General features: G+C 33.1%; 1 protein-coding gene across 1 annotated transcript; it reads right to left on the bottom strand.

The window, feature by feature from the left end:
- Window positions 1–39,866: 39,866 nt before the first annotated feature.
- Window positions 39,867–100,412, bottom strand: LOC145678641 (aminopeptidase N-like). Its single transcript, XM_081749007.1, has 15 exons — window positions 100,315–100,412; window positions 91,291–91,780; window positions 82,952–83,107; window positions 79,429–79,722; window positions 76,539–76,722; window positions 73,095–73,248; window positions 71,579–71,660; window positions 68,335–68,521; window positions 67,197–67,392; window positions 64,839–65,116; window positions 53,094–53,293; window positions 51,054–51,224; window positions 50,047–50,184; window positions 45,644–45,722; window positions 39,867–40,067 (listed from the first exon to the last, which is right to left on the bottom strand). Exons 1-15 carry the CDS (start codon window positions 100,328–100,330, stop codon window positions 39,912–39,914), a joined length of 2,781 nt encoding a protein of 926 aa, XP_081605133.1. The 5' UTR covers window positions 100,331–100,412; the 3' UTR covers window positions 39,867–39,911.
- Window positions 100,413–101,321: the final 909 nt, after the last annotated feature.

Genomic DNA, 101,321 nt, shown 5'->3' with positions numbered 1-101,321 from the left:
GTTCAAAAGTTATGGAAAAGACAGTAAACCAGAAAATTCCTTCGGAGATTGACGGATTAGTAGCGACTTTCGTTATTGGAAAGATTAATAATATATTAACTAGTGTCTGTGTAGACGGAGGTTCTAGTTTTAATCTTGTTACTAGATCGTTAGTTCGTCGCAGTGGTGCCGAACAACATATACGTACTGTGGAAGAAAAAACGGTGAATGCCCCTTCGGGTTTACATTTCTCCACGGGAGAAGAGATTACGTTGAATGTTAACTTATCCGGATATTTCCAAGTGGTGAATTTTCGAGTTGTGGAACAGCTACCATGTGAGTGTTTGTTAGGAATGCCTTTCCTTAGATCTACATCTGCTGTTTTGGATTATGAGAAGCATATTTTAGTTTTGAACGGAGGAAGAAAGAGAGTCCGTCTAACATTTCAGAAGAATGTGTTTAAAGGTGGATTCAGATCTGTAGATCCTCAAGAACAGCGACGATTTATAAGACCAGCGGGAAAGAAATCAATAAATCAGACTTCACCGAATGTTTCTTCGATTTTTATTAGATCGGACTACAATTCTTCGGGATATTGTGATAGGGGAATTCAATGCGAACTTGAACTGAATGCCTTAGAAGATAAATTACTTACGATTGAAGTTCCTAATTCATCACAATTAATAGAGATGAAGAATTGGATTGAGTGCGATTTGTTGAGGGCTTCCAACTCCATGGGAACTCCAGCAAATACAATTAGTGATGCATCAAGATCTCCTAGCGTGAATGGTGAAGAATTGGAACTAGGAAGATTTCCAACCACTCATACAGAGGAAACACCTGGTAAAACAACATGTGTCGACATGGCTATGATCTCGACTGATGTTAATGGTAGAGATTTAGTTCAAACACAGCAACATGAAAAGGAAGATCAAATAGCCATGGAGGAGAGCAATGAAGTTGATGGAAAAAGTGAAGAAATGGATAAATCTTCGGGTTGTTTGAAAAAGAAGATTCCTTCTAAGAGGTCAAGAAAGAGGAGGATTAAGAAGAAGAAGAGTGCAGATCTGGTGAATAGGGATGAGAGTCAGGAATCCAAGGTTAATGAATCCTGTATTGAAGTTCCTTCTGCTTCGAAGGTACAGACTGGACATCATCACAGTTCATCGGAAGCATCAGATGTGGATATTGAACAGGCAGAAAACTTCCATAAACTTGTCAATAGAAATAAAAAATATATCAATAAAGATTCTCACCAGGGAGAAACCAAATGTAAACGATCTCCACAGGTGAAAAACCCATTGAACACACAGGGGGAAAAATCAGATGATGAAAACTGGAAGTATCGCAATCAGGATGTTAATTCATTCATAGATTCGATTAATAAAGATTATGCAGATGTTATCACTGAACGAGTTGGATGCATCAAAGATTTCACCGGTCATATTTATTTATTAGAAGACAAACCATTTAAACAAAATCCATTTCCAATCCCAAAGGGAAAGGAAAAGATTTTTGACGAACAGATTCGAGAGTTGGTTGAACAGGGTATATTAGAGGAAGTAGACCATTCCAACTACGCGAGCAGTTGCTTCCTTGTTAAGAACAAAAATAATACATTTAGAATTGTCGGAAATTACGTTAAGGCTAATTCATTAATAGTTAATGATCCTTTTCCTGCTCCAAACTTGGAGGAATGTCTGACAGGGTTGTCAGGGAAGATGCTGTATTCACGCATTGACTTACGGCGTGCGTACAATCAGATTAAACTAGACGATAACTCAAGAGACATTACTACAATAGTTACTCCAAAGGGATTATATCGTTATACACGAGTACCAGTTGGAATTAAAACTGGGAGTAACCTATTAACTCGTGTAATGAAAAAATTGTTAGGAGACTTGGAAAAAGAGGGTGTAAAAACGTATTTCGACGATGTATTGATATTTTCAGATACTGTAAAGGAACATAAGGAAACAATTAGAAAGGTTTTCGATATATTTAGAAAATATAATGTAACGGTCTCACCTGATAAGTGTTTGTTTTTCTATAATAAGATTAATTACCTAGGGTAGGTAATATCAGGGGACCAAATGGAGATTGATCCGAAACGGGTATCAGCAATCCAAAATATTCCTCCACCAAGGAATCGTAGAGGTCTGATGAAAATTCTCGGGTTGTTTAGTTATTATTCTAAGTTCGCGCCCGGAATGCAAGAACTCATGTGACCTTTAAGTGAACTCAAGTCTGTCAATAGAAAATTTGAATGGAATCTGGAACATCAAAAGATTCTTGACAGCTTGAAGAAATTATTGGTGGAGAATGTTGTGTTAAAAACTCCTGACCTCAATAAACGTTTTATAGTAAACGTGGATGGCTCAGGGAAGAGTATCGCTGGGTGTTTGCAGCAGGAGAACAGCAAGGGGGAGTACCAACCCGTTGCGTTCTTCAGTTAGAAACTGTCGGAAGCTGACAAACACCGCAGCATTTATGAAATCGAGTTCATTAGTTTGGTAAAAACGATTGCTCGGTTCCGGCATTACTTGGTAAAGGAATTCGACGTACTAACGGACAATAAGGCTTTGACTTGGATTCTCAGCAATTCAAAGAGACTTATGAAATACGGACCATTAGTAGAAACCCTGTGTCAATTTGATTTTCAGATAAAGCACGTTAGGTCTTCCGAGAATTTAGTAGCAGACACATTGACAAGGGTTTACGATCCCTTTGAATTCCGCATTATTGATGGGCCTATGGGATTAGCTGCCTTTAATGAGAATCTAAGGTTAGCGCATATGTGGAGACTTCCTTTGATAAAAGAACCGATCGATGAGCTGCAGAGAGAAGACTCTGAATTAAGGGATATTATTCGGAAGATCGAAAAGGGTGAGTTAGTTTCAGGCTATATCCTGAATAAGAGCATATTAATGAAAAAGACGAACTCGGTAAACAACCCTTACAAGATTGTTATTCCCAAGAATCTAAGAAAAGTGCTAATCGAATATTATCATAATGATAAACTGGTTGGCGGCCATTCTGGCATTTATCGGACCTTGAAGAAGCTATATAAGAGATTCACTTGGGAAAATATGAAGCAAGAGGTAACGGAGTTTGTTCGATGTTGCCATCGATGTCAGTTGACAAAGGAGGAAAATAAAAAGAAAATGGGACACCTAATCTCTGAATACAATAAGAGAATAGGATCACATTGGATGATTGACATCATTGGAATTTTACGAACCTCTAAAGGCTTTAAGTATATACTTATTGGAGTTGATAACGCTAGTAGGTTTGTGGTGTTGGAGAAGCTAAGAACTTTAACTTCAGCATCAATTACCGAAAAGCTAATGTATATGTTTAGTAGGTTGGGATTTCCTGAAGCAATATCTACTGACAATGCTTCAGTTTTTGTATCTGAGCATTTCAGAAAGTTTATGTTTGGACTTGGCATAAATCATATTAAGCTTAGTCCATATCATCCTGAAGGAAACATTTCTGAGCGTTTTATTAAGACATTGAAGGGGTCAATTCGAGCTTATTTTGCAGATAAGCAAAACCAGTGGTCTAATCTTATTCCCGATTTGCAATACACATCGAATATTAGTGAGCATTCTGGCTTGAAGATGTCTCCGATCGAGATATTTTATGGACGTCCGACCAACACACCTTTGGAGAACCGATGGAACATCTCAGAGTCTGATATTGGGGGTAAATCAACCCAAGAGCTCTGGCTAAAAGCTATGCAGAATATGGAGAAATCGTGGAATAAAAGAAAGAAATTAATGGCTCAGAGGAGAAGGGAAGTATCTTTTGGATTAGGAGATAAGGTTCTTATTCGATCCCATGTAAAGTCGTCTCTTAAAGATAAAATAGCAAAGTCTCTTAGTGACAAATGGCTCGGTCCATTTGTAGTCCGTCGTTTCCTGACCCCAAGTACAGTATTAGTATCGGATGAAGACAATAGTTTAAATTCCTTCCGTAGAAGTCATGTCTCGGAAATAAAAGTTTATAGAGAACCTAGAGTTTTGAATTAATAACAGAAATGGAAGAGAAATGAAATTAATTCATTTGTGATAAGGATTATTGAATATTTACAACTATTAGTCATATATTTTTATTATTGTTAATTGATTTTGTATATTTGTATATAGTTTTGTTATTGCTAATCTATTAATTTATTTACATTTATTTACCATGGCCATGGAATTAGAAAAAAAATTTGATAGTACTAAATGCACCTAGAGATCTCTAAACTTTGTAAATAGATTGTAAATAGTAAATTGTTGATTTAATTATTAAATTAATGATTTGCATTCAAAGAATTATTTATAGGTATTTAATTTATTATTTTTGTAAATATGTTGTTGGACTAATAGTTTGTTTTTCTATTTTGTAGATTTCCTGCAAAAAAAATATAGCTTTGTATATTTTTTTTATTCTAAGGCGTGGCGGATGTAACGCACCATCCTTTTGGATCTGGGAAGAAGAGTGGACGGTTACATGAAGGAAGATTGTACATTGAGCGATATATTGTCTATTAAGGCTCATATTGTTAACCAATTTCAGTATTTAAAAACGATCTTTTTCTCTTTGTAAAAAGTCTTCATTTTAGAAAAATACGAGAAAAAAAAGTATATAAAAAAGTTTGATAGGAATAACGTAAGGAGGAATTGACTGAGAAACTATATGCTATGACAACTTGAGGGAAAAAAAGGTTTTGCGCGTGTTTGTTCGGTGGGCGTGGCTTGTCCCGTCAACTCTACCTGGCTCGGTGACTCAGGGACCCGTTATCTTGTTCCTTACGTTAGCTCAGAGAGGATGGAGTTGTTTTGTGGTTGCGTGTTCTTTGCTTGCTTGTATGTTAAGTAGGACATGTTTTTGAGTGAATATACGTGGGCAAATCTGAGTTCCGTGCCGGAAAAGTTTTTGCTACTATATTGTCTTTGCGAGTTAATCGAAGTAAAATATCACGTTTTGAGGAATAAGTTCACAGTGTTAGTGAAAGAAGTTGGCAAAGAAATAGCCTATTTTTGTGCTTGTTCAAGTTACAGAGTCAGAGAGGGAAAGTGTGCATGCAAAGTGAACCCTCGATTCGCTCTTTCAATTCTAGTTAGTGAGTGAATTTAATGTGCATTTTTGTCCTGGTTCTTTACTTCTTAATCTCTCTGAAATATTTCTTTTTTTCTTTTAAAAAAAAGAAATTTATTAAGGAGAGAGAATTCTTGTAGAGTAGGACATTTCTTAGTAGAGTCCGTAGTGATTGCTAGTTTGGATACCTTTTTATTCTGGCAATCCTAGAGATTTGTCCTGGAATTTCTTCTCTGTAACAACGTGATAGCGTAATTTATGGCACAGAGCAAAGAATTGCGTACGTGACTAGTCTACAGTTAGTCAAAGAGGCCAAATACCAAACGAGAGGAAAGAAGAAAATAGGTAAACCATTGAGTTTTCTGATACTTGGTGAGTTAATACTTTTATATTTACCTATAGTAATTGTGTTTGTCAAAAGTGTGGATTGTGAGGTCGTTAGTAGTTTGTTTCCAAAGGGTTTAAAACTCGCGAACCTTTGCCTTCCAACAGTAGTTATTTTCCTCCCAGAAATTGTGGCGATTATTCTTTTTACTTTAACCTTAATCGTGAAAATAAGATTTAAACCACCTGCGGATCCGATATTTCGTTCAAATTAAGTATTTCTTTTTCAGCTGTTTGACCATATGCCAAAAGGAGAGCGTATTTTAGATATTATTTTCTAGTAAGAAAAATATAAATTTATTTTTTTTCTCGAAAGTTGTCATAAGCTTGAAAGTATGATTTTGATTCAGAAATAAATTTGACTGCTATTATTTGGATAAATTAACTAATTTAGAACTGAAACTATTGTTAGATTTATATTCAGAAATATTTTTCATGTTTGAAGAAATTTATCAATGAGTAGTTAATAGTCGTAAAAGTCGTCAGGAGATTCTTAACTATTAAAGTCAAGTTTTGATTAGAATTAGTAATTACTGATTGTAGATACTATTTGAAGTATAATTGAAATCGAATTTAAAGAAGATAAGAATAAACTAGTAAAGTTATAATTGAAATTTCTGAGATTTAATCAAATTAATCAATAGATTATTATTATTAGGATAGTTGTATATTGCACATTTCAAACGAGTGTATATGAGCTATTCAAACGTTTTAGTTCATATACACCTCCTTACATTGGCAATAAAGTTGTTATATTTAAAATTGAAACACAGTTGTACATGTTCATTAAGTTTGCGTTTAGTGTGTTTCCTTTACCAAAATAGAAATATTGGATCTGCAATTCCAGCTAATACTAGCAAGTTGATTACGCGAAACTGCTCGATTCTCCTCTCCCAAGCCCTCTCTGCCAGGCTTTGTGATCTGAGTTCATATTGACAGTTTGTTTAATATTTGTTTGTTTTTTTAATTGTAAACTCTCAATGTGGATTCGATTAGGCGAGGCTAGGTGGAAGGGGGCGTTACAACCCCTTTAAATTTTTAGGAGGGGTACCCTGGCCCACCCCTTCAATTTTAGAAATTCTCCAATTTAAGCATTTGGTATTATAGTACAGGACCTCATTATGTATCATGATAAATTTGGATGGTCCATCTCGTTCCCTTTCATGGGTACGAAATTGCCAAATTTAGGTACAACCACGTGTTTGGTTTTTGATTTAATTTATTCCCTTGGATGAGGTCCTATTACCTTATATGGTTATATGGTCATGTATAGGGGTCCATTTCCTATCATAAGACACAGGTACATTTTTGCACACCTTTAAATTTTTGGGAGAGGTACCTTCGCCCACCCCTTTAATTTTGGAAATTGTTCAATTTAAACATTTGGTATTACAGTATAGGACCCTAATATGGATCACTATAAATTTGGGTGGTCCACCTCGTTCCCTTTTTAGGGGTACAAAATTGCCAATATATAAACGTAAGCAATACGTTGTACCACGTGTTTGGTTTTTGACCTAATTTATCTCCTTGGATGAGGTCCTATTACCTTATATGGTTATATTGTAATGTATAGGTGTTCATTTCCTATCATAAGACATAGGTACATTGGTGCATCCCTTTCAATTTAGGAGAGGTACGTACCTTGGCCCGCCCCTTAAATTTTGGAATTTTTTTGATTTAAGCATTCGGTATTATAGTACAGGACCTTAATATGTATCATGATAAATTTGGATGGTCCACATCGTCCACTTTCATGGGTACGAAATTGCCAAAATATAAACGTAAGCAATACGTTGTACCACGTGTTTGACATTTTGACCCAATTTATCTCTTGGATGAGGTCCTATTACCTTATATGTTTATATGGTTATGTATAGGGGTCTATTCCCTATCATAAGACATAGGTACATTTGTGCACCCCTTTAAAATTTGTTAGGGGTACCTTGGCCCATCCCTTAAATTTTAGAAATTGCTCATTTTATATATTTGGTATTATAGTACTGGACCCTAACATGTATTATGATAAATTTGGGTGGTTTACCTCGTTTCTCTTTCATGGGTACATGTTATATGGGTATGTACAGAGGTTTATTACCTTTATATGTTTATGTTCCCTTTTAAATTTGGGGAATTATCAAATAACAAAATTCGGTAAACCTTTTTCTAGGACCCATTGTAGATGTTGGTGTTCCTCTTATGGCCAAATATTCAAAATTTAAAGGTTATTGACCGGCTTTATTATTGAATAAGTACAGGATTTATTACTTTTTCATAACACACAGGTGTATTTGTGTACCAATCTTAAATTTTGGGAGGGGTACATTTCTTATTGTCATATCAATAATTGGTAATGGTTCTTAAAATTGGATAGTATCTCATTCATTGGGTAAATCATTGTGAAATATGAGTATGATCACGTAATCAGTTATTGACCTATGATGGAATTAGGAGTCCAGGACATTGGAACATTGAAACTTTGTAGGATAATTTGAGAATTGTCAAATGAAATTGCGTCATTGGTTTTGATTATTCCCGCCAAATATAAACGTAAGCAAGACGTTGTACCACGTGATTGACCTTGATGAGGTAGTGTACAGGGATTCATTTCCTTTGTTGTGGTACTTCTTAAGTTTGAGTACACACACACACTTCTAGAAAACAGTTGGTTCTACTCAGGTAAACAATTGACGGACATTATTGACATTATTGAACATATAATGATATGATTAACTCTAAAACTTAGGTATATCAAGAGAAGTATTCTTTAAATTTGGGAATGGTGATAAACAGAATTTTAACATAAGGTGCGAAATTTGAAACAATACATTGAACTTTAGTCACAGCTCATAGTCTAAGATCATTGGTGATGATTGATTTGAAATCTGATAGCTAACCTTATTGAATCTTATGACTCATAGACGAAAGGCAATACATGCTACAACACTGGCAAAGTTATTGTTGATGCAATTTGATTGGCTGATCACTATCTTTCGTGCAATCTGATTGGTTGATCACTATCTTTCGTGCAATCTGATTGGTTGATGAGTTTTAAATCTTTGCTGTATTCAGTTTTTAAGTTTTGTTTTACATTTAAAAATCTTGTTTTCGTTCAACATTTTGCACTCAATGATAAATATGATCAAAACCGTTTATTTGTTAATCGAATAGTTAAAAACCGGATAAAGTTTGACGGTTAACCGTGAAACGTAAAATTTTTTAGTTTGAAATTTTTTTTGCTTGAAACTTTGGTTTGACATTTTTTCTTTTCCAAATTTTTTTGTTTCAAAATTTTTGTTTGAAATTTTTTTCGTTTGAAATTTTTTGTTTGCAAATTTTTGTTCGAAAATTTTGTTTAAAATTTTTTGTTTAAAATTTTTCGTTTCCAAATTTTTTGTTTGAAATTTTTTGTTTCAAAATTTTGTTTGAAATTTTTTTCGCTTCAAAATTTTGTTTGAATTTTTTTTTTGGTTTGAATGTTTTTGTTTGAATTTTTTTTTCGTTTCAAAATTTTGTTTCAAAGATTTTTGTTTGAAATTTTTGTTTCAAAGTTTGAGTTGACATTTTTAAAAGTTTGTGCACTTATTAGTAAAGAACTGGAACTGTTTAGAACAAAAACCTTTGACAACATTGTGGTGCAATAGTACACGTCAGAACCTGGGGTTGTACTTGAAATGAAAAAACACAATTCATTGAAATGGATCATTTTATTACACTCCACATACATCCATACCAGATAGTGGTTCTGGATATTGTCGATACAATGTATTTTGAACTTCTTGCACTAGTTTGTCTTTAGCGTATAATTTTAATTCCAGTTGAAGTCTTTTAAGATCTATTGCAATATCAATTGATGGAAACTCAATGTCCATTTGATCACAAATAAACTGTTTATCAATACAGGTATGCACTAGCCGGAACTGTTTAGAACAAAAACATCTGGCAACGTTGTGGTGCAATAGTACACGTCAGAACATGATGCAACGTCATCAGTTTTGCGTCATCGTTCGAGTTAGTATTCATGATAACATCATCATGGCTACTTGTCTGCAGTTTCTAAACACACGTGATGTGATGAAATCATTTACCAAGATTACTGATTTACAACAGAATGTACCTTATAGAATCTTAGCTAGCCAAACGATCCCTACAAAGTTTGGATTAAGAATCGTAGTGAAGCTTGAAAATGATAAGAATATAATTTTACCTGCAAGATATTTTCCCATGGAACCATCAAAACAAGAAGAACTGCTGCGTTTCTTAAATACTGGATCTGTATCTTTATGTTACAAAGGATTCTTGGGTCTAAGTCATCAACTTGAATTTAGTACACAGCCAGATTCGTCAGCCATTGTGATGAAATCATGAATCAGCACATTTCTTTCCAATGACGTCAGCTGTAGTTGTATGAATTTGGTTGGTCGGCATGACGTCAGCAACTGTGATGAAATCATGAATTCAAACGTCAGCACATTCCTTACCAATGACGTCAGCAATAACTATAAACCAGCAAATACAGTGTCATCCCACGAAATCATTTGAGCAAGTGCTTTTCAGGAGGAAAGATGTGTACTTCTAACGATAAAGAGTTCATCTTCGCAAGCTATTATCCAATAAATATATTTCAAACAAAACATGTGATGATTGGTATCAGTGCTAGAACATTTGAACCTGTGATTCGATTGGGTAAAGCAGAACAATTTGGTGTACAACTGACCTGTGAAGAATGGCAAATATTATGTTCACGAATCGGCCAAATGAACGATTATTTTCATCATGAGCTAAATGTGACCATAGTCAAATCATTAGGCTCAAATCATGAAGTGGTGCTGCGTACAGTCCTCGAAGAGAAGATGGTGTTGTTACGTAAAAAGAGTACATTCCATGTCCCTCGCAACATGGTGTATCTAACACAAACGGAATGGAACAAATTCATCAGCGTATTTCCGTGTGTGAAACATGCAGTGGAAGTGTGCAACAAAACTAGTATATTCCTGAAAAAGTACTATTTTGAAAAATGTGTTATGCATATTGTACAACATGTATCTAGATATTGTGATGGTTGTCAACATCGTTCGTGGGTGCATAACGTATTGATAAACAGTTTATCTGTGATCAAATGGACATTGAGTTTCCATCAATTGATATTGCAATAGATCTTAAAAGACTTCAACTGGAATTAAAATTATACGCTAAAGACAAACTAGTGCAAGAAGTTCAAAATACATTGTATCGACAATATCCAGAACCACTATCTGGTATGGATGTATGTGGAGTGTAATAAAATGATCCATTTCAATGAATTGTGTTTTTTCATTTCAAGTACAACCCCAGGTTCTGACGTGTACTATTGCACCACAATGTTGTCAAAGGTTTTTGTTCTAAACAGTTCCAGTTCTTTACTAATAAGTGCACAAACTTTTAAAAATGTCAACTCAAACTTTGAAACAAAAATTTCAAACAAAAATCTTTGAAACAAAATTTTGAAACGAAAAAAAAATTCAAACAAAAAAATTCAAACCAAAAAAAAATTCAAACAAAATTTTGAAGCGAAAAAAATTTCAAACAAAATTTTGAAACAAAAAATTTCAAACAAAAAATTTGGAAACGAAAAATTTTAAACAAAAAATTTTAAACAAAATTTTCGAACAAAAATTTGCAAACAAAAAATTTCAAACGAAAAAATTTCAAACAAAAATTTTGAAAAAAAAATTTGGAAACGAAAAAATGTCAAACCAAAGTTTCAAGCAAAAAAAAATTTCAAACTAAAAAATTTTACGTTTCACGGTTAACCGTCAAACTTTATCCGGTTTTTAACTATTCGATTAACAAATAAACGGTTTTGATCATATTTATCATTGAGTGCAAAATGTTGAACGAAAACAAGATTTTTAAATGTAAAACAAAACTTAAAAACTGAATACAGCAAAGATTTAAAACTCATCAACCAATCAGATTGCACGAAAGATAGTGATCAACCAATCAGATTGCACGAAAGATAGTGATCAGCCAATCAAATTGCATCAACAATAACTTTGCCAGTGTTGTAGCATGTATTGCCTTTCGTCTATGAGTCATAAGATTCAATAAGGTTAGCTATCAGATTTCAAATCAATCATCACCAATGATCTTAGACTATGAGCTGTGACTAAAGTTCAATGTATTGTTTCAAATTTCGCACCTTATGTTAAAATTCTGTTTATCACCATTCCCAAATTTAAAGAATACTTCTCTTGATATACCTAAGTTTTAGAGTTAATCATATCATTATATGTTCAATAATGTCAATAATGTCCGTCAATTGTTTACCTGAGTAGAACCAACTGTTTTCTAGAAGTGTGTGTGTGTACTCAAACTTAAGAAGTACCACAACAAAGGAAATGAATCCCTGTACACTACCTCATCAAGGTCAATCACGTGGTACAACGTCTTGCTTACGTTTATATTTGGCGGGAATAATCAAAACCAATGACGCAATTTCATTTGACAATTCTCAAATTATCCTACAAAGTTTCAATGTTCCAATGTCCTGGACTCCTAATTCCATCATAGGTCAATAACTGATTACGTGATCATACTCATATTTCACAATGATTTACCCAATGAATGAGATACTATCCAATTTTAAGAACCATTACCAATTATTGATATGACAATAAGAAATGTACCCCTCCCAAAATTTAAGATTGGTACACAAATACACCTGTGTGTTATGAAAAAGTAATAAATCCTGTACTTATTCAATAATAAAGCCGGTCAATAACCTTTAAATTTTGAATATTTGGCCATAAGAGGAACACCAACATCTACAATGGGTCCTAGAAAAAGGTTTACCGAATTTTGTTATTTGATAATTCCCCAAATTTAAAAGGGAACATAAACATATAAAGGTAATAAACCTCTGTACATACCCATATAACATGTACCCATGAAAGAGAAACGAGGTAAACCACCCAAATTTATCATAATACATGTTAGGGTCCAGTACTATAATACCAAATATATAAAATGAGCAATTTCTAAAATTTAAGGGATGGGCCAAGGTACCCCTAACAAATTTTAAAGGGGTGCACAAATGTACCTATGTCTTATGATAGGGAATAGACCCCTATACATAACCATATAAACATATAAGGTAATAGGACCTCATCCAAGAGATAAATTGGGTCAAAATGTCAAACACGTGGTACAACGTATTGCTTACGTTTATATTTTGGCAATTTCGTACCCATGAAAGTGGACGATGTGGACCATCCAAATTTATCATGATACATATTAAGGTCCTGTACTATAATACCGAATGCTTAAATAAAAAAAATCCAAAATTTAAGGGGCGGGCCAAGGTACGTACCTCTCCTAAATTGAAAGGGATGCACCAATGTACCTATGTCTTATGATAGGAAATGAACACCTATACATTACAATATAACCATATAAGGTAATAGGACCTCATCCAAGGAGATAAATTAGTTCAAAAACCAAACACGTGGTACAACGTATTGCTTACGTTTATATTTTGGCAATTTTGTACCCCTAAAAAGGGAACGAGGTGGACCACCCAAATTTATAGTGATCCATATTAGGGTCCTATACTGTAATACCAAATGTTTAAATTGAACAATTTCCAAAATTAAAGGGGTGGGCGAAGGTACCTATCCCAAAAATTTAAAGGTGTGCAAAAATGTACCTATGTCTTATGATAGGAAATGGACCCCTATACATGACCATATAACCATATAAGGTAATAGGACCTCATCCAAGGGAATAAATTAAATCAAAAACCAAACACGTGGTTGTACCTAAATTTGGCAATTTCGTACCCATGAAAGGGAACGAGATGGACCATCCAAATTTATCATGATACATAATGAGGTCCTGTACTATAATACCAAATGCTTAAATTGGAGAATTTCTAAAATTGAAGGGGTGGGCCAGGGTACCCCTCCTAAAAATTTAAAGGGGTGCACCAATGTACCTATGTCTTATGATAGGGAATGAACACCTATACATGACCATATAACCATATAAGGTAATAGGACATCATCCAAGGAGATAAATTGGGTTAAAAACCAAACACGTGGTTGTACTAAAATTTGGCAATTTTGTACCCCTAAAAGGGAACGAGGTGAACCACCCAAATTTATAGTGATCCATATTAGCGTCCTATACTATAATACCAAATGTTTAAATTGGGTAATTTCTAAAAATGAAGGGGTGGGCCAAGGTACCCCTCCCAAATTTTTAAAGGGGTGCATTAATATACCCATGTCTTATGAAAGGTAATGGACCCCTGTATACGCCCATATAACCATATAGGGTAATAACACCTCATCAAAGGGATAACTTAGGTCGAAACAAAACACGTGGTATAACGTATTGCTTACGTTTATATTTTGGCAATTTTGTACCCCTAAAAGGGAACGAGGTGGATCACCCAAATTTATAGTGATCCATATTAGCGTCCTATACTATAATACCAAATGTTTAAATTGGGTAATTTCTAAAAATGAAGGGGTGGGCCAAGGTACCCCTCCCAAATTTTTAAAGGGGTGCATTAATATACCCATATGTTATAAAAGGTAATGGACCCCTGTATACGCCCATATAACTATATAGGGTAATAATACCTCATCAAAGGTGATAAATTAGGTCAAAACCCCCCGAAATTTAAATATTTGGCAATTTTTTACCCATAAAAGGGAACGACATAGACACCCAATACTGATAGAGGTACATACTATGGTCCTATACTATAATACCCAATGTTTAAATTGGGCAATTTCTAAAAATGAAGGGGTGGGCCAAGGTACCCCTCCCAAATTTATCAAGGGGTGCATTAATATACCCATGTCTTATGAAAGGTAATGGACCCTGTATACGCCCATATAACTATATAAGGTAATAACACCTCATCCAAGGGGATAAATTAGGTCAAAAACCCCCGAAATTTGAATTTTTGGCAATTTTTTACCCATGAAAGGGAACGACATAGACACCCAATACTAATAGAGGTACATACTGTGGTCCTAGGCTACCATACCAAATTTTTAGATTTGGCAATTTCCAAAATTTAAGGGGGGTGGTCCTATGTACCCCTGCCAAAATTTAGGGGGTGGGCCAAGGTACCCCTGCCAAAATTTAGGGGGGGTGGTCCTACGTACCCCTAGGTCATTGACCCCTGGCCAAGGTCATTGACCTTTGACCTATGACGTCACAAAAATTTTTGCTGACTCAGTTGCATATACGCGGACCCCTACTACTAACGTCTAGTACCTACTTGCGTTGGTTTTGTCAATTTACTTAATAAAATATGAAATACGATATACAGTATTTTAACTTAAAAATATAATATCCTATTAGTTATACAAAGTGTTAGAAACAACCAGGAAAACTAAGATTGATATAGAAACATTCAGATCATATCTTGCCCCCCCACACTTTTAACGTCCAATCGCCGCCACTGAATGTAACCATTGTTGACGCTATGATTGCACTTCGTGACATTAATAGTACAGTCCGGAAAAATGTATTTGGTTTATATCTAAATATTTGTATGCTAACTAGCGTTACGAATCGAGACGAAACGAGAAATTAGGTTTTCTCGTCTTGTAGAATCGATTTTCGAAATAAGCTCTTTTCGTCTCGCCTCGAAATTTCTTTAACCTCTTGTATAAATTTGTGTACAAAATTTGTCCTGACTTCCTAAAGTCACGAGAGATCCACGAAGGATGAAATATAACACTTAAACCATATTTATTATTGGAGTATATTGTGTAATGACTTATGTATCTCTGAATGCTCTGCATTGTGTTCTTACAATCAATCACTTTATTAATTTTATAGTTTTTTTTTTTAACGATGAACAATGCAACACTAAACTAGTGTTTAATGTTTAATACTTGGGTGAACGGGTGTTGCCAATGAGTCTCGTGAAGTTTTTCATCTTGCCTCGAAAACGAGACAAGAACTTCCATATTTTAAAATTTAAACGAATTTAAAAGATTCTTCTCGTTTCGAATTGCAGACAAGACGAGACATTTCTCGCCTCGATCTCGTCTCGTGGACTACACTAATCTCAACAATGAATTACAAATAGTTAACCTGCTAGTTTTCCTCAACGGTCAAACTCTTCCATTCTGTGGTGCAAAGCGTGGGGCAATCGCCCCACCTGTTCTACCCACACAACGTCCCGGAGTTTTACTCTGATTTCTAACTCAAATAAACATCTAGAGGACCAATAAGCAGAAGAAATATCGAAAAATAACTTTAAATTGTGAACTATGCATACATAGAAATTTATGAAAATGAATAAGGCAAATAAACTTACTTTATTTTACTTTGAAATCGGGAAATCGGCTCCCCCTAGACAATTTTCTTCGGGTGCCTATGATCCTGACTGAGGACCTTTGTCTTTTCTTCACTATTTTGGCATGGAGGGACTAAAACTATCAGTTAAGTATGAATAGTGCAAATCAAAGGCGTATACATGCACAAAGAAATCGATTGATTGTACAATTGATAATAATTTAGAACAACTTTTCACTCTAAAAGAAACCGATGAAACATAAGTGTCACTGTTAATATTAAACAAATTGAAAATAGTTTGAAAAATGTATAGGCAAATATCGGTGTTTATTTGCCAATGCCGATACCGATACTCCCAAAAGTGGCTGATATTACAGATACCGATATATCGGTACATCCCTAATTCTATAATGTGGAACACTTGGAGATGCAAGACAAACACACGTAAAAATACATATGCACACACGTACAAAAGTTCACAGTATTTTGCAATATTACATGTCTGTACAACCAAGCCCACGTAAAGAAATCTTCCGAAATATAGACCTTTTCTCTATTAAATAATATTCGTCCACGTACACTAGAAAAGAAAGCAACACAATTCAACATAGTAAAAACCCAAAATAAATAAAAAATTGTTTGTGGTGTTACTAGCAAATCTTTGCGCGCCAAGCAGACGACAAGCTCTTAGTTCCTCGCTGGTGACGTCACTGTGAAGAGAGCGTGAACGTAGAGGTTCGGGACATAGGTTAAGAGCACCCCCTGTTGAAAACCTCGCCTGATACAAACAATTGAAAAGCTGACCTATAGCAGTTTCCTAAGTATCTGCAGTAGAATTAAACATTGTTGTTTCTGTTGGGTGATACAGTTTCATGAAAATTTATTTTATCTCATTACTAAAGATTTCAAGCTAAAAATATAATATGTCATATACTCTGTTGAGGCATTCTGAATGACAATCTTTATATTTTTAAAATTTGGGAGACAACAGTGACCTCCCTTATGGAGCTGTGCGAGACATCAGTGTGTCGGACACATTGTTTGCGAATCGCTAATCTAATAATGACGATACAGTATCAACGAAAAAAAATCGACACACTCACGGAAGTTCTAAGTTGAAACATTTGTGAACATGATTTATGTTTTGTTTCATAAACACTCTTTTCGTTTGATGTTCTTTCCAACAATATTAGCACCTTACTAGTAACTGGGATACTTACAAAATCGACTTGACCTAAACTGGCAATCACAACATAATACGAGATAAATGTCTGACAGGAAATTGAATATAAGTTTGAGGAAAAAATTAAAATAATGTTATATCTAAACGACGATTCGCTTTTAGGAAGGTAAAGAGCATTTTAATAAAATGCGATCTCAATAAAATAAATTTCATCGTATGGTTAAGAATGAATAATTTCTTGATGATCGTCAAAGTTAAGTACACTTATTTAATTATTAGCTCATACACTCTCAAAATAGACAATTTTATATATAAGGGAAATAAAAATACACTATACCAAATCTGTTATTTGACAACACACAATATTGTGTTATATACATCGGTGAGAAATATGCAATTTGACTTTTTATCTATATATTACTCCATTTAAGAAAGATAAAATGAAAATTTTTGAAAGAAGAATTCACTAAATAAACTATTTTCATACGTAATTCATATGAAGGAAACTTCTCAAGTCTGTTACTGATTGGTCGTATAAGCAAAGATCTAAAGTAATAAACAATCTCCAGAACTAAAGATTTAAAAAAGATAAAAGTTCTTCATTATATATAAAAAATCTAGTTATTATCATTACTTTATAATTAAAACTTTCCGAAATCTTCATTAGATAAATTTGATATTTACAATATTCAAAGTATTCTGTATAGTCTGAGATTAACAAACAACAGGACAGTACTAACAAAAAAGTAGACTTAACCTTAGTTTAAGTATATTTATGCGGTTTCTGAGAAATCTACTATCTTATATCACTTCGCTACATATTATCTTATCAAATGATACTTAATTACGACTTCTTGTTCTGGAACTTCAGGGTTATAGCTAAAGTTTCATAATTCTATAGTTGTCAGTTACTAATCACTTTTTTCTATATAAAGACGATTTCTTCAAAATACGTTACTGAAAATCTAGGGACATATTTGAAATGAGGTAATAAGTTAGCTTTTCATCAAAGTGTTATGAAATGAAACAACCACCAATTCGTTGTTATAAAATATAATTTATAAACTATACACTGAGATTATTACTCCCTCTGGCGGATATACAGCTAGCGTTTAAGCCGCCGGTGTGAAAGATCTAGGTCCAATTTTCGGTGGAAGCTCCTGTAGTTCGGATCTAACGTTAAACTGTTCATCCATTTTCCATGTAGCTTTGGTGCTGAAAGAGTCTTCAATTGAAACGAGAATCAACTGATATTACTACTATTATGAATTAATCAATACAATTAGAACATGCAAATTGTTTTGGTGTACAGTATAAATACCGTACCTATTATTTGCACACGTTCTCTTTCGAATGACATCGAGATCATAATAATGAATTCTACTTTGAAACAAAATACGGGAAGTACGGTGACTCAGTGATACGATACCTGCCTCTTTCGCGTGGGCTCCCTGGTTCGATCCCCGACCAAGTAAGCTTGTTTTGGACAATATCGTGCCCGTGGGTTTTCTCGGGGTACTCATCTTTTTAATTCTCATTTCACCAATTGTTCCGTAATCATTCACTTGGTTTAATAATCGTCTCCTTTAGCGTAACGGGTATATTCGTAAAAATGAAAGATTTCATCTCATTTCACACTTATACGAGCAAAAGCTTACCAACCATGGCAAGTATTTTCGAAATCAGTTAGTAATTATGCTAAATTCTAGGAGTTTTGTTTCGAGTTAACTGTAATATACGTTCGAAACAAAGCAACACAGACAAAATTGGAAGTCACAATTGTTAATATTTAATATACATTCAAGACCTAAAGAACATATTTCGTCCCTGCTCTTAGTCCTCTACTGAAATCTGAAGTACTAATATTTCCACTAATATTTTAGTGGAAATCTGAAATCTGAAGTACTAATATTTTAATTTTCAGCATTGATTTCCACACAGAAATAATTGTAAGAAATAGAGAGAAACTGTTCCTAATATGAACTGGTTGGCATTTGGGAGGAAACAAACATATAATCAGTCATAATTTCTTTTAACATTGTCGAGTATAGTAGCTGGACAATATATGAGTATTGATTTTATGCCAGCCTTATTGACCAAATTTAGTAGGAATTCGGCATCATGAAAAGAAACAGAATATGATAAACCAAACAAACGCATGAAGATCAGTGTCGACTGATAACATGAAACATCGTTCGTCTATGAATACAGATGAGCTCGAAGCAAATACGTAAGGTGCATGATCACCTTAGTTGCCAATAAATTTTGCACATCTCCTTACCATGCTGTCCACAGGAGAGTTCATGAGTTCCTGAACTATGTTGTCTCATTCAGTTTTTAGGTTCTAAAGGGTCGAAAATAGTGAGCTACAGTGCAACCCGTCCCACGCATAATCAACGGCATTCAGATTGAGAGAATCTAATGTCTAGTCCATAGAAGAAATATACTATCATGCACTAGGATCTCTTCAACGTGGGTGGTTCTTCATAGATGTGTTCCACGAATAACACTGCAGCAAGTACGTACGTCACCCGTGATTGCAAGCGCCATTAATGGTAGTGAAGAATATGAAGATTACGATGATAATGATTACGAGATTGAAATTCCTACGTACTACAGAAAGCAGTTACAGCAAAATCAAAGAGCATTTGGAGAACTAGACCTAAGTGAAGATGATAATACACCTAAAAGTCATGTATCCTTCAAACTATGCTCAACTCTTCAGATGTTGCTTCAGCCTTAGATCGTATCAACATTTCTGGCAGAAAATTTACTATTATTGCGGCAGCGATTGCCAAAGCAGATGGCCAAAATCTCGATGATGGAACAAGGTCACGTCCTACAATGAAGCGAAAGCGAGAGTTTCATCGGAAATCCATTGAAAAAGTTGTGAGCGAGGAATTTGGTAACAGTGAAAAATCTCCTTAGTTTTGGACAGGGATAGTAAGGTAATGAAAGTACTAACAAAAGCAAATGTGGAGAGACTGCCAGTACTTGTGACAGGTTGTGGCGTTAACAAAATACTGGGTGTTACCAAACTACCATCTGGAACAGGAGAGTGACAAGCAAAAGCGAAGCATCAACTTGTTTTCTTTGGGAAGTGCTGGATGACATTGTGACCATGAGTTTCGATGCAACAGCTGCTAATACAGGTACGAAGAGAGAGGCCTGCATTCTGTTTGAACAACGTATTCGAAGAAATTTGTTGTATTTAGCTTGCAGCCACCATATCCACAAACTGATCATTTCCACAGTACTTGACACGTTTCTTTGGCCTACAAGAGATCCAAATATTCAACTGTTTCAACGTTTCCAGGAACTTTCGCCATATCTTAAGCATTGTAATTTTAAGACGCTGGAAGATGAACGCCTTGGAATGCCATATGTACGAACACTGAAAAATTAAGTAGTCATGCTTCTGCAAAATTGTCTTCTACATAAGGAAGATAGTAATTATATCCAACGTGATGACTTACAAAATTGTCTTGTACATAAGGAAGATAATAACTATATTCCCCGTGATGACTATAAAGAAGTGATAGAGCTTTGCCTGTTGATACTTGGTGAACTTCCAAAGAAGGAGTACCGTTTCAAATCACTAGGTGCTTACTATACGGATCGTTGGATGGGAAAGGTAATATACAGCTTCAAGATATACCTTTTCAGCGAAATTTTTAAGCTTACAGTCAAAGGGGAAAGAAATCTGCGGGAAGTGTGTTTGTTTGCAAGTCTCATATACCTGAAAGCGTGTTTCGTGTCCCAAAACATGTGATGACTCCATCAAGGAATTACTTCTGTTCAAGCAGATCAAACAATACGCCATAGTGAAAAATCTGGAACGAACAAGTTTCAAATTCACTTGTGTTATCTTGGAGCAGAGTTAGTTCCACTCTCCCTGTTCTCTGATAAGTTATCTTTTGAGAACAAGCTTAAAATTATAAATTATCTTAAGACTTGTGAAGAACATTGGAGTTCAAGAGGCATAAAACTCACAGACTGCCAAGGATTAGAAACATAATTTTCATTATTTGATTAATTCAACACTTCTTTGCGTCTTACGTTCTAATCGAGTTGACATTAAATTTCATGTTCCAATGTGATCCTAAGTATTGGAGTACCTCGGACAAATTCCAAAATGACAAACAAATCGTTGAGTCACTTAAGGTTGGCAACGATGCTGCTGAATGTTCAGTGGCTCTTATGTGCAATTTCAATGAGTAAATCACAAAGAAAGGAAGTGAAATGCTGGGCCTAATTCAGGTTGTTGAGGACAGTAAGCGTGTTCCGACGCTCAAAAGAGCACTTTGAAAAATTGCCAATTTCCTTAATATCCTTATTTTTCCTGTTTAAAATGAACAGCAACTGCATATTTAGAGGTATCTCACTTATTTTGAAATCAATAAATGGTAAGTTTGGAAACAGCTATTTGCAAGTTTAGTAATAATAATAAATAGTTCATTTTGTACGGCGAAAAGTACAATTTACTTTATAAGGATTGAATTTTTAAACCTCAAATGTGTCTCGCATACGACATAATTATATGCATCCTATAGTACAACTTCGTGTCGCTTGAGCGACCCCTAAATATTTTCCAGTTGAGTTGACTTTTTGCAGTGAAATATACTTGTAGGAAAGGAACAATATTAGCAACTATGCGCAATTAAATTCGCAAAAAAATTGGACTATCCTAATATATATATATTAGTGTGTATGCGCGCACATTAGTAAAATTCTTGAGTATATAAAACAATATGTCGCTGATTCTGAGTGAACATTAAAGAAAATTTTCTGAACAGTTGAAATAGAAGTAAGAAAAACGACATGCATAAAATAAAGATTTCCAATTAAAAGATAATTATTGTTAATATAGTTTCGAATCTTTTCATTACAAAAGAAATTTATTGATTAGACTAAATGATACATTTCTTTAAATAAACATACATTCTGCTAGCTTCTACATTGAATTTCCTTGGAGCAGTCAATTTGAACTCCATATTATACTCTATTAGAATTTGTTTGTGAATTGTACTAAGGGCATGTCGAAAGTTTTAAGACGATACAACTCAATTAGCTCTGCCATAAGGAAACATATCATGTTTAAAAGCGTATAGGATATAGGGGTTTACTGTGTTTAAAGGTATACCTGCAAGGCTGCATGTTTGATTGTTTGAAAATGAGAGAACCAGAAACTATGTTAGTTGAATCGGTTAGTCAGCAATAATGAATCTTGGGCGAAGTGATGTGCATGCAATTACGATTTTAATTGCGGCTTAACGCAGTAACAGTGTCGTAAACGTTTAGAATACTTCTTGGACTTTTCCACTTCACACACAACCTCGTTTTAAAATTGGTTTTATGGAATTTAAAAGCATGTGACAAAGTGTGACAAATTAGCCTCACTCTGGGTGCCCTAGCACCGCAGTTGCGAAAAAAAAAAAAACTTCTCCACAGTAATAAGTCTTGTGAAAGAGATCACCATATTACATACATGAAAATTTAGTCAACTTTGAAATTTGGATGAACTGTAACCAAATCCATAGTAGAAGATTATCTCAATCTTCGCAAACGTTCCTGTTTCTGGGTAACACATGTCTTACTCTTGAGCGTAAACATGACCGCTCGAAGTAATGCCTCTATTTGCTTAAGAGATTTTCCCCTTGGTAAAATTAAAGACGTTCATAATATTACCACAGGTGACGAAACGTGGATTTTTAACAATGACGGTGAAAAAAACAACTGTTGTCAGTATGGTGTTTTCAAAATGAACTCCACTTTTGAAAGTTCAATTAGCACGGAGCTTAGTTAAAGTTATGATGGCATCTTTATTTTCTAAGGTCATTCATGTAGCACGTATTCAGTTAGATCCTCGACGTCCATATTTGTAAATTATTTACTACCTTCCGATTGTCTTTAAAGATTGAACTACCCACCGAAAAACTACACTGTCTCACTTTCTTCCTCATCCACGGTTATACACAGCAATGAAAACTTTGGAGTTTCAATACGAAAGTGGAGTTTGTGTCCAACTACACCCTGTTTATTCTCCAAATTCCGCTACTTCTCACTGTGTCTTCTTCCCAAAACTCAAGAAAAAAATCAGGGGTAACACTTTCAAACCAGTGGTAAGAGTATCCCAGCTTGTGAAATTGAATACTCAGATATTTAAAAAAAATGTGTGTGTGGTTTTATATTTGCCTCTTGGTTTCTAAGAATGCACAATTGCACAGATGCTTGTGAGAATCATCTTTGAAAAATTATACAATATATTATGTAAATAAATGAATTTCTCAAATAGTTTGTAAAACCTTTTGGTATGCCTCTCGTAAATAATTATCTGGTATTACTACCAATCTTTTCTCATCATAATTACTTAATTATAATATTGACTTTTTAATGAATTTGTGAATCTTTGGGGACGATTCGTTCGAACTGTGGTAAACTTGAAATCGAACCATTGCATGAAAATTAAGGCAGATAAGAGGTTTGAAAGAGAGCCCACTCACTGTAAAATATCGCAAGAGCTACTTGATTGAGGTTATCTAGTACTTTCTCCTCGTTTTTTCTTCAAGTTTTCAGCGTTAGAGTCACAAGAACTGAACATTTCTAATAAATGGAGTCAATGAAACAAGATGTGAAATATTTACTCTCTGTGTGCTTTCATTAAGATGTGAACACGTGATCTCGAATCCTTAATGAATAAACTGAACTCTAACCAGCTTTACAGTTACGATATTTTATTTTATAATCAAAGTCACTGAATCCAAATGTCAAATCAGTTCGATTGTGTGTTTTAATTAGGTGGTAGGATGAATTCTTAAAATAGCTAAAGCAGGGATGCAAATAACACTCGCCCCACTCACCCGGGGCGAGTGGTTCATCCATGCGTTCGAGTTTTTAATGTGTGCTAGTAGCTTTTTTCTTGAGCTAGTAAAATTTTGTTCTTTATTTGCATCACTGGGATAAAGTCGGAAAAGTCTTGCTACTTTCAGAGTGATGATATTAAAAGTAGAATAATAAATTAAGATAGTAGAACAGTCATCCTAAATGAAAATACAGAAGGCACCATGTGCATTGTTCTTAATTATTCTTTTTCAAAGAGTGTCGGGTTCAATCTCCGGTAGAGATACAAGTGTGCCTACATTATGCTGAGGATCCAAACTTAAAAACCCAAAACTACTTCTGGACTTCTGTTACTTTGATTCTTGTACTCAGAGTATTTGTTTACTTACCTAATGCTTAATACATGTAATAAGTTAGTTATCGGTTCTTTACTTTGTACCGTAGGTTTCTCTACTTATAACTAAAATAACCATTCATTCGTTCGCACATTCACACCATATCAAAGAATATAGGTATATATGCAACTAGTGTAATTTTTGTTTCAGAAAGGAAACATTCAACTAACTACGGATTGTACGCTTTACATCAAATGACGAAAGTTAAATGAAAACAGGCAAGGAAATTAATTACATATTTTTTAATTACGCAGTTATCTAGATAAACATTGAGAAATGTCCTTTCATATATCGAATCGAACAGTTAACTACTGAAAGTAGCTTAACTTGTGAATTTAACTTTTAAAATAAGAAATCAAATTTCTCCTATTATTCACGCCGTTGGTTATTCAACACACGACTGGAGATCTTAACATGGTCTAATTTTAAAAGAGACGATTTATTACATAAGGCTAATTATCTTATATTAGTACATACTCCCACTAAACTTACTGTTTATGCACGTTTCAGTTTTCTCTGAATCAAAGACATATATATAATAATAGTCACATTAATTCATACACTAGTTATACTACGTGTATGTAGCTATCGAACATTTCAAACAAGAATATGTTGTGATGGAAGAATCGCACAACGAGTACATGAATTCTCATTATCATAGTTTTAAATCCACGTTTTTTCAAAGTCAGTTCCTTGTCTGATTTAATTTGGTGTAATCATTGATTCACACTGGTAATCAATGTGTATTGAGGGTTAATTAATAAATTTTGGTAAAGTGAAAACAGTACACTGATATGATATACTTTGGAATATGAAATGTCGTGGAATTTGTCACCATTAGAAATGCTTCAGGAAGATTTTTCAAATATTTTTATTTTTTTATTAATAATATTAAATTTAATTCACTGCTGATATTGAATAATCACCATAATTTCAAATTACACAAACTACAATATGTTCCGGAGATTCATTGATCGCAAAAGGAAGGAAAGGATTTAATGATTTAAAGGATATATGTTTTAGAACGTTATACATGGATATATGAAGATTTAAACTGCGTCGAGATAACCAACCTACTTACTAAACCCAATATGCAGTTAGTAAACAATAATACAGAAGTGATAAACACGTATAGGGTAAACCATACAGTAATTGGTACTTTAGGGATTTTTTAAAAATATAGATGTCTACATCTTTTATGTTTTTAAATATATTATCTTGATTTTTTCTCTAAATATACACTAATTCATATTGATTACGGAGAACATGTATATTTTACGTATTTCAAAAGCAGAAAATGTTTGTAAAGCTTCTAATGAACGCAAACTATAGTGACTGGCACTGAACATACAGTAATTGGCACTTATTCCTCTAGTGATTAGCACTGTTAGTAATCCGCAAATCAAATGGTTTTTATTTATAAAGGACAACGGAGTTTACATCATATGCCTAAATATAATACTATCAGGTTATTTTTGACCAATAATTACAAGAAATCACTAAAAATTGTGTATAACATTCTACAAACTATAAGATTTAAATTCAGGCAAAATTACCAATGTTTTTGTTTAAACTATGGCTTAATAAATCTTTGAATATGAAAGAACGAAAGGAAGCAAGGGTCACACGATTTGCATTACAGAGACTAAATGATATTATTCACTATCATCATAACCTGGTATATCTACAAGGTATCTTCGCTGTCATTGTTCAGAATGTAGCAAATATGGCACACAAAATCGTCATCTTGCAGCCCTTCTGGAATACTAATCTTGTGACCTATAGGAATGCAATATATATCAAAACTGTTCGTACACAAAGAACGCATTATCATGTAGTAAGCGTTAACGGTAGTGCACATTTTCAACGTGACTTATTGGAGTTCTTACTGACATTCATTTGGGCACCGAAAAAAATTATCTTTACAGTTTGTTCCTGTTTTGAATTCTGAGGAGAAATGCTTCCGGTTCTGGCACTACTCTCATTTAGTTCTCGTTCCTCTCTTGCTGTACAATACTCGACTCATTTCTGGCTGTACAATCTTTATATCATATTTTTGCTGGCATTCTCCTTCCGCTTTTCTTCAATCGGTTTTTTCTCTTTTTTCCGCTTATCTTTTTCTTCTTGACTTTGCTCCTTCCGGGTTTCCTTCTGTCTTATAATTTCCTGATATTTCTTTGAAGTGGCAACAAACAGTAGGCGCTTTCTATTACGTTTCCTCTTATATGTCGCTGCTCAATGAAGATGACCAACAAAATGAACACAATTTAAATTGCCAATTTTCAACTATCTGCTTAAGCCTTTAGTCATTTCAGTACCTTCTGAACATGATGCACTGATTTCATTCTAAAATGCCTCTTCATTTGCACTCCCAGAAAATAATGATGGTCTAATATTGTTGGAGTTATTTTAATCACGAGTATTTACGTTTGCTTCTTGTTCGTACATGTCGCACCTTAAATTTTTTTTATGTTTAATTGACTGGCGGACCCTCTGGTAGAACATTTGAAATATTGAAGAACATTTGCATTAATTCCTTTCCCTAATGAGTGTGGGTTACTGCTTTGTGTAGATGTTTTGAAATGTTTCCAGAAACAATATAAGACTGACATTTCCACACTGCGATTTCTTTCAGAGTCCTTCTCCACTTTAGTGCTTTCCAACTATTGCAATACATCTTCTCCTTCAATGTCTGAGAACTGCTCAGCTGTTAAGACATTAGTTTCGTTTGTTTCCTCATAAGAATGGAGAGCAAAAATTGGTGAAGATGTAGATGTGTTCCCAATACATTTACTATGATCTATGCTGTTTGGGTCAAAAGAAAACAAGTCAAAAAAGAGAAAGCCATTCTTAACAGTTGGTGGGGAAATATAATTATCCAATTCTTCTTTAAGACGAGGAGCAAAATTCAGCTTATTAACATTTCATCGGAATGGTTATGAATCCAATTGCGAATCGCTTTTCTCCACCCTTTATTGGTCGAAGTGGTGCAACATTTACTGTTTGAAGTATTCGAGATGCATTTGGATACAAAGCATTAAGTTCTATTTGGAACTTACAGCATAGGCACATTAGTTGAGTCTCATGTCCATCAACAAAATAAGTAATTGGAAATTTAAAATTTTGTTGTTTGTAGAACACGTTACCAATACATTCGTAGAATACCTCACCTTTCATCCAACTGTTGCTACTATGTTGAACATCTCATGGCTTTGGAACAGACTTTGCCACATTTTTTTGGAATACGAACATAAGAGTACACATTCATTGTTGGAGTTGTATCACCGTTAGCGTTAAATGTAAACATTACTCTCATTGAATCTTTGGCATTACGTTCATGCACATTTTGGCATTCTTTTCGGCTAGAACACTCTCTGTATCCTTTTCACTTACATAGGTGCTTCTTTTTGCAAAATTGGAGTAGGACCGAAGTCATCTCTGCAATTGGGATTTTTAAACTGAATTACAGTGTAGAACTTGGTACATCGAACATCTTTGAGGCTGTTTTGTTTCCCATGCGTTCTGAAACTGCTTGGAGAGCATCTTCAAGCCTTTGTTTATAATATTTAAGAGTTCGAATTCTTGTCATATTGCAATATTGGACTAGGTCTCTAACCAATAAAAAATACTCCAGTACAAGATATAAAAATTAACATTAACACACCGTGCCGCCATAAATATAAATTGAATCGATATGTTCGAAGACAAGTCATCTCTACTTTTTGACAAAATTGAGATTCTTGCACGTTCCAGCTCAATTGATGTGGAAACAAAACTTAAGTTGAAAATAAGTCATCTCCTCCCACTGGTTATAGAAAATATTGAGCATTGAAATTTTTATTTAGTTTGAAAACATGCCATACCCTGGAAAGACTTGTTTCAATGAGGATGACAGGTTTTCAAAGTCAATGATTCAATTAAAAATCAACAAAAACGGGCAATGTTTTGCATCAGTAGGCAAAGCGCTACATCTTAGAATTTCTGCTTTATGGTGCATTTTATTTGAGAAGTCATGTAAATAAAAATCACTACCAATTCATAGCAACGTTTTCCTACAAACAGTTTTAAAGACTAAGCACCAGTTTACTTATATGCGATTCACTTTAAAAACTTTTGACTTTATTATCTCATAATAAGATTCTAGCTTTTGGTCTAGTGTTGTATAACACTATACTAATATGCAATGACTTCTGATTCCCGTGATCGAAACTAAGAGCTCAAGTGATCAACTTTTTTCAATTACAGTGATTAGCACTAAAATATATACTAAGTGATAGGAGTGCAATTAACTAGAAAGAGTTAAGGGCGCAACACGAGAATTTTGTACATTTGTATTTCCCTAATTGAAAGCTTTTAAAAGCCTTATATCATAATCATATACAAAATATTAATTTGATAGTTATTGGCAGGGATATGCCAATTACTACCTAGGCACATACTTCTTCATACAGTGATTGGCGCCCCTATTTTTTCAACAATGGAGAAATTGATTACAAGGTTACTTGAAGGGAAAACACATTTAGATAGTTTGTGATCTGCAATGCCAACAAACCAAAACGTAAGTAACATTTAATAAGTCGGAACGATGGTAAACATTTTTTAAGCATTCTTAACAAATTCATTAGAAATAAGACCACATTTAATTTTAGGAAAATATATCCACCTATTCCTTAAACCACTTCACTCTAATACCAAAATAGCAGGAAAGAAACTTTACAGGATATAGAAGCAGAGACTAGTGATGCCATCCGTTAGTGAATACATTCAAAAACTGATTTGTTTTATTATTTCAATATTAACTGGAAAAGTGCCAATTACAATCTTTGTTCTAATCACTGTGTGGTTAACCCTATCGTTAAACTATATATGGATAGTATAACAATAAAGAATAACACTTTTTCAAAGGGGCGGTATTCTCTATACATTCTCGCTTACATGTATCGATGATATGAAAATATGGCAACAAGATGCAATAGTCATGCCGCAACCAACCGGGAAAGGCAACGAAACCATTTGCTTACATCAAAACTACGTAATATAACCTTATAATGTACCTTTTCATAATAAAAGATATGTTTATCACATATTTATACTTATATATATATATATATATATATATATATATATATATATATATATATATATATATATATATATATATATATAGGACCGTTTCTACATGTTTCAAACTTATTTATCCACAGCAATTACAAAAAAGAAAAAGTCGACAAATCAAAACTAGTAACTGCACGAAAACATATCTTTATAGTTTTGTTGGCCATTAATAATTTGGGATTCTAAATGGTACGGATAGCAAGCAGGCATGTCCGAGAGTTATTTACACATTTTATGTTAATAGTCTCTGCTATGTTACATACGAATGCTACTAAAATATGCATTCGTAGCCTCTGTGTAATTTTTGCTGTTATATAGGAGTTGAAAAAGTGCTCATAAACGGGAACGAGTATACCCCTATTATGTTAGTAGTCTTTGCTTTGTTACATAGTGTTTACGAAAAGTAGTTATATGCTCTGCATATATATAGGGGTTGAAAATAGGGGTCATAAAAGAGAACGAGTACACCCCCATTATGTTAATAGTCTTTGGTATGTTACATAGGGTTTGAGAAAAGTAGTTATATGCTAGGCAACGTTATATAGGAGTTGAAAATAGGGGTCATAAAAGAGATCGAGTACACCCTCATACTCTTTTTTCACCATTAGAAAGAAAGGGTCATAAAATATTACAAAAGTTACTATATCTGGCTAAAAAAAATCGGGTATCTAGTCACAAAAACGCCACAAGTGCCCCTACCCTACTCATGTTGTGTAGTAATATTTGAGTTCGTATAATACAGACGATATAAGCAGCTCCAAGATTTATTACACATTTCAAGTAGTATCTTAAACTTGGCCTAATTACCTGCAAGTGTTGGTAAATACGCCACTTTGTAACACTTTTTTTTATTTTACCTTGGGTACAGAATAGAAGTGAATGGCATCATTGCCACATTTTTTATAGACGCGGGAAAGGCTTCTGTGCAACGCATACTTGTTGTTCTTTGTGTTCTATGAAAATGAAGGCCTTTAAAAAGGAGAAAACCTTAACATGGCGTATTTACCTGCACCTACCATACTAAAAAAAAATAGTTCAAATATAGGACTTTGTACGCTTGTATATGAAGCTTCACTGCACGTTTTCTGACATTAAGCGATATGGATGTGCCGGATTTTGATACTACGCGCCTCATTTGTGTAATCCCAGGAAAAACATGTGTGTTAAAATTTGACATAATTCATGCTTCTAAACCTGTAGCATTTTGATATTTTGTATGAAATTAAGTGAAAAATCGAGCATATTTACAATGAGAATTTTATATTTAGAAATGCCTGAAGCTTCAAATGTCACTCTGAGAAATGTTGGACAACATTATTTTTTATTGCTTCTTTTTGCTCGTCATTTTCCTTAATGTACTGTTCTTTTACAACAGTTAACAGGATCTTTTTCACTTTTTCTTACAGAAGTGAATTAATTTATACACGAATTACTATTCCAAATGATGCCTTTAAGGTGATATGGTAACCCTCTACGTATGGAAACTGTATCGTCAAGAGCACTTGCGTGCTTAAATAGTTAGTGGTATTCTATTACAATAGTTATATTTTCATCTATCGTTCTTTTGTGTTGTATAATCTGAGGGAATGGAAAATTTTTCTTTCTTCCTTTTCTCTTTAAGAAGAGTATGTTTGTGTGGGCTTTCGATATAAGCCTATGCAGGAGGTATTTAAAAGAAATAGGAGTTCGTATTTCGTAACGGTTATAATAATAACAAGGTCATCATTTATATTTTTAAATATCTTTACTTTTATAAAATCTCTTTGTCAGTGATGTAAATAGAAACTAAGTTACTTATATGAACAACGTTAAGCAATACGTAAGACTTCCTGTTAATTGTATAGAGAGATAAACATATTTCTTTAAAGGTTTAATTATGTTACATTTTGCTCTTTCATATCAATTGTATTCTTAAAATTTTTATTATTTTTTTTAAATATTTCAAAAGGATATAAAAATCAATGTCCCAGAAATCTCTTACAGATAGAAACAGTACATATTTTTATCCAATTCTATACAAGTATGATTATCATGTAATCTAACTAGATAGTGACACGTAATAGAATAGTATAGAACTTTCGTATAGAAGAGATTAGTCGTATTGTAGTCCTTTCTTTATATAGGATAAATATTCATTATTTTGACTTTTTTTAACCAGAACATTCCATTTTATTTGGAAATATCTTGAATTTAAAGTAGGCTGAGAAAATCTATAAAATCTTTAAAATATGTTTCCGTTCTTAGAAATATGTAACGGTTAAAGTTATGAACATACTGATGCGAAGCGTGCTAATACATCCAGGAATTCCTTTTCTCGGTGCGTAGATAGAGCTTATGACATGTGCAAATCCTTTAGAACTTTAAAGTAAAAAATTTTCACAATTGCAACCCTCTCTTTGTCTCTTCACTTCTTCAATCTAAAGAAAAATATAAATGTTGCTTACTGTAGGCATTCCAGTCTATTACACATATATTTTTTTAAAAAAATAGGTTACAGAAATTTTGAAACTGCATATTGACTATAAAGCTACTTTACCTTCCAGAATTATTTTCGGTACGATGACAAATATCACTTGGCAGTGGGTTTTAAGGTTTGAATTTTTTTAAATTCAATCCAAAAGAAACGGAATGCTTCAATATCATCGTATTTCGTTCCAAGCGTTGGACCTAAAGTTTCAAAGTTTAATACATCGATACATTTTTATAAACACATTAATCATATCAGATCCACTGGTAGACATTCAGTGTGAAAAACAAACTCAGATGTTTAGGCACAAAATACTGAAAAAAATGTTACTTTACTAATTTAAGGTACAGTACATGCACCAATCTATCCATAGGGTATTAAAGTTTCCTGCTAACATTGGTCCTTTAATACAAATAAATCAAAAACGTTGAAATGTAATCTACAATTCTGACTGACAATATCCATACTGAATACCATTTTAGTTACAGTGCACTGTCTTTTTGAAATTATGTACTTTCTGGAAAACTATTTATATTTTACTTTTCTTCAGTGTTTCACCTAATGTGCACGAACTATCTATAATTATAACTTCGATGACGAAGTTTCGGTTGAAGGCACGTTCACTAAACATATAGTCAGGAGGGAGGTACTTATACCCATCTTTCCGTATAATCTACATTGTACCTATCTCTATCAATAGTTATACTTGTAAATTATTATTAATTTGTTTGGTATAAGACACCAGAAACTCCATTATTTTATGAAAATTTATATTGAACGGATCTAATGTTAAATTAGAAGTATAGAAATAAAATGTTCTTGGACTACATTTTCAGAAAAATCTGTGGATCCATTACTTATTGGTTTGTATTAGTGAGACTCAAACTGAAGATTCATTTATGTTTCACAATTGCTGTCATATTTTCATTTCGCGCATTTGCAATATTAAAGTCAGTGTATTTTGTTGTATGCTGCGATCTGAAGTTTGTTTAAATTTCAATCGACAGACCACATAGGGCTCTTGATACCGCACAACTTTTTGATCAAGAAGTGTAAACGGAACAGATTCATTTATAAAATGTTGTGATTTATACGCATAGAAGGTTACATGGCTCACGGGGACGAATACTGAGAATTGTATGTAATTTCTCTCGTTCGCTCTTTCTGATTGCTCTTCTGTTCCTCGTAAAATTAATGATTTTTCTGAAATAGGATATACTCACATATTAAAAGAAACAGTGTTCTCTTTATCTCAAAACTTTTGCAACTAGCACCTTGAATCAGTTAGCAACATAGTACTAAAACTACTGCTACTTATTATTATTATTATTATTATTATTATTATTATTATTATTATTATTATTATTATTATTATTATTAGTAGTAGTAGTAGTAGTAGTAGTAGTAGTAGTAGTATGAACAACAATAATAACAATAATTATAATATTAGAAACAAAGGAGAGCGTTCTTCCATCCCACTTCTATATTGATATAAAACGTTTCTTTGAACTGGATAGCATAATAACAATGAGACGGGTATATACTACCATTTCCCAAAATATTACCCCTTTCTCTTGGAACACCCTATATCCCTATATATATATATATATATATATATATATATATATATATATATATATATATATATATATATATATATATATATATATCGGGTGTTCCAAGAGAAAGGGGGCAATATTTTGGGAAATGGTAGTATGGGTGATTCTAAGCAAAAAAGCTTATACGAACATTTTCGTAATCTCAACCGTTTTAGAGTTACAGGTTGTGAACCATTTTTGATTATATGTTGCATATTACACACCCTGTTGTTAGTTTATAGAGGTGAAATATATCGAATTTGAAAGACGATGGAATGGCCTTTTCAATGCTATGCAACATGTGGCAGTGATATCTTTGGAAGGAAAGCTATTTAGGAAAATTTGGAAAAAATAAGACTATTTAAAGAAGTTGGATGGCAACATTGATTCCCGAACATCACTCAATAATTTGTCTTCGAAAGACACCAGTGCCGCATATTGCATACCATTGGAAATGCAATTCCATCGCCCTTCAAATCCGCTATGCCCCATCTTGAGCAATATGCAATATAAACTTTAAAATGGTTCACAACCTGTAGTTCTCAAACCGTTGAGATTAGGACCCACATTTACATAAACACTTTCCTTAGAATCACCCACACTACATTTTCCAAAGTATTGAACCTTCCTCCTGGGACACCGTATATATATAGAATCCTGCGGTACTGCCGCAACAGTTTTTATAGAGATAGTTGGTGAGTACTTCAAATTATATGCCCGTAGATAAACACCCTCTATAGAAAGTGTTGTATGAGTACCTTAGAATTCTGAAACATGGATTATTGGATAGGTCACGTATTATTTCTAAAGTGAAGTTTTGCCCGAGTACGGTAGGTCCCATAGTTTTGGAGCTATGGACGTTTAAAGTCCATTTTCTCACGTTTTCGCTCCTAAAATAACCATTTGTGCACTCAGGTTGGTCTATACTTTTTGTCTTATATTAGTGTCAGGAATCACATTCCAAACGTTGTCGGTGTTGTTCAGGAATCACCTTCCAAACAAATATTTTTTAAAAAGAAAAGGAGAATTTATCTGGTTGTTAAGTATGCGCTGAATGAGTGGCATGTTTATTGTGTAATTGAAAGTCCACGTTACCGATTATTAAATATAGGGAAAAAAACTAATTTTAAAAAATGTTTGATAAACTGCTTTAAAAAATATGATTTATAAGAATTTTCTTTCAATGTTATAAGCTTTCCGGGGCATCCAAATACAAAATTAGAAATTGTTGTCAGTTACTGTTTTCAGGGGGAAGCACGAAGTGAATTACGAAAACTGGTCATATTTTTAATTAGTTGATCGTAAATATAATTATTTACTTTATGATATAATTACTCAAATGTCTAAAATATGCTTCAAAAGTTGGAAGTGTTTTCGCTCTTTCGGCTATAGTTTACTCACTCAATCTGTTCTACTAGTGAGATATAACTGTCTAAATTTATCAATTTTTTAAAGTATTATATTTCAAAAATAGTAAAAGTGCATATTATTTGCACGAGTAAAATAAGGTTTCTTTAATACAAAACTGAACATAATTTTTCCCCTTTTTGCCCTGTAGAGGAAAAAGTTTCGAAAAGTTGAATCACATGTAGTGAAATTTTATATAACGAATTTCACAGTTCCAATTTAAGTATATACTCACATTACATTTTTTCTTAAAAAAAAAAAAGGAATCAGAACTATTCATTTTACAGAAACATCCATCCGTTACTCCATTAAAACTGGTATTTTGGAGAACATTGAAATAGTAATTCCTTATTTTCATATTATGATTTAAATTCCGAATTTCTTACGCCTAACATAAGCAAATTTTCACATTGTGCACCGTCTGATTAAAGAATCGGAAATGTAAGCGTTGTACTAATTATTTCATTTTTCTAATTTAATCCATTAGCACAGGGTATATGAGAAGACAGAGGATCCAATTGTGTTTCTAAATTGAAATGCAGATGAAGCAGAGTTAAAAGGTTCATATTTTTCCATCCATTTGGAGATGAGATATTAGGTTTGAATATGCAAATTTTAAGTTCTATAAACCCTTCGAAACCAGTGTAAATCGTTCTACGTTTAAAGAGTTTTCGACATTGCTAAATTTTAAAACACGCTAAAAGAAATATTTCCGAACTTCTAGATGAACGTTTATGTACCAAATGTCACACATCGGCTAGAACTCACTTTTGGCATCTCCGGAATAAAGAAGCGACAATTTTTGTATAACAATTGCTTTATTTTCCTCCTTAGTAGCCTAAAGAGGCAGAGAAAGACAATGCCTTATTTTAGTTATTAATTAAAATTGGGAATATCGCACATTCAAAAAGGAAATTCTCAAATTATATATTTTCTGAATAAAGGATTTGAATATTTCTGTTTACAGAAATTGTCTTCTTTATTCCTTAAGAGTACAATTTCCTAAAATTCTGAAGCATACATTAACTTATTTTAGTTGAGAACTAAAATATCGGCATCGTACGTTCAACTTAAGTGAATGACCATTTTCGACATTTTCTGAATAAAAAATTGGAAAATTAAGGTTAATAAATTATGCTACTTTTTTCTCCTGAGGAATATAAATTTCAAGAGTTCTCGAATAATTCCTTTCAAATTTAAAATAAAAGTTTAAATACCCTCTGTAATTGAACTTAAACGAATTATACCTTTATTTTCAGAATAAATAGTAGGAAATTTCAATATTGCAGAAATTGTCACAGTTCCATTTTGTCAAGCAAAAATTTCAGTAACGTTTAAATTATTATTGCTTTTAATTTTAGATAAGAGCTCAAAACCTGAATTTCAGACATTCAACTTAATCAAACCATCATATTGGTGAATTTTCTACTGAAAGATGGGAATTTTCATGTTATAAGAACTTGACCTATTTTGATCCCTGCGAGTAGAATTTGAAGAAATGTTGAAACATATATTGTGTTATTTTAGGTTAGAATTTAAATTCTTAATTTCAAACATCAATCTCAAGATTATATTTACCTTCGGCACTTTCTAAATAAAGAGTCGGCAACATTGGTGTAGAAATTACATCCCTTTGCCGCTAACTCTGACATTTGAGGAATATGTAGAAACACGCGTAACATTATTTTTAGTAACGAACTTAAATTCCGAACTTCATACATCCAACTTAATTGAATAGTCGTACTATGTAGTAAAGAAAGTAAGTCGGAAAAATAATAAAATATAGAATTTAAAGTTAGATATATTCCTTTGACCCCATTCGAGAGTGGAATTTCCAAAAGCGCTGAAAAGCATAATCTTTATTTCTAGTTAGGTTTAGTTGAAATTCTGAATTTCACTTCTCCAACGTAAGCAAGTTCTCACATTGGGCATTTTCTGAATAAACAATCGGAAATGTGAATGTTACAGAAATCATGCCTCCATTATTTCTTAGGAATAAAATTTTCGGGAACGCTTTTGCAAGCATTTCCTTATTTTTAGTTGAGAGTTGAGATACTGAAACTCATACCTACAAATTAAGAAAATTCTTACCTCTTTAGATTTTCTGTGAAAATAGGGGAACATTTCGATTAATATAAATTAGCATTCTATTATCCTTGTTTATAAGTGGAATTTTTGAAAACCATGAAATACATTTGTCTATGTATTTTCCTACATTCAGTCAAGATATTAAATACCAAATATCAAGCCCTTATATTGAGCGAATCCATTTATTAGAAATTTTCTAAATGAATAATGGGGAGTTTGAATATTACATGGCATTGCGTAATTTGCACCTTTAGTTCTGAATTTTTCAAAAAGCTGAATCAGGTGTTCACTTATTTTTAAAGGGAATTTTATATACTGTGTTTACTTTCCTAATTGGTGACTGGATTTTTGTAGTGAAAGGAAGAAGAAAGCTTTCTAACTTTATTATAATGCATATTTGAAACACGACCCTTACTTATCTCTTGGTTTTCTCTTTCTCATTCCAAATTTCATTGTATTATTGAACAAGTCACATTTTCTCTTTTATATTCCACAACGTTACCAATGTTTTATAACAAAAGGTCCAAAGTTTATATATAACCAGATCTAAAGATTATTTTTCGTATTTCATAAATCCAAAAGTTATTACCAAACAGTGTTCTTCTCCATGATTTTATAAAACACAAATACTCCTTTTAGTTTGTTTATACTTTGTAATTACGAATTTAATCCACTGATGTAGCGTAAATTGTTTGTCAGGAAAATATTCCCAGTTAGTGAAGAGTTTTCACAAAATTGAATTGAATTGAATGAATGCTGTTGGTATTTCATAAATAAATGTTCCATCAACAATGTTTTACCATAGCATTAACCGTTGCATATGAAAAGAAACACAAGAATTAGTTTACACTTGAGTTCTCATTAGAAGGCAATTTTGTCCATAATTTATAAACAAATATTTCATGTAAACAGCTCAGAAAAACTGTTACATTTTTTCTAATTAAAATTTTTAACCGTTACAAATCAGTGACTACTCTACGGCTCACGGGTTGAAATTAATTGGAACAAAATTTCAGAGAATTTTAATTAGCTTCCCAAGAATTCTCTCTTCTATTAGTGATTACCAGTTCCCAAATATAAACTGGTTTATTACTGTTATTCCATTCTCCACAACTCTCAAAAAATTGGGAGTAAAAACGAAATCAAAATCTCCCCTGCTCATTTTTAAAAACGAAGTGGGTAAACTTCTATTTGGCACAATGCATACATTAAATCGACAAAGAATGTTCTTACCAATATCTCTAAAATCAAACTTTTTCAGAGTTCTCGTGTTTCCACATCTACACTATTGCGACTCAGCCAATTCTCATTTTCCCTAGTAATCCATTTAAAGCGTTTGCAAATACTACAAAATGTTTGGATTATTTTTATTTTCAATTTAAATAACAGTCAACATTCGATACCATTTCATAAGCCAAAATGTTTTCTGCAGCAACAATACATTTATTATTATTCACCAAACCTATAAATCTACTATATATGTAAATGACTTTTTATTACAAATGGTTGACACTATGAAAATAAGGCTTGTCGCAACGGAAAATAAGGCATGTACATTTTATTCCATATTTACCTGATCTCGGAAGCTATAATTGTAGGAACTTCAAATTTAAGAAACTGTTGTCTTTCAACAATGCGCTTAGCAGGGTTCTACGAAACGCATTTCATGAAAAAATTCATTATGTTTTATTTTTCGACAAACACATCTGCGAACAATTAAGTGTAGGTGCTTCAAATTACATACAACTGTTTTACAATAATTTCACATTTAGAACAAGAGTAAGTTTTGCGAATAGCAACTCTTATAGGAAACAAAATATCTTGAAGCAAGGCTTCGCCAATAACTAGATCCCTGAAGCTATTGAAAGTGTAAATTTGATATTGTAGGAAAGTTTTCTTCTTGAACTCTACCCTGAGTTAACACAGTTTTATAGAATAATACTTTTTTTAAGAAGGCAAACATATCATGAGCTCTTCTTCAGCTTTATGAAATCTCAAAAGAAAAAAGAAAAACATAATGTAGTCACTAAATCATCGTTCTCATCAGATTCTAATCTACATATAATTTTGTTTTTAATGAATATGAGATCCATATGTAAAACGAAACGTGAAATTGATTCGCATTTATCAAATTTTTGAGAGTGGTAGACGCAGCAATTTGAAAATTAATTCAAATGTTCTTTTGCCCTGAACTGAAAGTAAGATGGCGTTTTGCGGAAGCAACCTCTACTTGTAAACTCAACACATTATTTTTGACGCTTTTTAGGTCTCTGAAACTGTTAGATGAATACTGAACGTGTTTCACGAATACTTTGGATTATAGCAATACTTAAATTTACGATTCGGAACAATCTAAGAAAAATAATGTGTTTGAGTTTTCTATGTTTTCTTAACCTTTCAACCGCCTAGCGCAGAATCTTGACAATTTACGCTGGTATAGTCTAAAATTAAGACTAAGTTTACGAGATACGACTCCAATTAAGGAAAATGTTTATTAGTTTTAGACAATCATCAGAACTTAAAATTGTGAACTAGATAAAGTTGAAAGTTGTTCAAGTTTTCTCCAGGCTTAATACTCAATTTGCGCAAATAAAAATCACACTTATTTGATTTTATCAAATAGTTATTATCAGTTCACACTTCGTTTGCAACATAGTAAATTAACCTTATTATGGTTCGAATCAACAACTGAAACGTCTTTTCGATTTTTACACTTATAACAACAAATAGATATTAGTGATATTTTTATAAAGCTGTCAACACGCATGAATGCAAAGTATGACGGTAAAATATGATGCAGGGTCTACACGTCTGCATAGAAATATTATGCACGTTCATATCAAACAAGTCGTGATTGAGTGAAATTTAAATCGGATGAGTAACCCAGATTCTGTACTATATAGACTGATGTTGTGATTTGCTTCCTGTACTATAAAATAAGTAATAAATTATAAAATTAGTAAGTAGTTAAATTTAAGTTTCTAAATTGCTTTATTATATCATCATTACACTGTGATATCACTGATAATGTGAAGACATTGAAAGGAATTTACGTAAATTGCTCAGATGCTTTTCTCTATTGCTACATTATTATTGAGCCAATTAGCAATCTCATCATATTGAATATTTAATCTATTCAACCTTTCATTGGCAGATGAAATAACAATTTCCAGAGAATTACCAAAAACATTTTGGTTTTCATCTATAAATGCAACAACCTAAAATAAAAGAAGAATGGTCATTAAAGTTGTATTAGTACAGAAAAAAATAATATTAAGTATATTTTAATAACAGAAATAATAATTGATTCAAAATGATTTTAGTCCAAGAGACAATTTACATTAAAAGTTAACAATACACGTTTTTACTAAACCGTACAAGGAACCATAAGTTCAAAAAAAGTGGAAATTAAAAGCTACAAATTGATTTATGAAAGGACATTTTGAAGTGGTCAAGCTGTAACTACAGAGTGTCATTATCTGTCTGATAACTATCTCATTTTGTTTTCAAATATTTCGTGGAATGGGCCATACCTAAAATAATAAGATAGGAAAGGATATAATAAGATATTTTTATAAATAGGATAAGCCATATTCTACCAGCATCTGCATACACATAATGTCACTGACAATACATTCTGAGAATAATCGTCCGAACCAAAGTACTAGATGTTTTGTTCTGTTATGAATATGCTACAAATCTGAACGGATAGTTAGGAGAAATTCTATACATGCAGGGACATATATATAATTATTCGGATACTGCCAAATATATCTTCACAACCCATCTTGTACCAGTATGAATGACCGTTACTCTTGGAGACCGTTACTCCATTTTCTTCCCACTCCTTGTACACCTTCACTACACAGAAACGGGCGCATCCAGCAAATATTGGTGTCTAGGTTATTGACGCACCTATTGCTCGGATACTTACAATCATGAACTATTAAATCCTGCCCTACTTCCATTATAACAGTGTGCGGTCTGCCAATATGTAAACACAAGTGTGTTCTTTCTCTGCAATACTACCAGTCGGGTTGGTCATATTGTCAATTCGTGTGCTGGCCACACTTTCTTTTGTGGAGTGATTCGGTGACCACTCATACATCTTAAGCACATACGGAAGAAATGTCACTGTCGTTTTTGACGGTTACTGTGAAGGTGGAACATGTTAAAGGAAAGCTTTATTACCAGTACCAAAACTCTAAACCTTTTGTACCTGGTGATCATCTCGTTTCTTACAGCTGTGAATAACCTTGCCCCAACTATATGTAGAAATGTAGGGTTAGATGGTTCGTACAAATGTGAACACTACTGAACTTTCCTCCGATAATTCTCCTGCCTAGACGATGTTATCGACTTTAATGATGACGAGTGTGAACAGTGTAGCATTTTGTTTTAACCAGATTGGACTGAGAGTTTAATTGACTTTTATCAGGCAACAAATAAATATCGATTGTATAAAATGTGTAATAATATTGTAGAAAGTAGAATATTTAATTAAACTTTCTACATTCAGTGTGCATTCAGTAGGTGGTCCGTGATAATGTTATTACAGTACTAAGTACATTTTTTGTCACTATATAGCACCTACCAATTGTTACCAGCCCAGGACATGATGGATTCATAGGTAGTCCTGATCTAAGTTGGGAATAATTCCCCGAACCAAAATTGATCATATTAATTAGCAATAATACAAGCTTAAAAAGTAATAAAATATAGTAAACAAACTTTGTAATAAACATTATAAATAAAATATTATCTTAGGTCCATATTAATAATGTATATGAATGTACATATATATAAAAACTAAGAGTTACATTTCGTTACGTTTGTCATATTTTCCTGGGATACTAGAAGAGTAAGGGATGGATTCGATTCTCCGAAAGTATCTAATTTGTGTTGTCAAACAGGATTAAGAAATATTTTCCTCCTCGTAATTCTAGATATTGCAACGAAACTTGGCACATACACTATATAGTATTTTCCAAGGTAGCTTATATTCAGACACCTATAACTGGTACCGAAATTTTCATATTTATCCCAAAATTCTTTTTTTGTACATTATAAACACATGCGCATGGTATCGGTTAAAATTTTATTTCATTCTTAAAAAAATGACACATTAACCATGATATTTGGATGTATACTGCTGTGTTTGGAAACTTACTATATATATATGTTCCACTTTTCTTTATTGATATATAAAATTCGGTACTGTCAAGCAGGATTAAGAAATATTTTTCCCTTGTAACTATTCTAGATATTGCAATAAAACTTGAAATACTCATTACATATAGAGCATAATATTTTGCGAGGTAAATTATATTTAGGTATTTGTAGCCAGGATTGCTATAAAGAACATTAAATTTAAGAAAAAGGATTTTTCGGAGCAAAAGATCTCTATTTTACTCCAAATTTCATTTCCTTCGTACACCACGCAAACATGCAAATAATATCATTTAAAAGTACGTTTTATTCTGAAGACAATGACGTATAACCCATGATACTCGGACGAATAGTACTGAAAAAGTAGTAGTTACTTAACTGAAAGTCAAAAGTTTCCTCAAAAATGGCAAGAGTCTAAACGGGTTAAGGTGGTAGAGGGAAAAGCAAAATTTAGTTTTAAAGCAGTTTTAAATTTACTGCGTTCTTAATGTATGCAGTCTCAATTCATATTCACTGGTGAAATATCTAGTGGGTTTTTGTCCTAATTAAATAAACTCTGATGGGTTTTTGTCCTACCTTTAGAAAGTTCTACTCTTAATAAAATACACTCCACAGAGTATATCTTGCAATTCTAAATGCTTGCTTGGTTTCAGAGGTGGAGGGGTGAAAACTTTTCAGAAAATACCTCTTATGTTGTGTTATAACATTCCTGAAAAATTCAGCTTGTTACTAATTAGTCCCGACATAAAACCTTTATTGACTGGACTACTAAGAGTACAGAAGATAAACACAGTCAAAAGAATGGACTTCCATGAATAGTTTCCGATTTCTTACGACTAGCTTATCCGTACATTTCACACAATCTGTGTTTTAAAATTCACGCACTGTCAAGACTCAGGTTTCAAAGAGGTAAGAAGCTCGAAATATAATAATAATAATAATAATAATAATAATAATAATAATAATAATAATAATAATAATAATAATAATAATAATAATAATAATAAATGAATTTATGTACGTGTGTAATATGTATATGTTTATTGTCTTATTGAAGCCTTTGTAATTTGAACACTTTTGGTTTGCTTTTAGTACGAAAAAAGCTTGCTCCCCTACGAATTTTGCATGGTACACATCTAAATGACTATGTTCTGATTTCTTCAAACGTACTGTGTTTCATATTACATTAGTAATTTAGCGTTATTTGTTGATTTTTCTTGTTTATGCATATCAACAATATCAAAACACATTGTGAAATATAGTATCTGTATTGCATAATAAATATTCTTTGTTCAGTTTTAAATTTACTGCGTTCTTAATGTATGCAGTCTCAATTCATATTCACTGGTGAAATATCTAGTGGGTTTTTGTCCTAGTTAAATAAACTCTGATGGGTTTTTGTCCTACCTTTAGAAAGTTCTACTCTTAATAAAATACACTCCACAGAGTATATCTTGCAATTCTAAATGCTTGCTTGGTTTCAGAAAAAATGATAAAATATACTTTTTAAACATATTTATTTAATTCTTTTTCAGGAATTTATCATGGAATTCTCGTACGTCCATTTAAAAGAAACAGATTTCCTAACCAAGTATATAATTAATTCTTAGAATGAAATAGGTTATATTACAATATAATCTATATATAGTTGCAGAACAGATAATGATAACAATATTTTTATTAGTACAAATATAGCTGTTACCGTTTGAATTAGCTATGTCGTAGCATTATTGTCAACTAGTTACTGCATCGTCGCAGTTTCATGTGGTGGTGGCGAATTTCAGAACTAAGGCAAGTGAATGAAAAAGGCACAAGACCTAAGCCGCACAAGTCCTAAACGGCGTAAATCCTAAACGGCACAAGGCCTAAAAATCATTTCGCGGCACTATTCCTAAACGCTACAGGTTCTAAAGGACATCAAACCTAAACGGCACAAGGCCTAAAGGTCATTCCCCGGCAGTAGACCTAAACTGCCAAGACCTAAATGGCACAAGCCTTAGATTTAGGTCTCATGCCGTTTAGGTCATGTGCCGTTTAGGACTTATGAGCGTTACCCAATCCTGATATTCCTCGTCCCTGTTAAAATCATTTCGAGCAGAATTCTCACTTAAACTTCGTATATAATTTCTCAATTAAAAACTTCATTATACATGTCTCAGCGTTCCAGAAAATCCCACTCGAGAAAGGAGGAAAGTCGAACAATTTACATAATATTAATATTTCTAATTCTTTTTTTTTCAAATAGTACAATAAGTTCTGCGAGGAATATCACGTTGATTAATACAATCATATGACAGATCTCTTGATAGTGCACAGCGAGTTCCTACTGCCTTTATATATTGTACAGTCACCAGCAAAAAAGTGTGTTCTCAAAAAACGTGTTTGTATGTCCACTGGTTAGTTAGCAGTTTCCTGCAACATGAAACAAACAGCGCCCTCCTTAAAATAAAGAAAGGCTTTCAGAAACTTTTGCCTTCATTTCAAATTTCTTCTCGTATAGAATTATTGTAGGCGAATAACTAATTTTCATGGGACTTAAATTATCTTGCAAAAGGCTGGAAGAAAGTAATATTTGTCAGAAAGACTTCAATATTTATATTATAATGGGACAAATAAAATATCTCTGGGTTCCAGTAAAAATTATGAACTTCTTCTTTCAACTTCAGAATTGAGCATTGATTTTACCATCACGAGTATTCTACTTATATGTATAAAAGTATTTGTATATGTATATGTATATGTACTTAAATGCTTCTATAACGGAGAAAATGCTATTTTACAGCTCTTTTGAAATACTGGGAGATTAGTACAGGAAGTGTGATGGAAAGGTGACGTTCACTATGAAAGATATTGTAAGTAAAGAGAACGATATATCCATTCATCTTATCTTAAAAAAGAAAAATTGGAAAAACAAAATTAAAACCATTTTGTAACACAAAACCACAATTAGAAATGATTTGTAAAATTCGAGCTCCTCCAAATATTTCAAAGTACATTTTGACACAATTTTAATTTATACCCCCTACCCCCTCACAAATTTAACCAGAAAAATTATGGCCAAGCAGAGTTCCAGCTCATGTTTTCAAGGTGTTCTAAGAAGAAATATACGTACATATGAATCAGTTCTATCTTGATAAAACCGTATTAGAATAAATATAATATGTTTAAAACTTGCTAACATCTACTTATTTGAAATATCAAACAAATATCATAAGAATATTCAGAGTGAATTCATCATACTTCTTAATTACCCAGACGTTGAAACTGTAAAACAAACACTGGAATCTCAACTGGATGATAGTATTCATTTGCAAGGTTCACAAACATTTGCTTCAAAGATACAATATTATGTATTTACTTGGTTATTTCTTTCTGTAATTCTGTTTGCCACGAAATATACTACATTTGTCGGCTTTAATTCCTAATAAACCGATATTCAAGTTAAGTGAAACAGGAAATCGCTATTTATTTACTAATGGGGTGTGCAAGACAAATGATATGGATTGTTCAATGTCACAGTAAATTACTGTTTTACATTTTAAATCCATAAACTATACAATCTCGAATGTTCGGAATAACTACGTTTACATTTTGTTTTACAAATACGATGCACTTATTTACTCACCGTATCGAGCATCTCTTGAGTATTTATTTCACCTACAAGATTTCTCATAGCACTTCTTGCGGCTTCAACTCCTTCAAAGCTGAAACAAGAAATATTATTCACAAATTACAATTCATTTAATATATTTCTTTCTACGTATTCTTCTCTTTCATTTCCTTATTATTATTATTGTTGTTACATGCTACATTGTGGCAATCCGAGTTGGAAATCCTTAAACAATATCATGCACCGACATTGACGGTTTTTTAATTTTACAAATTTTTCACGTTTAATGCACAAGGGAATAAATATACAAATAACACTCAACTTCAGAACACATCGCGAATTTTTCTAATTAAAATATCGATGTGTTCTTCGTTGTATTGTACAAGGTGGTCCGGAAGGGGGCGTACTCCCCTTTTAGTTTCAACAGTATAGGGTTAGTTATGGTTGAATGTCTGTATAGACTTGTAATCTCGAATTCTCATTAAGTTCGAATTCTCTCCTTCATTAAACATTCACTGTAAATGTTGGATAACTGTGGAGACATACTACATACTAATTTAAGTTCTTATGAATGTATAATCTCTCTTCGTTAAATGGAAATTAATTTTCCTAGAAGCAAACAACAAATTCATGTACTTCAGTTTCATAACTCCTTAACATCTTTAGAAAATCCAGAATCAGCACTCTAACGATTAACTCATAAGAATGCACCATTGTGCGAAAAGCAAAAAACATGGAAAAATAAAAATAATTATCGGTAGGATGGTCTAATATGGAAATATCCACAGGTCTCTTGGTTTTTCTAATACATAAATACGGACTAAGGTTATTGTTATTTACTTTTAACTTAGATGCAGTAAGATATTGCAGTATAATAAATTTGAAAACCCAGAAACTATTGTAAATGCCTAAATGTTTTTAACCTTTTGTCACTCGCGCCAAATTTAGTAACATAACTACTCGCGCGTTTGCTTTTTTCCAACATTGACATTTTGAGATACAAACAATATATTTAGTAAACTTATTTGAAGTAATGCATGCAATTGTTGAGTAAATACTTAGGATATTTGGAATTGTTGCTATAGTGCTGTCAAAATGTCTTGATCCGTGGCAAAAATGCGAACTAAAGTTCAAACCATCGACATATCCACGCGTTGAGCCAATAAGGGTTCAGCTGTTGCTAAACGAGAGAGCCTTGGCGAAAGGGAGTGAATTCCTTCAGCCGATAGCAACGCTTGGAACAGAAAACTAGGTGTCAAGTCAGTGTGTTTTATCTATAGCTTGTCAATATCTCTTCTCTGAGATCGGCTTTCGAAATCATCGAATCTAATGCCCTGAGTAGCAGTAAAAAGCTCGTGTAACTCATTGCTGCTCTTACGATTAGAATTCCTGTTCCGTCACATGTCCACAGTGATCGTACATCATCACGTGCTCCTTTCTTTTGGCAATCAAATAAAGACGTCGAAATAAAGTCATTAATTTTGCTCTTGAAGTTGCTGTACAGTTGCAGTGCGTTCTTCGCCGAAACTTGTTCGTAATTTATCCAAATAATTGTTAGTACATTTTACAATTTCATCAATCACGGCTATATCGATAAATTTCGAAAAAAAAAAAAAAAAACTGTTTACTCAGTGATACCCTTAGCAGTAAACTTCGGTTCTAGCATCTTTTTCACAATGTTTTTACACTTTGTCTTTGCTGATGCTGCCAGTTACTATTTACATTTTGTTTTCCTGTCTTTCCCAATGAAACAATATTTTCACTGTAACTGTAATTCACATCCATATCGTTTGCATCTGAATCTGCATCTACACTGTTCTTATCTGCTTCACTATCATGATCAATATCATCTTCATTCACTTTTTCATTACTTCAATTCGCATCACTTTCAGCAGCCACTAATTTTCGATAGTTAACATCAGACTCATCACTAATATTGTCAAGCCACTTCTCTATCTCACTTCTATTCAAGAAGCGAGACGTTGCTTAGAAAAACAAAACTTCACTCATAAACAATAATTATCACATTAACGATCGCGCGTTGGAAAATTTCAAACTCCATAAAAATATATGTTTGCTAGTGTTATCACGGAACTACTCGCGCGTTTGAAAAAAGCAAACGCAGACGAAACTATTTTCTCAACCTGTACTGGAAGCTACTACAATTGCAGCACGTCAGCGAGCTTTAGGGTGAAAGAGGGGAAGGAGCCACTTGAGGAATAGCAGTGAGGGTGACTCCGCTAATGCGACCCCATTCGTAAAAATCATTAGTTTTTACTCACCTGTTTGCTTTTTTCCAACAGCGCGAGTGACAAAAGGTTAAACATTTACTTTAAAGATTTTAGGCTAGCTTGCCTACAAAGCATCAATTGTCTGAATTGACTAAATTAAGTCAGAGTTGTTTCCAAAATCTAAACTGGTCTATTGAAATAAACCCAAAATTTATTTTATTCTATCAGACATACACGTAGAACTTCCAGAGAAGGAAATATGAAAGGCATGCTAACTGCATTCCACAGTTTTATATAAAAAATACCATTTAGTTCACTCAAAACACATTTCAAGTATACGCTTTAGCTCTAGACTTGCCATTCGCATGTAAGTTACATAAGTCAAGAAGAGGCGGATCCTTCCAGATTTACTTCAGATACCACAAAAAAGACAATGTAAGTGCTTATTCGTAGTAAGCTTTTGTGATAGTTTCAGGTTCCTTGCTTCGTATCTCAATCATAGCCTTTATATACGTTATAAGAAGAAATAATGAAATTAAACATCTTTATAACTCATTATCAGTTTTCTGTCTCTTCAATTCATGTTTGTCTCTATCTCTCGCAATATTCTGTGAAAAATCAACCTAAGATACATATAGACTGAAAATCTACAATCAAGGTTTCGATTCAAAAGAAAATAGAAGCGTCTTATTGAAACTTTCATGTTCTGAGCTCAATTCTGAGTGTATATATATATATATATATATATATATATATATATATATATATATATATATATATATATATATTGATGGATAGTTATGCATTTTTCGATTTTTCTTCCTTTTCTGTGTATCTGTTTCGTTTCTGGTCACAAAACTGGTCACATGTTGATAGATATTTATTCTTTTATTGCATTAACCTATAAAAGAGTTCAGTTTTTGACATATTTAGCATTTACGGTTTATTAGACTACTTTTCATGCCGGTTTATAAATTAGGTCAATTATTGGACAATATTCAAATCAGATTTAAAAATAAAGAAAAAATAAGAAGAAATAGGCTCTTACACAAACACATATTCTGCACTCGTACGGCACACGATGTAACACAATAATGGCATCAAAGACATCAGCGCAAAGTCAGACAAATGACGATCAAGGAAGTTCTTTGAAAGCAAGAAACATTCAAGTACAAATATCTACAGAAACATATACACTCTCTCGCTATCATGTAAGAACAGGGGATGATATAAGAAGCTATCTCGATGAGCATGATGATATTTCCAATAGCAGTTCTTAAGGTACCTTTAGCTTTTAGACGAAATTTTCGAAAATGGTTGCAGATATTTTTTGAGCGTAGAGACATTTATAAGATATTATATTATCAGTTATGGACTTTTATCATTAAAGAGTTGGCAAAATCCACGATTTACTTGGATATAGAAGATCATTTAAGGAAACAAACGTCCAGATGATCGGTGACTAATTTTGTTTAATATATGTTATTATCATGAATCAAACGCTTTGATGATGTTTTAGCAGAACCGACGATTGGTTATCGCTTTTACAGTTTCTGATTTACAGGTATATTTGTAGAACTGGTAGGAAGGCAAACGCTTAAAAGTGTTGCAGAATTACTTTCGCCTTTGGTATAAATTGAAGAAAAGCAAAGGTAACAAGACGAATACAATGAGAAACAAGTAATTTGTAATCTTAGAAATCTGGAATCTCAAAGTTAAGAAACAAACAAGAAACTGAATCTTCAGATTCCGACTGCTAATGACACAGCTGAACGAAAACTCGTATGAGCAAGAAAGGAATATTTCACCAAAGATAAAACAAGAATCAGCACAAAATAACAGCATGTTTCAGATAATATTGACACAATTAAGATTGATCAATTGCAACAACAAGCAGAGAAATGAGCATTGGAAATTGGAAGGTTAACGAAACACACAGTAATCGGGGAATAAGGCTTACAACAACAAAAACAAGCAAAACAGAAGTAAACAATTTAGAAACACACAGAACAATGGGAACTATTATTGTAACAAGCAATATTATAATCAAATGAGTAAAGGAAGTGACCATAATTCTAAAACCTTTCACCTCAACAATTCGATCTCCAGAGACTGTAACGTTTTGTCCCCAAACATCTTTTCCTCACAAGAAAAAAATACTTGTAAAAACAAATCAATATCACTTACCTCACTATTTCATCAAGGTTATGAGAAATGAAATCAAATGATGCAGACAAGCCAACGTCATTTTGAACCAATAAACCGACCACAATTTGGAAATAATCTGTTAGAACATTACCCTCCGTTATCGTCATTTCAAGAAAACTGTAACAAATTACGCAATGTTAACATGTTTGTGCAAGTGATTAATATTAGAAACTAATAATTATAATTATTAATGTTTCCATTAATATGTAGTAACTATCACGCAAAGTCATATTCATTATTTTACGTAGAAAAAAACTTACTTTATAGATTTAGGGCATTGTAAGGTTTTTACAAGTATTTGAATGACGATGGAAAATAAAAATTTAAGTACACTTTATATATGTACTTACATAGTTGAAACATTTTAAAATGGGTACTTCAAAACTGCTAATCATGGGAGCCAGTGAATTTAATATTCTATACATGCGAGATTAGGCGTAACAATTTGCTCCAGAAACTTGTAATAATTTATTGTAATAATCTGTTTTAAGACTAATTAGAGTTTGCTAGCAGAGAATTTTGTCTATACTCAAGGTATACTCAAATAAAATATAGTCATTTATTCCCAATACACTGCACGTGAATTAACACTAACCGTTGGTGAAATGGTATAGTATTTTATTATTGTAAAATAAAATAATAATTGTGCATATTAAAAGACAAACACGTATTATAACAAACAATGATTGCTTGGTATAATACTAGATCATTACATTGACATGAATTCTTGCTATTTTACAATCAAACATATATGTTCTGTTAAACCAGGATCGGAATTAATAACTACGAAATAATATAATGTTTGATAATTTGTTGTATGTAATTTTGCAAAATAGCATAATTATCTGATTATGTATATAATTCTATATTGTCTTTAAAGAAATAAAATGTTAACTTATTGACGACTAAAATTTAACGCTGTCATATTTTATTACATTGCACATCTTAATGAAGACTTAAAATATAAATTCATTATTTGTACTTACCTGTTAATTATGGAGACATTTTGTGTCTGTGCTAAAACTGACAACAACTGAAGGAATGTTGAAGTTAGTGGATCAGTTGTACTCAAGCGTTCAAATATAAAATTCCATTCTTCTACTCCACCTTCACGGACGGCAGTACGGTAAACAGTTTGTCTCAGGTTCGGTGATATACTTAAAGGAAAAAATAAACGAACAATAAGATCGTGTTTGTGACCAGTTGCTTGGATTCTTAAGTACATATGAATACATGATATTTCTAAGGATATATTTTTGTTTCTGCGTATTGGATTTCGATTTTGTCTTCTTAATGCTGTATACTAGATACATCCATTAAAACTAAAGTGATATTTTTTCTTTATTTTATGCATAGTGATAGTATCATAGATTAAGGAACTAACATGTAGAAAGAAAGCTTCCCTGACGATAATAGAAGATGGTGTTTCGTCGCAATTCTGGACAAAAATCGAGGTGTGGGAAATAAAACAAATTTAATGAGCACGCAAAAAGGAATGTCAACTGTTCCACATATGATTCATACATCTTTCAGTTTTTAAGTCATCTTTGTGCAAATAATAAGACATTGGTTTAAACAGAACGGTAGACAGACAGAAAGGTTGACGTAAAAACGTTGTTGGCAATTATTGCACGAGGCGGTCATCGGCATCTAACTATTAGTGCTGAATATATGGTACAGGTGAAAGAACTTATTCGAGTGAATAACAGGCGGACTGTTAATGAGATTGTCCGAAATCTTAGTACGGGCATACAAGAGCATATCAAATGAATTATGACATTCTGATATACCACAAGGTTTCAGCAAGGTGATTGCCTCATTAATAATCTCCTGATCGCATGCCTACGAGGATACCTATCTCACTGTAGAGTCATCTGCGTTATACGTGTACGTTTCTTAGCAAATACTTGATAATTACACGAGAATAACGTCTTGTCCTAGCCCACACGTCAGAGAAAACTCTTTACTCATGAAATTGAAACAGTACACCACTAAATTAGAAGATCGAAGTCCCGTCTGCAATTAAAGGGCTTATATCTACCTTCTGGAACCTAAGAGGTACGGATTCCTTGGATAAATTGAAAGTGTAGCTGTAGATGCATGGCAGTACCGTGAAACTATAATGAATTTGAAGATTTAAATAAAACGAAATCTATCAGCGTGACTGTTTACAATTAGAAGTTAGCTTAACGTAGCAAACCTTTTGCATGTTTTATTCTTATAATTGGAAATATGGAAAGTTTCATTAAGTAGTATTAAGTATTCAAGGTGAGCTCTATGAAATCTAATATCGAAATTTCAAAACGAAACTGCAGGTCACTTATAAGCAATTTATGACTTAATTCTGATTTACTATCGATATCCTTGAAAACAATTTTATCGATTTGAAACTTGCTACGTTGTTCTTAGGTTTTCTATCACACAAATGTCATTAGTGTTAGGGTTTTTAAGATTATAGGATAGTTTAAGTGTAATTCAAATTTGTGCAAGAAGATTATTTACTTCTGCTAAAACAAACTCGGGACACATTTCACTCACAACTATGTTTCTAACTTTTCAAAACTTCACTAAAGAAGATAAAACAACTGTGATTACACCATACTCAAGGACATAGTAGCTACTATTATTTATATGCATATCTATCATTAAATACACTATGTAATCAAAAGTATCTGGACACCTCAAAGCATACGTTTTTCATATTAGGTGCATTGTGCTGCCACCTACTGCCAGGTACTCATCAGCGACTTCAGTAGTCATTAGACATAGTGAGAAAGCAGAATGGGGCGCTCCGCGGAACTCACGGACTTCAAACGTGGTCAAGTGATTGGGTGTCACTTTTGATCACATAGTGTATATCCTTAAAAGAACATTAGAAATATTGAAAGTGAACTTCGAGTTTCAATAACGTGTTTTAGAAGACAAGAAACTTCTGTATTTAAACAATTCCTCTGAATTAAATAAAAAAAGCGTTATATCGTCATATTTAGTACTTCATAGAACATGGAAAACATTATTCAACTTACGGGTTATTTTCATCTGGATTTGGAGAATTCATCCACTGTCTGAAAGCCTCTAAAGACCTTTGGGCTGTGTCGTTGTTTCCAAAATTATTTAGGGTTTGAACTATTAGAGCTCTAGTTAGAGTCGTGGCGCCTTCTTCACCTTCTACATCATCAAAGCCAACGTCATCGTATACTGCTTCAAGAAGGTGGAGAACATAACTCTAAGGCAGGAAAAACATATTTTATTATTATTATTATTATTATTATTATTATTATTATTATTATTATTATTATTATTATTATTACTATTATTATTAACATATCCACATTGAATATCTTAGCTGCAAAGACTTTGCAAATGTTATCAGTATTATATTAAAGGTGAGTCATAAGCAAATTGAACCCGATAGTAAACATGTCGCTAAGGGCAAACGAAAGTTAACTTCCAGCTTTTAGACTTAATAGCGATAATGTTGCTCAAATTGTAACATTCAGTAGTAGGTTGTAATTTATGTGTTTTACCGTATTCCTGCTCAGCAATTAGGATTAAAATGTAAATGGAATGTATTGAATCAAAGATAAGTTTCTCTTTTAACGAGATATTTAGTTTAAATTTACAGTAATGGGGAACAAGAAATATTTGCCTTTAGAAGCACTTTCCGAGGAAAATTCAACAGTTCAGAATTCTGATGGTATGAATGAATACCTGCCCAATAAAATTTGTTCTCACAGTCCACCCTAAGTCTTAACACGGTCTGAAAGTACCCCTATGAAGGTATCTGTTCAATAATCATTAGGCTACTACAGCGGCTATAATTCTAAGGAATCTGTTCTCTAACAGGCAGTTGTCTTAGAACCGAACAGAATTCCTTCGGAAGTGAGACAAATCTGTATTTCCTATTAGACTCAAATACATAAGAGAATCCCATATGTCAATAATTTTCTTCCTTGGAAAGTGTCAGCTTTATTTGTGTTATGATAGGGGACCACTTATTTGAATGATGAGTCCACCTATTCACTGTTAGTGTTTTCCTCACACTGATTGTGTTGACAGATAGAGCGTGTGTTATGCAGAGGAGACTTCTCGAATGTTACTCAGAGGAGCCAGAGAACGAGTCTGGTCACAGGCACTTTCCCTTTTACTTAAATTATGTACTATACTACTAGGGATGAAATTTAGGCATGTAAAATTAGATGCGTATCTGAAAAACTGTTGTTAAAGGCCTTAAAATTGTCAAAGTCATGTCCAGATAGCTCGTTTTCTCAAAGGCTATAGTTTCATTTACTATTCCTTCTGTCATTTATTGTTTATCTGTAATTAGTCAAAAGTCTACTAAATATCGGTGCTAGCAACTCTCAAATGACGACAAGTACGCAAACTATGGTTATAGAAATGTATTCTATAGAAACTTCTAATTTTATTTCATACCACGTACGATTCAATTGTCATGTACTTGCTCCAACACGGTGGATTCGAAGATGACTATTATTGACTGTAAGTCAAGTCAAATATAGCAATTATACTTTGAAATATATGTAAAGTTGTGTTCAAAATTTGGGTCGTATGTCTTTAGAAGTTACATAAATAGAAATAAATTTATTTCTTATGAGAGGCAATTAGATGTGTGTTGTTGGAAGAGTGCGGGAAAAGAAAATGCATATTTCCAATAAGTGTTTGAAATTTTTTATTTAAATAATCGATTTATAATCAGATAGAAATCTGCGAAATTTTCATTTTCATAAACGTGTAAAATTTAAGAGAGAGAGAATTATATGATTTATCAGAAATATGCGTATTAGTTCGTAATGTTAGTTAATTAGTATTTGTTAGTAATGCAATTTACTATACATTTGGCACACTTTTAGTATGCATGGGTATTTATGCATTTAAACGTAAACAAAGGACTACACAAAAGTAACATACACACAAAAGCATAATGTGGGAAGCAATCACAAACTTTCTCTGTTAATTACTTTATATGTGTTTCCCAAGAAGTAGTTTATAAACATGCCGTTGTGATGTACTTGGTTAGCATGTAATCTTTCGTTGTCTCGTTTTCCCGATTATTAGTAGTTCAAGTCTCATATACTGCGTTATTTCTTTTACATTTAGTACATGATATTTCAATAAAAAGAGTTTCTTTTATTCTAAAAATGTATCTTAATATTATTCGTTTCATGCTAGTCAATTTGAGCATGGGCAAATACGTAAAGTTTTGTCTTTGAAAGTATTTGAAATTATCAATAATTTTATATAAAAGACAACGCTTTATTGCCATGACGCGAAAATGAAACTTAATAAAGCTTCAATCAACTTATCAACAATCTTTAATGAAACAATATTTTCCTATTTATCACGTGTCACGTACCGTAACTACAATTGTTTGTGCAATTTTGTAACACAGTGTGATTCTAACTTCACTAAAACTGAGTAATTAACGTTGTTCATTTCTTTGATGCACAATATCTTGAAAAATTATTTTAATATAAATTTATTCTAATTATAAGTATGGTTACATGCACAGCGTTTTGAAACGGAATGCAAGATTTTAGTTTGTAGAAACATGAGAATCGAAATAATAATATCATTGTATGGGCCAAATAGTCTTTGTGAGTAACATGTAGAAAATATGCTAAAATATGTAAGAAAAAAAATTAAAAATAATTCTTCGTATTTCCGTCCGTGTGAACGTAAGGACGGTATATACTCTTCTCTATTGTCCGTGCTCTCTACAGCTCAAGGCTAAATAACTGAAATTATATATATATATATATATATATATATATATATATATATATATATATATATATATATATATATATATATATATATATATATTCTCAGTTTCCACTTGAGATGAAGTTACTTAATACCTTCACTTCCCCAATAAGTATGAAACTTCTTCTTTCGACCTCTCTAGAAATATACTATTATTTTCTTTCAAATAAATTTAAAATTTTCGCATTAACAACCATATGCTAATAAATATATACTGTATATCTATATCTCCAAAAGTAAATAGATGCTCGTTATGTCTAGGATTGGTTCATATCAAAGAAATTAAATGAAAAGTTCAACGAATTAATATGAAGATTAATTATTTATTACAATTAAATATTCTAATTTAGGAGGTGGGTTACTGGCTAGAATCTCAGGACGCTACTTCGGCCCTATATCCATCCAAATCTCCTGGTTGCCCTTCCCCAATAACTAATGGAGAAAGGAAGAATTCAAGCTAACTTCTAATTTTCGTAATTAATTATTAAACTTCTCACCAATTTAGAAGGAACCCGTGGAAATACGGGTTACAGTAATCACTCAACTCTGGCCCGTACTTCTTACATTTTAAAGATAGAATCTTGACTCACAGGACACAGCCTAGCCTAATCCTGAATCTGAGACTCCAAATTAAGTCTACCATAGCCTCTAGAGTCCTGGCACTAAGCGGCCACATTTTGCTTTGTAACTATCGCTTGAAATATGATGGTTGTTGATTGCCATCTAATGAATAAGATTAGTAATAAACACAGGTGGGAGGTACACAAACGTTATAAAGCAGTTTCTACTACGATGCAAGAATCAGAATAGAAGAAAAATAAATAAATAAATAAATAAATAAATAAATAAAAACCAGAGGTGCACATACGTGCACCTATGGACTGAAGAGGATAAGAAATTTATCTAAAATATATATATTCAGGATAGGTTGGTCTTTGGGTTAGGTTGTCATTCTTCACTCCACGGCTCTGACTAAATTTCCTTGCAGTCAAGGAATGAGAAATTAGGAGTGAGTCACTCACTCTTACACTTTCCTTCATGAAGGTTGCAGTGAGAAAAAATCTAATCACTCTCAGCACCTAATTCTGCTAATAAAACATACACAGGGGATCGAACCCAAACGCATTCTGATTCAAATAAATGCTCCTCAACCACTAAGACAAAACCAATACCTAAGTCTATTCGACGTCACTCACTTTTGACATAGACTCCATAGGAAGCTTATCATGCTTACATTTTAATCAACAAATAAGTGACCCAAGTAGCCTCTGCTTTAGGCGTAGGATCAAACTTCTAAATACAACCTTACATTCCTAATTACCTAACATGGTTTAAACTATCTTACGTTCAAGTGCCATTTTACTTTTGAAAAGGAGTTTACGTACAAACTTACATCTGTTTAACTTAAGAAATGTGGAAGATACTACTTTTTTTTATCACAATTTTAAGAACAATGTCATTCCTTAGCGGTTAATTTCAAAACACTTGGGATTAAAGTAATATTGCAAAAATATTGCTAAACCTTATTGAGTGTAATCGAAGTGTTTTGGTGAGGAGGGAGTTTTGTTGCTCCGGAGTGAAATTTTTCCTAGGACACCCCTGAAACCATAACTGCGTTATGATGAGGCAAACAACATTAATTTATATTTTTATAAATTACTCCTTCTTTTAGAAACTAAACTTTTGGAAACACTGGAACATATATTTATTTCAATGACAAGTTTGTACACGTACTTTCAAGTTCCTAAAGTGACGAACTGGTAGCATACTCCACTTTGTTCTTGGATTTTAAATCTCCTCCCCCTTTATAACATACATTTTAGCGAAAGTGATGTAATGAAATCACTACTCCAGCGTTGTTGTGAACATTTTCCAAACTTCGCCTTCAATGGTTCATCCACATTCAATAATAAGGGGAAATAAAACTTAGATTAATATTTGTATGCTAGACAGTGTTATAGAAATTACTCTATACTTTTTTCCTGTAGATGATGAACCCTTGAGAGAGCTCACACATCTAGCCATTTATTTTAAGATGTGTTTATACAGCAATTGTCATCTATCTAACGTGAGTAACTTTTGAAACACTTTATTTCTGGTATAAATTTTAAAATCCCATCTCCGCGCTTAGGATACGTATTTAGTGAGGCTCCAATTGAACTGCCTGCTGAATCGGAAAAGTAGTTTTCTCATTTGGTATTTGGTGCCCTAAGATTGTAGTGCCCAAGTGGTTTGGGCATTGGAAAAATCTACAATTTTAGATTAAGACCATCTATTTCCAACTCTCTTTTTTATTTTTTCGTATCGTTATCCTCTTAACCTATATTTAGAAACGTCCTCTCAGACCTAGCACTTTTTAATCTCTTTTCCTGTACTAGATTTGGTCTCGATCGGTTGAGTACTTTTTGCTATACCAAAGTTTAATTTCATCATTCCTGAGAAGATTCTCCTTGCAGTCAAATCAATGACATATGCATTCTTGACTTATTTGTAATTTACTTAGTAACATGATTTCATTCGGTTTTGGGTTTAGCATACCTTCCAGCAATGAGGCTATCTGGACCTACAGCTTAACGTAAAATACGAACCACGTAAGCTCCCGCCGGGAGTCGAAACCGGGTTCCCACGAAAAAGGCGAGTATGTCAACTGTTTAGCCACGAGGGAGCTGAACTTAGCAACTTAAGTTCGGATTCGATATATGTCTACCATTTGAGACCGGTACAATAAATACAGCTAAAATAAGAAATAGTAGGCTATAATCTAGATATCAAGAATGTATTTCATGTTTGTAAATTAACTGACGCTTACTGTTTGAGAGAAATGTGCATTTTTTATATCTTGTACATTTATTTAATAGCAGAAACGTGTGTTCATCGCACAGGAAGAGCAGATTAAATTGCAAAATATTTGGGACGTTTCTCGGACTTCCTCCCTTGTTATAGGATGCATCTTTGAATTGAAATCAAGTAATGAAAATTAATCATGACTTAAGTGATAATTCTTCAATAATTACTTCAAATGAATTTTTCCTTCCAGTAGTGGGGCAGGAAACATAGAAATTATAGAAATTGCTATTATAAAAATTATAGAAATTGTCATTTTTCTCCTAAAAGTGGAATTTTCCAAATTGGAAGTTGGGACAAGTGACCACCGAATTTTAAAAAGGAGTTTATATACCAGGCTTTATCTTCCTAAATTAGGGGCTCACAAGATACTCTACCCTTTGGCATAAATTTTGAAGCCACTACGTCTCTGGGTATGCAGTTTAATGAAGCTGACATGACAAAAGTCATATCTGAGCTAAGTGTTAACTACATTACAAAATTCAATTCAATCACTTCAGATCTTGTTCCATCATGAGACAGTATTTCATTTCAATGTGAAGAAACGTATTAACAAAATTGTCCATTCCATATATATATATATCTTGTGTTTTTACAAGATTTAGATATTGTATCTTGTGTTTTACTCTCAGGAATCACTGCTCTGCTTTTGTAGAACGAATTTAGCGCCATACTATATACATATATATATATATATATATATATATATATATATATATATATATATATATATATATATATATATATATATATGTGTGTGTGTGTGTGTGTGTGTGTGTGCCGAATTTTATGTTAATAATTTAAATGTCTAGTTAGATATTCTATTTTTGACGTACATTTTGAATTCTGATTTTCTTCTTAGTATATAATAAATAAAAAAACAAATAAATGAATACAACTAAACAATTAATTGAAAGAAAATGACAGTGCTATGTTCAAGTATTTTATTACGTTACTTTTATTTAAATGTGTATCCTAAAAGAAGAGAGGATTTTAAAATATATACCAGAAATAGTATTTCTCAAACTATATTGGAATGATAAAGATCAGACTCGGGACGCTTTCAAAAATTTCGATTTTACTGGAATGAAGAGATTGATTTCTGTAATATTTTAATTTTCCATTTCCTATTCAAAAAAATAGCCGAAATGAGAAAGTGTTTGAAGCAAATTATTTACATGGATTGACGTAAATATTATCATCTCATTTTGAATCATATCCATATCCTAAGAGGGAGAGAGTGCTCAAATATAACTTTCAAATATTTTCCAATAACCTAGTTTTCCTGTGTCAAGAGCGAGCATTTCAACTAGTCTACTACAAAAATTGAAATAGACCTTGTCAGCATCGTCGTAACAAAAAAGGGAGTTTCGTCCATAGTGCAAAACTACGTTAGACATCCAAACTTTGCGTATTTAATTGACGATGTTTAACCTATTCTTTGGATGCTGAATCTGTTCCCAGAAAGGGGACACTCCTTCATATCTTTGAAAGTTTTGCTCCATTAAAATCAGTATCAAAACCTGAAGCAGTAGTACATTTTAATTACTTTCAGTTGTGATAGAGTGTAACAGATGTTAATTATATGTTTCTCTGAGACGTTCAAACGGGTGCAAAAAATCTCTCTTATAGTATTGTGATAAAAAGTGGAAACCAGAAATACTGAATTGACAATTTCCGGTTTGAATATTTGGTTAGTGTAGAATACGAAACAAATACTTGGAACACTAAATCGATTGCAAGAAATTTCTCGATTCCTTTTACCATTTCTTGCTATATTGGTATATATATTGAAATCGGATGTAGTTCTAAATTTGAACCAGTTTTCGTGTTGATAGAGTGGTGCTGATGGTGACAGTATAGCCTCTTCAGACGGAATCGATAGAAAAACACTGTTTGTCGCTACCTCTTACCATTTCTGTCCTACGGCGAGAGAAGTTAAAACCAGAAATAGCGAATTTCAGCAATTTTCCTCCGAAATAGATCGGTACAGGAGACGGAAACTATTCCTGATATGCTGAATCGAATTAAAGAAAACACGTCTTGATATCGGATACAACTTTTGCCCTGAAACCTGTTAACAGCCAGACAGACGAACGGACTGGTGAACGAACGGACATAGCCGTTCTACAAGACTTGCAACACTTATGCATGGGATAGTTCGGAAGCCTAAAATGTGAGTCGTGCGAAAAAAAAAAAGAACACTGCCGATTTGCGATTTTTACTTTCATTAAGACGCCTAAAATAAGAGGGAAAGAGGTTTTAAAATTTATGCCAAAACCCGCATATCTTAGATCTCTTCAAGTTAGGGACCTGAAACTTGAGGTAAACATTTATCATGAAAAAGATCAGTGAACATATTTACTAGTGTTTTAAGAGATACCACTTCTAATGTGGTGAAGGGGAATTTCTACATTTATTTTATTCACATTCTAATTAACGTGATCTGTCTTATCATCAAGGGAATTATTAGAACCGTTTGAAATTGATTTTTCGGACATTATTAGCACTGTTCTCAAGCCAGGTCAACGTTACTTTCTTTAGAATATATACAGAAAGAGACTTCAAAGTTCATAAATATCTAACAAGTCCTTTAAGTGAAAATATGCTTAAACACCGTGTGCGTGGGTTTACTCGGGGTTCTGCTCCCACTTTCTTCATTCCACCATTTCCTTCATTTCTCATAATCGCTGTCCCCTTTTATTCCAGCCGGCATATCTGTGGGTCGTAAAACTCAAAGATTTCATTTCATTTTTAAAAATTTGCTCTAACGTTTTCGAAAATTCCACTTTCCAAGAAGAAATTCACTTATTTCTATATTTTCGCTCAATATATGAAACTTACTTACACGTTACCTGTATGACCATGGGAAAACAACTGAATTCTTTGAAATGAATTTGAAGATAGTTAGCACTTGGATCGAGCTTACTTTTGATCAATTCACTTGAATTCATTGAAATTACTTTTGAGCATAGTTAGCACTTGGATCGAGCTTACTTTTGATCAATTCACTTGAATTCATTGAAATTACTTTTGAGCATAGTTAGCACTTGGATCGAGCTTACTTTTGATCAATTCACTTTGATTCATATAAGTATTCTAAGGGAAGGTAAAACAAAACTTCAAATTTGCATTTGCATTTGTTATGTATTTTCACATTAAGTTGCAGGTCCGGTTTAGGCTCCACGTTGCAAGGCACATCTAAACTTCTAGCAACTAATTTATATTTATGCTAAATCATTAAGTATGACATTGATGTACTAAAAAATAGTTGCTACTGCTAGTTCACAAATAGTATTTAGTTATTGTTTCGCCCACAGAAAAATCAGTTTTACACACATTGTAGTGTAAGGAAAAAATATTTATTTTTTCGTGACACGGTATTCAGTAAGACGATTGGTGCATTCAGAAAACCAGGAAATCAAGTAACATAACCTAAAGAGTAAGAAAATATTCATAAATTTTATAAAGAACGCTTAATTACATTAAAAAGTTTTCATTGTTTTTCTCACTTAGTATAAAAAAGATTTGTAATACTAAGGCATGAATGTTTTAAGCACTAAAAGAAAATTCAGTTAGAGGTCTTAAAGGTGAAATACTCCAAAAATATGAAAAGTAGACTTGATTCCCTTGTGCATTGAATTTCTCAGTTATCAGTATAAAAGCACTTGTTTCCGCCACCAATCAAAATTGGATAATAGGAAGTTTAGATGTAGTGAATGAAGCGTGATAAATGGGACTTCTACAACATTCACCTATACTTGAATTATGTGGTAGACATTATGTAGGAAGCAAACATTACCTTATTACTCAAGACTACAGTGCGAAGTAATCCTTAGTGCTCACAATGCAAGAACAAGTAGACACATAATACAGTCTACAACTGTCCAGAGGGTGTCATTATGTCTTTTCGTTTCTATATATTATTTCCAAAGACTATTTTGAGTAACTGTTGTATATTGGTAATGTTATATTAAAATTTGGTCACATGTTAATTCAAGTTTCAAATATTTAGAAGTTTCCTTTTCCGATTGAATATGATTACAAATGAACTTTCCTCTTTCCATAACATTCTTAATAATTTTAACATTTTAAAAGCAAAATTCTGAATTATTTGGAAATATTCAAATAAAGTAGAGTGAAGCAAATAACTAATAAACAAAAGATTGTTATTTATCAAAAAGACAGAAGAATGTTTTTTTTTTAAATGAAATGTTTACTGTAGACTATGGTACTCGAACCGTTGATCATAGAAAGAGTGGAACGCCTAGAGAATACATACTAAACAACTACAATACGAGGATGAGTTAAATTTTGCCTAATTCGCAAACATAATAAAGAAATCACTAACAAATAATTCTTGATTGCTTCTCATTTCTTGTTTCTTATTTCCTATTTAGCTATTTGAGGGTAAAATGTTTAATATCTAAACATTAGGGCTGTGCAATAGTATCGTAATTAATACTATGAGAGATTTACATCGTATCTAACCTAATCTAATATAAATAAAACGAAGAGTTTGTTTGTGTGTGTGTGCGTTTGACTGTGTGCCTGTGTGCGGCCTGGGAACCAGAAGAGTAGACCGAGAGTTAACAAATTTGGGCCGTGTGTACATTAGCCCAGGTCCCAGAAGCATTTTTTTAAAATTTCGAACCAGGGAGGCGTTTAACGGGACATGTAAAATAAGTAGATAATGACCGATATTAGTGTCAAATCCATAATTTTCGCGGTAATTTAGATCAATAGTAAAACTCCGATCGCATTAACTTCTAAATTCACCCCACCGAAAGGAGGCATACCGAGACATGTAAAAGTAATCCAAAAGGACCGATATTAGTATCACATCCATAGTTTTCAGGGTCGCTGAGCTCAATGTTGAAATTGAAGAAAACGTTTACTTTTAAATTAAGACCCCATCAGCTAAGGAACGGGGCCCATTATAAAGGGGATTACCGAAACATGTAAAAATAATCCAGTATGACCGATATTAGTATGCAATCCTTAGTTTTCGCGGTCGCTGAGATGAATGGCGATGAATTCCATTAGCGATGACTTTCAAATTCAGCTAGCACTGTATGCGGGCCGGGTGCACCTGCGAAGGGATACCAAGATATGTACAAATAATGGAAAATGACCGATATTTGTATGAAATCCATAATGTTGTCTACATTCATGTTGTTTGTTTCTATTTAGTAGTAGATGGTTCTATTGTTGTTAAAAACAGGTTAGTTAATGGTTGTATCAAGTATAAACTGTGTTTACTATTAAAGTCATCCCAATGGAGACACATCTACTTTGTCGGGTATACATCCTCACAAAATAAATCCAATTTTAGAAATGTTTAATTGTTCTTTCGTTGTTCAGTTCTTTTATATAGATATTTTATCTAACCTGTGAGAAGAACGGGCATAACAGCTAGTTTCTAATAGAGCAAGAAAAAATCATCTTTATAAATTTTTGTCCTCCCCAATAAAAACGTTTCTTAAAATGGAACTTCGAATTTGGCGATCAAAATTTCTTTTTTTTCTTAAATGTAACTTATTTTTTAATTTTTGAATCAAAAGATCCAATATATTTCAGGCAAAATTTTTCTTGTTTAAATATCTTTTTGGAAATGTGTGTAGTTATTATGCACTTTTACTAGAAGACATAAAATTTCTGCCATAAGAAACCCTATTTGTGTAATATCTAGATACATCCAATCCTAATATCAGACACAAGTGAGGAATTGTAAATACGAAATGACTGAAACCTAATCCATGTTGCAGAAGACAGGATACTCTTTGAATATTGACTTTTCTTTTTATATAATGAAGTGAAAACTACAACAAAATTTGTGGGTTTTTCATTAAATTTACTATACTATTACTTTAGGTACGAACGTTTCCTTAATATGAAAGCACTAAGACAATTAACTAGATATTCCCACCTACAAAGGACAGTTTTATTTTCTTGTTTTGACAATCCTGTGAAGGAGTAAGCAACGAATCTTCCGGTTTTTTCACTTTATTAGACTGTAAACTCTAACCTCGACATCAACATATTAACAATATTGAATAATCTTCAGAATAACACGAAAAGATCCATCGTTTGAAGCGATAAAATCTTTGAAATATAATACTAATTAAACATCATTCACTTACCCTGTATACCTCCCCTGCCTCTGTGCTTCTTAAGAAAGTTTGAAAATAATTGATAGCTTGCATAGCTACTGTCCATGGGACATATTCTAACTCTTTGCTGAGATATCGAGTGATATTAAGTACTGTAGTGGTACTAACTATTCCAACCATGCACAAGTCATAACTATCATCCAAGAGTTGAGCTCGGTTCAACACATGAATATTTAACCCTTCGTCTGAATTCAAATAGTTAGACAATAATTCCCAGTTTTGAAGATCATAGTTCACTCGATAAAATCCTATAATAATAATAAAATATCATTATCTAAGTATCATTCATCACTTACAATTTTTTTGAATAGTTAGCCAACTTTCTAACTAAGTTTAAACCTAAGATATATATTTATTCAGTTTTACAATTAAAATTGATTAGAGGATGAAAATTTGTAAGATAAATACATTATGTTGTTAAACAAAATGAGTACTACATTTATACGTTACCCACATATATGTATAGATAACGAAGAATGTTTCAAGTACTACATATGTTAATAATAATTTATGCTAATGTTCCAGCAACTTAGCATTATGTTTATCGGGAATTTTGTGAAATTACATCATAATGAATTAATGTAAATATACTTTTAAAAATATGAGAAATGTGAAACCAATTAGAGATCTGATTATATTAATTTATTTTTCTCGAAATTCTACTTACAGTTGCTAACAATTTTATTATTTATAATTCAATCCAATTTATTTTAATACTTTTCATCAATTGTAAACCTGTTATAAATATATTTCACTATTTTAATTATATAAAATTGTTTACAACAAACTCTTGTTTGTACTATTTTTATATGTCATGTTTTCTCTCTAACTTTCATTGCTCTATAGATACACGAATTTATTTCATGGATCATGATTCTTAACTCTTCTAAACTTACTTCATCTATTATGTATCCATTGATTTCCTTGTGATAAGTTCTACTTTCTTTCAATCTTTTCTTATTTTCCATTTGTATTAGGTCTTGTTTCTTTCACATTTTTGTACTTTGCATTCTTCTCTTTTTGAAATCCGTCGTCCTTAATGTTTTTTTTTTATTTTTAACTTGTCCCCTAATTGCGCTGGACACATATCATACGAAATCCTTTATATTTAATCACATATATTGTTCTTTTCTCTTCTTGTTCTATATTATAATATTTTCCTTCTTCTTTCTTGCTATATTTAACAATTTGTTATCCGTTCCTAATGATAGTTACTTCTATTTTACATGCTTGCTCCTTCAGCTTTTATATTAAAGTTCAAAAATATAATATCGCTTGTAATTCTTTTTCGCTTTAAGTCTTCTTTCTTACACTTTTTGTCCTTTCATATCCCTTCTTTTCATTTCATTTTTCTGAATTTCTCTACTCTATCCATTTCGAACAATCATATTTTAGCTTTTCTATATTTTTCCTTTATCCTTTGTGCTATCTCTGTCTTGGGATCGATTTCCGTTGGGGTTTTATGTGGTTTGGATCTCACGTTAAATTGCAGGTTCACGCCTCATATAGCACCACTACTGAAAAGAACGCTAAACTCAAACCAAAGCAAAAATCTAAGTTCATTTCTTCCTTCTATTACAACGTAAGTACTCGTTACAATAACAGGTTATATACTTCAAAGCCAAGTGTATACATTATCATTCCGTTTCAGTTTTAGAGATCTTATCACTTCTTTCCATTTCACACTCTTTTATTGACTTTATTTTTTCAGTAAACCCTCCTTATGATATAATACATACTTTCCATATTAACAATCAACGCAATTATCTTTAAATATTTTGTGACCCTAGCTATTCCCTCATTTCCTTATTTTTTATAGATTTTCTAGCTCATTACTTCATTATTGCTGTAAATACAAATATTTCTCTTATAAGAGGTATGCTAGTTATTGTTCAATGTTCGATGTTCAATGTTCAATGAAAGGTACTATTCGAAGGTGTGATAAATTCTAAAAATAACAGAATACCAATCATGACTAAAATTTTCCTGATTTTAAATTTTAATCGTTTCTGCAACTTCGATTCATTTGAGAATCTTCTAATAGTTGCCAGATTGACACAAAATCTTGACCAACTCGTCCTTTAGATGATTTCAAGAGTTAGGGATGGAGGTACAATAATTTAAGTTTCAGGAAATTGTCTATATCAAAGGGCCATCCTCGGATGCTAAGGTATATTGGTATCTTTTTGATCTAGCATCGCATTATTTTGTAACGCAAATCATATATATTTATACCAATGCCCTAATAAAATATATAATTCCAAGAGATTTTTTTCGTTCGTTCAATTAAAACAAGCTTTTAATACTCTTCGAAAAAATAATACGTACCTGTTTGTTGGATATTGAAAATAATAAATTGATCATCGCCAGGGAGGTCTTCCAAAGTTATCTGCTTCTCATTTCGTAGAAATTCCTTCGGAGCTGTTGTTTCAAAATCTAGTTCTTCTTGCGTAGTATACGACAAAGGAACAACCCATAATTGGTCACTTGTAGCGTTTACTAAGTTACCTGCGTAGAATCTTTTCTGCATAAAGGAAATCAAAATGTGTCACACAAGTAGTAAATTGTGTGTCAATATTAAAATGTGAATTTAAATTTCTATAAACATGTTAAATGAATTACATTTCTATAAACATATACATTTCTGGCATATGACATAGAATTCAAATCCTTTAAAAGAACCCGTCATTGAATATTACATTAGTTTACTATTTTATGCACACCGACTTTAAATGCATATGTAACAAATTTTCACTCATATCTGAATACTTCCACAGTGCTTCCAAAGTATACTACATAACATGGTATACGTGGCGCCTTATCATACCTTAGGGAGGAAAATCAGATTATGTTGTCCAATACATTTAAGTACTTTTTTAAAAAAGAGTACTAAGTATATTAACTGAAAAGTTTCTCTAACACATTTGTTAATCTAAATTATGAAAATCGCATAGCCTTATTACCAATCTAACAAATATTTTCTAACACAACTAAAGTAAAATTTACATAACTTCATTTTGTTAAGATTAAATAGTTACTTTGTATTAGTAAATGATAAGAGATACTGTTAAAATACTAGTCACTCTCAACATCACATTAAATATGATATAACTACTCTTTATATATAACTTTTGTTTATCAATTTAATAATTCACTTACAGTAATAATAATTATATAACAATTTTAAGAATTTGACATTTTAGCTGCATTTAAAGAATATGTGAAAAATGTTAATATACGACTAAAAGTTTCAACCATATAAGTTCTTCCATATTAACCCCAAAACGTAAAGTACAAATTGCACTCATATTTAAAAAATAGATTGAGAACATTTAACTTACCTTAATTTGGTCGATTGACTTAAGAATTTATTAGCTGCAATTTGAGTGGACTGAAAAATATGTAAACTCTCTTTTATAATTGCATTCTAAATTTGAACATTATATGTCAAAGTACGTTTACTAACTTGCTGTATTGTTGCGGAACCTCCTTCATAATCTCTGGTTACTGTAAGTATAGGATAACCTCCTTGCAACACCCAAGATTCAAATATTTCCTCCACTGTAATGTTGTCGGGAAACACTACTCCATCCTCTTTTGCTTGTGCATCTAGAGCTCCATATAAGTATTGTCTGGTTGTGTAGTTGTAAGCTCTTTCCATAAAAAGGATCACATGTTATTATTATTATTATTATTATTATTATTATTATTATTATTATTATTATTAATAATAATAATAATAATGGCATCACTTAAATTAAATTTGTTCCTCTAAATGTCTGAACATTTTCTTTTGCCTCATGAAATATTCCTTGAACACACGCTTCGTGTTCACGTTTATGCTGTTCAGAACGGGATCTCGCAATTTTTGAAGCTGATTGATTTTGGAAATTGTTTGGATTTTGCTCTGATAATTTCCTAATATAATGAAAGATTTATTCAATTTAAAGATATTCAGTTTTTATTCAAGACATTAACAGAAGAGTTGATAGCATTGTTTGGAGAAGGTGACAATTAATAGTAATAGAAGTGCCAGGGTCGTTTCCTATTTCACTTACAAACTTAGCACCTACAATACCCAGAGGATTAAATGTTTAATAGGTAGGTGGCATAGTTATATCTCCCACTAATGTTCCTGCTAACTCCTATGCTTTATGAAGATGCGGCTAAATCTTAAGGAACATCATGATGACTTGAAGAGATAAATATGTTTTTGCTTTATTGATACCTGAAATCATTCATGTACCTGTTGGGCATTTATATATTAGCAACTGGAAACTGTTGATCATAGACATGTACAGGAATAAATAGTCTCTCCTTTCAGAAAATTTACTTCAAAGATGTCAGTCATTCAGGATAAATTAAATATATTGAATTTATGACAAAATGAAATGTTCAGGTTTACCCAAAAATACTTGTATAATATTTAACATACTTAATTCATTAATGTAGTCTTCATACAGTTTATACTAGTGTATGCATAATTCAAGAAAACTTCACAATTCAAATCCAAATATTCAGTATAAATATCATTTAGGTGAAGCTTATTCTACAAGGCTGAAAACTTGCATTTGCTGTTTTTATATAGGTCGCAAACACACACATCTTTAAACAATGCAGTCTTAACTGTGTTGTTCTCAAAGAAACAGTTGTAATAGCACATTCTTCTTCTGTGATGTAATCGCATATTTTGCACACAACGGTAAGGCAATAACTTCAGTTGTCGTGTTTCTAGGATAGTGTTATTTTTATCCAATCTGATTTCACTCTGCTTACCATATACTAAATATAACCTGTCACTCACACAAACTACATAGAAATGCAGAGTAAGCACTTTCTGACTTTCCCGGAGTTGATCTTCTTCTGTCAAATATGAAAGGTATATATTAAAGCTCCCTCACAAATCAGCGCCGCTACTTATGCTTAAACCACTGTCTACGTTAATGAGATGAGATGTATACACTACAGTTATATCTATTATGATAATACCTTCAAATCTATGGAAATAATCATTGATACTTTCGATGAGAACTATGCATCTTCAATTAAGTTTGCTCAAAGTTTGCATAAGGAGAATTCCTTAAAATAGAGTCTACCTTTTATTGTAATACGTTTTTCAGTTACCCGACGTTATTACCAACTTAGAAAAAAGACGAAGCTGATCATTATTCAATATATCAAGTGCAATTACATATGTCATGCTTTGTGTTATTGAAAAGGAATATATTAGTGTTTTTCGGCTTCGTTCTGTTTAAGTAATATATCTGTAATCAGAAATGCGGAATTTTTGAAGGTCAAAGGCAAATGAATACTTCTACTTGACAGTTAACTCCTTTAGAACTTGTAACCTTTTTTAGTCTTCTAAACTACCGTGACGCTGCTGGATATTCTGAAATTTCCATTAAGGAGTACTGAGTAAATGTTCTGGATCTGCATTCTAAAGAAAAACAATATCTATTGACAAGTTTTGTGAAAACAAAATGTATTTATGGTTTTATAACAAGTCAACGAGGTCGATGCGACTACAAAGTGAGGTTTCTTCTAGTCTCAGGTATATAGAACCCATTTATTGAAAACTCAAGAGGATGTGGTAATGCCAATAATAATGAGTCGCCTGAATAACAATTGTACCAAATGAAAGTAAGATGTAAATTTATAAAAAAATGTTTGCTTAATAAGTCAATTAATATTTAGAATGAAGTTCTTGTTATTGGTTGAAGTATAGTCTAAATATCGAAAAATTATCTCTATTTATGTAAAGATTTGATGGTCTAGCGGAAAAGCAATTAAGTGTGGATGTTATGACAACCTTGGCTGATCCATTCAATTATAAAGGGATAATTGTCATTTCCTTTACTACAAGGCATCTAGTAAAACTCTTAAAGCCAAATTACTAGTTAAGTCGGTACTATCGAACAAAATATGAGAGAGCTTACTAAAGATTGTTTCAACCAGAAAAAAAACGAGCTCCATCGCACTAATGTACATACTGGTTAATCTCGAAACATCTTGACAATATACAAATTCGAACGATATAGGATTGTATGTGTTCGGAACAGTATGCATAATTTCGTGTCCACTTCGCCTGCCTCAAAATAGAAATCTGAAACAATTATTACTTATAACAAGACAAAATATTTAGTAGACTTTGAACACGAAAGAGTAAACAAACAAACTGCTAAATCTCCTTATAGAAGAGGACCAATGTTCGTCTTCTGTAAGGAGATGACTCTCTAGAACTTTCTAACAATTACAAATTTGTACTAATACCAATTACAATACTATTATTTACAAATTTAATTTCCCTTCAATAACGCAGGATTATAAGTACGAGAATCTACAATAGCAAAACTGTTTTAATCACTTGAGTCATTAAGAATGACATGTGGTACTTGAAAGAAAAATGTTTTTTTTTCTAATTTATCATTACCGAGATATGCGAGCTTTCAGCAATTCAAGTCGAAATTTGTTATATATAAGATTAGCTTCGAATATGAGGAAATATTATATTGACTCCAAGAATCAAATGTTGTGGCTATTATCATCTAAATGATTTACTCTCTACCTAGATTCTCGAAACTATAATCCAAAGACGCTGGGCTGAAATAAACCCAGGACTCATCGAACCATAATGAACTAACTACTACTGATATAATGTGATGCATTGATTACTATGAAATATTGGAGTATTCAAGTATTAGAATTTCTACCTGCTATTTAAATATCGATTCATTCCTCTCCTGAATACTTCTGGTGTTAATGTGTGCTGCACCATTCTTATGACAGACGAACCTGTAAGTCAAACATTTAACAATATAAAATTATTCATTGTAAAGTACTCATATAAATGAAGGAGTTTCAACAAATTACAAAAATTCATAAAATATAAATTCATACATATCTGCTTGTTAAAGTTTCAACGCCAAGAAAAACTTGAATGTGCTTTATGCCACCCAGTCATTATGTGAATATGGAGGAAATGCATATATTCATAATATATATGTGATAATTTCAGCACTGTACAATACCTATAGCTTGGATTCACCAAACTCTCATAACTTAATCACTCTCTAATAAACACGCGTTAAATGTGATTCTAATAAATCACCTAACTAACTGCTTGTATGTTTACATGCTACACATATTACAACTTTCTGAAGGAAAATAACGAACAAGATGCCGACCAACATTCTACATATGTTACAATAGTCACATGCTAGAAGACCGTGGAGACCAACGAACCGCTGGGAACCGTCTCTTCTCGAGAAAATGCACATTCTTGTATATGCGTGGATCACTGCAGTCTGTAGTACTTCAATGTTGTATCGATCAATTGCAAAATTGTTCTCAATATGTAGTTTCGTGTTCTATACCGTGCCAAACCTCACAAAAAAGCTTTCCTGTATGACACTATGATGTGTGACAATGCAGGTGGAACGATTTCTCACCCTGGAATAACTTTTACGTTAAATGGTTACGTAGAATCATCAATATATTCAAGTCTACATCTTTCTCCGTAGATGTTTTTTTTTAGATAAGAAAAGAAGACGACATTATATAACTTACCTCGATCTACAAAACAAGATATATGTCTTCTGCATATTAACTACATTCTACAATCCGATGAATTATCATTGGAGTGTGCAATCCTCTAATATTCACTGTTTGTACAAAATTATTTATCATTGCTACACCCTCTATGGGTAATAATTTTCCCGTACTAGAAATTGCCTTCTTGTATTAACACAAAACGCGCTGTCTGCTTTTGTTCCGAACATTGATGTCGACGAGGGATTGTGTTGTTTGCTTATGTTCCCTTCCTCAAAGTCCATACTTCGGTTTCCAAGTTCGCTTTCGCTTCGCATATAACCAGTATATGACAGTACTACTCCACACGCTATATCGAAGGCTCTTATCGAGCCCCACATACGCAATACATAAAAATAATAGTTGTCTTATGCATTAACCTTTCATATAAACACTCTTGATATTAACACATTTCTATTATTTCATCTCAGAGCACAAAATTTCAAAAAGATCTTTGCATACCATAAATAACTTGTTAAGTATATGAGACCTGCAGTGAACTTTTTCCTTAAATTGTCAAACCATTTGTTTAATTTTACAGGTCTCTCTCAAAGCCTAGTTTGTAATGATCAGTGAAAATGACGAGTACAGAATTAGATAAAAGAAAATGGGTGTAACTAAATATTCGTAAGTTATTACCTTTATTATAAGTGATGGTATCGAACATATTCATAATTTCATCGGGGAAACTAACATTCATGGATATCGGTCGTCTGTTGCCTGAGTCATATTCGAGTGCAGATTGTAGTTCAGATATCACGAACTGCTGGTCATATTTCCATCCAGGCTCTACCTATAATTATGATGATCAAAAGAATTAAAGTGCAAGTATTAACACTTACGCTATTACCGGTGTGTTTGACTGTGTTAATGATATAATTTATTGATATTTACAGTACATTACAAAACTATACATAATACATAAAGATAATCAAGAAAGTTCCGGCACTTCTGCAACCACCACCTTCGAATATCGATATGTCACCTAAGACGTACCTGGAAGATCAACAATAGTTATCGTCAGCATCGACGACCTTCTGTCAACGTACTGGAAAGCCATAAATTCCATCCCGGTAGAATTTGGTGGGCCATAGGTCGAAGAATATATCAAGTGAATTTTACACCTGTAAAAGGAATTTGAACTGGCGTTCTCTAAGGTGATTGTCCAAGAAATGGAACAGGTGATAATCGGACGGTGCAGTGTCAGCGAAGTATGGAGGATGCAATAGTGTTTCCCATCCAAGAAGTAGAATGGTATCCCGGGACTTCCTAGCCACGTGGGACTTAACGTTCTCCTGTAAAGGAGGACACCTTTGCGATTCAGTAGTGCTGACTCCAAGGTTTGGAGTTCTTGAATACGATTGAAGTGCTGACAGTAAACAGTGCATTGTTGCTCTGAGTAGCTGGTAGGAGTTCCCGATGCACGATGCCGCGAGCAGTTCACTATATATACAGAAGGATCTTCTTCAGATGCAGTGCTGATTTCGGTCTGTTCATGAGATGCTAACCAATGATGACGGTACCGTTGAGATTCCTACAAGACCAACTTCTCAGCACATGTCAACACCCTGTCCAGAAATGCCTCCTTCCTTAGACCAGTTAGGAAAGAAACACAGGTGTCTTCTCGCGTTGCCTTCTGGCCCGGAGTCAAATAATGTGTGATGCTTCCACACAGCTTGTAGTGATTCGCAAGTTAATGAAGGTGCTTCCGAATGCTTTATCCACTCACACTGAATTGTAGTCCCATTTCCTCACATGCCTATTCACTGTTCGCCTCAATTGCTGCCTGAAGATCTAGATTGTGTACATGTGTTGGTCTTTCAAAACGTCGTGCGTCTTCAAGTGTTTCCTCACCGTCCTTAATCTTGTTAAAACATCACCTCACTATTCACTTAGTCACGATACCCTCACCAATGGCCTTGCATATCTTCCGCCCCGCTGCAGTGGTGTTTGATCCCAGTTTGAACTTGTACAGCATATAAGCACTTTTGATGCTCTAAGGAGGTCTCACGTTCACTCTGTCCTTACGTATGTTTATGGTGTAAGTGAACTGCCACAACCAGGTAGTATGTTGGATATACCCACACCAACAACTGATCTTCGCCTTATTTCCATTTACATTGAACTCGCGGTGTGAGAGCCAATGGAACACAGACCTCCACAGAAAGCGAAAGAACGTCCTTGATTATACTTATTATAATAACAGTAATAAGAATAATATGATTTACTTACGTATTTAAAGTGGCAAGAACAGAGTTAACAGATTTCAGCAAAGTATTTGGTCTAGGAATTAATTCGTGCGGTTGGTACGCACACATTGAAGCTGTAGTACAAACACAAAATACATAAATACCTTAAGAAACATATTGTCCATCGCTAGCCACCACTTTCGCCCATCTGTCAGGCAATGTACGGATTCCGTGGCGAAAGAAGTCCTCATCCTTGGAAGCGATCCAGTCAGAGACCCATGTTTCGATATCTTCTGAAGAAGTAAACCGCTGTCCAATCAAATCGTTGTTCATGCAATCGAACAAGTAGTAGTCCGAAGGAGCAACGTCTGGTAAATACGGCGGGTGGGGTAAAACTTCCCATCCGACATTTTCTAAATAGGTTTTGAACGGTTTTGCGACATGTGGGCGAGCGTTATCATGTTGAACAATAAGTTTATCATGTCTGTTCTCCCATTCTGGTCGTGTTCTGGCCAGAGCTTGCTTCAAACGCATTAATTGTCGTCGATAACGTTCTCCATTCATAGTTTCACCCGGTTACAGCACCTCATAATACACCACACCTTTCATATCCCACCATATGCACAGCGTAACCTTTGCACAGTGAATATCTCGTTTTGGTTGTGATGGACCTGGTTCACCTGGTTTCACCCAGGCCTTTTTTCGTTTAGGGTTCTCGTAATGGATCCACTTCTCATCACCCGTAATAATTCGATGCAGAAACCCCTTTCTGCTCTGTCGTTGAAGCAGCAATTCGCAAATGGTTTTTCGTCTTTCAACGTCTCTGTCTTTCAATTCATGTGGAACCCAATGTGACATCTTTTGAATCATTCCCATGGCTTTCAAGCGTTTGGAGAATGTTGTTTGATCAACGCCTAATGCTGCTGCAAGTTGTTTCTGCGTTTGACACGAATCCTGCTCGAACAATGCTGTCAATTCTTCGTCTTGAAATTTTTTGGCTGTCCAGCTCGCTCTTGGTCTGCCAAGCCGAAATCACCACTTCTAAACCGTGCAAACCACTTCTGACACGTTCGCTCAGCTAGAGCATGGTCACCATACACTTCCACTAAAATACGATGACTTTCAGTCGCACTTTTCTGCATGTTAAAGTAATGCAGCAGGACACCCCGCAAAAACACTTTATCAGGCACAAATTGCGCCATGTTCACTTAACAACAAACTGGTGTTGTTGACGCTTTAATCCACTGCACTATACTACGAACGATACGCGATGACAGGGGTTTGCAACACATGTGTGGATACACGGAAGTGTGGGACGCTCCGTTCGTTGCGCCATCTCTTGTCCACCCGCACGAATTAATTCCTAGACCAAATAATATACGAGGTAATTAAATACATACCGTATGTTCTCAATACCAGTAAACTGTACAAAATTCAGTGGATTCATCAACATATCATTTCTAATTGATTTAATATAAAAAAAGTTGTGTTATTTATTGATAACTTGCAGTTGTCAGAGGACGGACCAAAACAGTATGTTTCATTATCATTATGCCCAGGTTAGAATTACCTATTTTTCATTCGAAATCCATTCCCGGAATGGCTTTATATGCTGATATATATTTCAGAAAGTTTTAGACTCCTACTATAATCATGTTTGACACTATTTATACTAAACGCTGCACTATTTTTTTAATTACAAAATAAGTAATGTGCAATAAATTTGATACTGTTTCACAGAATAAAAATTTAGACTGAACATAAGTTATCTCTAAACAGATCGAAGGATCAAGAATCTAAGAAATTATTAATTTTTAAAAAAATTACAATAAAACTAAGTTGTTTAGTAAACCCAACGCAATGGACTTCTTCCATAGGCAAGTTACTTACTTACCCCATGAACACCTATATGTTGTAAGAAAGCTGCAAATCCCTCATTTAGCCAAATGTCACTCCACCAATGAGTTGTAACCAAATCACCAGTCCACTGATGACCTTCTTCGTGAGCAATTACTGATATTGTACTTTGTTTAACAGATATAGTATCTTCGTTTGGGTTATAGAATGGCAAAGGATCACTAAAATAAATTTACATGTAAATTATGTTAATAAAATATTTCATTATTTTCAATTTTGTAAAATTGACTTGTTCTATTTTTTGTGAATATTACTGACAAACTATTATCACATTTTAAAGGTTTATATTTTTAATAGCAATTTTGCCTTAGTAAAGTATATGTAGTTTAATGTGCTTTTGAAGTAATAACAGTAGACTTTATTGCATGATTCACCTTTCTCCTTTGCAAATACGCTAATAATATTTCACCTCGTAACATATAGTATTTTGCTTACTAATAATGAAATATATACGTATTTAAAAATATCAAAACTACATGTATGTATTCCAAAAATAATGGAAACACTCAAACCAAAGATTCCTCTCACCATACCATGACAAACATTTACCTGACAAAGAGTCAGAAAATGCACAGAAGTGGAGCTATAAACCTTCAAAAATGTTGCAAAAATTTATTTCACACCTGCCTATCACGATAATCATAGGAATTTGAAAGGTAGTAAATATGTACTTCCAAAGAAATCGTATATCCTTTACCTGGTAAATTCTTGTTAAAATATGCTGCATCCTCAAGGTATTGCTCTTCCATCCTGTGGAGATTCACCGAATGAATGCGTGGCAGAAGTAATCTAACGGTACACTAAATATTTTAAAAAATCAGATAGGGGTTGTAAGCAATGGATGACGAGGTAATTGTTTCCAATTTTAAAAAGAAGGTAGAAGCAAAATTCAATTAGCATGCCTAACTTCACGGGAAACGGAAAAGATATACCGAATGACATAAAAAGATATGTTGTAATTGAAGCTGGAATAGTCGGGGATGTTGACATAGCCCAGAATGATGTGACCCAATTTACGAATGGCCTTGCGATTCTGGTGATCACAAAATAAATAAACAAAGACAAAGAAACCTAAAATGAAAATGCCTAGCTTAATACGCACTAGAAACAATAAGTAAAGAACTGAATACATAATGACCTACGGAATGAAACACCCTTTTCTTAAGTAAGAAATCTAGTGGACTCCGCCTGGCAGTATCAGTGCGCCTAACACCTAACATGTTTGGCTTCTATATCCACAATAAGACAGTAAATTGTCACGTCTCACTCTTGCGTATACCAGACAGTAACAATTTTCTCGTCTTTTTGTTAGGCGCGTCTTCAAACATTTAGTCACCTACCACTAGATAGAAGGCTGAACATTGCACATCACCATGGACAGTACTATATGTTGAGGCAATCTTTTTTTGTAATAATTAAGTATTCGCTTTCCAAAAGGGAAAATAGTACATCGTTATAGTAACAAAGTATATGCAGACATTCATTTCTGTTATAGAAGAGTAAACGGATAAGCTAGAAGCAGCATACCTATACCAAGATTCTTACCCAACTGAAAACATCCTGATACTTGGACGTTCCTGATCATGCAACAGCAATTGTAGGATCATAGAAGCTTTGAAGTTTTATAACGTACAGGTAGCCAATAATCATAATAGCTGAAGTGGAGGAATATGAGTTGCAACGCGTAAAGCGTCGCTAGTTCTTCGATGAGAAGGGTAACCACACAGAATATACAGTATCCAAGAGAATTTCTGGCGCATTTTGCATCGCAATTTTTTATTATATCGTGTTAAGGAATTGAGTATGCCCTACTTTCCTCTAAGAGTTATATTTTGTAAATGAGATAGAAACCAGCTTAAATGCATCCACAGTTTATGGATAAAGCAGGATCTTACCCGTGATGGTATTGTAAACTGCCACAATACATATTATTACTGTGACGAAAATCCTTGTGCTGTGCATAAGTCGCAATACAAACAACGATTCTCTGCGCATGAATGGGATAATAGAAGACCATTATCTAGGACTACATTTTCTTCCATGGACCATTAGTGAGCCGGAGTATGCTAATTTCTTCAGATTGAGCTTCTGTGTCTTCTACAGAATATTGCAATTTAGTAGAGAAAGGTTATGGTTTGTGCATGAATGAATACCTAGTCAGTTTGGTATATGTGTCAGGCGGCATTATACGCAATGCTTAGTCGTCAATGGAACGGGCGCAGGGGCCCTGTACATTGGCCTTAAAGATTAGTTGATTTGTCTCCTTTATATTTTCTTCTAGTGATTCCCAAAATATATTGTATACAGCATTAATATTGACATATAGTACTTGCCTACTTACAACAGATGTATGTTGCAACGTTTAAGACACGTGTGAACAATTACAACAGAGCTGATGGATCGCATTCGGAACTGAATGCAGCTACGATTATGACGTCCCAGCTCCCAGGACCTTCTATAGGAACATTTTGGCGTTCAACGCGTGAAGTAGTACGTTTCACTGTTCATCAATGTAAAACATGTTACCAGTACAATATGCTGTTATTATGTCTATGCACATTATGCCTGTTCTAGGACCCGTCCTGGATCAGTGGTAGAGCGTTCACCTCTGGTCTCTTAACTTTCACCTTTCTTATCAATATACATCTTTTACCTCTCTTATTTTACTTTTATGAAATGTTGTATTCCTTAAATTTTTTTTGTACATTTGGATTCTAAAAAAATAGAAAATGGCATTTTTCTGTTGGAATTTTAAACCCAAGGAATATTGCTTCAATCAAATTGTAAATGCATCCTAATACTACATAGTTAATACATAATGAGCTTCCGAAGTATTATATTCTCAGCTGTTAAAATAATATACTTACTTGTATGTTATAAGACCCCAATTTTCCATTGCTCCAGGCCAGAAGTCCGGAATAGCAATCAAATCCATTTTTGGAAGTGGAAAGCTTATATTGAAATATGATTCATAAAATTGTATTATCTTTGGAGCTACATCCAAGCTATAGTCAGCATAATCCATCAAATCTTCATGACCCCAAACAGAGTAATTTCCATTACTACGGTGTTGGTAATCGGAAACAATAAAAGCAACAATGTATGCTGACATTGGAAGAGATTCCTGAAAGTGATCAAGTTCATATCCAGAATATGAAGGTCTGTAACAAAAAGTAAACACTTATTTAAGATCAAAGGCTCCTGATATTTTCTTGGCATTTACCATTATTTCTACAATATTCATGTTTCTTCATTCCGTAATAGCCAATCCTACGTACCCGTGGTGTGTGAATGTTAGCTTTTATTTAAGAATAATATGTTTTAACAATTTTTTTACCGTTTCCTTAGCTTATACAAAACAGTGTTTCAGTAACTTGTGCTCCCTTCGAAAGCTTTTCTTGATCATTAAAATGTGTACATCTGCTTTGAGACGAATAGAAAGGTAATTCATAAGTCTTGCACTAATTCCATGACCCAAACTTTACGAAATGATCGACCGTAAGTAGAATGTAAAACTGATCCAAATGGTAGAATGCCAAGCGGACTATATAACTCGTCCATTCAACTCTATCATTATCTTCAGTTATTCTTTAGTTGCATTAGTGATGAGTGGTAAGAACGTACACTACAACAGAAATAAAAAAAACGTTTGTTATGTAAATGGGAAAGATGTAATGAACCACATTAAAACTATTCATTCGTTCCAGAAATTTCGTACAAGTTGTAGAAATGTAGAAAATCACCCAAGGTCCCACTGCCCACAATAACAGACTGTGGGGTCGTACTATATGCCACTGAGGAAAATCTATCCACCAGGACACGAATATAGTCAAAGCAATCCGGCATGTCCTATTACAATGTAGTGCGTCATCTTGGAAAGCCGTTACAGGCTTCTTAATTGTGCCGCATGCTTTGACCTCAGCAAAAGCCCAGAAGAGCATGGATGTGTACCGGAAACGTGGAAAATCCACATCATGTCTAATTAAAATAAAGTAATACAGATTGTCATATGTAACTAAACGTTTTTTTTCGGAATCTGCAGAAACGGTGGTTAGGCAATGTCCAACTTCCTCATCCGATCGTCAAACTGGTCTGTTTGCAGCATAAAGTTCTACTCTGTATGTGATGAAAGTACGAGTGTAAATTCACTTTGAGATAATTTCTGATACTCGTAAAATCAATGCCGATCTTCGTTCTGAAAATGTTGGGTCGAATATATGTTGCACTACGTCTGAAACATCCTGCATTTTTAATCGAAAGCACACCCTGCAGCAACAGAAAAACTTAAAACTGCACTTATACTTAAAAAGCAAAAATAAGTAAATAAATAACATAAAATAAACTTCAGAGACTCGACGACTATATTAGACAAATACTCCTGACATTGGCTCTTTGGATTACTAGCTGCAGACTGTCCAACATAATGGGATATATTTGTATCTTAACATGTTTGTATTGTGTTTTAATATAATAAATTACAAGACTTCTTACTTATCCTCAATTAACTAAAATAGAAAGTTTGGATATTTGATCTTATGTATTTAACAGGTTGAGCACCAAGAATACAAAAGAAAGTCTCAAGTGTTACACCTTCTGGAGCTGCGATCCATACTTTAGACGTTACCACAAAAGCTTGTTGAGCACATGATACCCTTATTTAAATTCCACTTGATAATTGTTAATGTGCGCTAACCATTGATTGAAACTCCAAAATGTTGTTCCATACTATTAACATAGCATTGTAGAACAGTAGAATTTATAAGTTCAAGTGAGTTCCGCCAAACTATGGGGGGGAAAGAACGGGTCTCCTAGTTTAGTTATGTAAACGTAATCCACTAGGGTACGAAAAAGTGAATCTTAAGTTTAGATTGGCATTCTAAAAGTTACTTTACTTGTTTCGAAGTTCCTTCTGCTTTACACACTTAGCGTCACAATGTTCAACTATTTTGCTAAGATATTTGTTTTTACCCTTCTTCTGTCTCTCACACATTTTAGTCATGTAAGTTAATATAATTTATATGTTTCTTGAAAGTCAAATTATTTAACAAAGACCCATGTATTTTAATTACAATAATACAATATTTTCTAATGATCATACACTAAATAAATGCATACCAGTTTTACATGTACGCATCTAACGCCATTTCTGATCAAACTTTCTGAAACGTTCCAACAAGTGTTTCTCCACATTTAAATAACTACGTGATAAATAATAACATATAAAATTGATAAAATTGACAAATAATTTAATCAATAGTAGTCATTTCAGAGGATGAAATACATGAAAACGATTTGAAATATCTTATTAGTTTTTACAATCCAGAAAGTTTCAAAAAGTGTCCGTATCATTAACAGCAGGGTTGTAGTTAGAAGACTATATTATATAATTCCTAGACTCTGTCTGAATCCAGTTTGGTCAGTTTATCACTCAAGCAGTGGCATATCACTATTATTTTAACATACATTATTAGCGATGTTGTTTCATATTTAAAATTTAATCTTCTAAATAGAAAAAAAGGAAATTGTAAATCTATTTCTATGCACGATCAACATAGAAGTTCTATGTAAATCTACCATTTGTTCACTAGATTATGGACATTCTGATTTGTAATGTGCAAAAATTGTATCACAAACTATGTGATTTCACAACGTTGATTTTCGTTAGTTTCTCAAAACCAATATAATTTTCAAAATTTACACTTCTCTCAATCGTACAATCCCTTTCCCCACATAACTCTATGTCACAATTGTAACACTCTTAACTCTTCATAGTCATCTCAGTATTCTTTCCGTGTCTTCTGCTCTCTTTTCAATTCTAGAATATTTTACTTGTTATACTTCCATTTTCGTATTGAAATAATTTCCTTTTTGGTATTTTTATTACAACAAAAATACTGTATATCATATCTGACACTTTTTTCCATTCATATCTATAATAATGTCCTTTTTCTATATTTTATTATTTATTTATTACGATCGAAAATTGGTTTCTTTATTATATCTATTTTTGAATTATATAATAAGTTTTCTGTCTTAAACCCTCTCTACACTTTACGATGTTACTACTTCAATGATTTTGAGAAGCAAATGCATATGACACATTATTAAAGTGTGCTCTTGAATAATGTATGTCACATTTTTTCAGACTTTAAATAAACGAAACGATTATTGTTATTGTTTCGAAATAAAAACAAAATGTGTGTTAACTTGTTTCGTATGTTGAATGAACTTAGTCCTGCTACGAAAAGAAGGTAATAGTAGGCTAATTGTTCCAAAGAATTACGAACCATTATTGCAAAAAAATTGTCATACATAGCGGGCTATCATATGTTGTGTTAACATTCATATTACTGTATTAAATTAAATTGCACTTACTGTATTAATACTTACAAAGGCTCTGTTTTCTCCAGTGGCATATTGCTAATTGATGAGTAGTTTGCTGGGCGTCCAAGAGCTATCTTAAATCTTGCCTTAAATGATGGTTCATCGAAACAAGGAAACGCTCTTCGTGCACCCGTTGGTTCAAATTGAGTTGCAGCCAGCCACCTGGAACATTATATTATTTTAAGGGATATTATTATTTTAAAAGAATAAAACAGCACTTGAAACCTTCGATAGAGTTATTTATTGTGGTTGATATAAAAACTTGCAAACATTATGAAAACAGTACATTTTTCTTACGTTTGTAATTTATTTTAAGTGTTCGTACCGTTATTTTACAAAATAACTATTCATCAACGAATTGGTTTATTTATGAGACCCAATTCATTAGTTTCAATTGTTTTACTGTGAAATGAAAGAATATAATTGTCATATATAAATTTGAGTTCTTTGGTTGCACGTCAATTCTAAAAGGAAAAGAAACTTACACGGGATATACAAGTATCTGGTTAATAAAAGTAGTTTCCCTATACAACCTGCAGCGTAATTTAAAAGACATGCCTAGATGAAGCCCCGGCCCAATTAATAAGAACTCCATGTATAAGAATAATTAACCTTTTAAGTTCTTTTGCCTGGTATATAGAATATCAATGAAAAACTTTAATAACAAACTATTTGATATGAAATAGAAAAACGTGAAACAACTTTATATAGAAAAAAGTAACTAGAGCAAGGGTCAAGGGGGTTACAATTTCCGCTTCCCGGTGGGGAAATTTTGCAACTATATTAGTAATGTTCCTTAGGGTCCTTAGAATCAAAAAATAGTTGAAGGTCAACATATAAGTACAACACCTGGGTCTTGGGGCCCTTAACCCTTTAACACCTGTGTATATTTACAGACATCGTTCGTATCTCATTAAATGATAGTAGATCAGACCGCTAGTGCAACAATGAAACAAGTTATACTTTGATCCATTTGTAAGAGTGTAGGCATTCAGTTTATGTATGAACGAGACATTTCTGCGTACAAAGGAAAAAATACTTAACGGATATTTAAGAAAATTACAATTGAAAAGTCCCTTCTCGGCGTTCTTTTAGTTATTAAGCGTCAACACTCTAAATAGGTGCAAGCTAGATGAATAATAAAAGGTTGTCCTATTTTATGTTCAGGTTAACTGAAAATTTCATGTTGACCCATCAACTAGCAAAAGAGGAAAAATGTATTTTATAGTCTTCACAGGTTTTATAATAATTTATTTTAATGGAAGTACGATTATGACTATGTTACAATGTCAATTATTATGTGGTAACACTGCAGACTAGGTGAACAATAAAAAGTATTTATATGTCCTACTTTATGTTCAGATTAAACTGAAAATGTCGACTTGATCCATCAAATAGCAACAGAGGAAGTACATATTTTGTAGTTTCCACAGGGTTCATAATAATTGATTTTTATGAAAGTACGAGTATGATTTTGTATCAATGTTCGATTTTATTTCTCTGTCGAAAAACAAGTGATAGAAATTATACTAGTTCATTGCTAGTTCGTTATATTATGACAAATTCCCAGTACCGAGAATTTCACCAGGAAGGTTTTATGGTTTGTTCCTTCATTGTATATTACAAAATATTTCATAGCAGCAATTTTAATGTTGTGCGGTAACATTATGCTATTTTATAAATACTTGTTGTTTCGGTATTCTACAATGAATACAACTTCCAAACATGTCTGCTGGTATGTAAACTTATAAAAAAAAGTCTCGACGTTATTGTGTAGTGCACGTAATTTTATTGCAAATGAAATCGCACTTAATATAGTATCTAATGTTGTTTATTAATTGTCGCAATATTAAACAATCTGTTCTATTCTTTGTGTTTCTGCCTGTCTTTAAGTTGATAATAGTAATATATTCACCCTGAAACCCACGTATTCTCAGTTATTCTGAAGAAGAGTGGCAAACAAAAGGAAACGAACATGAGCCACTACAGTTACAGATACGAGAAGTGGACCTCATAGGAGCTGAAATAAAGCGTCACAACTTATGCCGTAAAAACTATATAAGAAATTACTAAACACTAATCTAGTGAAGACTATCTTATGATTCAGGACAGGTATCGGAATAGCTTAAAGAACGCGGGGCTATTTTCTCTGATCATAATCTTGTGCTGGCCGAAGTAGATATTCAACTGAAAAATGTAGGCAGAAGAAAGGTAGGTAACAAAGTGTTGAATACTGCAAAGTTGAAAAACAAGGAAATAAGAAATCTTTTCGTTGAAAAATTCGAAGAAAAATGTTCAGACGAGGAAAGGATGGCGCAGGTAGTAACGCACGGTGGGAACACGTTAAACGTTGCTTACAGTAGGCTGCAGAAGAAGCAGTAGGTTACTGCGAACACAAAACTGCTAAGAAACCGTGGGTTACAAAGCAGATGTTGCAGAAAATGAGGAAGAGGAAGATGTGGAAACAGGTTGATACAGAAGAGGGCAGAAAGAAGTACAGAAATTTAAATAATGAATTACGAAGAGAAACAGACAGAGAGAGTGAAGAGTTTTACAGAAGAAAATGCGAGGACATAGAAGTATTAGAAAAAGTTCGGTAATATGAGGAAATGTACAAGGAGGTGAAATCTATGGAATTTAGGAGGAAAAAAGGGGGTGTTATGATGACAGTAGAAAATAAGAATGGGAAGGTAGTCAGCGATAGAAATGAGGTCATAGGAAGGTGGAAAGAATACGTTAAGGACTTATATGAGAATAGGGATAGACTGTGTAGGCTAAATGTTGAAGTAGAAAATGAAATAGGCGAGGATGATAAAGGATTTTGTATTCTTCGGGATGAATTTGAAAAGGCTATATCCGAGATTAGGAATGAGAAGGCAACCGAAATAGATAACATACCAATCGAATTCATTAACAATATAGGAGACAAGGGAAAGAAAGAATTGTTGCGACTATGCAATGAAATATATGAAACAGGAGAATAGCCAAAAGACTTTCTGAAAACGATCATGATAACGATGGCTAAGAAATCGAACCCAAAGAGATGTGAGAATTATAGAACTATTAGTCTCATATCTCATGCAGCTAAAATTCTGCTCCGAATACTGAACAGAAGGTTATATGAAGGAACAAATAAAGATGTTGAGGAGGAGCAGTTCGGGTTCAGAAGAGGCAAAGGCACAAGAGATGTAATTGGATTATTAAGGGCGATCGGTGAAAGATTTATAGAAAAAGGGAAAGAGGTGTATGTTGTATTTATTGATCTAGAAAAGGCTTTTGACCGTGTGAATTGGGAATTGTTGTTGGGAGTTCTAACGAAGATAGGGCTGGAATGGAAAGATAGAAGACTCATAACAAAACTTATACATGAACCAACAAGTAAGTGTTAGGATAGGGGAAGACCTGCCGGAAGAGAGTGCAATTGGAAGGGGAGTTCGACAAGGATGCTGCCTCTCACCAACACTATTTAATGTCTATTCAGAAGAGATAGTGAAAAAGAGCCTATATGATGATGATAGCATTTCGGTGGAAGGTATAATGATTAGATGCATAAGATTTGCAGACGATATGGCGCTTCTTGCAGAATCTGACAAGAAAATCAATAAAATGTTAGAAAAAATGAGAAAGAGCTTTGAGGAATATGGGATGAAAATAAATGTTGTAAGGACAAAAGCCATGGTGATTGGAACGAAGGGATCTGTGTCAAATATAAAAGCAGGAGGGGAGAAAATAGAACAAGTGAATAGTTTTCAATATCTGGGTAGTATTCTTAGTAATAACGTGAAGTGCAAACGTGAAATAAAAGCAAGGATAGGAATTGCGAAAGACACCTTTAGGAGAAGAAAAGTCTGTTGTGTGGTACCTTGAATAAAGAGTTGAGAAAAAGACTCATAAAATGCTTCGTGTGGAGTGTTGGACTGCATCGGGCGGAAACGTGGACATTACGTAAAGGAGGCGAAAATCGACCAGAAGCCTTCGAAATGTGGGTGTGGAGAAGAATGGAAAGAATTAGTTGGGTCGAGCGGAAAACGAATGGGAGAGTGTTATAAATGGTGGGTGAGAAAAGAACACTTTTAGATATTATTAGAAAGACGAAGATAAACTGGTTGGGACATTGAGTAAGAAGAGATTGTATCATGAGGGACGTCCTAGGGGGTATGGTGTCGGGAAAGAGAGGGAGGGGGCGAAGGAGACTACAATTAATGGATGATATTAAAACAGAAAGATCATACGCGAAGACGAAGAGGTTAGCGGAGGACCGTGAAACATGGAAGTTTCTCAGCTGCGGCAAGTGACCTGCCAATAAAGGCAGAATTCCTATGAATGAATGAACCTAGTGAAAATGAAACATTCAAAACATGCTTATATGTTACATGTGAAAACTTTTAAGCAGATTTGTGCATATGTCCAGCGGACATACTTAAGGAGTACAATGTAGAAATGTCAAGTTCTATCCGGGAAAAATATTTGATGTATGTTCAAGGAGACCCAGGCAGTGTTAATCAGGAATGTAAAACATGTGGATTCAAGGAGAAGTTGCTGGTGCGCTTCCCACGTCCAATAGAGTTTTATTTTCCGTAGGTCGTCAAGTGAAATTTTTTATGCAAGAAACATACCAAAACATAAATTCGTTGAAGACGGATCCCCTGCAGGTATATCAGTAAGTGTTTTGATTACTGAAGCAGCGTTATTTTACTGTGAACTGTTATTAATCACCACCGACAAGCGATAGCTATTTCGTAACTGCTCACGCCAAAATTGCGGATAATTCCCGAGGATTTTCGCATTACTTAGACTTAAAGGGGTAAATATAAACTGCATGAGGAGATGAGTTAAATTAAAGCTCTTGGAATGTAGATTCCTGCTCTGAGCGGCCACAAACAAACTCTCCTATCGATGGTGACTAAGGGCAGCTCGCAGTAACAGTAAAGCTGCTTCAATAACCAAAACACTTACTGATGTACCTGCACAGTGTGCGCCTTCAACGAGTTTATCTTTAGATATGTTTCTTCCATGAATATTTTTTCCTCCATGATCTGGTAACGTTATGATACCTCATCTCGGCTACTATGAGATCCGGTTCTTGAATCTGTAAAAGTAGTAATTCATCATAATTTCGAGTAGATATTCCTTCAATGGCACATTCAGCAATTCTAGTGACACATTTCACTAAAGTTTCCCATGAAACATCCTTTTCTGTTTTTCGTGATTTCCATTTTAGCTCTATTTCTAACAAAATATGCACTATTCCTCATTAAACAGGATGTCTGCTACATACTGTCGTGTAGAAGTCCTTCCAAATATGATGAATTATTCATTAGAAATGTACAATTTTCCACCACACATGATTTAGCAGACTAACTTAGAAACCATGGTAATCTAGTAAACTTTTGGTAGTACCAGCGATAGACAGTTTATCTTTGTGTAGTATTCTGCAGAAATTTAGATGCTAATTGAAGTTAAATTCTGAGGTTTTCCAGTGTCACACTCTTCCCACAATTCTTTGACCTGAATATTTTTATGGATTTTTTATGGAAACATACATTACACAGAATTATCGATTTTTCGAAACATCAATCGATTTTTGTTACAATTTCCGTCTGTCTGACTGGTTTCCTTTTGTTTGCCATTCTTCTTCAGAATAACTGAGAACACGTGGGTTACAGTGTGAATGTACTCTTATTATCAACTTACAGACAGACAAGAACAAAAAAAATATAACAGATTGTTCAATATTACGACAATTAATAAACAACATTAGATACTATATTAATTGTGATTTCATTTGCAATAAAAATACATGCAATACACAATAACGTCGAGACCTTTTTTTATAAGTTTACATACCAGCAGACATGTTTGGAAGTTGTATTCATTGTAGAATACCGAAACAACAAGTATTTTCAAAAGAGCATAATGTAACCGCACAACAGTAAAATTACTGCTATGAAATATTTTGTAATATACAATGAAGGAACAAACCATAAAACCTTCCTGGTGAAATTCTCGGTACTGGAAATCTGTCATAATATAACGAATGAGCAATGAACTAGTATAATTTCTATCTCTTGTTTTTCGACAGAGAAATAAAATGGAACACTGATACAAAATCATACTCGTACTTCCATAAAAATCAACTATTATGAACCCTGTTGAAACTACAGAATATGCACTTCCTCTGTTGCTATTTGATAGATCAAGACGAAATTTTCAGTTTAAGTTGAACATAATTTAGGACCTTTTACTATTCATCTAGCTTGCAGTGATGCCACCTAATAAGTAGAAGAATCATGAGAAGGTACTTTTTGGGGAAATTTCTTTAAATATCGGTCAATTAATTTTGATTTGTGCGCAGAAATGTCTCGTTCATTACGTAAACCATAAGCCTATACTCTTATAAATTGTTCAAGTGTTCCACTGACGGTCGGAACCTTGTATATAAAGTCATACAGGTACTTCCATGAAAATCTATTATTATGAACTCTATGAAAACTATATAAAAAAACATTTTCTCTCCTGCTACTTGATGGATGAAGAAGAAACTTTCAGTTTAAGTTGAACATAAAATAAGACACACAAATGCATTTTATTGTCCACCTACTATGCCGTGTTGCAACGTAATAACTAAACAAATCGCGAGGTAGAATTTTCAAAGTGGAATTTTCTTAAGTATCCCTCAATTATTTTTCCTTTGTACCCAGAAATGTCCCGTTCATTACGTAAACTGAACGCTTACTCTCTTGCAACTCGTTCGAGATATAATTTTGTTTCAGTGTTCTACTGGTTGTCTGATCTATGGTCATTTAAACATTATCTCATCGATGTCTCTAAATATACACGGGTGCCAAAGGGTTAAGGGCTATAGTACCCAGGTGTTGCACTTATATGTTGACCAATAACCACTTTTTTATTCTATAGACCCTAAAGAACATTACTGATTGGAGACAAAATTCCACAAGCGAGGGAGTTATAACCCCTTTGAGCCACGGTCTAAATAGAATTGCGTAATATTCAAGAGCAAAAAAGTTTATACACAAACGCAATGAGTTAATAGTGCTATATTCAGTAATTGTACATTTTGATTAATTTGATTTAAAGTAATATTATATACGTAGTAAAAATACAAGAAAATGTTACATACAAAAGTTTTAGTACTGATAAATGTATATTTTAATAATTTTAACTTACATTCAGTTCTCCTCGATACGTGTAGAAACTTCCCAAATTTAGTTACAGACAGCCATTAGGGTAAGTATGCATACATTTTTTATCTCAACGCCAAAAAAGAACTATCACAATTTAAAAGATAGAAAGAACAGGATACTTTTTAGTTACTGTTGGCCAACAAGTTAGCCTTCTTTAAGGGTGAATATTCTTAATTGGGTTCTTAGTCCAATTCAAATTTGTTACAATTTAACGCATTTTAAAGTATATCGAAAGGGTAAGAAAGGAGTTTAATTTGAATTCTTAATTTTATAGCAGAAAAGGAAAACAACCTTTAAGTCAACCGAGTGATGTAGCGAGACAAAAAATAAATCTGGTGTCAAAACCTCTTTTCTTTTCTTTTGATCCTATGTTCTTGGTAAATACCTATCTTAATCCGTGGACAGAATTGGTAACTTCCCATTTCAAAACGCAATTTCACAGACATAGTTCCAAACCACAACGTTATTGATTTCTCACATATTGTTCACTTACTACACGTACTGTATTTATACCAGTGCACTTTGTGAAGTGCTGTGTCTAAATATTGCTACTAAAATATATTTTAATTATATAATTCAGTGAAAGTTTTGTTTTAGTTCGTTGGACAAATATTATTATATTTGATTAATCTTGAGTCCTGGATATTTTAAACCATCTGTTATAAATCAGAGGAAAATTTTAAAAGAAAAATCATTGAGCAACGAACTTATTTCCATGGGAATATTTCAACAAAAAAAAAGTTGTACAGTAGAAGCAAATTGAACTGTATATTCTCTTTCGTACAAATGGACACCTTCACTGATTTGTACAGACAATGTGATTTGTACAGAAGAAAGAAAACTTTCCTGTTTGCGTAATCTTTTGCATAATCCAATACGGCTAACCCCAAAGATTTTCAAAATGTCGAAAATGGGATTTCAATAAGAGAAAAAAGAATTAAAAAAATAAGCTCCTAAACTTTGATTACAGTCGCTAGACTGTTACTTCATAACGTATTGATTTGAACACATTGATAATATTGAGTCAAGATGATAAGCATTGATCAGTTTAGTTTTAATTTAATCATGAAGTTGTATTAGATTACTTCGCTTAATTTTCTATATTTTAGTTTCTAGATATACACTATTTATTGTTTTTACCTTGTTTCTCCATTGATTCTGTAAGAACTCCTGTAAAACCCAGACCAATCGTCATCATGAATCAGTGTTCCTTTATAATTGATGTTAATGGTGTAATTACCTCCTGCTTGAGTATAATTTGTTAAATGTATGATGAAGAATTGGTAATCGGTATTATATTCAAAATTGTCTATAGGAATTTCAGTTGAATCTTGCAAATCCAATACAGTTACTGAGTCCTCGTCAATTGTAATTTGGTCTATGTGCAGAGTGATGCTGTTTACTTCTTCCGTTGCAGATATATAAATTGAAATATTTCCGTTGAAGGAAAAGTCATCGAAGAAAGGAATCAAGGTGATGTTGTAGTAATAAGGTTCTACTTCTCTGGTGAGACGTACTCCGTCAGAATCCTTGGGATATATTTTAGGATTGGTAAAACTCTTGTGCTGGTGAGGTATTATCAGACCATTGGTGACTGTACCAAGAAGAAGGTACAGAAGTAGATTAAGTGCTGAAAATATATATGAAATATATTTTAACAAATATGTCAATTACTTCATTTGTACAATTAAAATGTATTTCACATCTCAAACGTTTTGGAATTGCATTACAATTAATACTTTACACTTTCACTGAGACGTCAATATACGGTTATCTTCTCGTAGAAAGTATCGCGATTAGTATAGCATTTACAATAAATATAAAATATACGTTTATCACAAATTTCAATATTAAGATCAGTATCATAATTTATTGTACCAGAAACCTGAATTACTGGGCTTAGCTATAATTACATTCACTTGTACACAAATACTTACCAATTTAATGTAAACATAACTGAAAGAATAAAACTGCCCAGATAATTATGGCGTTAGACTAATTTTCATATTACACTCATGCTATAGGGTATGTAGTGATTGTGGTCAGTACAATATTAAACCATTATCACTCAGTTCCATCAGAGAAGATGGAGGTGAAAATTTGCATCGGGCTGTCCTCTCACACATGAACGAAGGTCTTCAACTTTCGAGATTGAGTGAGCGAACAATTGTGCATCAGTTGATCCTGATGTTGGTCAGACCGTTTGTGACTATGGAGACATTACCATCCAGTAACATAGTGTTATTGCCGGGAAACATCTTTAACATTGTAAAATGCAAATGGTCTTCTAAACTTGTAACATAAAATTGTAACATAACTGATAAGCGTCAATATAGGACCAATTGAATTCCTTCTTTTGCGGACAACATAACAGATCTACCGTTATGCTTGACGATTGTAAAGAGACTCTGCAAATCATACATTTCTTTGGATGTTTACCAAACTTTAACATGGCCCAAAAAGTTCAAAATAATGTGAATGATGACAAAGTTGACCAGATTGCAAGTCATCAGCGGTTCAGATAATATTTTCGCTGCTCCATTGCCATTCTACTGATGCATTTTACTTCTGTATTAGTGAATTTGTAACCAGAAAGCGCAAGTCAATGTTATCTAGCTCTCGGTGGACTGTGGTTTTCGCCACAGGTGGTGTTTCATTTCCTTCGCCACTTTCATGGCATCGGCACAAGAATTGTGCTTTAATACCTAACGGGACCTGACATTAGAAGTTTTCTTCCAACCAATGTTCCTTTACGTGGATGTATATTTGCCGTGAGTTTTCTCGGATGTTGTACGCCCTTAGATAACGTCTACGCCAACAACTTGACATCCTTGGAAATCGGAGAGTCACCCATTTTATACAATCTCGGTCTGATTAGTGCGTTGCACACTGCAACTCAACTACTCCTTACGTAGCACCAAGATAGCTATAAAAGTGTTCAGAATCAACCTTTTCCAACTCGCTACACATTATAAATTTCAGGATATAAAATGGGACGTGAAAAGATAATTCTCGTAAAGATACATTATTATTATTATTATTATTATTATTATTATTATTATTATTATTATTATTATTATTATTATTATTATTATTAGCAATAGTAGTACATTAAATTCTAGTATTAAACAGAAGTGAAATCTTTCATTTATTAATGAAAATTAATTAAAATATGTTATGGCAGGTACTAACAGTGAAATGCATTTAAACTTTATACGTAACATGTATGGAGTTATTCAACAGTAGAAAGTACATTCTTCTATTATTACTTAAGTAAATAGTTGAATTATACTTTGAACATGATACTTGTGTATGTTTAATTGCACGCACACCGTGATCCATGGAGGAATTGTTTACAATGTAATTCTCAATTGTAACGCTCCATGTTCGTCTAGAATGAGGCCTACGAAAATGGACGCGTCACAAGTATAATTGAAAATTAAAATGGAAGAATATTAATGTAAATTATAATGCTTAAGTCAAAAGTTATGTAAGAGTCAGTATAAAATTGTTATATTGTAAAAAGAAAAAAAAATATGTGGAATAATTAGTTATATGCAGTTGGCAAATCTGCTGGAGGAATGAATACCTATCGCGAAGGGGGCGGGGTGAGCGCTTCGCCGACTCAGCAAGACAAGCAAGGATTCTCACCTTCTTGACTTGTTGTTCCATCGTCAACCGTGAAGGTTCTCCTTTCCGTTCGAGAGGGGATTCTCTGTTGTGGAGAATGGTTGCTCTTCGTATTGTTCGTTAGTGTATAGATGGAGTGTGCGACGTGGATCGACAAAATTCTTTTGCTGGTTTGCCAGTGTAAAATAATGAAAGTGATCAGTGAATAAGTGATGTTTTATTCCGTCTTTATGCAATTCACGATAGCTAACTTAGTAGCGTGTCAAATGAGCACTTTTCTCTTCTTTTCAGTGAGGCTACTTAGCTATGAAAGTTATACCGCGTGTGAGAGCTTTCTTTAAAAGTGGTATAAAGTTCTGTGGATTGCTTGCACAGTTTGTGGTACGTATGATTACATTATTTTCTCACTATATTTTCATTCTGTGCAACGATTTTCTGCTACTTAAATACAGTGAAGTGAAGGGTATTTTGTACCTAGTCAAAGCCCATTTTGATCACTTAAAAATTGATTCCTATTTGGCACCAGTTTGTTTGGTTTGTAATAAACCGAATATATTTCCATTCATTCTAGTTTTTTTGTATGTGAATGAATGCTCTAACAGAATTTTAAAGAATTTTCATAATATATGAATACTGACAAATTCCAACCGATTCGATTTTGTTCAATATCCAAAAGAGCTCAGACATAATCCAAATTACCAAATGAGGAGAAGTCAGAATAATAGAAGGTAAATTCCGAAACTTAATTAACAAGAGGTGAGTGAAATTTTCAACTTTTTCTTCGAGTAGTCATTGTGCCTCGTTTAATTTGGTGATTGTTGGTTGTGAAATTTGTTTCACAATCTTGGTTGAATTGCTTATGCAATTTCCGACTCTTTTTCAAATTTACGATCAATTAAGAAATTTTTCTCATTTTTAAAGTATTGCGGAGAGTTAAGTAGTGCTGGGCCTAATTCTCGAAAATTGATAAGATAACTATTTTTCCAATATTTCCAATTGTTGTAGCTTCCTTTTCAGTTTGCAGTGTCGTTAACGTATATTTTGATTTTGCTTGAGTACAGTTTGATGGAAAGATCTCCAGATTACCGTAAATTTTCTCCAGCATTCTTGTTCCACTTTTGTTTAATTTAATGAAGGAATATAGCATATTAGGAATTGAAATTTAAAGGTGGAATATTTTAATGAATGTTTGAATGAATTTAAATGAATTAGGATTAATGTTCGATTCTCCAACATTATTATTCCACTGTTTTGAAAATATAGAGACTGAGAGTGATATATTGAAGAATTGCGATTTGTATTCATGAATAAGAGTCTTGATAGTACATATTAAGTCTGAGAATCAAGTATTAGATAAATGTTTCATTACTTTAATGATATACAGAGTATTCGTAAAGCGAAGTAGCAAAAAAATTAGTAGCGCGCTCAGATTAGTTAAATTAGCAAATTTTTTGCTTTGCTTTATGATAATTCAAATTTGAAATTAATATTGATAGTAATATTATTACTTTGTCGATAATAACATTTGAACTTTATAATTTGAAGGACAATATTTTCAAGAAATATTTTTTCAAGAAGTATAATCACTTGCTAAAGATTAAAGATCAAAGAATATTCTTATATAGAATTAATTGTTCAGAACTAATTAAAAAATTATATTGCTATTCAGAAGTATTCAATTTTCATTTAATATATTTTTGGTATTTATATATATTATTATTGTTGTTTTGCATTTTAGTGTATTTACATTATCCTAACGAAATATTGTAAATACACAACCCTAGTTACGTTACTTTTAATAAATTTTTATTTTGAAATTGAATTATTGGTGTTCTTTATTTATTATAAATAATTATTTAATTTTTATATGTGTTTATTTCACTTTGTCATTGGAAATATTGGAAAGTACATTTGATTTCTACGCGGATGAGCGAAGCCATGAACGATTGAACCTTCAGGTCTCAGTCCCATCTACTAAGTGTCATTTGGGTGTATCCGGATTGACAATTATTATTATTATTATTATTATTATTATTATTATTATTATTATTATTATTATTGTTGTGAATAATAATGGTTCTCGATCTGGAGGCTATCTTGAGATACTAGGTGGAAGGGCTGTTACCTAATCCTTAATATAAGTGTTTCCTCTCTTTGACGTTTTCATTTCACTTAACATTAAGAAGCCCATTTTTCGTAAATGTGTAGTTAAAATGAACTCGGCGCCTGGTTGTGTCAACAGAAAGAGGATTATATATTTTTAGTGTCAGGTAAATTTTAATGGCAGGTTCTAAACCTAGGACTATTATCACAATTGCTTTACAAGCAGACATTAACATCTCTTCGGCAATTGTGTGTGGCTTCTTGCCCTTTACGTTCAGTTCGCTACCGTATAACCAGCTTTCTCTGCATTTTTGAAGAATGTGCTGTACCAAGAGTGAAATTGTGAATGTTTACACAGTATTACTAAATATAATAATAATAATAATAATAATAATAATAATAATAATAATAATAATAATAATAATAATAATAATAATAATAATAATATGATGATGATGATCTAATGCTCTACCACGAACAGCCCAGCGCTAAGCTACCAACCTTACTTTTGCCAATTCAGACATCTGATGTATTTCCAATTCCAGATCTTCTCATTAAGTTGATAAGTGTTTTAATGAAAGCTCAGGATGTTTCATCGTTTCTGACATTCTTATGTTCATAAATCATTGATGATGTTACGTAGAAGAAAAGAGCTTAAAATAGTTGGAGTCTGCTCTAAAGAGCTACGGACCTGTGGAGCATTGTAACCGTTATTTAGTCTTAAGGTCTTTCAAGGCGAGAGTGGACGGCCGAGCATTGAAAGTTGAGTACCGAAATAAGTAGAAATCCAACAGAACAAGGTTGAGAGTTTATGCCTGGTGTTGCATAAGTTGGATGACATCAAGTTTAAAAATATGTTGTTGCCTTTCTCAACCCAAATGTAAATTTACATTATCTTTTTGCAGCAAGGTGTGCCTTGGGTTTACCAATGTATTATGTTTTTGATGTACTGCAATATTCGTCCTCTCCAAATGTTCGAGATAGAATTCTGCATTGAAGGTACAACCGTTAGGAACGAAATTAACTGAATTACTTCCTCATAATTATATCTCATACAAAGCAAAACTTTATGCTTGATACGGCCCTCGTTGAAGACCAGTTCTGAAAGTTGACGTTTCCTTTGATCATTGCTTTCGCATATTCGGATTTTGGAAAAAACACTACTTTTCGATCCATGTCACAATCTGTAGTGTAAAACTATATCACATGGATTATGCAATAGTGTTTGGCACACATCCATTCTTCTCTGGGCCTGAGTTGGTATCAACTCATGTTTTAAAATGTTACAGAATGTAATGGTTTTCCAGAATTCGTGAAGGTGAGTGTGGGACAAGGAAATACCGAGCTGGTTTGATAACTGTTGTGAGATGGGGATGGATTTTTCTCAATGACGTGTCATATTTCTTGCAGTGGGGACCCTTGGCTGATATTCGAAAGTTTTACAACCTGTATAAATTTTTGCAACCTGAATGGTTCACAGCACCTTACCATTTTACATGACAACTGCTTTGGAGTGCTAACAGAGAGTTATGCCCCGATTCGAATTCATAACTGAAGATTCTGACGAAGTAGCTATGTTATATATATATAGGGAGAGAGAGAGAGAGAGAGAGAGAGAGAGATTCTGACTCACAACGAAGTATAAACATTTTGGGTACTTATAGTATGGACAATTGTAAGCAAAAAGGTTCGTCAAAAACTTCTGAGCTTAAGTCCGATTCCAACGGTTTGCTAGCCACAGTTAGTTAACCGTTTTTTGTCAACTACCAATAGAAAAGTATTTTTCCCAGCATGTAATAGATTTTTGGGAAGATCTATAGCGCGTTGGAAAAGTAAGAAATCCACACCTTTCGAATTGTGTATATTAAGATACTCTAATGCATATGGAAAGAAAAATTTCCAAAATTGTCTCGAAAAATGTTCCCTTTTCCGAATAATTTGTGGGAATTGCATGAAAATACAATGCAGACAAAAGATAGCAGAGCATAAGATGTTGTATGCCAAATATCGATGAAAAATTTGGAGACGTTAGGTTTAATAGTGGATAAGAAAAAATATTATTCATGACTGGCAACAAACAAAATCATTCACTAGTGATCCTGAAAACTAAATGTCAGTAAGACCAACAAATACGGAAGTGAATAATCGTAATAATATCGAATAGAAGGTAAATTTTATGAAATAAAGATAATCATGAAACAGAAAGTGGTGACACATGAGTATTTAATGGAAATTAATGGAAAAAGAATAAAACGAAAAACGTTTGAGAAACACATGTTTTCTCTTAACAGTAAGTAGTAACTACAAAATACACACACTTTTAAATTTCGCAAGGACGAGAAATAATCTCAAAAAATTCTGTTTTTCCCTTGACACATCTTACACCAAATGTTCAGTGATGACATCACATAATGCATTTGATACATCTGTTCAGGATGTTTTGAATGGAACGCCTTTATGGATCGCGATTGTCCCGTAAATAGACACGAACATTGTTGGTGTGAGAGACTGGTTCATAACTTGTATTGACTTTGGTGTTAACTACCTCCATACATTAAAGTCGAAGGAGTGGTGTTATTGCAAAGTACAGTCCAGTGAATGGGACTCTCTCGTTCATCCACATAGTGTGGTAGACATGATTAAGATTGTCTTTAACAATCCTACTGTTGTGGATTTTGCACCTTGATGTTGGATGTACGTACATCTTCTTGTAACAAAGGGTGCATCTTCCATTTGTACAGATAAGTAATTTTCTCAGAAATGTAGATAACAGGCGCCTTTCATTTATTCTGCGAAAATGACAGGATTAATCAACATACTATTTACGAAGCCACAGCACACGTAAACTAAGAAAAGTTGCGTAGAGTAAATTTCGATGATAGAATGAGAGTTATTCACTAATCAATGATAAGTGTTATTAGTACCACCTCGAATACACGTTAACTCGTCGATATATAAAATTACGGCAACAACTCCTTATTACATGATAACCAATGACAAAATTGATGTCTTTGTGTTTTATCGTTGACTTGAAAATGTTGGACTTGTTGATGAAGGAATGGATACAGCCCATCCAGATCTAATGTTCAAGAGACACTATTTTGTTGTGCATGGAGATTTGATGGTCTCCGTCTTGTACTGGTTGTCGGGCTTCATTCTACGCTCAATACAATATTATTTTGCACTTCAACTAATTGCAGCAAACCGCGATCAAATGGAAGAATCAGATATCGTTCCACTAGAATTTTGCAGAAGCCTCTACTCAAATTAGGGGATCTTAAGGGAAGGTGTCTTTAAAAAAACACAGATCTTGCATAACAACTCAATTGTTCCCAAGGAAATGGTATATTCAAAACACGCAAATAATAATAATAATAATAATAATAATAATAATAATAATAATAATAATAATAATAATAATAATAAGAAGAAGAAGAAGAAGAAGAAGAAGAAGAAGAAGACATATTTCTTGAAAATCAGTTTATCCCTGTTCAGTAGATTTTCATGTACTCACATATTATTAAAGTAATTTGAATTCAAATAGGCTGAGGTACTCCCTTTTCCTTGTTTGATTTCAACTCTATGCAATGACTTCGTTGGAAATTCCAAAGAAATACTCGAACCATGTTTACAAAAGTCTAGCTATTATAAAAAACTCCCGTTAATGTTTCTAAAGAATAATTATGAATTCATTTTCTTGCCTCTAATTTCCTGCCTGAGTAATATTTGTAATTTTTATATCCCAGTTGTCGTTTCCGCTGGTGTGAGGGCTCATCCGTGAGCCATTGCTATACGTGGCACGAAATTCGATTTCCCGGTGGGAGAACATTCAGCGCATTACAGTGGTTAAGATTGCACTTTATATTGTATGTCTCATATAGTATCGATTATGAAAAGTGAAAAGATATTTCAAGAAACGAACACATCAAAGTAGAATATCTAAGAAATGTTTTGCATAGTTTAAAGACAGGAAATAATAAATTTATTCTAAGTTTTCAGAAACGTAATATTAATTTTTTTAAAGTATACATTCCTTACCCATTTAATTAATGATAATATTGAGTTTTCCCCCTCTCATAATAATTTAACCCTCTATCAATATATGCCACAGTAAGTGGCTAGATGCAGTATTCTGGATAAGCTAGCTTTTTAAATTTTGGTAAATACACTCTTGCAATGATTGTAACTGTTGGCAAGAAGATAACTCTAATATATCTCATCTTCTTCTTCATTTAATCAATGGTATAGTATGGACATAACATAAAAGATTCAGTAATGCTCGTAAGCAAGTAAGATTTTCTTTGCTCATAGTTTACTTAATCAATTAAAATGTCCACCAGGATAATCTGTGCTACCCTGTGCTTTAAATACATCATAATCTTCGTACATCAAATTTTATAAGCTAAAAAATTGTAATACAATGTACTGTACCTATGGAAGGCTTCATCACTATTTAATTGTCGTGATTATGTCTTAATGCTTCCACACCGTATGATTCCAAAAGACGATTTCGCTTAACAACATTGGCTCTTATCAATTAACAAATATTATGATACCACTTGATTTAAGTGAGTAATCGCCAGACATCCGTTTGGTAACATTATCTATTAACTCTTAATAACAAACAGACTTTAAAATTTGATAATTTCTATTGTATTCTTATCAAATCTATTTAAATTTGGGTCTACTTTATTCTATCATTCCGTATCCATTATATAATACGAAAGCATGAGTGTCTGTTTTTCTTTCAAACTTTTGTGCGACACTAGGAGAGAAGAAAGTATATTAATAATTTTAACCAGTTGAGAATGCTCCAACAGCATTGCCAGAGCGAACTTAGAAAGGACTGTATGTTGTCTATTGCAAATTGCTTTTGTATTAAAAATGTAGGCTATTTGTCTCTTATAACTAGAGGAAGAATAATTGCATATAAGAAGGTGGAATGCCTAAAAGGTAAGTTGCTGGAGCCATGAACCAGGATATTAAAACTGTAGAAGATTGAATTGAACTATTCGAAGCGGAACGGGAACAGGAATTACAAACTAAAGTGAAACTGAGTAGATCGCAAGGGACAACAGAAGACGAAAGTGTTTCGAGTATTGAAGCTATAGCAGCAAACCTGTTCCCTACTGTAACAAACCTGAAAGTAATTTGAGATATGGAGTGCAGTGCTAGGACATGTAACTGTTCTCATATTATTTCTTCTGCTCTGCAGGTAAAATGAATAGATGCGCAATATGCACATATACATGCTCGACTAGAGTTTGCAAGGATGCACATCAACAAGCCACAGGACTTCTGAAACCATGTAATCGGGAGCAATGAGAAAGTGTTTAGTTTATACGAAGGAGGAAACCTGTTAAAACGTTCTACAACATGGTCTTTTTCTTTTGCGTAGACACATGCTCAAACTAGAGATCCCAAAATTGAAAAATTCG

This window comes from Thermobia domestica, chromosome 2 (genome assembly GCF_964235325.1).
Source record: "Thermobia domestica chromosome 2, izTheDome1.hap1.1, whole genome shotgun sequence".
Classification (NCBI taxonomy): domain Eukaryota; kingdom Metazoa; phylum Arthropoda; class Insecta; order Zygentoma; family Lepismatidae; genus Thermobia; species Thermobia domestica.
The sequence above is the reverse complement of the archived record's forward strand: the minus strand, read 5'-3'. Positions and strand labels throughout refer to the sequence as shown.

Bases quoted from the DNA above. Each gene is read 5' to 3' on its own strand.
- LOC145678641 (XM_081749007.1), bottom strand. The intron at 65,117-67,196 runs GTACGTATTATT...TTATTATTATAG, and splicing joins TTTCAATATCCAACAAACAG to GATTTTATCGAGTGAACTAT. The intron at 45,723-50,046 runs GTAAGTGATATT...TTCTTGTTTCAG, and splicing joins AACCTTGATGAAATAGTGAG to CTTTGAAGGAGTTGAAGCCG.